At 38.4% G+C, this 144,179-nt stretch overlaps 4 protein-coding genes and 4 long non-coding RNA genes across 12 annotated transcripts; 3 read left to right on the forward strand and 5 right to left on the reverse strand.

Annotated features, from left to right (window-relative positions):
• The first annotated feature begins 24,112 nt into the window (after positions 1–24,112).
• Positions 24,113–24,400, forward strand: LOC139188334 (uncharacterized). The gene is made up of 2 exons (XR_011571703.1): positions 24,113–24,247; positions 24,320–24,400. It is a non-coding gene; the product is annotated as an uncharacterized lncRNA (long non-coding RNA).
• Positions 24,401–31,100: 6,700 nt separating this feature from the next.
• LOC139188551 (uncharacterized) lies at positions 31,101–35,406 on the forward strand. Its single transcript, XM_070806154.1, has 9 exons — positions 31,101–31,366; positions 31,883–32,105; positions 32,241–32,440; positions 32,544–33,035; positions 33,281–33,347; positions 33,433–33,484; positions 34,093–34,103; positions 34,282–35,139; positions 35,221–35,406. Exons 1-9 carry the CDS (start codon positions 31,101–31,103, stop codon positions 35,404–35,406), a joined length of 2,355 nt encoding a protein of 784 aa, XP_070662255.1.
• A 3,091-nt stretch (positions 35,407–38,497) lies between these two features.
• Positions 38,498–41,251, reverse strand: LOC103449827 (putative polyol transporter 1). 2 transcript variants are annotated; one of them, XR_011571704.1, is made up of 4 exons: positions 40,871–41,251; positions 40,265–40,611; positions 38,755–39,931; positions 38,498–38,701 (listed from the first exon to the last, which is right to left on the reverse strand). XR_011571704.1 is itself a non-coding variant. In XM_008389151.4 (3 exons), the coding sequence occupies exons 1-3, from the start codon at positions 41,148–41,150 to the stop codon at positions 38,852–38,854; spliced, it is 1,707 nt and encodes a 568-aa protein (XP_008387373.2). In that variant the 5' UTR covers positions 41,151–41,251; the 3' UTR covers positions 38,498–38,851. The 2 variants fall into 2 exon arrangements, 1 of the variants encoding a protein (XP_008387373.2); XM_008389151.4 differs by having other exon boundaries at positions 38,498–39,931.
• Positions 41,252–55,177: 13,926 nt separating this feature from the next.
• On the reverse strand, positions 55,178–56,126 carry LOC139189077 (uncharacterized). The gene is made up of 3 exons (XR_011572580.1): positions 55,934–56,126; positions 55,614–55,678; positions 55,178–55,504 (listed from the first exon to the last, which is right to left on the reverse strand). It is a non-coding gene; the product is annotated as an uncharacterized lncRNA (long non-coding RNA).
• A 13,361-nt stretch (positions 56,127–69,487) lies between these two features.
• On the reverse strand, positions 69,488–73,920 carry LOC103449826 (polyol transporter 5-like). Its single transcript, NM_001294107.1, is given in 3 exon segments — positions 69,488–71,031; positions 73,203–73,549; positions 73,662–73,920. Coding segments are annotated over 3 exon segments (1,476 nt in total). The 5' UTR covers positions 73,687–73,920; the 3' UTR covers positions 69,488–69,927.
• Positions 73,921–125,529: 51,609 nt separating this feature from the next.
• LOC114827555 (uncharacterized) lies at positions 125,530–129,113 on the forward strand. 4 transcript variants are annotated; one of them, XR_011571706.1, is made up of 5 exons: positions 125,547–125,778; positions 125,863–125,982; positions 126,717–126,777; positions 127,619–127,689; positions 128,968–129,113. It is a non-coding gene; the product is annotated as an uncharacterized lncRNA (long non-coding RNA). The 4 variants fall into 4 exon arrangements; XR_011571705.1 differs by lacking the exon at positions 128,968–129,113 and adding an exon at positions 128,055–128,248; XR_003776652.2 differs by lacking the exon at positions 128,968–129,113 and having other exon boundaries at positions 125,530–125,778; positions 126,491–126,777; positions 127,619–127,970.
• Positions 129,114–132,034: 2,921 nt separating this feature from the next.
• On the reverse strand, positions 132,035–135,398 carry LOC103449825 (putative polyol transporter 1). Its single transcript, XM_008389148.4, has 3 exons — positions 134,985–135,398; positions 134,415–134,761; positions 132,035–133,456 (listed from the first exon to the last, which is right to left on the reverse strand). The coding sequence occupies exons 1-3, from the start codon at positions 135,139–135,141 to the stop codon at positions 132,344–132,346; spliced, it is 1,617 nt and encodes a 538-aa protein (XP_008387370.1). The 5' UTR covers positions 135,142–135,398; the 3' UTR covers positions 132,035–132,343.
• A 2,056-nt stretch (positions 135,399–137,454) lies between these two features.
• On the reverse strand, positions 137,455–138,834 carry LOC139188335 (uncharacterized). Its single transcript, XR_011571707.1, has 2 exons — positions 138,665–138,834; positions 137,455–137,920 (listed from the first exon to the last, which is right to left on the reverse strand). It is a non-coding gene; the product is annotated as an uncharacterized lncRNA (long non-coding RNA).
• Between the last annotated feature and the right edge of the window lie 5,345 nt (positions 138,835–144,179).

A 144,179-nucleotide genomic window follows, 5' to 3' on the forward strand; every position in this document is an offset into this window, starting at 1 on the left:
TTATGAATATTGGTTTTTAGATGTGTGTGAGCACATATCAATAGACTTTTGTTTATTTTCATTTTACCCTTATCCAATACAGAATTTTTGTTTGGCATGAAATTTCATTTCCTTTTTGTTTTGATCCCTTAAAAATGAAGCAGTTGTGGTATTAACTTTTTTACTAAGGATAATTTTGGGTTATTAAAATATTTAACAGTGAAGCCTTATCAGACATGCGTTATTTTAGTGATGTTTAGTGGAATATTGGCATTGTCAAAGGAAGAAATGAGTACAAAGATACTTTAGCTGAAATTAAAGAAGAAGAATAGAAAGTTAAAAACAGTAGAGTCGTGCGTATAATTTAAAGGAAATCATCATTAATCGCACCACGCGAAACCCCCACTTCTCCACTTAGTCCCCACGAATTTGAACTCCAACTCTTGATGAACACGACCAAATCAAAAGTAGCTCAATGCCGGCAAAATTTTCTTCTTAAGTGAGGGTTGCAATCATTTTCATGAGGGTGGTATGTCTTAACCTCGAATGCCACTTTTGCTACAGTGATTTAGCGCAGAGTATTGTTGGTCCTACAAATTACACAATTTATGTGGCACACAGACCGAACAACTAAGAAGTTAATTAAGTTTTTTTTATGATTAATTGTTGATGCGGGTTTGCCAATTTTCTACCGAGTTCGGTTGGACGAATATTTCTAAATGTGGTGAATGTGGTGGATCGTGCACCGACTCCTGAATCAAGTGACTTTGGGTGAGGAAGGAACACCCTCATTTTTTAGCACCATGAAGTTTTGGATCTTGTGCACCGGGTTCAACAGCCTTGACTATATTGGTGAGAATATAGGTCCGCTGAATCGGTATCAAATTTTAGGGACAAAGACGCTCAAAGGAAATGAGTGTTTTATTATAAAAGGGGTTGGACAATCTAAATGTCAAATGCTGAACGTGACCTCTTTCCGCGAAGGCTAATAAAGTGACCTCTTTCAGTGAAAGAATCAAAGACACTTCGCTGAATATTCACTTGAGCTTGAGAATCTCGTCGTCTAACCAGGCAATCAAGACTGTTAATCCAAACTAATTCTACAACTCCGGTGTCGTCTAACCAGGTTGTTGTCTTTCCTGGTTGCCTATGGAAAACCTCATCTAACCCGGCAATGGTTGTCTGTTGGCTGCAAACCCAAATCTATGTAACTAGACCGTATTCATGCTGACAGTTAGTAAAACAGTTAGTGTTTTTCTCAAAATGGATTAGAGGGTTTGCTAGAGCATTGACTTGTGTGTTGAGTTCCACCGAAAATGCCATATTTTATAGGCAATTATCTGGTGTTTGTCAAGACTTATCCTAAAATTCAACGGCAATGCATGTTAGCCATGTATTCAGTCAAAACCACGTGAAACCAACATCCTCTTAACGGTACGGCTCTTTAGAACAGTTGCATGCATCAGCCAATTAGAAAGTTTATGCTTTGATGCACCACTGATTCCATATTAACACCACAATTATAAACCGCTTCCAAACAATCCCATCCAACTCAATTTGAGTTATACCAATATGTTTAAATCAAATGTGATTGTATTCAAATATCCTGTCCAAGTAACTGTTAATAAAATATCAAAGATAATTTCAATTATTCGGAAGCTAAATTTATGGTTATCAAAATTATTATAATAAAAAATAATTGAAAATCACCTTAATCTTTCATTCATCTAACAACTTAAAGTATATGGTCCGAGCGTGTGTAAAACTGGGCACCAATCAGTACATACATTTGTGAAAGATGGCAAACTAACCTAACTTCGCCCACTACCAATTGGTGAAAAGCATGATTCCACTAAATCACAACTTTGGTAGGTGTCAAATTCCTGGACACAGTGCATGCTTCTTAGGGCAAAGAACATGTGCTTGCATGCTTTGCTTGCTGTCTAATCAGATGCCCATGATGTTCTTGGGAAAATGTGACTTGATTTATATTCTAGCAGCACCGAATTATTATATCACCATGTGTACAACAATATGTGAATCTATATGGACATAAATGATTTTTCTACATTATCATTCTTTCTGCACATTTAAAAAAAAAAATAAAAACAAAAATATCTAGAAAAACAGAAAAAGAAAAATAGTGTGTGAAAATTATTTTAACAAGTCGTGTAAATTTATTACTAAAGTCTGGGTGGGAAACTTTAGCTTGACATCAAACATAAGTGGTGGTTCTCGCATGAAGCACTTCAAGTGCTTTTATAACTTAAAATCATTTTCTTTAAACGCATTTTCATTCATTTTAAAAGCACTTTCAAACAAGTTATACATAACTTTTTACTAGCACTGTCAGATCCATTAAGGGGCAAGGGGGGTCAGCTGACCCCCCGAACTTCGATGAACGTCCATAGATACCTTAGATGCTGACCCTCCGAACTTCGGTGAATGTCCATGGATACCTTGAGTGTTGCCCTTTAGAAGATTAGAGTTGGCTTCATACTTGCCCTCCAACTGACTTCAGGCCTACCAAAACCTGATGAATGTCCATGAATACCTTGGGTGCTACCACTTGCATACATTAACATGTCTGTAGTATGCATTTTCAGATAACTTTAGGCCTACCAAAACTCGATGAAATGGCAATATACATGCTATTTCTGGTATAAAAAACCATTTCGCGTTGCGCACGCTATTCTTACTGACCCCTCTAATATTATTTCCTAGATTCGCCACTATTTACTAGTAACTGTTGAGGGAGAGAGGAGTGCGGCAAGCAAGAGAGAGAGAGAGAGAGAGAGAGAGAGAAAAAGAGAGTTTGGTGTAATTTTAAGGTGTATATTACCTCACCTCATTGTGCCTCAATTTATCATAGTAGGGAAGGTAAGTTCCTTACCTAATAGGTATTACAACTTAAACATGATACTATGTAAAAAATATAGTAGAATCCCGTAATGATTTCCTAAGATTTACGCAATCACATTCCTAACCTAATTAAGACAACAACAATTCCTTCATTTTTTTTATTTTTTAGTTTTAATTTTCTGTTACATGAGATAAATTATGGTGGGAGAGATGATCTAGATGAGTAAATATATATGGAATGATACACAAATAAAACATCACATAAGTTTAGCTTATGAGGTCGTTGGAACAACAGACGAATGCGAATCTTGTGGGACCATGATTTTCCAAGACTGGAATAAGGCAGACCGGAATACAAGTACCTCAAAAGTTCGATCATGGACTCAACATCTTCGAGCGTAGTTGGATTAACAGAGTAGTGGTGCCACCATCATCCTATTATGGAGCAGTGGGTGAAATCAAAACGCCTTCATCGAGATTGACCATGCTTGTTCTGCAAGATACGAAAACCCGATCCAACACAAAATAAGCCAAATTTTCTATATTGTTTGAGTTCCTATAATCTAGGAATTGGCATGCGCCACAAGTAATCACACTCCCAAGGAAATGCAATATCACTCCTAAATGTCCTCTGGGATTCTCCCGGTTTAATACAAGATTCTATCATAAAAAGGTCTCTCTCTCGACTAGTATAATTACACCATTCTAGGGTTCATCTCTAATAACGCAATTATCGCACTCTAACTCTTTTACCCACTACTTAAGTCTTAATATTGCTTACTAACTTGACCGTCGGAGAGCCTTTGACTGGCACACACACCCATCCTCCAATCTTTGGCTTGCTCATGGTTGTTTTCTCTGTTAATGCACAAAATCAGTGAGGACTTTGGTACAACAGAAATTGTTAAGTTTGTGACCTTCGCTAGATTTCTCCGGTCACTAGTATGGATAAGTATGTAAATGGATAGAGACAGGGAACCAAACACAAGATGTACGTGGTTCACCCAGATTGGCTACATCCACGGAGTAGAGGAATTCTCATTAATTGTGAAAGGTTTACACAAGTACATAAGTTCAAGCTCTCCTTTTGTGAGTACTAGTGAATGATTTAGTACAAATGACATTAGGAAATATTGTGAGAGAATGATCTCTCTTTATAGAAGAGTTTCTAGTTTCTTTCTGACATTAACACGTGTCGTGTTGTGATTGGCTTATGATGTTGACACATGTCGCGCTATGATTGGCTTCTAATGTCGACACATGTCGCGCTGTGATTAGCCTCCTGGTTGGAGGGAAATTCTTCTGGGTCCTTAACGATATAAAGTTGACCGGTGCTCAGTAGTTCCGGGATTGGTCAAGTATGGTACAAACAGTGCTCCCCTAAGTTCCCAAGTGAGGGAAGCTCCTCGGTTGGGGACTTGCCAGATCCAAGCCATTGAGTAATCACGAAACTTCTAAGTACCGAAGTGTGGTATCATTTTCACTTGCCTTATCTACCTCATATGTAGATGTGGCATCTTCTCTGGAAGTACTTTTCCTCCATCCAGGGATGGTATCTTTAACCGATGAAAATGCACAAGGTAATGTATCAATTTCACTTGAAGATTACTTATAGTTTCGGGCTTGGTCAAGTGCGATACAAACCCTATAGTAAGAGTCCCCCAAGTCGCCGAGCTAGGAGATTTGCCGAAGGAGGTAACAGACAAGGTAAGCAATCAGACTTCCAAGCAAGCAACCTGGATCGGAGGTTCAACTTCGGCTTCCAGTTGATTGTTCTCCTTCTCCTTGTGTCGTAAACAGCAACCAGGATAAGGAGAAGCAAATGGAGAAGAGATGATATGAGATATTTTTCCTTTTGAAGTTGTAACTTTCCACAGGCTTATTCTTGAACTGGGCTGGAGGGTTTTCTGGTTTCCTCCAGAGTATAAGGCCGACTCAAGAATTTGAGGGTGAAAACAAGTCCATCAAATCTAGAGTACGTTCGACCTTAATGATATGGGATAGTTTTGCTGTCGACAAAGTAGTGGGTGTGGTATGGCGAGGCTTTGCTTTTTGGAGATGGTGTCAGCGAAAGGTTGTTGAAGCTTCTTGAGTTCTTCGGATAGGGCAGCAATGCTGGGTTTCGATTTGATTTAGACTCCTCTATCTGGGTTATGTGGTTCTGCAGGAAGGGCATCATGCTATAGTGATCTATTTCAGCTCATCATTGATCCTTCTGCTTCAATTTCTTACAGCATTTGTCCCCGATGCAGGAGTGGAATGCAACCTTTGCATTTAATGGTCCTTCAGAGCACTACTTCTCAGCGACTCATCCATGCGTGGCAACTTCAGTGTAAAGCGTCAATATCGTATCAACTATTCTAAGGTATTTACCGAAGGACTTCGTGACCTTGACAACAGTTGAGGATGAGTACTCGAGAGCAATGTTAGGCAAACAACCATGCAAAGATTCCTGGCAATCAGTTCCAGATCAGAAGTTTGATTTCAGGTTCCGACTGATTGCTTTTTTTCTCCTTGTCCTGCAGGTAAGAGCAAGAGCAAAGGAAAAGGCATGGAAAAAGCATGATATGGGATACTCTTGCTTTTAACCCTGATGATATGAGATACTCTTGCTCTGGTGTGGCTGGTTTGCATAGGTATTATTGAAAGAGGAAGAAAGTTAAGTATTTTGAGAGGCTTCGTTGGGAGTGTCCTCTCAAATATAAGGAAGGGTTGAGCATTTTTACAGGTCTCCCTGTCTGTGGAGAATGGAGGTTGACATGTATAGGAGTCTCCCTAACAACAAATAGTAATGCTATTCCTTTACCCTTCTTGGTCATAGCAATGTTGTGGGAGCTGCAAGCTTCACATGTTTTAACTTTGTCAGAGCACTTTGAAAAAGTGGTCTGTGGTATCTGGAAAGTTGATGTTGCGTGTGAAGATTGCAGACAAGCTTTATCCAAGGAAATCTGGCTCTCAAAGTTCCGAGAACGGTGCCTTGATGCGAAAATTAACTTAACACACAAATTAAACCCTCTTGTTGTCAAATTGTAGTATAAATGCAAGTAGAGATCGTTCTAAATCGGGGATTAGGAGTGCTTGCTAAAACATCTAAACTGACTTAAAAACATATAAACAAAGTTAAAAACACAAAACTAGACTCAAAGAACTTAAAACAAACTCAAAGGACTCAAAACAAGCTAAAAACGCTCAAATCTGCCTAAAAACACAAATTGGGTAGATTTGGACTCTAACACACTTTTGGGACACTTAAAAACACAAATCAAAACAGATTTTGACTAATAAAACACTTTAAAGTAAAAGGGGGTTTTGGTTTTGACGAATTTGAAAACAAAACAAGTAAATTAAAGAACTAATGAAATCTGCACGAATTTGAGTAAATTGAATGAATGGAAGGCTAGCTAGGAGGTTCTTCTCCACACATGACATACTTGCACATAAACCAATTTTCAGTTCTTCTTTCGATGAATCATGAAACTCAACGCCCCAGGTTAATTAAGTCTGCTTAAATTAACCTTCAAGTTCTCCTTAAGTTATTGAATTGGATGGGAAAGTGCATACAACAATTCAAGCATTCTTCAAAAGTTCTTTACGTGAATAGCACAATAAAGATACAATCAAAGATCATTAAGCATTATGAAAACTATAAGTATTGACGAGGCACTCGTTACTATGATGAGCATGAAACTCCTGCCAAGAATTTATTTAACACGATCGTTTATAAGGGACCTCCACTACTTGTGAATATAAGTTTGTAACTATTAGGTGAAACTCCCTTATACTCTAGCATCATATTCATGCATGCAAACTACATGCATGCAAACTAAGTGTGCACTCTTAATAAACATACACGAATAAGTTATCAATCAAACAGTTAAACAAATTGAATTCACAACTGAAGGTAATCAAATCATATTGCAAGCATGAACATGGTTTCGAATTCCCCCCTAGCTAAGGGGGGTTTAGTTCCTCATACTCATAAAGCAAAGATAAACAAATTTAGACATTGAAAACAAAAGAATGAAAACACCTAAAAATGCTCCAACAATCAAACTTGAATGGCAAGCAGGTCCAAGGGTCCTCCTACTTCTCTTTGTTGTGGCACAAGGTGTGGTTTGATGGATGAGTGGTAAATTATGGTGGTGGATGGATATAGGTGAGTTATGGTGAATGGTGGATGGGTGGATTGTGTTCTCCCTTGTTATGGTGAAGGGTGGATGTATTTATAGGCTAGGGAGAGGACCACCATCTAATTAAGGTGGTAGTGATGAGTGTTGTGGTAATGAGTGGATGTAATGGGTGTGGTGGATGAATGTTTGGTGATGAGTGGATGTAATGGGTGTGGTGGATGAATGTTTGGTAATGAGTGGATGTAATGGTTGTAGTGGGTAGATGTTTGGTAATGAGTGGATGTAATGGGTGTAGTGGATGACTGTTTGGAGTTGTAGGTCAACACACTTGCACACACACATGCTGATTTCTAGCCTTCAAATCTTCAAAAACGTCCATCCTCATGTCTCCATGCTTGCACTATCCAATCTTGGCGCAAAAATGCTCCAAAATGCTCCAAATAGCACTTTGTTGCTAACTTTGTTATTTGAACCTACAAACACACGAAAATAGCTTAAAGTACTAAAATAACTGGAATTAAACTAAGTAAATGCCAAGAAACAAGCTAACTAAGTTTCATAAATATGCTCCTATCATGCCTCTTCGGTTTTCGAACAAGCAATCCTATCAGGGATCTGGCTCTCGAGATTCGGAGAACGGTGCCTCATCGATTTTTGAGAAAGCAATCATGTTGGGAGTCTGGCTCTTAAGATTCGGAGAACGGTGTCTCTTCAATTTTTGAGAAAGTAATCTTGTTGGGAGTCTGGCTTTCGAGATTCGGATGGCGGTGCCTCTTCGATTTTTAAGCAAGTAATCCTGTTGGGAGTATGGCTCTCGAGAATCGGAGAGCGGTGCCTATTTGATTTTTTAGCAAGCAATCTTGTTGGGAGTGTTTTCTCAAATGTGAGTAAAGGTTGGGCATTTTTACCAGTCTACCTTGCCACGGAGCACGGAGGTTGACACACATAGGGACTTTCCAGTTATCAAGCAGTGGTGTTGTTCCTTTACCCTTGTGGGTAATAATAGGGTAGCTGGACCTTCAAAATTTATGTGTCTAAATTTTGTAAGAAATCTTTGGCAAAGTTATATGTGGTACCCGAGAAGCTGATGTTGCGTGTGGAAAGTGGTGCCTCTTCGAAATCCGAATAGTGGTGTTGTTCCTTTACCCTTGTGGGTAATAATAGGGTAGTTGGACCTTCAAAATTTATGTGTCTGAACTTTGTCAGAGATCTTTGGCAAAGTTATATGTGGTACCTGAGGAGCTGATGTTGCGTGTGGAAAGTGGTGCCTCTTCGAAATCCGGAGAGTGGTGCCTTTTCGATTTTTGAACCAACGGCCATGTTGCCCTTTCATTTATAAGGGCACCAATTGTGTGCAAGAAGTACATTCAGATAGTTATTGCTTGTAGGAATTTTCCCCTTATTTTTGTACTTCAGAGATTTATTGGACCTCATTTCTCCTTCATCATTTCTGAAAATGTCTGGCCCATGCAATCGTCATTTTGACTTAAACTTTGGCGAAGAGGCAGCTATGTCTCCTCAAGACAACATATGGCGCCCATCCTTCTTATCCCCTACTAGTCCTCTTACCGTTGGAGACTCTGTGATGAAGAATGATATGATCGATGCGATGGTGGCCAGGAACCTTCTCATTCCCAAAGATAACAGACTACTTTCCAAAAGGTCTGATGAGTTAGTTGTTAAGGATTCCCTGGCTTTTAGTGTTTAGTGTGCAGATTACGTGTCTAATATGGCCCAACGCCTATTTGCTCGAACCCGCCAAGTTGAATCATTGGCGGCTAAAGTGATAAGTCTCAAACAGGAGATTAAAGGGCTCAAGCATGAGAATAAACAGTTGCACAGGCTCGCACATGACTATGCTACAAACATGAAGAGGAAGCTTGACCAGATGCAGAAATCTGATGGTCAGATTTTACTTGATCGTCAGAGGTTTGTGGGTTTGTTTTAAAGGAAATTATTGCCTTCGTCTTCTGAGGCTGTACCGCGTAATGAAGCTCCAAATGATCAACCTCCAATGCCTCCTCCTTCTGGGGTTCTGTCCAGTATTGAGGCTCTGAATGATCACCCTCCAGTGCCTTCCCTTTCTGGGGCTCTACCAACTGCTGATACTTCTCCTAAGCAACCTTTGTGAGGGCTCCCTCTTGTTTGTTTATTTTGACTTATGTATATGTACATATTTGTAACTTATCGGAGATATCAATAAATAAGCTTTGCTTCATTTCAACGTATTGTGTTAAATACACCAAAGCCTTATTCACTAAGTTCTTTGAATTTTTTTCTTTTGTTGAAGCTTGTATGTTGAAGCTTTATGAGTAAACCATGTCGGTTGAGGTAGTGTTCCCTTAATTTCACTAGTGAGGAAAACTTCTCGGTTTGAGACTTGAAAAATCCAAGTCACTGAGTGGTCGTGAGACTTCCGAGTATCAAGGTGCAGTAGCATATGGTAGGAGTCCCCCAACTTTCCGATCGAGGGAGTTGACGAAAGAGGTGTCTTGCTAGTAGCCAGGCTTCTAAAGTAACAAAACTTCACCATTTTCCTTTCTAAGTGGTAGCCCAAAACTCATCCTTCACATATATTTGTTATGAAAGTTGTTAGGCCCAAAGAAGAGGAGGCCTAGGCAATTTTTTTTTTTTTCGATTTGTTGAATTTCTGAATTTTCGAATTTTCGAATTTTATATATATTAAGCTTTGTAGGTGAAGCTTTGGTGTTGAAGCTTTGTTGGGTACTATGAATTGATTTTGCTTCACACTATCTTGATCAAGAGTGTGTGAAGCTTTTGTAGGTGAAGCTTTTGTGTTGAAGCTTTGTAGGTGAAGCTTTTGTGGGTCAAGCTTTTGTGGGTCAAGCTTTTGTGCGTCAAGCTTTGGTGTTGAAGCTTTTGTAGGTGAAGCTTTGGAGTTGAAGCTTTGTAGGTGAAGCTTTGGAGTTGTAGCTTTTGTTGGGTACCATGAATTGATTTTGCTTCACACTATCTTGATCAAGATAGTGTGAAGCTTTTGAGAATTTGTAGTAGTCCTCCATTGATGAAGCTTTGTTGAATTTCCCAATTTCCTTTTTTTATTGTTTTTTTTTTTTTTGGGAAAATTAGCAATTTGAAAATGTGGGAGAGACAACATATACAAATTTTGCTTCCACACTATTAAGTAAGAGATTGTGATGCAAGCCACACCTTGTAGTAGTCGAAGGTTTAGATGAACCATATAAATTGAAGTTGCTTTGAGCAACCTTGATCAAAAGTGTGTGAAGCTTTCTACGAGTTGTAGTTGCCCTTCATTGATGAAGCTTTTGTTGGCACCATAAAGTGTTATTGCTTCACACTGTCTTGATCAAGAGTGTGTGAAGCTTTTAAGAATTGTGGTTGAACTCCTTTGATGAAGCTCTTGTTAGCACCATAAATTGGTTTTGCTTCACACTGTCTTGATCAAGAGTGTGTGAAGCTTTTGAGAATTGTGGTTGAACTCCTTTGATCAAGCTCTTGTTTGCACCATAAATTTGTTTTGCTTCACACTGTCTTGATCAAGAGTGTGTGAAGCTTTTGAGAATTGTGGTTGTCCTCCATTAATGAAGCTCTTGTTGGCACCATAAATTGGTTTTGCTTCACACTGTCTTGATCAAGAGTGTGTGAAGCTTTCTACAAGTTGTAGTGTTTGCATTGTTACAAAAGAGAAATGTCTGAAGCAAATGCAAGAGGGCTGAATAGCTTGATCTTCGTATGCCATGCACTGAAGTTGTTGTTGGCTTGCAATAATACTTTATTGGTGACTATAACTCTTGTTGGGCATAAGTGATCCCCTAGTTGAGTTGTAAAACTTGAAGGTTTTTTATTATTTGTGAATGCTAGGAGTTCACATGTACAAGTTGTACCACTCGTTTTCTGGTTGGTGGAATGAATGGTGAGTTGCTTTCATCACTTGGTTTGTGGTACGAAGGTGAGTTCCTTCATCACCTTTCATCATATTTCATCACCTGGTTGGTGGCACAAAGATGAGTTCCTTCTTCACCTGGTTGGTGGCATGAGTGGCAAGTTGCCAAATGATATTAGAGTACGGGTTGTACATTTCATCACCTGGTTGGTGGCATGAAGGAGAGTACGGGTTGTACATTTCATCACCTAGTTGGTGAGAATAAAGGCAAGGTGTCGAGGCACATTGTAACAAGTGTCGAAGACACAAAGTATGTTAAACCCTTTCGAATCACAATTGGCTTATGTATGGATGTGTTGGAATGTATGATGTTTATGTATGAATGTGTTGGAATGTATGATGCTTATGTATGAATGTGTTGGAATGTATGATGTTTATGTATGAATATGTTGGAATGTATGATGTTTATGTTGATTGATATAAGTGATACTTATGAATGTTTTGCTATGCATGAAGGGATCCATGCTTGTGATATGTGAACCATGTTGGTTGTAACACTTAGTATCACATACTTTGTGTCAAAGTCCGCATGTTGAAGCTCTGAGTTGGAGTATAAGGGCAGGTCAGCGTAGACCAAGTGTTCCAGTGCTAGGAACGCAAAAGACTCAGAAGAAGTTGTCTAAATTCTCTCTTCTTTAAATATTTGCCGAATGGCTTGTGTGACAAAATATCTCAAGCGGTTGAGAGTCAAAACATTGTAATGTGTATGCCTTCTTATAATAGCATTTCCTTCAGTACCTAGTCCTCCACTTTGAAAGAGTAAGGCTTGACCCCATAGTCATAATAGTCGACAGTACGTTCACCTCTGGTTGTCTTGATACGAACTTTTATCCCTCTTGTTGTAATGGGCTTGCTGAGAGTAAAAATCCTTATAAGAGACAGATACGTTTGGTGACCTAGCGAGTAACTAAATGAGGCAAAAGATGATGCAATGGGTGTCTGAATGGCCAATATCTCCTCACTTGGTAGAACTTGACTTCCACTTCCCACTTGTTGATAGGGGTTAACCATATGGGGGTTCCCTTGGTATGTCCTTGCTTCGGCGGAGGCGTGGTTGTAAGCTTATGCCATCACTTTAAAGTAAGTCTTCCAAGTGTTGGCATTGATCATATACTTAAAGAAACAATCATGTAGGCCTGCCGTGAAGGCCTTGAGGGCGGTCTTGTCATCAGCCTCAGCGCAGCAAGAATACTCATGGCTGAAGCGACTGACATACTCTCGTAGTGACTTGTCCAGCTTCTGGTGAATAGTGTACAAGTTATCTGCAGAATGCAAGCGATTGATCTGGAAGATGTGTTGAGAGACAAAAAGTTTCCTCAATTCCTCAAATGAGTCTACTGTTTCAGGTGGAAAACGGTAATACCAGTTTAAAGCTCCGCCATAGAAGGTAGAGGGGAAGAAAAGACATCAGTTTTTGTCGGTGTGCATCCGATATGCCATGGTGGACTCAAAGAGGTTAAGGTGTTCAATTGGGTCCTCCCTTCCAGTATAGAGTTGTAAACCAAGCTTTTGTTTTGTCTTCGCTTGAAGGGGGTGTCGAGGATCCTTCTTGTGAAAGGGCCAGGCATGGGTTGGTTCCAGTCAGGTATCTCGGCCTGACGTTCGGCCTTCAACTTGTTTACTTCCTCAAGGAGCTGTAGGACAAAGGGGTCCTGAGTAGAGTCATATACCACTGGAATTTTCTTTCGTAAGTCTCCATCGCCTCTTGGAAGTAGGAAAGTTTGAGCAAGGGCATGTGGTTTTTTCTTGGACTCGTCGTACTGACTTCTAGGGCGAGTCTGTCGGAATACCTCAGAGTCCCATGTGCCTTCATGTTCCTCTGGGACTTGTTGTTCCTTCCCTAGATTGGCAGCTGGCCTGGGTCGTGGGAGGGGACCGAGTCTTTCAGAAACCCTTGGGTCATTGATCTTCTAGCATATGTGGAGAGGATTCTCTCGACGTTACTTTAGGAAGTCTCGACAATCACGATAAATGGCTTTCGATCCTTCCAACCCTTCTACAATGAGGTGTCTTCCTCCACTTCCTCTGCTTTGGGTCGAAGCATCTAGGTTGAGAGAAGTTTCATGTTGATCAATGTTTTGATGATTAGCTCACTCCTCATCAGGGATACCCATGTCGAAGGGAGGTGACCCTCCGTGTTGGGTGGGCACCTAGATGATGGTTGATGTCCACAGGGACAACGAGCTCGCATGTTTGAGTATGCCTAGTTTCATGGAGCGTCTCAAAGAGCTTCTCATACTGCTCCTAGAGGACCTCATTCTTCATTGCTATCTTGTTGTTATGGGCTTCTAGTTCATTGACTTTAGCTTGAAGAACAACCCTCTTTCCTTCCTTTTTTTCGTTGCTTCGCATTAGGTGCAAGAGGGGTGTCATTCTGTGTGCTATGACTTCCTTCACTCCCCATGTTAGAGAGGGATGCCTGGTTAAAAGAGAGTGTAGGAATGGTGGAAACCAGTTTAACAAAACTGAAGAAAGTGGGAATAAGTGTCGTTCCCACAGACGGCGCCAAATGTTGATGCACAAAATCAGTGAAGACTTTAGTACAACAAAAATTGCTAAGTTTGTGACCTTCGCTAGATTGCTCTGGTCACTAGTGTGGATAAGTATGTAAATGGATAGAGACAGGGAAGCAAACACAAGATGTACGTGGTTCACCCAGATTGGCTACGTCCACGGAGTAGAGAAGTTCTCATTAATTGTGAAAGGTTTACACAAGTACATAGGTTCTAGCTCTCCTTTTGTAAGTACTAGTGAATGATTTAGTACAAATGACATTAGGAAATATTGTGAGAAAATGATCTCTATTTATAAAAGAGAGTTTCTAGTTTCATTCTAACATTGACACGTATCGTGTTGTGATTGGCTTCTAATGTTGACATGTGTCGCGCTATGATTGGCTTCTGATGTCGACACGTGTCGCGCTGTGATTGGAGGGAAATTCTTCTGGGTCCTTGACGGTATAACGTTAACCGGTGCTCAATAGTTTCGAGATTGGTCAAATATGGTACAAACATACTCTTTTATAGGTTACTCGGATTTTTGCATCTCCACCCCTTGTGACGGTGAGCAAATTTGGTTCCAACAAGTCTCAAATTAACGGAATTATGCATTGGTAGTAAAACTCACACAACCTCGCTATGGTAAAACCCAATATGGGAGAAAAACTCATAGACTAAGGAGAAACATGAGAAGTATGTATAATGTCAAAACTAAATGTCTACAGGATGAAAATAGTAAAATCTAACTGGGGTATGACCAACCTTGGATGGGTGTCTCGTTAAAGCCTAGTAAGGTGGCAAAAACCCAGTGGAAAAATGCTCCTAATTGTACAGAAAAAAAGTACACTAAGATCAAGTGAGTATACTTCTGAATACTCCTCCTGAGTTTGACAAAACTTCGAAAAATGAGAAATACAGGAAATTTAGATTCGATAATTTATGCATATTGATTCCTTGGACAATCTTCTGAAAGGTAGACTTTGTCAATGACTTCGTGAAGAGATCAGCCAGGTTATCCTGGGAATATATTTGCTTGATTTTAATTTTCTAATACTTTTGTTGTTAATGTGAAAAGAAGAATTTTCGGCGCAATGTGCCCGGTGTTGTCTCTTTTGATATATCTCCTCTTAACTTGGTCAATACATATTGTGTTGTCTTCATAAAATGTTGCAGAGGCGTTAACGACGAAAGAAATACCTTAGGTGCTTCGAATATGTGTCATTACTACTCTCAGCCAGAAACATTTTTGAGTAGCTTCATGCAGGGAAGTCAACATGGTTCAAAACAGTCGCAACTAGGTCTGTTTGGTGGACCTTCAAGATATTGTGATGTCTTCAACGGTCAAGATGTGACCCTTTGAGAACATTTGCTGTACAAATCAGATAAGTAACCAGCATTAGTGTAACCAGCAAGGCGAGAATCAGCCTGAGGTCTAAAAGGGTAGTGGATCCTTTAGAGGATTTATATAGGTAGAACAACCCCAAATCTAGCGTACCCTTCAAATAAAGGGAAATATCTTTAACATCACTTCAATGTTTGCATATAGGCCCATTGTTGTATCTTGCCAAAAGATTCATACCGAAAGAGATTTCCAATTTAGTGCACTGAGCTAAGTACAATACAGCACCAATTGCACTTTAGTATGGAACTTCGGGCTCCAAAACCTTTTCCTCGTCCTTTGTTGGACGGAAATGATCTCGTTTAGCATATAGCGTCCGAACGACCATAGGGGTACTCCAAGGCTTCGTTCTATCCTTATTAAAATGACTCAACACCTTTTGGGTGTAGTTTAAATTATACACTAGGATTTCATCTGAATAATGCTTGATCTTCAAGTTGAGACAGTATCGAGTTTTCCCAAGGTATTTTATCTCAAATTCAGACTTCAAGTGCACGGTAATTTTCTCAAGCTATTTGGGAGTCTCAATGAGATTCATGTCATCAACATAAATTACAACGACCGCAAATATGGAATATGACTTCTTAAATGTGACTTCTTCATAAACACGAATAGGCATAGTTCATTGTTCACATATCCTTACTGATCAAATACTCACTCGAACAATTATACCACATCCATCCGGATTGTTTCAATCCATATAGTGATCTACTTAATTGAATTAAGATGGATTCCATGGTCTATAACTATTTGGTCCAATCAATGTAACTTCTTCTAGAACTTTCATATAGAATTCCGTATCAAGAACCTTATATAGATACGTGGTTACCACATTCATAAGATACATATTCATTTTTTTCGAAAAATCTCAAACTGATATGGTAGTGGAATGTTATGACACCAATTACGGAGGAATATATCTCATAATCAATCTAGGGCATGAGAGAAGGCTTGCTCTACAAGGCGTGCCTTATATCGCACTATCTTATTCTTCTCATTACACTTCCTGAAGAAAACTGACTTGTAGCTAATATGCTTCACATGTGCAGGGGTAGGAGTAACGGGCCCAAACATCTTGAATTTCACAAGTTAATCAAGTTCGACCTAGATTGTTTGTTTCCAATTTGACCAATTTGTTACATCGAAACTCACCAACGGAAGGTGGTTTATTGTCATTTCTTAGCATGATATTAGTACCTATTGTGTATGCAAAAGCATCATCAATTATCATCATAATCGAATCCTAAATCTCATATAAATTTGCATAATGGACCAAAATCTCACGATTATCAAGAGGCGGATACGTCTCATAAATGGCGCTTACGTAATCTAGAATAACCTCATGTATTGGAACGGTTGTGTAGGCGATTGTCGAATTCACACTAGGTTGACTAGTTTGTGCCGTCGTCCTCTTTCAAGGTTGTCAAGCCTTTGAACCAACTAATATGCCAGGCTTCAGGGTAGGAGCAGATGATTGGCTAGTTGTCAATGTACCAGTTTGCGCACTACGTGCAACCGACCCTTATTCGGGGACTTTTGGTACATCGATCCTTATAGTCGTGTTTGCATCAGGTATATGTGATCTCGTCACCTTTGCTAGATCGGTAAAAGAATCTAACATGCTTTGAGTAATGCTTTGTTAATCTAGAATACGGCACATTTAGTTTTAGACTGGGCAGTGTGGGGATCTAAATGAGATATAGTAGAGGTAATCCAAGAAAATTCACGGCTTTCTTCATGAACGTTTGCATTCTTATCTTCCCCTATCGATGGGAAGACTATCTCATTGATGTGATAGTCCACCAAATGTGAGGAAAAAGGATCACCTGTCAAGGGCTCTAAGTAGTGAATAATGAATGATGATTCATAACCAACATAGATTCACATTCTTCTCTGATGACCCAATTTGGTACGTAATGGCGCCGCTATTAGCACATAGACTACGCACCCAGACACGCGTAAGTGTGAGAAGTCAGGCTCATACATAGTAACCAACTGTAATGATGATAAGATTGGGTAGCAGTGCACCTCTAGCTGACAAACATGGTTACATTTAATATTGCATAACCCCAGGCAGATACCGGGATCTTGGTTCGCATAGTTAAGGTCCGAGCAATCACTTGAAGGTTTTATGAAAGCTTTTGCCAGGCCGTATTGGTTGTAAACATGGGGTTCTGAATGTTCAACTTCAATCCCAATAAACATGTGATAATCATAAAAAATATTGCAATGTATACTCTCCAACATTATCCAATCGAATCAAATTAATCAGATAATCATAGGTTAAGCCTTAAGCTTAATTATTTGAGCTAGAAGTTTCGTAAAGGCATCATTGCTTGCCGACAAAAAGCTGATATCTGACCAATGTGCTAATACATCAATCAACACCATAAAGTAACTGAATGGCCCGCATGTTGGTTGGATAAGTCCAAAAATATCCCCTTGAATCCTCTGAAGAAACTTAAGGGATCGTGAATAATCTTTGTAATTAAGGGTAGTATTCAACTTCCTAAAATAGCATGCTTGGCATGACAGACATCAAGGATAAATTCTCAAATAGCTGGTTCAAAGATGCTCAAGTGATACTTTGAGTATACAACGCATCATGTCTCATCTTGGATGTCTTCAAACGATCATTCTAAAGCAGCAAAACACTTCGAAACCCGAGCACATAACTAGCTACATAGTGGGCCTCAATGCCTCGAATGGTCATGATGTACAACCCTTTCAGGAGGCATTCATCTTTTCATGAATATGCTTCTAGCCATATTCGTAAGAAGTTATGCAAAGGTATTCTGAACCGTTCTCTTCACTGGTTTCAATGTGATAGTTATTCTCTTGAATATCTCTAATACTCAACAACGTACTTCCTGGATGGGAAGAATATAGGGCCTCTTTAGTAGTTAAATTATGTACCATTAGACAACATTATACGGGCCTTTCCATATCCTTCAATCCAGTTGGATAAGCCTCCTTAGACATGTGCCCCTTTGTAGGATCATCCTTGTGCTTGTGTCCATACTGATAAATTAATGAATGATGAAGTGAGAGATTTGATTGAGCTTGAAATGACTTTCTCTTGGAATAATTTTGTGCAACACATTAGGGTATTTTTTTTACCAGGATTTTTCTCTCTTTTCTCTGAGGGAAAAAACTAATCGTTGAAACGTATAAGAGAATACATGAATATTTATAATACCTACATGTGCCCTTTGGTAGCCTTGACGGGATGGAGTCCAACACCTTGCGCCAAATCCACCACTTAAGCTCACTTGGGCTTATGACTTGGACCTCTTTTAATTAAATAAAGCTCAAAAGCTTATTTTAATTAAAAACATGTCCAATAGGCCCACATAATTAATGCAATAAATTAACAATTAATTATAACCATTATCCACATAACGTTGTTGGTACTATCATATGTGTGTGACCTCTTAGGTTCTACTAAAGCCGGTAGTGAAATTAATTAGTAAATTAATTTAGGGCAAAAGACTGTTTACTACCCTCATGTTTCGTGGTTTTCAACATTTAGTACATCAAGTTTTTTTCGTCTTAGAGTCGTACCTAAAGTGTAAATTTTGGGACAGTCTCATACATCCGTTAGTCAAACTCTTAAGTCTCCCGTTAACTGTGACGTGGCGCCCATGTAGACAATAATTGGGCGCCACATGTCATCCACGTGGAAATTAAAAAAAATAAAAAAAAATATATATATATATATATATTTTTAAAAAAATAAAAATAAAAACCTTCACCTTCCCCAAATCCCACATGTGCCCACCCTCCCATCACCCACCTCTTCGTCTTCAACAAATCCCACCCTCCCATCACCATCTTCGACTCCACACTCAGGAAGAACAAAAAAAAACAAAAAGAAAACCCAGAAGAAGAAGAAGAAGAAGAAGAAGAAGGAAAAAATAAACCAAAAAAAAAAAAAACCGGAAGAAGTAGAAGAAGAAGGAGGAGGAAGAAGCAAAAAAGGAACCTAGTTCGTCCCCCTGAGGAAGAAGAAGAAGAAGAAGAAGAAGGAAAAGGAAAAAATAAAATAAAAAAGGGAACCAAGTTCGTTGCCCCGAGGAAGAAGAAGAAGAAGAAGAAGAAGGAAAAGGAATGAAAAAAAACAAAAAATAAAAAACAAAAAAAAACAAAAAAAAAAAAAAAAAAAACCAACCCAGTTCGTCCACCCCCCCCCCCCCCCAAAAAAACTCAACCCCCTGCAACCTAGAAGAAGAAGAAGGATGAGGAAGAAGAAAAAAAAAAGAAAACCGAACCCAGTTCGTCCACCCCCAAAACCCAATCCCCTGCAACCCAGAAGAACAAGAACAAGAAGAACAAGAAGAAGGAGGAGGAAGAAGAAAAAAAAAAAAAAAAAAAAAAAACCAAACCCAGTTCGTCCACCCCCCCTCCCCAAAACCCACCCCCTGCAACTCAGAAGAAGAAGAAGGAGGAGGAGGAAGAACAAAACAAAAAACAAAAAAAACAAAAAAAAGGGAATCCAGTTCGTCACCCCAAGAAGAAGGAAAAAAAATTTCAAAAAATTTTGGCGGGAAAAAAACGTTTGGGCAGGAAAATTTTTTTTTGAAATATTTTTTTTTTCACTGAAATCCCTTCTCTAAAAAAAATCCACGTGGCACCCAGTCATTGTCCACATGGGCACCATGACACAGTTAACAGGAGACTTAACAGTTTGACTAAGAGATGTATGAGACTGTCCCAAAATTTACGTTTTAGGTATGACTCTGGGACGAAAAAAAATTGATGTACTAAATGTTGAAAACCACAAAACTTCAGGGTAGTAAACAGAGTTTAACCCATTAATTTAATTCCATAAGCCATGAGTGATACCTAGTAACATGTTATGGCTATCTAGATTAGAAGTATATGTGGTATAATCATGATACTCAATCGAAACCTTGATTGTAGTTATAAGCAATTCAGCTCTTCTATCATCTATATCACGACCAAGATTTATGTGATACGGATTTATGTCAAATCACATATAGATATCTATGATCACCATGATGCATCTCATGTTGAAGTAGTTCTTACAAACATAGCTTGATCAACAAGCAACTCGACCAAAATTTTTGAAATGAATCTTTAAGTGGCTTTAAGGGATATCTCCTTCTATTGAATAAGTATCAAAAGGTGATAGAGTGCACATTCATATAACTCCATACTCATACACATGAACCAAATCAACACACTGTATGGCCCTACAAGGTACTGAAGAATCTAAGGCGAAGTCAAAGTTCATATCTACACAAGATATATGATGCTGCCTCAAGTCTAGGAACTATTCTCATACTACAACCTGAAACTTTGCAACGTTTGACATATGCTAAGCACTTTACATTTGAGTTTATTAGGCAGTCATTGTTCAAAGAACTTGTGCAACTGACAAGCACTTGCATATGCATGTGTCCAACATGCATATGCACCTGAAACTCACCTACAAAATATTGATATCCTGAACTAATTATTGGGATCAACTGATCAAGACAAAAAAAAGCACATGGAAAAATATTGAGTTATAGGGGTAAATGTAACCAATGTAGCTCTGCTACGGCCAACATAGGTAGCAACCCATTTTAGTACGAATTTAAACCACATTATTGTGATCCCATTGTGTGGCTAAATTTATTCCCCTCCCTCTTAGTGTAGAAAATATCGTTTGTTCAAAAAATAAAAAATGTTGTTTAGTAAAGAGTGAAAATAAGATTTGAGGTCAACAATATCAGATAAAGTTAAATTATTACAATTTGAAGTACAAGATAAAATTTGAAGAGTAGATTGGAGTGAAAATTTTAAAGTAGCATAAAAGTGTTAAATGGATGAGCAAAGTGTTATGTCCTATTTTGCTTAAGGGAGATAGAGAGGTTGTGGCATAGTTTAGGTATGAAATTAGTCTAGTGTGCATAGTACCACATTCATCTAGACAACTAACTTCCCCACATTTATACCTAATCACGTGTTTACTTGAACTCAGTCACATGTATGCAAGAAACATGATTCAAATAACTCACATTTGAGGACAATATCCAAAATGTTATCCAAACTAAAACAAACACCAAACCTGAATCTGAGAACATAGGAAATTGTTCACAAAGTAAACTAAAATTAACTAGGGGGTTTGACCAACATTACTTTGTACGAGGGACAAAGTGTTATAAAGTGTGAGAAACTTTTTTTCTGATTAAGTCTTCAAATTTGATGTAGATGTTTGATTGTTGATCTAATAAGGGTTGTGATGACTTGATCTCGGACGAATGGTTGAACTATTGCTTCAAGTTTTGAGCTTGAAAACAATACGTGGATGATCTTCACCTCAAAAGGCGCCGCAAAGGTAGTGTTTGATGCGGGATTTCGTTGCTTCAAGGGTCTTGGCGACTTGACCTTGAAATGAACGTTGCTACAAGTTTATAAGCTTGCAACAAAGTCTTGAAGGAATCGGCAAGAGCGCTTGTTGATTCTTCAAAGAAGTGCTTCGGCTTCAGTTAAGAGAAAGATTCAGCTTTGGTTGAATGTTCTTCGAAGAGAGCTTTGGCAGCGTATTATTCTTCAAAAGTTTTGCAGAGGTTCTTTTGTGTAGAGATTTTTTTTTTACCCTTCTACTTGTAGGATGACCTTGTATTTATAGGCTTCTCAAGGCTTGTCTTTGGCATTATTTTAGGCATGTTTTATGTCTTAATTTCAGCCACTTTACTCCCTTGGCCGAATTTAAGGATCTTGTTGCCTATTTTGTGAGCAATCTTCAATTCTTACTTGTTTTATGATGATTCTTTAGCTTTCTTTCCAATTTTAGGATCAATTTGGATTCCTTAGCCGAATTTAAGGGGGATGCTCCCTTATTGCCAAATTTTGGGGAAGTTTTATACTTCCTTTGCTTGATTTGTGCCACATGTCATTGATGACTTTTCCATCTGTGATGAGTCATATGCCACGTGGAGCTTTGTGATGCATCATTTGTATGCAACGAAATTTACATGTCTACAGCCACATCATTAATCATTTCAACGTCATCTTCCTTAATAGGATCATCTGCCTGTATTTCTACCTATGTTTCAAGCAATGCATCATCGTCATCATAGGTCTACATCACCACCAAAACCCCCACCACACAACATCAATAAATAAATAAACAAACAAAAATATCAGTTCTAAATATTTTCACAATGTACCATTAAAAGTTTTTAGATCAATGTTTCACTCAACTAATAAAAGGTTTTTTTTCTTTTCTTCTTGACAAATAAAAGTTGTTGGTCCATTTGGTATTCAGCGTTTCGATCATTTTGTAAAAGTAATCTCGGTAAATTTTTTATAAAGATCTACTTCAAATAGAAAGAATTTCAAAAGCAATCGTAAAAAGAATGAAAGCACTCAACGAAAACATATGATTGTCTATTAGTTTCAATGTAATAGGCATGAAATAAAGAAAGTTAATCAAAAAAGCATAATATCATTTTCAAAATATATAAACCTAGTGCCACCAAGTTTTCAAGTCTATGTTGATCAATGTTTTGTGTAGTTGGACTAACTCCACCTTACAAAGTTAAGGTAGTTTGTTCTCTCCACCAATGATGGGGTAAATAGTAGTCTGTTCTTCCACCAAACCAAAACTATAAACATAAATAATATTATAATGCATCAAAATTAGCAACTAAAAAATTTTAAACATAGGAAAAAAAAGACATTATGAAAAACTTACCAACATAGCCGGAACACAACATGTTACCAAATGCGGCTTACTGGCACGTACTAGCGATTTTTTCAAACACACAGCAACCGTCATTGCCCAATTATATGTTTAAATTTGATCCAATTTCTCTAAATTTGAGTAGAACTATTGCACTACAAGAGTGTGTTACAGAAATAAAGGCACATTAAATATGCAAAGTCTACATGCTCTTCATTTGATCTTCATGCAACCACATTTCTTATGAATGCCTCAATTCTAGTCTTTGTAACACAGTTGACCACATCTAAGAAATATTCAGCTATGAATGTTGTTTTATTCGTTTCTCCCCTAGGATACTTGTGTATTCCAAATATTTTCTCTCGTTGGGAATGCCAAATATATCAGCAATGTCATTAGCAGTCACCGCCCCTTTTGATGTCACCAAATACAAATCACCCTTGGTCTTTGTCATATTGTTCAATTATCGTCATGATATCATTGTCCAAAGTACTAAAAAAGTGCTCGGTTGTCACAAGCTTATCTCTATATGTTTGGTATAGTCTCCAAAACGATGTTGCCTTCATCTTAATATGATTTCGGCCTTAACATCAATTGTACCATAAAAAGGGGCAAAGTGTAAAGGATTTGATCGTAGTTCATGCTCTCATTCTTAACCGTTGATAACGTCATCATGTACCTAAAACATTTTTAATCGGTAATCAACATCTAGTATTTATGTTGATATGCTACAATAGAATAAAAATAAGGATACAAACTAAATGATTGGATCATCTGGTCACAACGGTAATCACAACTCAACATTTTTTTTTTTTTACATAAAGAAGAAATCTTACTCTGTAGAGAAAAATGTTTCTATTTCATTGTTTTCTTACTACTGCTAACGCATAAAATTATTACAAAGAGGAAAGTGCTTCATCTAGATTAATCAACAATTCTCAAAACGTATCAACACTTACCAAATGAAATACTAACAAAGAGATAAGTCCTTCATTTTCGTCAACCAAAACGTATCGACCCTTCCTATGCAACTGTAATTTAATCATTTAATTGAAAACAGAGGAAGTTTAAACCAACTACTGAACAATAACAAATGTACCAATCAAAATCAATGCGAAAAAAAAAAAACAAAAAAAAAAAAACTTCCAACTTCAAAAGACTATTAAAGCCAACCAACTGATAATTTGAATAAAAAAAAAGGGTAAATATCAGTTACTACCATCAAGTTTCGTGGCTTTTAACATTTAGTACATGAAATTTTTTTCATCCTAGAATCATACCTAAAGTGTTAATTTTAGGACAGTCTCATACATCCGTTAGTCTGGCGGTTAAGTCTATCGTTAAATGATGAAGTGGTACTCATGTGGACAAGAATTAGGCACCACATGTCATTAAAAATATTAAAATAATTAATTAAATAAAAATACTATAAATAAATAACAAGAAAAAAACTTAGAACCCCCTTCGTCTTCCCCCACCCTCCACCCCTCACCCACCGACACCCTTCCTCTTTCCTGATACCCACCCCTACCACCTAGCCTTTTCTCGTCTCCCAGAAACCCAGCCCCTTCCCTTCCCCCAAAATTCCCTCCCTCCCTTCTCTTCTCTAGAAATCAAGACTATTGATTATTTTTGTTTGTTGGTTTGTAATCAATTTATTAATTAAAAAAAATCATCAGAAATCAAGGGAAGAATCAAATCAGAGGGCTAGAAATTCGGGGAAAGGTTACGAGGATGATGGCGGCATCTTCGAAGATGGTGGTGCGAATTTGGATCTTCTGCAGAGAGACGACGGAGATCAGGTGCGGGCAAGTGGCGGCGTCTTCGAAGATGGTGTTTTCAACCACGAATTTGGATCGGCTGCGGAGAGACGGCGGGGATCAGGTGCGGGGAAGTGAAGGAGAGGAAAAATGATATATGTCTCCTAATTTAATTGTTGAGACAAATAGTACAAACAAATTCAGACCTATGCACTCCAGCTCCGTAAGCGGTCAAGAACTCGTGGCTATGAGACTGTTGCGTGTTCAAGCACACTTTCTGGACAAACTTGTTTTGTTGTTTTGATTTGCAGAGAAGAGAAGGAAGGGAGGGAATTTTGGGGGAAGGGAAGGGGCTGGGTTTTTGGGGAAGGGGGAAAAGCTTGGTGGTAGGGGTGGGTATCAAGGAAGAGGAAGGGTGTCAGTGGGTGAAGGGTGGAGGGGATGGAGGGTGGGGAAGATGAAAGGGTTATAGGTTTTTTTCTTGGTGTTTTTTTTTAATACTTGTATTTAATTAATTATTTTAATATTTTAATAACACGTAATCTTCAGTCATTGTTCACATGAGTGTCACGTCATGAGTTAATAGGAGATTTAACAATTAGATTAACAGATGTATGAGATTGTCTTAAAATTAACAATTTAGGTATAACTCTGGGATAAAAAAAGTTTCATGTACTAAATGTTAAAAACCACGAAACTTGGAGGTAGTAAACTGATATTTACCCAAAAAAATAATAAATGGAACCTCAATAACAACATCGACCTGGTACAGAAAGAGGGCCTTTAAAACTTACGATGAGTTCATCAATGGAAAAAATGTGTCACTGGAGAATAAACTTTACGAAAGGAAATTAACATGATTAGTATCCTGAAATTGAAATTCTTCTTACCTTGAGCCATCAGAATTCTTCGTGGATTAAAACTCTGAGAAAATGGACACCAAAATCTGCTTTGTTAAACGCTATGAACACCAAAAATCTAGGAACCAAAATCTAGGAACCCTCCTTTGTTTTGGCGTGAAGAAAATGGACACCAAAATCTACTTTGTTAAATGCTATGGTAGGTCCGGTAGTTTAGGTACATTAAAATGGGTTAATTAACGTACACATGGAAGCAAAATTGTAGGAGAATTTCTAATCAAATTGTTAAAACAAACAAAATATTTAGTCTAAGAAGCTTAAAAACAGATGTTTACGGTGTATGTAATTTGATTTTCTTTTTCTTTTTTCAGGTACATTGCTTTATTTTTAATGTAATTAACTAAAGGGCAAATTTGTTTACAATAGATCATGTTGTTGGGTTAACATAGACAAAGGGGGTTATTAAAATCTAAAAGGGTGTGAGTGTAATGTTTAAAATGCAAAGGAATTTTATGAAAACAACATAAACTTGAGAGGGTATTAATGTGATTATGCCTTCTATACTTTGCTACTAATCGAGAAACAACTTTAATAGCCAAGTTCAAAAATCGGAGAAATTTTTAGTTGTGACGGGAACACAAGTGCTACACCACGTGTTTTAATAGGAGTGGTGAGAAATTTTATTTTTTAAGTTATTAACATTTTAACACACACATATCCCACCATTTGTATAGTGACACATGGTGTACCACCCTGTGTACCAGTCATACTGAAAAATCTCTCAAAAAATTGTTCACAATTGTCAATGGCAATATCATTCATAAATATTCATATGCATTATCATTATTCTTGGGCAAATCCTATTATAGGTCGTCTCATCTGTGACCTAGTGCCATTCCATTTCAGAAAGAAAGAAAGAAAAAAAAAGGGGGGTAAATTACATAAAACTACCTTAACTATTGGGTCATTAACAGTTTCATACATCATATTTAAAAAGTTTCAATGTCATTACTTATCTTCGAATTTGTTACAATGTCATACCTCCCATCAATTATCTGTTAATTCATCTGTTAAATGCTGACGTGGCTTGAGATGGGGGTGATTTTTTATTAAAAAAATTATTAAAATAATAAATTACCCTTAAAATTAAAAAAAATAAAAAAAATAAAAAAATAAAAAGAAAACCCACACCCATCTTCCCCGACCCCTTCCCCTTCCCTGCAACCCCATTTCCCCATCACCACCTCCTCCGCCCCCAACCCTTTCCCCACCCACGCCAACAGCTCCAACCTTCCCCACATCCTCTTTTCTTCCTCCCTCCAACAGCTCCAACCCCTCATTCATTTCCCATCTTCCCCGTCGCTCCCCCCCCCGCCCCCTAATACTTTCCTTCCAAGCCCAATACCCCTCCCCCACCCCCCCCCCCCCCACCCCTCTTCTCCCTCCCGAGCCTCCTAACCACCTCCCTCTCCTCCACTATCTTCACCTCCCCTCCCATTCAAAAATTTATTATAATAATAATATTTGAACCCAAATTGTCCAGATCGTCGCACCCCACCCCTTCCCGTCGAAGTTGGACCACCTCAACTGGTTGTTTTTTTTTAAGTTTTGAATGGGAGGGGAGGTGAAGAGAGTGGAGGAAAGGAAGGTGGTTAGGAGGCTCGGGAGGGAGAAGCACTACTACAAAAGGGGATATTACTGGCGGTGTAAAAACCGACAAAAAACCCCAATTACTATTGGATTTTTGGTAAAAATCCGACATTAAATCGTGCAACGTCAGATAGAGGAACCGACACCAATGCTACCATCATAAAAAGGGTATTGACATCACTTAGCCCCCCTTAATCCGCCACCAAGAAGCAAAGTAATATAAAATAAAAAAGGAAAATAGCGTCACTTAAAAGTGACATCGAAGATTGCGTCGGATACAACCGACATTAAGTACTGACAATGACTATGAAATGGAATAGACTGATGTTGGTCCTAACCGACACCACTTGATATTGGGATAAATAAAATAACCATTATAATGTTGCCCATAAGCAACACCACCTAATAATTGGTTTTTTTTTTCTCTCTTTCGAGAGCTCTTTCTTTTTCATCGTCTTCTTCACCCTCTCTCAATCCTCACCTTCTTCTCTTCATCGTTTCTAGTAAATCGACATTGCTTGCGTCCTATTTTGCTTCTCTATGTCACCTTCCTCTCACCTCCTACATCTTAGATTTCAAAACAAGTATATTTGTTGGTCTCGTTCCTTCTCATTGCCAAGCGTGGTTGTGTTCCTCAATGAATTGCCAATCAACATCTCTTCCATGAACTGCATTGGCGCCTTCATAAATAATTATCAAAATTTGAAGAATTTGTACACAAAAATTGCATGAGGGAAAAGCAAAACGACTCACAATTTGGATCTTCGACCATGAGCCGCTTCTAATCCAATGCCTCGACGGTCTGCAATTGGGATCGTGTTCCCATTGGGCTCGCTCCTTTGCTTACTCGCCAAACTGCCCTCTGCCACATTTTCCTCCTTGGCCTCGCCTTCAATATGAGACGATGTCGTTTCCATCTCTTCCACGACTCCCCCGACGCTCCCAATGGCAGTCCTCTACCTCAACTGGACGGCCCCGCTCAAATTCTTAAAGTCGGGATCTACGACCTTCGTCCTAACGAGCAGGAGCACAGTCTAGGCTTTGTTGAATTTGAAACGGCGATTACTGCTACTACAGTTGTGGTTGAGAAGAAGGATCAAAGAAAGAGCTGCTTTGTCGAAGGGGTTGTTTTCTCTTCCTTTATATTTACAATTTTGTGCGGGAGTCTACTGGACTGGTGTGAAAATTTCAAATTTCAAAATGTTTGAAATTTTTAAAAAGTTTAGTGACCTGCCTTTTTAAATTTTTTTAATTTAAATATGAATTTGGTAGATAACAAAACGACATCGGGTTTTAAAATATATAAAAATAGTATTAGTGTCGGCTACAACCGACACTAGGTTTCAAAATATTTTAAAAAAACTAAAATTTATGTCACTAAGAACCGACGCAGGCTTTCAAATATTTAAAAACAATAATTAGTGTTGCCTAGAAGCGACACCCATACATTATGTCGCTTAAAAGCGACATTGTTTTTGTCATAGCCCGTCCCGAATTACTATTATCGATGATGTAAAATGACGATTTTATCCTTGGACGTTGAAATTGTAGAGTGTGTGTGGCATACCTTGAGACTTAGATGTTATTTTTCTTTGAGTGGTTGGTGACCATGTGGAACACATACACACGCACAAAACTCCTTCTCTCACTTCTCTCCCGTACTCTCTCACCCTCGGATTCACTCTCTCTCCTTCCCTCACGTAAGGACAATCAACAAAACTCACACTCACGCACGGATCGACGTTCTAAAGGTAATATTCTTGTTCCTTGCAAGCTCTTGAGTATATCTATACTATTTTTAGAACGTGAAACCTTGAAAAACCCCGAGAACCATAACCTCTGATTTGAGGTACTATTTATGCAAACTTAAAATCTTATATTTTTTTTTATTTCAAGCTTATAGGTAGCTTAAGGAGGTCCTCACGAGTCTATGAGTGGTTTGTTGGATGATTTTGGACGTCAGAATAGCGAGAACGACGCATTTTAAGTTTGGACGGATTATCGAGGCTTTTTCGGCGGTTTCAGGGCTCGACTCAGGTATGGTTCGATTCGTCTTGGTGAGATCTTTAAAATGGTTCAAATTTCATTAAGTTTGGTGTTGAAATAAGGGAGAAATAAGGAATTGAAATTTTTCCAGAAACCGACGAACAATCGCCGGCGGCCGGTGGCTCGTCAGGGAAGAAAGGGTATATTTCGTCAGTTTTGACGGAATATGTTAACGGCCTAAGGTGACGCCGTTAGTTTTTAGATGAAATATTCCAGAATTTAACAGAATATTCCCTAACGGCGTTACTGACCCCGTCAGTGTGCCAGGCACGTGCCCGCGCGTCGGCGGCACGCCTGGCCGTGCCTTGGTTGGCGCGTGGGTGGTCGGGAAATTATTCTAAAAATATGGGGATGTTCGTGGATTTGTGTAGATCATGTTGGTATATTCAAACACCCCATTTGAGCATTGTATGAGAAGTTATTAGCTAGTTTTGTCTATGTTCTTTAAATAACGTTTTTATAGTTAATTCGCATATAGGTGACACTTATCTCGAGGACGAGCGCATTCAAGGGCAACTCGGGGGCTATGACCGTTCAACATACCAGTTAGTGGCCTTTTGGTTTTCAATATATATTTATATACTTGATATTTTCCCAGAAAAATATGTTTGAATGAGATTATGCCTTGAATGCCACACATATAAGTTTATAATTCGTATATGAATTGGTATATGATGCATTATATATAATTGTGGTGCTATGGATGCATTATATATAATTGTGGTGCTATGGATGCATTATATATAATTGTGGTGCTATGGACGCTCAGGTAAGCTCAGGTGAGTTATGTTTGGTCATGTGAATTATCAATGATGTGATATATGATTGAATAACGTTGAGCTCATAAAACTGCACCTAGGGTGATTGTGATTTAGCCAGAGATATGGCACAGGCCTGTTTATAATGTCACCTCCCGCACCATATGCTCATATTGGATCCAATTTAGGTGCACAGTCTTGTCGTACAAGCCTTTATTATGGTTCCAACTCGTAGGTGACTAGCGATTTATCGCCCAGCTATTATATGAAAGTAATATTGAGCATAATTATATTACAACCAGTATTGTAGTTTAGACCTTTTCATTTGGTTCCGACTCTTGTAAATTATAGTGTCGTATAGGAAATTGTAGTGACTCTAGCTAGATTGACTATTGAGCTATGAATTCAGCCGTACAGACTTATGCAAGAGTTCTGGCTAATATGTTATATTTCCATTAATTTATTCTCACCTGAATTGCTTACTCTGTTATATCTTTGCATGGCATACATATGAATATGATTATGTGAAGCATGAACTGAGTTGATATATTTCATATATATTTATGTATATGCTTATATTCTAATTCTGGGAAAAATTATACATGTTTTACAGCGAGGGGTTAGAAATGTTGATAAATGAAATGGTTTTGTAAAACATTTGTTTTACCCACTCACGTTTTCTGTTTTGCGCCCCTCCAGGTTTTAGGTAAGTTTGCAGTTGCTAGGTGCGAGGACTTCGGCGGTTCTGACCTATCAAAATAATTTTAAGACATCTTATGGTACTGTATAATTAGTACTTGTCCTACTGGACTGCACCTAGACTTTCTATGCTCTGATTAGGAGTATTTACTTTTGTATCTTACTCCTAACACTTCCTGGTTAGTAGTCCACTCTAATAGTTTTGGTTTTTAATTATTCGTATATTTCTTATCTTCATCGCTTCCGCACTGTGCATATGGCTACGTCACCCTCACGTGACGGCCAACATGCCTTCATCTCGGTTGGGGTGTGTCAGTTTGGTATCAGGGCCTAGGTTTAGCAGTCCTGTATAGTTCATGAATATTCTAATCCTTGTGATGTCTTATGTCAGAACTATGCCACCTCGTAAAGAGCCCCGTCACTCAATTGAGCCTAGTTTCCCTGATATTGCTCAATTAGGGGAAGCTATAGTTACTGCCATTCAGTCTACATTTTGTCCTTCTCAAATGATACCTCTTGAGACTGTGTATAATCTGAAATTGAATCACTTCATAGAAAATGAAGGGCATGAAGGGGCAGAAAAATGGCTTAATCATATCGAGAAGACCTTCTTGTGATGCAGAGTCAGGGGAATCTTCCTCCTGATGGGTGGGTCGAGACGACTACCTGGTTTTTCGGAGAGCAGCCTACATCCTGGTGGAGACAAGAGTCTTACCAGTTGACCCCAGCGGAGATTGCGGACTGGGGAGTATTTAAAGAATTGTTTCGGAAAAGGTTCATTCCTCCTAAGTATATTGATAGTAAGAAACAAGAGTTTACCCATTTGAAGTAAGGAAAAATGTCAGCGAATGAATATTACAGGAGGTTCACTGATTTGTCGCGATATGATCCGGAGGTTACTGCTAATCCGGTTAAGATGCTCCTCCGTTTCAGATTTGGTACTAAGAAGAAATGGCGTTCTATAGCGACATCGACTCCCTGTGTCACTTACCAAGAGTTTTATGAGGTTTTACTGTGGATAGAGGACTCAGAGAACATGCCCAGTGAAAGTGAGGATGAGGAAGAAAAGAATGGGAACCAGAGGCGAGATGATAAAGGAAAACGGTAAGCATCTCAAGGACCTCGTAATACCCAGAATTTTAAGAGAAGCGATGGCAGTTCCAGCTCTTCTAGCGGAGGATTGAGTTCTAATAGGAAGATGAGAGGTGGTAGATTTACTAGAGGCCCTAAATTTCAGAGACAGAGAGACTTTGGTGGTTCATGTGGTTCAGGTGCTCATTTATGCCGCAGGTGTAATATTAGGCATTTTGGGGAGTGTAGGAGAGGCAGTGGCGAATGCTACACTTGTGGACAGATGGATCATAGGGCTGCTCAATGACCTCAGAATCAACAGAGACCCCAGCAACCTTCATTCCCACCACCTGTGCCGACCCAGCAAGCTCCAAGATCTAGTGGTTATGCCAGACTGGACAAGGGGGTGCCTATCATTATCAAGGCGACACCGCTCCTTATATTTCAAGACAGCATCAATACTCTTCGGATCCTTAGTATCAGAGTAGGTACCCTCAGTATCAGGGAGGTTCTATGTCATATTAGCCCCATTCAGCTGGTGGATCTCAGTGGTACCAAGGGGGACAGTCTCAGCAAGTCGAGATTGCTGCTAGCAGTGCAGGATCTTCAAGGCAGTCTATTAGCCAAGACAGGATGTGGTGTTCATGCTAACAGAGGTCGCAGTGAACGACAACAGAATCATAGGCGTATCCATAACATGTCACTACAAGATGCTCAGAACAATCCTGATTTGATCATGGGTACATTAAATATTCTTGGTCATTTTGCTAGAGTATTGATTGATTGTGGTGCTATGTATTCTGTTATTTCTCATACATTTGCTCAAGTAACGCAACCTCATCCTACACCTCTAGGATATGATTTAGAGTTTTCTATGCCTAGAGGGAATAGATGTTTTGTGGATCAGGTAAATCCAGGATGTCCAGTGATGGTAGAGGATATTGCTATGCCACCTAATCTTATGTCGTTGGATATTATGGATTTTGATGTAATTCTGGGCACTGATTGGTTGCACTATAATCGTGCCAAGATATATTGTTATGGAAAGACAGTCACATTTCATTATCCTGGATTACCTGAAGTTACATTTGTAGGAGAGCCTAATGGGTAAGGCATGGTATTATTTCTGCCATGAAAGCCAAAAGATGTTGTCGAAAGGTTGTCAGGGATATTTGGCTCATGTGATGTTGAATGATAATGCTCTTAGTAGTGTGGAGGATGTGCATGTGGTCATATATTTTTCGGATGTATTCCCGGAGGATTTGCCTAGATTACCACCAGATAAAGATGTGGAGTTTGTTATTGATTTGCTTCCAGGTACGAATCCTATCTCTTTGACTCCTTATAGAATGGCTCCTGCTGAATTAAGGGAATTGAAAGTTCAATTGCAAGAATTAGTGGATAAAGGTTTTATTCAGCCTAATACTTCACCTTGGGAAGCTCCAGTCTTATTTGTGAGGAAGAAAGACGGAACTTCAAGGCTGTGCATTGATTACAGGCAATTAAATAGGGTAACAATTAAGAATTGTTATCTGTTACCTCGTATAGATGATTTATTTGATCATCTCCGAGGTGCCTATGTATTTTCTAAGATTGACTTGAGGTCAGGTTACTACCAGTTGAAGATTAAAAATGAAGATGTCCTTAAGACCGCATTCGGGACTCGATATGGTCATTATGAGTTTCTTGTGATGCCATTCGGGTTAACTAATGCACTAGCAACTTTTATGGATTTGATGAATCGAGTATTCCAGCCATATTTGGACAGGTTTGTTATTGTCTTCATTGACGATATTCTGGTATACTCTAAGTCTAAGGTTGAGCATGCTAGACATCTTAAATTGGTGTTGAACAGTTTGAGGGAACACCAGTTATATGCTAAGTTTAGCAAATGTGAATTTTGGTTGAATCAAGTGGCATTTTTGGGACATGTTATTTCTACTCAAGGCATTCAAGTGGATTCTCAGAAATTGGCAGCTGTAGAGAATTAGAGCAACCTCGAACCGTCATCGAGGTACGGAGTTTTCTTGGCCTAGCAGGCTATTATAGATGGTTCGTTAAGGATTTTTCATAATAATTGTGAGTAAAGTTTTCAGCAGTTGAAGTATTATCTCACTCATGCACCTGTTCTAGCACTTCCAGATGATAGCGGTAATTTTGAGGTTTATAGTGATGCTTCTTTGAATGGTTTGCGTTGTGTATTGATGCAACATGGTAGAGTAATTGCTTATGCTTCGAGACAGTTGAAACCTCATGATAAGAATTACCCTACTCATGATTTGGAGTTAGCAGCTATCATCTTTGCTTTGAAGATTTGGAGACATTATCTTTATGGTGAGAAATGTAAGATCTTCATAGATCATAAGAGTCTTCAATACCTGTTTACTCAGAAAGATCTAAATCTTCGACAGCAGAGGTGGATTGAGATACTTAGTGATTATGATTGCACGATTGAGTATCATCATGGCCGTGCAAATGCAGTGCCAGATGCACTTAGTAGGAAGACTCCAACTAGACTTAATGCCATTTATGATTGTCATGTTCCTCTTCTTGTGGATTTAAGGTCCACTAGAGTGGAGTTAGGAGTGGAAGATCGAGAGGAAGCCTTACTTGCTAATTTTCAAGTTATGCCAATTTTAATTGATCGTGTGCTCGAGGCCCAGATGAATGATCAAGAGACCTAGGAAATAATTCAAGCAAGGAATCAAGGCAAAAAGAAAGATTTCGGGATTCGAGAAACTTATGGTATGCTTATGCAGGAAAACAGAATGTATGTGCCAAATAATGCAGAGTTAAAGAAAGAAATTTTGGATGAAGCACATATTTCAGCATATGCGATGCATCCATGAGGCACTAAGATGTATCATACCATTAGACCATTTTATTATTGGCCAGGTATGAAAAGAGAAATTGCTCAATATGTGAGTAGATGTGCCATTTGCCAACAGGTTAAAGCTAAAAGGAAGAAGTCGTTTGGGTTGATGCAGCCACTTCCCATTCCACAATGGAAATGGGAAAATATTACTATGGATTTTGTGTACAAGCTTCCTCGTACACAGAATGGATTTGACGGCATTTGGGTAGTAGTTGATCAGCTTACTAAGTCAGCACATTTTATTCCAGTGAGGGAAAAATATTCGTTAAGCCGATTAGCTAAGTTATTTATGTCGAAGATTGTGAAGTACCATGGTGTTCCAGTTAATATTATCTCAGATCGAGATCCTAGATTTACTTCTAAGTTCTGGGTAGCATTTCAAGAAGCTCTTGGTATGAAATTACTTTATAGTACGGCATATCATCCTCAGACATATGGACAATTTGAGAGGACTATTCAGACACTAGAAGATATGTTGAGATCTTCAGTGCTTAAGTTTGGCGATGGTTGGCATGATTGTTTGGATTTGATGGAGTTCGCCTATAACAACAATTATCATTCAAGTATTGGTATGGCACCATTTGAGGCACTTTACGGGAAATCTTGCCGTACACCTCTATGTTGGTCAGAGGTTGGCGAAAGAGTTTTAGTGGGCCCTAAGATTGTGGAGGAGACTACTCAAAATGTTCAGATAATTAAGTCTAACCTGAAAGCGGCCCAGGATCAACAAAAGAGCTTAGCAAACAAGCATGCCATTGATCGGAAGTATAATGTAGGTGATTGGGTATTTCTGAAGCTATCACCTTGGAAATGTGTTGTACAATTTGGAAAGAACGGCAAGTTGAGTCCCAGGTACATTAGACCATATATGATCACTGAGCGAGTCGGTAAGGTTGCTTACAGGCTTGAGTTGCCTCTAGAGTTGTCCAAGGTACACGATGTGTTTCATGTTTCGATGCTTCGACATTATGTTTCAGATCCTTCACATGTGATTCCTCCTCAACCTTTGGAGATTAATGCAGATTTGACATATGATGAGGAACCAGTGACTCTTTTGGATTGGAAGGATAAGGAACTAAGGAATAAGACTATGCGTTTGGTGAAAGTGTCATGGAGAAATCATTCAGTGAAAGAAGCTACTTGGGAGACAGAGGATCGGATAAGAGAGATGTATCCACACTTGTTTTATGATTATTAATGGATGTATTTGTTGTGTATAATTTCGAGGACGAACTTTTATAAGGTGGGTAGATTGTCACAGCCTATCTCGAATTACTATTATCGATGATGTAAAATGACGATTTTATCTTTGGACATTGAAATTGTAGAGTGTGTATGGCATACTTTGAGACTTAGATGTTATTTTTCTTTGGGTGGTTGGTGACCACGTGGAACATATACACACACACAAAATTCCTTCTCTTTCTTCTCTCCCGTACTCTCTCACCCTCAGATTCACTCTCTCTCATTCCCTCACGTAAGGACGATCAACAAAACTCACACTCACGTATGGATCGACGTTCTAAAGGTAATATTCTTGTTCCTTGCAAGCTCTTGAGTACATATATACTATTTTTAGAACGTGAGACCTTGAAAAACCCCGAGAACCATAACCTCTGATTTGAGGTACTATTCATGAAAACATAAAATCTTATGTTTTTGGGGATTTCAAGCTTATAGGTAGCTTAAGGAGGTCCTCACGAGTCTAGGAGTGGTTCGTTGGATGATTTTGGACGTCGGAATAGCGAGAACGACACGTTTTAAGTTTGGCCGAATTATTGAGGCTTTTTTCCGCGGTTTCAGGGCTCGACTCAGGTATGGTTCGATTCTTCTTGATGAGATCTTTAAAATGGTTCAAATTTCATTAAGTTTGGTGTTGAAATGAAGGAAAGGAATTGAAATTTTTTCAGAAACCGATGAACAATCGTCGACGTCCGGTGGCTCGTCAGGGAAGAAAGGGTATATTTCGTCAATTTTGATGGAATATGCTAACGGCCTAAGGTGACACCGTTAGTTTTTAGACAGAATATTCCATAATTTAACAGAATATTCCCTAACGCCGTTACTGCCACCGTCAGTGTGCCAGGCACGTGCCCGCGCATGGGCGATGCATCTGGCCGTGCCTTAGCCGGCGCGTGGGTGGTCGGAAAATTATTCTAAAAATATGGGGATGTTCGTGGAGTTGTGTAGATCACGTTGGTATATTCAAACACCCCATTTGAGCATTGTATGAGAAGTTATTAGCTAGTTTTGTCTATGTGCTTTAAATAACATTTTTATAGTTAATTCGCATATAGATGAGACTTATCCCGAGGACGAGCGCCTTCAAGGGTGACTCGGGGGCTACGACCCTTCGACAAACCAGTGAGTGGGCTTTTGGTTTTCAATATATATTTATATACTTGATATTTTCCCAAAAAAATATGTTTAAATGAGATTATGCCTTGAATGCCACACATATAAGTTTATAATTCGTATATGAATTGGTATATGATGCATTATATATAATTGTGGTGATGTGGATGCTCAGGTAAGCTCAGGTGAGTTATGTTTGGTTATGTGAATTATCAATGATGTGATATGTGATTGAATAACGTTGAGCTCATAAAACTGCACCTAGGGTGATTGTGATTTAGCTAGAGATAGGGCACGGGCCTGTTTATAATGTCACCTCCCGCACCATATGCTCATATTGGATCCAATTTAGGTGTACAGTCTTGTCGTACAGACCTTTATTATGGTTCTGACTCGTAGGTGACTAGCGATTTATCGCCCAACTATTATATGAGAGTAGTATTGAGCATAATTATATTACAACCAGTATTGTCGTACAAACCTTTCATTTTGCTCCAACTCTTGTGCAGTATAGTGCCGTATAAGTCATTGTCGTGACTCTGGCTAGATTGACTATTGAGCTATAAATTCAGCCGTACAGACTTATGCAGGAGTTCTGGCTAATATGTTATATTTCCATGAATTTATTCTCACTTGAATTGCTTACTCTGTTATATCTTGGCATTGCATACATATAAATATGATTATGTGAAGCATGAATTGAGTTGATATATTTCATATATATTTATGTATATGCTTATATTCTAACTCTGGGAAAAATTATACATGTTTTACAACGAGGGGTTAGAAATGTTGATAAATGAAATGGTTTTGTAAAACATTTGTTTTGCCCACTCACATTTTCTGTTTTGCGCCCCTCCAGGTTTTAGGTAAGTTTGCAGTTGCTGGGTGCGAGGACTTCGGTGGTTCTGACCTATCAAAATAATTGTAGGACAGCTTATGGTACTATATAATTAGTACTTGTCCTATTGGACTGCACCTAGACTTTCTATGCTCTGATTAGGAGTATTTACTTTTGTATCTTACTCCTAACACTTCATGTTTAGTAGTGCACTCTAGTAGTTTGGGTTTTTAATTATTCGTATATTTCTTATCTTCATCGCTTCCGCACTGTGCACATGGCTATGTCACCCTCACGTGACGGCCAGCATGCCTTGATCTCGGTCAGGGTATGTCAGTTTTATTTAAAGGGACACCAGTATTTAAAAATTATTATAATGTATGTCAATTATAAGCAATAGTAAATGTTTACGTTGGTTAAAAGTGACATAGACAATTTATGATGTTTATGAGCGACAGTAAATCCGACGTCATGTTCAGTTGGTGTCGCAAATGTCTTGTCCGCCACTATATTATATTAAACCAACATCACCCATTGACACTATAAGGCCCTTTTGTAGTAGTGAAAAGGGGTGGGGGTTGCGGGGGAGGTGGGGGAGGGGTTCTGGGCTTGGAAGGAAGGTTTTTAGGGGGAGGACCGACGAGGAAGATGGGAAGGGAATGGAGGGATGGGGGGAAGGGGATCTGGGTTTGGGACTTTTGGGTTTTTTTAAAAAAAAATAATTAATTGATTTTTAATTAAGTTTTTAATAGAAAATGGGTCCCACCTCAAGCCACGTCAACATTTTAACGGAGGAATTGATAGGCAATTGACGGAAGGTATGAAATTGTAACAAATTCGTAGATGAGGTATGACATTGAAACTTTTTAAAGACGAGGTATGAAATTGTTAATGACCCAATAGTTGAGGTAGTTTTGTGTAATTTACCCAAAAAAAAAAAACTACAAACTTCTTTCAGAAGAAAAAAGAAACTTATCTAATCCCATCTTAAATTCATTTCTGTTGTGGTCTATTTTATCTGATAAGGTTAAAGAGGGTCGACGGCAAGGAGAAGAGAGAGAGTGATGTGTTTGTAGAATTAAAGAGGAACATGTGTTGTTATTCATTGTGCCTTTATTTATAATAGTAAAAAGAGAGAAGATATTCCTTCATTCCCAAGGAATACAAGATACAATAGGAAATAATAATTACAATCAAATCTAATCTAGGATTTACACAATCACACTTAAACTGTAAATGTTAACAACAATTTCCTTCATTGTATAGAATAAAAAAAAATAAGAAGAGACACACACAACTGAGCATCCGATAAGATCATTCGAAAAAAAAAAAGAAAAAAGAGACACACACAACTGAGCATCCGATAAGATCATTCGAAAATAAAAAATAAAAAAAAAACCCCAATTACTTCTACTAAACCCTAATAAATCTTTTCCAGTTATTATTCCTAGCAAACTTGGGCATTGTCGTTGTCATCACCATCAACTTGCTTTCTCTCCTTGAGCATTGCATCGGCTTTTCTCCACCTGTGGTATTTACCAAACAGGACCTCCATATCTTCTAGGGGTCTGCCCTGTGTTTCCGGCAGCATCGTATAAAAGAACATCCAAGCAGCAGCAGAAATTCCAGCATAAAGAAAGAAGGCCCCGCCAATCGTGATGGCCTTGTACAGTGAAATAAATGTCATAGAGACGATCCCACTCGTAACCCTATTACAAGCCACACCGATACTGACTCCTTGAGCGCGTAGCTTCAAGGGGAAGATCTCGGAGCTATATACCCACGTGATGGGCCCTAGCCCGATTGAGAAAAATGCCACATTGAAATATATCATGGCCATGCACAATCCGACGGCCCAGGGGACTGAACCTTTGTGATGGTCGACGATTGTAAGGCCAACTCCGAGAAACATGAGGGAAAATACCATTCCGCCCACGCTGGTCAGTAGCAACGGACGCCGTCCGAACTTGTCCAGGAAAAATGTGGCGACCAAGATGAAAACTGTCTTGGTGAATCCAACGGCAACGGTGGCGAGTAGCTTATGATTGGAGGAGGTGATACCTGCCTTCTCAAAGATCCTTGGGCTGTACAGAACGACAGTGTCTATACCAGACGCTTGTTCGAAGATGTGGATACCGACGGCTGCGATTAAAATATGGCGAACGGCTGGGGTAGGATGGAGGATCAGTTCTTTCCATACGCCTTCACCGTGGCTGCGTTTTGTGACCTGAACAATGTCGTCGTTTAAGTGGGGTGGGATTCCTGCGGCTTCTTTGATATCGTCTAGTCTGAGCTGGCACTCCTCCTTGGACTCTGAAGTTCTTTGGAGGACTTTCTTAGCGTCGCCGAGTCGCCCCTGCATAACGAGCCACCGAGGAGACTCGGGCATGAATAGGACGCCGACTGTGAGAAAAATAGCTGGAACTCCGCCAACTCCGAGCATGAACCGCCAGCCCAAATGAAGCGGGAGCTTGGAGAAGGCATAATTGGCTATGTACCCCAGTAATATGCCAACATTGACAAACACCTACACATGTACATTCAAGCCAATCAACATAAATTCTACTATCCAAAACAAATTATAAAGTTCATCACAACATTTTTGGTTTTTAAATTAAACTGCAGCAAACAAATACAATGCAATTTTATTTCAAAAAACCAATAAAAGAATATATTTTCCTTTTGGTGTGAGATCAAAATTTGTCAAAAAAGTTCACGTGCAAAGTTACAAATTCAATTCAAATGAACGCTATAAATTTGACATCATATACATCTAAAGTAAGTTGTTTCACATGATGATCATGCATTGTATAAATTGATGATATATGCAAGTAAGCAAAAAACAAAAATCGAAACAAACCTCTGGGAAAGATGTGAGGAAGCCACGGAACGATGCCGGAGAGATCTCGGCAGTGTAGACAGGAGCAATCATCATACCATAGCCAACACCGACTCCGGCAACAAACCGGCCAACCATGAGGAAGGCATAGTTGGTGGCAAATCCCATGAGGAGAGCTCCGACCAAGAAGATGACTCCCGCTAGAACAATGGTGTACTTGCGGCCGATCCAGTCGGAGGTTCTGCCGGCAAAGGCGGAGCCGAGGAGGGAGTAGATGTTTAGAGTACCAGCAAGTACTTCGACTTGAACGTCACTGATTTTAAGATTTTCTTTGATAAAGAGTGACGCTCCACTCATTACACCAATATCTGTAAATAAAATCAATAAGTAATATAAAATTATGAGATTTGAATCAATATAAATTTAAAAATATAACGAGACGAGTATATATGACACTTATTTTGGAGGAGTAACAACAATTTTTTTAAACAAATTAATTTTCTAATATTTTTCATGTTTCTGGTATGAATACGTTACGATCTCCAAACATTGATCACTTATCACTTTAACAAATTTAGGAAACTCGTGAACTGTAAGGAGAATTCCAATAAAAAAATGGAGAATTACCATAACCCAGTAAGACTGAAGTTGTGCAAGCCAAAAGAGCACAGGCAATAGCGAACTTGCTAGTTTTTGGCTTCTTTGGAGGATCAATATCTTCAATGCTTGTATTCTGCGGTCCGCTGGTGACGGCATTCTCGTTCGCCCTCTGGTCAGCCATCAAGCTAGAGAAAGAGAGAGAGAGAGATAGAGAGAAAAATAGGTAGAAATGTGTATTGGAGTTTGGAACTATGGCTGTATGTAGAAAACAAGATAGATAATTTGATGGAGAGAAGAAATAGAGCATAGAAATTAGTGTTAATTGCCACTTATATTTATAATGGATGGATTTTATCCATTGGGTCGCGGTAGGTAATGGATTAGGATTTGGATTTATCCAAAGACCCTTATCCAAATTAATTCAGATTTGGTTTTCGACTTAGAAGTGGGATTAGCCAATTAGTTGATGAGTCTCTAAACATCATGGCAAGAAGAATTAAATTTTTCAACTAACTCGACACGTGTTTACTGCCATTAATTACGCTGATTATTGTCAAATATGAATAAATTCATCAACCGTCCATTTTGGGGACATCCAATGAACTCCATTCTAAATTAATTCTTCTTGTTGACCATTTATCTCTGTCAAACCTCTGTTCAAACACTATTTTATTTTATCTTGAATTTTGTATTATCTTGAATACTTTTTTTCTTCCACTCACTATAGAAAGTGTTACGAATTACGTAACACGCACCATACCCTACAGTTTGAATTTTGCTCTACATAATTTATGTCGTATTAGAATACCGCTCCAATAAGACCCTCCCCCTCTTTTTGTTACCATCATATGTGAAATCTAAATTTTCTTGTTAACTGATATTCCATTTACATGCACTATAATGACATCTCATGAGGCGCTTCTAAGATTGAAGAAATTTCTAGCTTCCCAAGTGCTTTAGGGTATATCAATGTTTGCTGGGTCTGCATTTTGGCATTTCATGAAAATTCACCTCCTGATTTTACATGCATTCCCTTTATTCTTTCAGACTCCAGGTACCATTTCAATCTAATGAATTTAGTCTTATTCGTCTTTCTTTTTTTTATGTTTTTCATGGTCTTATTCTTTTTGTTGGGGGTTGTTATTATTTGTGTTTTTGTTTGTGTTTGTATTTGAGATGTATTAATTGCAGTATTACCTAATTACATATTTGTAAACATGTCGTTAGAATGATTAGCTTGATGTTTAGGATTTGATTGCTACATTTTGTTGGGACCTTTTACCTTTAAAATTTCGCCCATTCCCCCGACAATTCCTAACTTCGCCAATATTGCTACATTTTGATAATAATTAGTCATATTGTGCTCTTAGTTGTTTCATGCTAAAATGATTCAAACTTTTCAAAGCAATTAAGATATTGAAAGAAAACAAACAAAGATATTAGAAACCCTCGCTTTTTGTGTTTGTGGGAAAAAATCATGGTAGTAGCAGCAATAAATCCATTGAAAAAACATTCTTCGTGTGAGTCACCAGAATTGGTGGTTGTTACGAACCTCAAGATATTTTCTCTCTGGATCATCAATCAAAGTTTTGTTTTCAAGATCTTATGGTTTTCATCATTGTTCATGGCAACGGTTGCTGCCCGGAGGAATATAAGTTGACTCTCAATGAAAGCATCAATTGTTAGAACTAAATTTACGCACATCCATAGACTGAGGCCAAATTCATCGGAATTGCACATAATCTCCAGCGAGGAGAGAATGCGATTGATTGGGGGTGTGGTCGAATCCAAATTGAATTTCCTACACATCTCAGGGTAAGGAGAATCAAACCACTAATATAGCTAAGAAAGAATGTTGTCATGTGCAGTTTCCGCTGGTACTTAGCACAAGGGTTCAGGTCAGCAGTTTTCGCTAGAATCTAAACGGGTGTTGCCTCAATCAATGACTCCTCAAAACTGAAGAAGACGCCTTCAAGGGCTTTTACACATTTTTCGAGGTCAATAAGCTTTGACTGTACCTTCATTTGAGAAGCTTTTCGAACTTTAACGAAGGCGTTAATTTTCATCAGGGTTTCCCATATTCGTTCCATGGCTAGAACGTCTTTAGCACTAGAAGTGTAGCTGTGTTCTAGGGCGACAGAAGTATTGGGACGTTTTGAAATAGTCATTGTTGTAGTAGAGTAATTTAGTCAGGGAAGTATAAATTTACTCTCAATGAAAACACCAATTTTTTGAACCAAATTCGCGCACCACTGTGAACAGTGAAGATGTAGAAACTTGTTACCTTTAAAAAAAATTGTAAGAAACCTAAGGACCGGTAAGGTGCTAACCAAAGGCTCTCCGAAGGTCAAATAGTAAGCAAACATATAAGACTCAAGCAGTAGGCAAGAGAATAAATGTATGATAGTTATGTTACCAAAGATGAACCCTATAAGGGTATGTTACACTATCGAGATAGAGTTATTTTACGACATAGACTCCGTATTAAACCGTGAGAATCCCAGAGGATGTCTAGAAGTAGATTTTGCATCCTCTTACGAATGTGATTACTTGCAGTGTACGTCAAGCCTTAGAATATAGAAAACTTCGTTGATTCCATACCATATCAAGTTCTCGTATCTTGTGGAACAAGCGTGGTCAATCTCAGCGAACTCGTTGAACTTCGCCCACTACTCTATAACAGGATGATGGTGACATCGTTGATTTGTCTATGTAGCTCAATGGTGGAAGTTGTTGAGTCCATGGCCGTACTTTTGAGGCAATCGTACTTCGATCCGCCTTACTCCGTCCCTGGAAAATCATGGTCCCACAAGAGGGATCGAAAGAAGTGGAGAGAGAGAGAAAGGAAAGAGAAAGAGAGAGGAACACATAGAGAGGAGGGAGAAAGAGACTGTGAACACGGAAAATTCCTGAAACGAAAGAGACAAGAACAACGTGCACAAACAAATATTTGTATTTGATGATTTTGGGTTACAATCTCTCTCTATTTTGATCCTCTGATTCGATCTCCGTAAGGTTTTGATTTATGGATATTTGGTTGATCCAAGGGCCGTGGAGGCTTGATTTTGGATGAACTGTTGAAAGTTTCTTCAAGGGGTCGTGGGCTTGATCTTTGAAGGTGGATTTGAGCGGATCTTCAAGGAGACGTTGGGGGCTTGATCTTGAGGAGGAGTGTTTCTTCAAGGGCCGTTGAGGCTTGATCTTGAATAACGGTGATGAGCGGATCTTCAAGGGCTTTTGGGCTTGATCTTAAAGAACAGTGATGAACAGATCTTCAAGGGCTTTTGGGTTTGATCTTGAAGAACGATGGCTATGTGGATTCGTTGATGTTGTTGATCCAAAGGGCCGTTGGGGCTTGATCTTGGATGAACGATGGTGCTTTCTTCAAGGGTCGTTGGGGCTTGATCTTGAATTGGTGGAAGTTCTTCAAGGGCCTTTAGGGCTTGATCTTGAATTGGTGGATGGTTGATCCAAGGGCCGTCGGGGCTTGATCTTGGAAGAACGATGAACGAAGAACGAAGAACGAAGAACACTTTCTTCAAGGGCGTCGGGGCTTGATCTTGAATTGGTGGATGATTGTTGATCCAAAGGGCCGTTGAGGCTTGATCTTAGGATGAACGATGAGCGAAGAACGAAGAACGAAAAGAGCTTTCTTGATTCTTCGGGAACCTGGATGCTTGAGAGCTTCGGAGTTTCAGAGTTTCAGAGCTTCAAGAATTTTGCCTAATGATTTTGGTTCTCCAAAATGAATGAAATTGGCTTCTATTTATAGAATTTTCCAAGGCCTAATTTTGAATATAATATTCCAGATGAAATAAGTCGTTTCTGCCAGATGTTGACATGTGTCCTGTTTGATGACTTTTCCAACTTATTTCGATTTTTTGTTTAGACATACGCTACGTGTAAAATTTATGTAATACATGAGCGTTGAAACTTTGATTTATCGGTCAATATTTATTTACCGAAATTTCAATGTCTACAGAGACATTAATGAAAATGAGTGGGTAAATGTAGAGAGAGGATGTGGAGCCAAAAATATTCACTAGGCGACACGTGGACTTTTGGACAAAAGAGGACAAAAATACCCTCGAGGCATACCGGGATTCCTACGCACAAGCAGTAGGAAATTATCTTTCAACCAAGTTAAAAGTGCTCAAAATAGGTAACGATTTAAAGCCTATTTCATCAAATCCTTTCTATAAGGTAATTCCCAAAACCTAATTTATTTTATATGTTTTATATTCCATTATTTAGCTAATCAATTAGCTAAATAATATAATCCTTTCATGTTTCCTAAAAAATTGATTAATTAAGGGATTAATTACCCAATCAATCCCTTAATTATCAATTTGAAACATCCACTCAAACCTAAAAAATACTATAGGGCCGGCTATCCCATTCAAAACCTAGTCCATTACCTTTTTTCTACTTTTTCCCATCATTTCTTCCCTTTTATTAGCCAATCAATATCATAAATACTAAAATATTTCCTTTCATATTTAATTAGCCAATTAATTGGCTAATTAAACCTAAAATTCCCACCTAGTAGCCGGCCACATTTACTCCCTTTTGTTCCTTACCTTTTTGACTTTCTCCATCTTATTACCCAAATAAAGCTAATCATTCAATTTGATAACCCCCATTTATTTCTATCATATTTTATTAGCCAATAAAGTGGCTAATTAAACCACAAATTCACCAAAAACATGGACAAAGTGGCCGGCCATTTCTTTGGAAAAATGGACCAACTTAGTCCTATAAATATTCACCCATTTCTACCAAACACTAATTTCCAAATCTCTTGCAAAAATTCCAAAACACTCTAAACACTATTTCTCTCTAAAATTCTAACTTTGGCATCGGAGGTTCTTCGGCCAAAGCCCCCCCCCCCATTCATCGTGGGCGCGTGAGGCTTTTGGCCTTAACCTAAGGTGCTAGTTGTTTTGTAGTTGCAAAATCGTCCAAGATCGAAGAGGTGAAAATTTGCATCCACAAATTGGTGTTTTCATTGAGAGTTGAAATCCATACTCGTAGAAGACTCTCGCACAAAAAGGTTTTTTCTTTATTTTCTAGTCCATTTGAATATTTTTCATACATTCTTATTATTAGAATTTTTTACTTGCAAAGGTTCTTTGATAAAACGTATAAGCAAAATATAATGGCTAGAAATTTAGAAAATTCCACAAGTGAAAATTCTAATGTTCAAGAAATGGGATTGCGGAGATCCGTGAGGCTAAATGCAACAATAAGGGGAGCGGCATCATCATCACGAGCTTCCACCATGGGAACCACCGTGGTGGCTACCTCGATAGCCACCCACGGCGAGGTCCATGGTGCCTTCACCACGGCCACCATGGGAACCACCGCGGTGGCTACTTCGGTAGCCACTCGTGGCGAGGTCCATGGAGCCTTCACCACGGCCCGGAGATCCGTGAGGCAAAATGCGACAATAAGGGGAGCGGCATCACCACCACGAGTTTCCACCATGGGAACCACCGCGGTGGCTACCTCGGTAGCCACGCACGGCGAGGTCCATGGTGCCTTCACTACGGCCACCATGGGAACCACCGCGGTGGCTACTTCGGTAGCCACTCGTGGCGAGGTCCATGGAGCCTTCATCACGGCCCGAGCCGTGCCATCCAAGGCTCACGGTACCAAGATCACGATCCAAGCCGTGCCATCCAAGTTTACGTGGACCCAAGCCCAAGCCTCGCATTCACATGCACCGCGCATTGAGCAGCCTGCTTCCGTGATCCAGCCTGCTCCCGTCAAGCAACCCACTCTCACGGCCCAACCTGCTCCTGCCGAGCAGCCTGCTCTTGTGACCCAGCCTGCTCCCGACGAGCAGCCCACTCCCGTGGCCCAGCCTGCTTTCGTCGAGCAGCCCACTCCGGTGGCCCAGCTTGCTCCCGACGAGCAGCCCACTCCCGTGGCCCAGCCTGCTTTCGTCGAGCAGCCCACTCCGGTGGCCCAGCCTGCTCCTGCCAAGCAGCCCACTCCCGTGGCCCAGCCTGCTCCTGCCAAGCAGCCTGCTCTCGTGACCCAGCCTGCTCCCGACGAGCAACCCACTTTCGTGGTCCAGCCTGCTCCCGTGGCTTTCCAAGCAGCCCAAGTCTGCCCAAGACTATCTCAACCATCCGGACCTACCATCGAGCCGGGGGCATTCTCACCACATTTTTTCGCGGATTTGACATTTCCCAACTCAAATCTCGCGCCCGGAGTCTACCACATTTCCACTGCCCAAGGAGGCGCATTCCTTCCAAGCTCTTCCAGTCCAAATGGCGAACAACACTTGTCTCGACAAATCATAGAGTTGATGAGCGCCCTTGCACAACAGACAACCTTGGTGAATCAACTTTTGCAACACATTGGGATCCAACGTGCCCCGGACGAGGTATCCCGAAGTAGGACAAGGGCAGACGGACATTTCCAGCAGCGTCCCGGCAAGCAGCCACGAGCCAAAAGTTTGGGCAGTGTACATTCCCGTCTTAGAGCGCGAAGGAGCATGCACTCTCGACTAGGCCCACGGAGGAGCATACATTCACGGTTGGGGTTATACTCCAATAGTCAACATGAACAACCTTCTGGGCAAAGTGTCTATTCGCAGCTAAGCCCACAAGGAGCGTCCTCCACCTCACATCAGAGTAGGCAGCACGACGGACGGAGAGAAGCAGTCACTCAATCTAGCTCAAGTTCAACCAGCAGCATGCGAAGAACTCGCTCGCCTACTAGGAACGCATCACATGCACTGCATCCGCGGCATAGACGAGCCAAACACATGGAAGAGCAGCCTAGACCAGCAAGTCATGACTGGGGGCAGCCAAGAGCTCCGCTACCCCAACAAAGGCAAATTCAGGAAGAAGTAGAGAGACTCTTAACCAAGCGATTGCATGATTTCCAACGCAACGAGGTCACCGACGAGGCACTACGACGGAACATAACCAACATAAGCAGGTCACCCTTCACGGAGGAGATTGAGCAGGCAGAGCCTCCACGAGAGTTCAGCATGCCACATTTCACATCTTTCAAAGGGGATGAAGACCCGGAGAGACACTTAAAGCGCTACCGAAGTGCAATGATCCTTTATCGAAACAACGATGAGCTTATGTGCAAGATATTCGCCACCACTCTACAAGGCGAGGCGCAAGATTGGTTCTACACCCTGCCGCCACAATCCATCCGGAATTTCTACGAACTTTCTTTGGTTTTCACCAAAGAATATTCATCCTATTGCTCGATTAAAAAGAAATCTGATCATTTGTTCAACGTCAAGAAGAACCCAAATGAGTCACTTCGCGACTATGTGAGGAGGTTCAAAGTAGAGAATGCAAAAATAGTCGGATGCAACGACTCGATAGCTAGAGTAGCCTTCCAAAAAGGACTTCCAGCAGACCACCCGCTATTCGAAAAATTGATCATGAAAGAAGATCTAACTCTGGCAGACTCTTTTGCTTTGGCAGAGAAGTATGCACTTTGGGATGAGGCTCGCCAATGCACATTCAAGGACTTGAAGAAGTACCTGACATCACCTCCCTAGAAGCAGCGGAGGACTTATTCACATGTTTTACGGTATCTAAAGTAGCAATAAGCTCTACCATCATGCGAAAAGAGATGGGGGCCCGACTACCTGTATTCTACAGTTCAAAAGCTCTCCTCGATGTTATTAAAAATTCAAAAGCTAACTTTGGCGATAGTTGTTGCAACCCAGAAGCACAAGTTTTACTTTCAAACGCATGCAATCATCCTAATGACGTACTATTCTGCCCAATCCAGACGCGCGACGATAAAGGCGTAGACCCTGGCGGATGTAAAGTTTTCTGACGAACGCAACACTGGAAGGACACACTCGAAAGCAAGTTTTGTCCTCGTCACCCTAAAAGATTCTACATAGGAGCAACATGTACCGGCAGTTGAGTACCATTTCTTGATGCGCATCACACGGCCCTAGCCGACCCTTGCTCAATGATTCAACTCTAGAGTGGCCCAATACCGGCAGTTGAGCATCTCCTGATGCGTATGACATGGCCCCATCTCCACAGCTCCCTACTGCGTCTTCACGCCGAGCCTAGGTGACGCAACAGAGCGACCCAACGATGCCTCAGAAGTAGCCGAGCACACTCTAGCTGCGCCTACTCCACCCGATGGAGACTTCTGGCATTTGCATGTCGACGACGCAGAAAAGCCTTCATCACTGCCGGCAGAGAAGGCTCCAAAAAGATGGATCCCATCTGGGAAGGTCCGTACAAGATCAGCAGAGTAGGGGGTAAGAGTAATTACACCCTCACCACCATGAAGCGGCAAAAAGATTGAAAAGAAATGGATGGCCTACAATCTGAAGAAGTACCATGTGTGACCTCCCGCTACATCAAAACCCGAAGACTCAATAAGCTCGACGGGCACCACCTCACAAGCTGAGGACTATCCAGTTGTTATGCAGTTCCTACCTTACAGCTAAAGTTCTCGTTCGTTTCACTCGTTTTTCAATGAGGAATTTAGAAGTAATCACAACTTGGCTTGGCTGCATGCTTACAACAACTAATCACTCATGCACTTCAAAAGAAGACTGCGCCATTCTTAGGGACTCATCGCAGGAATTGCGCCCCCCGAGGGACCAACCATGCTCTCCAGTGCGAGAGGGTAAACCAATTCTCCGACACCCATATGGGTCAGCTCTTCAAGACGGGAGGATAAACTTTACACTCCGAATATCCAGACGTGGATGAGCCTGGCTGCCCTAGTATAACTAGATGCACGATGGCTTGCGCCGGGATTCCTAGAAGTAGCCGCAATGGTCTTTTTCAAGGCTTAGCTAACTGAAGGATTTTGGGTCTCTTGGCCTAATCCGTGGGGAACCGGGCCCTAGAGACGGAGAGGGCACATTACGCAGTACATCCGATGGATGGCTGCCCTGGAATCTTAAAGCTGCTACCGAGTGCACTAAGGTAGCCTACGGATTCCGGAAGACTGCCTACGGCTTGCCCTTCGAGCAGTGAAGCCGCACTAGACTTATACAACCGCACATTCTTGTGAAAGGTTAAACAAGCTAGCGCGCATATACGAAGTTTTATCCACTGCCGACATGCTACGTAGTGGATAAGCTTCACCTCTGCCAAGCGCAGAACAACCTACACCAAGTCCTAAAGTGTTGTGATACTTGCTACGCAACCTACGGAATTGAAGAAAGTCAAGGTTAACAGCCTAGTGGTTACGCGGACTTGTCTGCTTCTGTAAGTAAGGCATCCGGCTGCCAACCCTATGGCTAACAACTTTGCAAAGTTCTACACCAACACCTACGGCTGCATAGGCTACGCGAGTTTGTCTGCTTATAAAAAAGTAGCATGCCTGCCACTGGTCTATCAAGTCTAAAGGTTAAGGCATGAACAAAAGAAGTGAAGATGAAGAAAAACGAAGGAAAAAATGTTTATAAACAACTATCAAAGGCCGAATGAGTTCAAGCAAAACAAGAGCTACAAGGAAAAACAAAGAAAATCCTAAAGGCTACCTAAAATACTACACTACAGCAGCTTGGACATCCCACGACTACTCGGTCGCCACACCTTCAACAGCCGTAACGCTCTTAGCAGCGGCATCATCCGGCGCTTCACCCCCGGCTGCCCTAGTCTGAGCACTAACTTCTCCAACTACTTCACCAATGGAAGCCTTAAAAGTAAAAGCAAACAAGTCTTCCGGAGAAATAGAGAAGGTCTTAAAACCTCAAGCCCATCCTTCTCACCCTTCAGCTGCTTATTCTTCTTAAGCAGACTAACACGGACGCGCTACAGCTCATCCACTATCTTCTTAGCATAAGTAGCGAAACGAAGCTCAGAAATTGCAAGCTTAAGATCTTGAATCTGAGGTGAATCAATCTCAGCAGCAAAGGGAGCAGGCTTTGGCGCCACTTTAGCAGCAGAGTCCACCTTACCACTCTTCATAATAGCAAGTCTCTACAAAGGTGAACCGGACTTGGCTCTCAAAGAACGTCCTGGTACAGACTTCGGCACTGGGGGCATGATAAAACCTTTACGCTGAGTAATCTTATCCACAATTGTACTAGCCATTCTCAACATGGAAGACGCCACATGCTCAGATCTAGCAGCCTTACATTTCTTCCCATTGGAAGAAGTCATGTCAATCACATACCTCTCGGTAGCAAGCGGACCCTCATGAGCAGCAGAAGAAGTCTTCAGTTTTTTCTTAACTGGCATCTCATGAGCAGGCGGGGAAGATCTCTTCTTTCCATCTTCATTCATAGTAAGCTCCACGACAGCGATCAGACGAGCCAATGCATCCGCCTTGATCATCTTTACCTCCTCTTTCCGGAGCAGCCCACATTTCTTTCAGCAAAGAGGACTAAGCAGCCAACGACATTCATGGTACTTAGCAGGGGAGCTCAACCCAGTATTCCAGCAGGCAGGAGGCCTGCATGCCCAACATTCCAGCAGCCCGTGAGACCCGCAATCTCCTTATTTCTCTCAATCGCCAGCCTGGCCCGAGTCAGGTCCAAGAGCCCAAAGGACATGAGCCATGCGGCTCGCCTAGCACTGCGCCCCAGCGCCACAATCCGCGACCCTAGTTGCACAAGCTGCCTTTTGGCTCAAGCCAAGCCAAGCTGCCCAAGCAGTAGTCCCTGCCACGACATCTCCTCGGCCCATGCAGAGCCAACTCCTGGCCCTTGCCAGCCGATGTGCCGCACCACCCCGACGGCTGCCCCACAATAGCACTATCCAAGAATAAGGCAAGAAAAATTAAATTTTTCTTACATCGGTGCAGCACGAAGAAGACGAAGAAAGCAACGAAAGACGGTCATTTGCACGGGCAAGATGTAGAAGATTGCTAGAGGAGGGGGAACAAATATCCTCTAAGCTATCTCTCTCTTGTAGGGTAGAATAAATCACTCTCCAAAGTTGATTTAATAACCCACTTAAGGTGGACTTAAATAGGCTTTGAGAGAAATTTATTTCCCTTTCCTAGAAGGATCTAATTTCCTATTAAAGAGAGAATCAACATCAAAATAGGAAGCAGTCTTAAGTTTCCTAAAGCAAGAAGATCTCTACACCTGCTGCCCTTTTCTGCGAGCAGCCCAACAGGTGTGGGGGCATTTGTGGAGCCAAAAATATTCACTAGGCGACACGTGGACTTTTGGACAAAAGAGGACAAAAATACCCTCGAGGCATACCGAGATTCCTAAGCGCAAGCAGTAGGAAATTATCTTTCAACCAAGTTAAAAGTGCTCAAAATAGGTAACGATTTAAAGCCTATTTCATCAAATCCTTTTTATAAGGTAATTCCCAAAACCTAATTTATTTTATATGTTTTATATTCCATTATTTAGCTAATCAATTAGCTAAATAATATAATCCTTTCATGTTTCCTAAAAAATTGATTAATTAAGGGATTAATTACCCAATCAATCCCTTAATTATCAATTTGAAACATCCACTCAAACCTAAAAAATACTATAGGGCCGGCTATCCCATTCAAAACCTAGTCCATTACCTTTTTTCTACTTTTTCCCATCATTTCTTCCCTTTTATTAGCCAATCAATATCATAAATACTAAAATATTTCCTTTCATATTTAATTAGCCAATTAATTGGCTAATTAAACCTAAAATTCCCACCTAGTAGCCGGCCACATTTCCTCCCTTTTGTTCCTTACCTTTTTGACTTTCTCCATCTTATTACCCAAATAAAGCTAATCATTCAATTTGATAACCCCCATTTATTTCTATCATATTTTATTAGCCAATAAAGTGGCTAATTAAACCACAAATTCACCAAAAACATGGACAAAGTGGCCGGCCATTTCTTTGGAAAAATGGACCAACTTAGTCCTATAAATATTCACCCATTTCTACCAAACACTAATTTCCAAATCTCTTGCAAAAATTCCAAAACACTCTAAACACTATTTCTCTCTAAAATTCTAACTTTGGCATCGGAGGTTCTTTGGCCAAAGCCCCCCCCATTCATCGTGGGCGCGTGAGGCTTTTGGCCTTAACCTAAGGTGCTAGTTGTTTTGTAGGTGCAAAATCGTCCAAGATCGAAGAGGTGAAAATTTGCATCCACAGAGGAGAGACCCGATTTCACCCTAAGCTCGTTTTGGCTAATTTATTTTCAGCCGTTCAAATGAAATCCAACGGTTTACATTGCTCCTCATATATGGTCCGCAAGCAGCGATCCGCCTAAGAGAAGTTGGGAATCCCTCTTACTTTCGGAGCACATCATGGTTTTGGTAGTGAATTAAACCAAAACATGTATTGTGGCCCTAAGGGTAGTTTTTTAAATAAACCAAGTGAAGCTGAATATTAAAATAAGCAAGTTCAAAACCATAATTAGTAAATTCGTGTACAATATATCTACAAGTATTTCTTTAAAATACTTCGTTTAATTTAACATGTCTATTCGTTCAATTACACTTTTTAAAAACTCCAGTGTATGGTACACATATTATAGACATTCATACATATTAATCACTTTTAAAACACGTTATTTTCACACATTTTTTCAATAATACATGTAAAAATCACACTATTCTACCTATGTTTTTAGCATATTATTAAAGAAATAAAAACACATTATTTTTTTAATAAATTAAATTAAATTTTATAAAGATGACTGAATTTTTCAATATATTATTTTAGCAAAATTATCAGAAAATACGATCACGTATTCTTCATGTATTATACTAGTTTCGTATTACGTAACAAGTGAAATAACCGAAAGAATAGTTCAAAATTGTTTGTTTGGTCTTTGAAATGTGGATGTTATCTGACTTACATTACGAAGAAAGAGAGAAATAAATGATGGTTGATCAGAGTCCAATTGCATCCAAATCATATTCTTAGTGGTTGAACTTGGTATGGTGTAGAGATTAGGTTGACTTCTATGCCGTTTGGAACTCAGTCGAACTTCTCCATTGTTTTTCGTCTCTAGCAGGCGTTCGAAACTCAGTCGACTTTCAACCGCGCATTCGAAACTCAGGCGAACTTTGTTCGAAATTGGTTCTAAATTTGTCATGTTGGTTCAATAGAAAGGACGTCGTACTTGCTTCTTCCAAGTCGAGATCGAAAGTCCTTGCTTCCACAAATAAACTGTGTCATACGTCCCCTAAAATCACGTTGAAATTTGATGAGTTTTAAAATTTGGAACCCCAGAAGTCAAGTTTGTTATTTGTGTTAAATTTGTTAAATGAATTCAGTATTCATGGTTAATTATGTATGGTCATTGATAAAATTGGTGGAAATTTGTGGAATTGTGGGGAAATGTTGGTTCGATGTAGGCTTATGAATTCTTGCTAAGAGGTTGTGTAGAGGGTTTATATTGTTGAATTTGATTATGTTGAAGTTATATTGTTGACTTGTGTTGATGAAAGCTTATTTAATTTTATGGATTAACTTAAGTTTCCTAAATTTAATATGCATCGTTCACAGTTAATGTATTATTATGAAAACTGATTGACAGGTTGTGTCCGTAGAGGGAAGAGGATTATCTCCCTTCCTAATCTTTCTTCCCTTCTTCCTTTTTCTTTCCTCCTATTTGAACAATTACGGTTTAGCTACGTCAACATCTTATATTGATTATTTTATAAAGACAATAAGATAAAAAATAATATGTGAAAAGAGAGGAGAAAAGAAAAAAGGATAAGAATAGAAGGAGATGGAATCATATTCTCCCTCACACAAGAATGGGACATTTTCAGACCTAACTTCACCGCCTCCAACCATTGACAATATCAATCGTTACATTGGCTCCCCGCGTTAAAAGCGTGATCACGAAAAGCGTGTTGCACCGAAAAGAACACTTGGAGACGTGTCAGATTTGTCGGCCACAAAACCTTTGTCCTACCTAGAAAGACAGAGAAAATGTGATCTGCCCATGCTTTTCTTGGGGAAAATATGACTGGATTTTATTATATTTCCACCAACCCCACTATGATATCATCATACAATAAGGTACGTGTGGAACTGGAACAAAGAAAAAAAAAAGCGTTAATTTTAATTTACTATCTTAAAAAAATTTTATTTTCAATAAATGACACATGAAGTTTTTTTCATTTCAGAATGATACATAAAATTATCATTTTGGAATACTTTCATACATCTGCTAAGGTTGTTAAATTTGCCATTAACTAATAACGTGATATCCACGTGAACAAAGACTAGACGTCGTAGGGATATTAAAAAAAAAAAAAAAAACTAAATTAATAAAATAATAAAAACTAAAAAATTTAAAATAAAAAAAAATATTTGGGCGTCTTTCTCCACACCCCTTCCGACCCCTCCCTTCTCTCCTTTGCACCCATCCTTCCCCCTCCCTCTTCGACTCCACCCACTCCATTTCTCTCTCTCCCCCTCCCAGCGCACTGCTCCGTCCTAATTCAAATTGCAAACCCTAATCTCCCCAATTCCCCTCTCCGATTCATCCATTTCCAATGGCCTCCGATGGCCCCGACGAGCCCTGCAACTCCGAGACCGAACCGGAATTCCATTTTGGGTAAATTCGACGGCCAAAGAAGAACCACTTTTCTTCTTTCGTAATTGTTCTATCAAGCATGTCTCAACTAAAGGTATGCCAATGCTTCCTTGGTAGGCTTTGGATCTTCCTCGTCCTCTTCATACTCTTCGCCATCCTCATATTCGTCGCCCTACTGACCATAATCCTATCCCAAAAAGTTGTCAAACTAATTTTCTCCAAAAAATAATAGATTTCAATATCGAAAATTTACATCCAATAAAAAACAGATAGATGAAGACTGAAAATTTGCTTACATCTCTATCATATCGCCGCATTTCCCTCTCGAACTGAACGCAAAGTACCTGAAAAATCACAACAACTAAAAGAAAAACCCTAATTTTTATTATGTTGAACTGAAACAACTATTCAAAATCTGCAATTTTCATCAAATCAAACAATTACAACCAAAACCCATATAGGCTCTGTTCGATTCCATGGATTTAGCATTGCATTTGTGCCCTAATTTTGAAATTGGCCATTCCAATGCCAAATCCACACTCCGGATGCATAAATTTTATTCCCAATTATGAAATTCCAATCCCAAATCTCCTTAAACTAGAACGAAACTACTCACCTGAAATTCCTTTCAAGCCCTAGGTATCGAAAACCAAGTCTGATTGAAGACAAATGGATACGATGCGATCAGAATTCTCGAAGAGAGAATCTGCAAGCCCTAATTTGTACGGCTTTGGATTCGACCGGTTACTATGAAACGGAGAGTCTAATTTTTTTTTTTTTTTTTTTTAATATCCACGGACGTTTAGTCATTGTTCACGTGAATGTCACGTCATCAGTTAACGGTAAACTTAACAGCAATTTTAATGGATGTATGAAAGTGTTCCAAAATTATAATTTTATGTACCAGTCTGGAATAAAAAAAAAATTTCATTACCAAATGTTGAAAAACAAGAAACTTTAGGATAATAAACTGAGATTAACCAAAAAAAAAAGATACGTGTAGAAGTAGTCCACCAAGATCCTCTTCGAATTTCTTTGATGGGGATTTTTAGAATTCGTGAATCGTGTTCGTTCATCGTACATTGTGCGATCAGTTTTTGTTAGGCATTGTTTGTGTTTAATTTTAAATAAAAATAGTTAAAATGATTTCTGACCATAAAACATAAGATGAATTGACATGATTCACGGATCTCTGATATCCTCACACAAAGGATCTGGATTCGGAAGTAGTGATTTATATCTTGGGTGTAGCGTGAATTTCTCTGAAGTGTACAGATATCGAAGATTTTTAATTGACACGATTATTAACCGCTGACGAATAACTTTTGAATGAGTAATCAGATGAAATATGGGTAAACATGACATCATAGGAAATTCATAATCTATACATTGTAATAGTTCGATGGAAGTTGGCTCAATAAAAATTTAAGAGAATCAACAGTGGAGTACAAATTTAGAAAAAAATCGACAATATATTGTTTTGCTTATGGTGCTCTCTTCAGTTAAGAATATAGTGATATTGAATAATATTTATCATTAAGAAGAGTAATGCTAAAAACACCCCACAAATGTTTTTCAATCCTATCAAATGTGTAAATGTAATGTTTTGTGTCAAAATCTTTCATATATTACTTGAAACTAGTTTGGGACTGCTTAAAAATTTTTTATAAACGAGGGTGGAAGAGAAATTAGGCTATAATTTTGTGTTTGTTAACTATTGATGCATAAAATCAAGTTGACTTTGGAACAAAATAAAATGTCAAGGTGGGACCTCCGCAAGGTCGCTACACCAAGTGTAGGTAATATGTAAAGAGATAGAGAAAGGAAATCAAACACAAGATACACGTAGTTCATCCTAAGTTGGGTTACATCCACGAGAGTAAAGGAGTCCTCATTAATAATATAGAGTCTACGTAATACAAAAGTCCAAACATAATCGTCACTAGTAAGTTCTAATAATGGGTTAAGTGGAATAATGTCATTACGAGTTAATCATAGGAGAACTTTTATAGTTGAGGAGAGTTGCACGCTTTTGTCCGCCGTCGATACGGAACTTCAAGAGTTTTATTCTGATGTTGACACGTATCACGTTGTGATTGACCTTTCTGGTTGGAGAGAAACTCTTGAGCTTCAACAGGGGTGCCTCAACACCTTCATAAGACCTCCGAAATTATAATGTTGACTAGGCCTGGCAAACTGGTCCTGCTTGTCGTGTTCTTGTCGTTTTCATGTAACACCCGTTATTTTAACGGGTCATGTCGTGTCACACTCGTTATCTTAACGAGTCCTTAACAGGTTGGGTCATTTTATCTAGTATTGTAAATATTTTAAATTGAAGATCAAATTCATTCATTATATTCATATAGGGTCAAGGAGTGTAGCTGTAAAAAAATCATCAAAATCGGAGTTAAAATAACTGTTAAATTGTGATTTTTCATTGATAACCGTCGAAAATTTTTGTCCCATTACTTGATCTCTAAATGTTTGTTTTTTGCAATTTATGGCGTATGCGATCTCGAAGTATATACAAACATGTTTGACGGTTGGATTGTTGAAACTAGTTTTGTAGAATGCGTATCCTATCAAAACAATAGATTCGCTAACACTTAAGAGTTTATTCATACTTTCATTAAGTATAACATAAGATTTTGTGGTATCTACTAGTGTAAATATTTTAAATTGAAGATCGAGTTCATTCATTGTATTCATATAGGGTCAAGGAGTGTAGTTGAAAAAATCATCAAAATCAGTGTTAAAATAATCATTAAATCCTGATTTTTCGTTGATAATAATTGAAAAGTTTTGTTCATTACTTGATCTATAAATATTTGTTTTTTTACGATTTTTTGCTGATGCGATCTTGAAGCATATACAAACAAGTATGACGGTTTAATCGTTGAAATTAGTTTCGTAGAATTCGTATCCCATCAAGTTCAATGATATATATATTTATTAAGTATATTTAAATTTATTTATTTTGTACGTATAATACTTAATAAATTGAATGGTATCTATATATATAAAGTGAGCATCCCAGTTTGGTGAAGCATTCCAAAATACCAAAAAGATCCCTATGTTTCCTTCACAATCAAAATCCAAAAAATCCAAAAAAGGAGGACAAATTGGTAAAAAAAAAGAAAAAACTGAATAAAAAAATTGTATTAGAAAACAAAATAAATAACTAAATAAAGAAAAAAGAAAACAGAATTTTAAACCAATACACGAAGAAGGCACATGGGGAATAGATTGGAAACTGCTATGCGTCTTAACCAGGAACCGTTTTGCGGAATGAGAGATAAACGTGAACGTGCAGAGTGGGGTTGAGGAGGAAAAGAAACACCTAACCATACAAAAAGAAGCAGTTTTGCTGGATGAGAGATGTATAGAAGGACACAAAGTAAGAACCTAAAAAGAAAAAACTGAAACAGTTTTGCTAGGAAGAGAAGATGATACAAAAGCCATTGCTTGCTCATAAATTTGAAGAGAATTACAGGTTTGCTCTTCTTTAATTCCATGCAGTTGTTGGATCACCACACTCTTTTCATTCTTTCTGTTTTTTTTTTTTCAATGGATCACACAATTGGGTTCTAAGATTAGCATACAGTTATGTTTTCTTATCTTGCAAATTTATGAACAAGGATTGGGTATTTCTCTCTGGTGATTCTGTGGGTGAAGCCAGTTTCCTTTCTCCACTTTTTACTGATTTATCATCTATGCCATATAATTGTTTGGGAGTTTATTGGAATTTAATTCAATTCCTCTGTGTTTCATTTTTCTTTACCACACTACCCACTTTCGATTGAAATCAAATTCGTATGGTTAGATTTTTCGGGGATAACCTTTTCTCTTCGTTCCCTGCTCTATATTTTGTTTTAATTGTCTCCTTTCTTTCTTTCTCTTTTTATGTTTCAGATAGTAACTATGGGTCCTCTATACAGAATGAAAGTTATCCAGATAAACATGGAGAAGGGAAGTGACTACTTGATTTACATGGCAACTGGAAGCGGCAAGTCCAATATTTGGTTTGTTTGACATTTTATATTTTGTCCTTGGAGACTTGGTGCAAGGAATTGCTCAGACGGAGAAGTTATTTATAGGAGGAGATTTAAATGGACACGTGGGCAGGGAGACAGGCAACTATGGAGGTTTTCATGGTGGCCATGGTTTTGGGGAGAGAAACGAGGATGGGGAAGCTATCTTGGATTTTGCAATGGCATATGATCTCTTCTTAGCCAACACCTTCTTTAAGAAGAGAGAAGAACATGTGATCACCTACAAGAGTGGGTCGTCAAAAACACAAATAGATTTTCTTCTAATGAGGAAAGGGGATCATATAACTTGTAAGGATTGCAAAGTTATACCAGGAGAGAGCGTGACTAATCAACATCGCTTGTTGGTGATGGATGTACATATCAAAAGAGTGAGAAAAAAGAACAAGACTTGGAAGTGCCCAAGGATTAGATGGTGGAATCTATTTTCAAAGAGAAAGTAATCACCCAGTGTGTGTGGGATAGAGAGGGGGAAGCTAACCAAATGTGGGATTCCATGGCTAGTTGTATCCGAAAAGTAGCAAAAGAGGTATTAGGAGAGTCCAAGGGCTTTGCCCCACACCAAAAGGAATCTTGGTGGTGGAATGAGGAGGTACAAGCAAAGGTGAAGGCTAAGAAGGAATGTTGTAAAGCCTTATACAAGGATAGGACCGATGAAAATGGTGAAAGGTATAGAAAAGCGAAGCAAGAGGCGAAGAAAGCTGTGAGAGAAGCTAAGTTAGCGGCTTATGACGATATGTATAAGCGACTAGATACCAAAGAAGGAGAGTTGGATATCTATAAACTAGCTAGAGCAAGGGAAAAGAAGACAAAGGACCTAAACCAAGTGAGGTGCATCAAGGATGAGGATGGAAAGGTTCTTGCTACAGAGAACGAGGTTAAAGACAGATGGAAAGGTTATTTTCATAATCTTTTCAATGAAGGACATGAAAGGAATGCTTCTTTAGGGGAGTTGAGTAACTCAGAAGAGTGTAGAAACTACTCTTTTTATCGTAGAATCCGGAAGGAAGAAGTGGGTGTAGCTTTGAAGAAGATGAAGCATAGAAAAGCAGTAGACCCAGACGATATACCAATCGAAGTGTGGAAAGTTTTGGGAGAGACAGGTATAACATGGCTCACTGACCTTTTCAATAGGATTTTGAAAACGAAGAAGATGCCGAATGAGTGGCGAATGAGCACTTTGGTGCCTATCTACAAGAATAAGGGCGATGTACAAAATTGCATGAACTATAGGGGAATTAAGCTAATGAGTCATACAATGAAGCTCTGGGAGAGAGTCATTGAGCATAGATTGAGGCAAGAGACATGGGTTTCGGACAACCAATTCGGGTTCATGCCAGGGCGCTCAACCATGGAGGCAATCTATCTCTTACGAAGATTGATGGAAAGATATAGAGATGGGAAAAAGGATTTACACATGGTCTTTATAGATTTGGAAAAAGCGTATGATAGGGTCCCAAGAGACATTCTTTGGAGGATTTTAGAGAAGAAAGGAGTACGAGTAGCATATATCCAAGCTATACAGGATATGTATGAAGGAGCAAAGACTGCCGTAAGAACTCATGAAGGACAAACCGAAAGCTTTCCCATAACTGTAGGATTACATCAAGGCTCATCCTTAAGTCCTTACCTTTTTGCGTTGGTAATGGATGAGTTAACAGGACATATTCAAGGTGATATTCCTTGGTGTATGCTTTTCGCAGACGATATAGTGTTGATAGATGAAACTCAGGAAGGGGTAAATGCAAAGCTTAACCTTTGGAGAGAAGTGTTGGAATCTAAAGGTCTTCGCCTATGCCGATCAAAGACAGAATATATGGAGTGCAAGTTCAGTGCAAATGGAGGCCAAAACGAGTTAGGGGTGAGGATCGGAGATCAAGAAATACCAAAGAGCGACCGTTTTCGTTACCTAGGATCTATCTTGCAAAAGAACGGAGAATTAGATGGAGATCTCAACCATAGAATACAAGCTGGATGGATGAAGTGGAAGAGTGCATCCGGCGTGTTGTGTGACCGCCTTATGCCACTGAAGCTCAAGGGAAAATTTTATAGGACGGCAATAAGGCCGGCGATGCTGTATGGCACAGAATGTTGGGCGGTGAAGCATCAACACGTACACAAAATGGGTGTAGCGGAGATGAGGATGCTTCGTTGGATGTGTGGGCACACGAGAAAGGATAAGATTAGGAATGAGGATATCCGGGGTAAAGTAGGAGTAGCCGAAATTGAAGGAAAGATGAGAGAAAATCGGTTACGGTGGTTTGGACATGTGCAAAGAAGGCCTACTGACGCTCCGATTAGAAGATGCGACTATGGGACAGAGGTTCAGGGCCGAAGGGGCAGAGGAAGACCTAGGAAAACTTTGGAAGAGACCCTAAGAAAAGACTTAGAGTACTTGGATCTAACGGAGGACATGACACAGGACAGAACACAATGGCGTTCTAAGATTCATATAGCCGATCCCACTCAGTGACTTGGATTTTCCAAGTCTCCAACCGAGAAGTTTTCCTCACTCGGGAAATTAAGGGAACACTACCTCAACCTATATGCTCCACTCACAAAGCTTCAACATACAAGCTTCAACAAAAGAAAATTCAAAGAACTTAGCGAAGAAGGCTTGGTGTATTTAACACAATACGTTGAAATGAAGGAAAGCTTATTTATTGATATCCCTGATAAGTTACAAATATGTACATATACTTGAGTCAAAATAAACAAACAAGAGGGAGCCTTCACAAAGGTTGCTTAGGAGAAGTCTCAGCAGTCGGTAGAGCCCCAGAAAGAGAAGGCACCGGAGGGGGATCATTCGGAGCCTCAGTACTGGACAAAACCCTAGAAGGAGGAGGCATCAGAGATTGATCATTTGGAGCTTCATTACGCGGTACAGCCCCAGAAGACGAAGGCAATAAATGCCTTTGGAACAAACCCACAAATCTCTGATGATCAAGTAAAACCTGACCATCAGATTCCTTTATCTGGTCAAGCTTCCTCTTCATGTTTGTAGCATAGTCATGTGCGAGCCGGTGCAACTGTTTATTCTCATGCTTGAGCCCTCTAATCTCCTGTTTGAGACTCATCACTTCAGCCGCCAATGATTCAACTTGGCGGGTTCGAGCAAATAGGCGTTGGGCCATATTAGACACAGAACCTGCACACTGAACACTAAGAGCCAGAGAATCCTTAACAGACAACTCATCAGACCGTTTGGAAAGTAGTCTGTTATCTTTGGGAGTGAGAAGGTTCCTGGCCACTACCGCAGCGGTCATATCATTCTTCATCACGGAATCCCCAACGGTAAGAGGACCAGTAGGGGAGACGAAGGATGGGCGCCATATGTTGTCTGGAGAAGGCGGGGCTGCCTCTTCAACAAGGTTCAAGTCAAAACGACGGTCGGAGGGGCCAGACATTTTCAAAGGTGTTGAAGAGAGAAGAGGTCGGACAAATCAAGATCTTAGAAGTGCAAGAATGGAGCTTCTACTGGTGGATATTCAAGTGTGCTTTGGAACTTAATGTCAGCCCCTATAAAAATCTGCACTCGACGAAGCTTCAGAAATCGAAGAGGCGCCTGCTCAGAAATCGAAGAGGCGTTTGCTTTCTCAAAAGCTGGGCTGCTCAGAGACCACGAGGGTCGATCTCAGAAATCGAAGAGGTGTTTGCTTTCTCAAAAGCTGGGCTGCTCAAAGACCACAAAGGCCGATCTCAGAAATCGAAGAGGCTTGCTTTCTCAAAAGCTGGGCTGATCAGAGACCACGAGGGCCGATTTCAGAAATCGAAGAGGCACCTACTTTTTCAGCCTTGTCAGCACCTGTCACACGCACACTCAGCTTTGCGGAAATTATGGGCATTCTGTCGAAGATTTCTGGCGAAGTAGAAAGCACATGAATCGTACTGTTCAATCACCCACTTCCCACACGCAACAGTAGCTCATGGGTACCACAGATAACTTTGCCAAAGTTATCTGACAAAGTTGAGACACGTGAAGCTTGCAGCTCCCACTACATCGCTCTGACCAAGAAGGGTAAAAGAATTGCAAAGAAACAACACTAACAAAGTTTAGACACATAAATTTTGAAGGTCTAGCTACCATATTATTACCCACAAGGGTAAAGGAACAGTACCACTGCTGGATAATTGGAAAGTCCCGGTGTGTCAACCTCTGTGCTTCGTGGCAAGGTAGACTAGCAAACATGCCCAACCTTTACTCACATTCGAGAAAACACTCCTAACAAGATTGCTTGCTCCAAAATCGAAGAGGCACCGCCCTCCGAATCTCGAGAGCCAGACTCCCAACATGATTACTTTCTCAAAAATCGAATAGAGGGTAAAGGAACAGTACCACTGCTGGATAATTGGAAAGTCCCGGTGTGTCAACCTTTGTGCTTCGTGGCAAGGTAGACTAGCAAACATGCCCAACCTTTACTCACATTCGAGAAAACACTCCCAACAAGATTGCTTGCTCCAAAATCGAAGAGGCACCGCCCTCCGAATCTCGAGAGCCAGACTCCCAACATGATTACTTTCTCAAAATCGAAGAGAGGGTAAAGGAACAGTACCACTGCTGGATAATTGGAAAGTCCCTGTGTGTCAACCTCTGTGCTTCGTGGCAAGGTAGACTAGCAAACATGCCCAACCTTTACTCACATTCGAGAAAACACTCCCAACAAGATTGCTTGCTCCAAAATCGAAGAGGCACGGCCCTCCGAATCTCGAGAGCCAGACTCCCAACATGATTACTTTCTCAAAAATCGAAGAGACACCGCTCTCCGAATCTCGAGAGCCAGACCCCCAGCAGGATTGCTTTCTCAAAATCGAAGAGGCATCGTTCTCCGAATCTCGAGAGCCAGACCCCCGACAGGTCTGTAATCTTCACACGCAACAGCAGCTTTCCAGATACCACAAACCACTTTTTCAAAGTGCTCTGACAGAGTTAAAACATGTGAAGCTGGAAGCTCCCACTACCGTGCTATAACCAAGCAAGGTAAAGGAATAGCATTATTACTTGATGTTAGGGAGACTCCTATATATGTCGACTTCCATCCCTAACAGACAGGCAGACCTGCAAAAATGCTCAACCCTTTCTCTTATCTGAGAGGGCACTCCCAACAAAGCCTTTCGAAATATTCAGCTTTCTTTCCCCCCGATAATACCTCTGTAAACAAGCTATACTAGAGCAAGAATATCTCATATCATCAGGGTTAAAAGCAAGAGTATCCCATATCATGCTTTTTCCCTGTCTTTTCCTTTGGCCTTGTTCATACCTGCAAGACAAGGAGAAAGAGAGCAATCAGTCAGCACTTGGAATCAAGCTTCCAGCCAGGAACTGACTGCCTGGAACCCCTTACCTGATTACTTACCTGGCATTGCTCTTGAGTACTCATCTTCAACATCTTATGCTTCCAGGGAAGATACCGCATCTGCCTGAGGAACAGATAGGGCAAGTGAGAAGGATACAAGGAAGCATGTGGAGACAAGCGTAACAGCACACGTGCCGATACATCCACTACTCTATCAAAAGCAAAAGTATCCCATATCAGCAGGGTCGAACGTACTCTAGATTTGATGGACTTGTTTTGACCCTCAAATTCTTCAGTCGGCCTTATACTCTGGAGGAAACCAGAAAACCCTCCAGCCCAGTTCAAGAATAAGCCTGTGGAAAGTTACTTCTTCAAAAGCAAAAGTATCCCATATCATCTCTCCTCATTTTTCTTCTCTTTATCCTTCATGCTGCCTGCAAGATAGGGATAATGTGAACAATCAGCCGGAGCTCTGATTGCTTACCTTGTCTGTCACCTCTTTCAGCAGATCCCCCAGCTCGGCGACTTGGGGGACTCCTACTACATGGTTTGTATCTCGCTTGACCAAGCATGAAACTACAAGTAAGCTTCAAATGAAATTGATACATTACCTTGTGCATCTCCACCAGTTACAGATACCACCCCTGGATGGAGGAAGAGTACTTCCAGAGAAGATGTCACATCTACCTATGAGACAGATAAAGGCAAGTTAAGACGATACCACACTCCGGTACTTAGAAGTTTCGTGGCTACGAGATCATTCTCCCACAATATTTCCTAATGTCATTTGTACTAAATCATTCACTTGTACTCACTAAAGGAGAGCTTGAATCTATGTACTTGTGTAAACCCTTCACAATTAATGAGAACTCCTCTATTCCGTGGACGTAGCCAATCTGGGTGAACCACGTATATCTTGTGTTTGCTTTCCTATCTATATCCATTTATATACTTATCCACACTAATGACCGGAGCAATCTAGCAAAGATCACAAAAAGTGACCGTTTTCGCTACCTAGGATCTATCTTGCAAGAGAACGGAGAATTAGATGGAGATCTCAACCATAGAATACAAGCTGGATGGATGAAGTGTAAGAGTGCATCCGGCGTGTTGTGTGACCGTCGTAGGCTACTAAAGCTCAAGGGAAAATTTTATAGGACGGCAATAAGGCCAGCGATGTTGTATGGCACAGAATGTTGGGCGGTGAAGCATCAACGTACACAAAATGGGTGTAGCGGAGATGAGGATGCTTCGTGGGATGTATGGGCACACGAGAAAGGATAAGATTGGGAATTAGGTTATCCGAGGTAAAGTAGGAGTAGCCAAAATTGAAGGAAATATGAGAGAAAATCGGTTCCGGTGGTTTGGACATGTGCAAAGAAGGCCTACTGACGCTCCGGTTCGAAAATGTGACTACGGGACAGAGGTTCGGGGCCGAAGGAGTAGAGGAAGACCTAGGAAAACTTTGGAAGAGACCCTAAGAAAAGACTTGAGTACTTGGATCTAACGGAGGACATGACACAAATGAGCGCAATGGCGTTCTAGGATTCATATAGCCGACCCCACTTAATGGGAAAAGGCTTTGTTGTTGTTGTTGTTGTTGTTGTTGTGTATAGTTTAATGAAATGCCTGAGAAAAACCATCATGATCATGATGCTTGGTAAACAATTTGTACTACAAAAAATTTTGACAAACGAAATCCTGCTCTTTGCATTCCTTTTTTTATAGAGAACTTCTTTGCATGGTTGGCTGCTTTTTCTAACTCTTTTGGTTAGATGAGTTGTACTCGCTTTACTCTTTGTAGATATAACATGAAATTAGACATACGCTTTATGCATGTATAAGTAAAAACTTAAAAATTATCGTTTTTATAGCTTAATGTGGTTGTTCCTACTTTTTTAGGTTCCTTTGTGGTTCCGATGAATTAAAGTTTTAGAACAAACACCAGCTAAAATTTATTACATAGCTTTTTGCCTTTTAACTGGTGCTTCGGTTGAACCTGATGCAGGATTTCTTGCACTCTGTCATGATCAGAACCTCACCTTCAATTGAGTATGCCTACATGCCATTTGACAACACTCCAGTTGTTATTGAACCATTTAATATGAGCATATTATGCAGCTGTAGGACAAGTTGCTTCTAATAGAGAAGGTTTTAACGGCTAATGGAGATACCGAGAAGATGTGATTGAACAAAGATAAAGTGCCCAACAATATTGTTGTCTTGCCTATTGTTTTGAAGAGAGCACAAGAGTGTCTTTCAAATATTGACAAATTAGACTCTCAAAACAGAATCATATGTTAGGACATGCTAATACATGTTTTTTAATCTATCAAGATAAAGAGTAATATTTTTTTTAGTTTTATTCTTGGCGTGTGTTAAATATGACAAATGTGTAATACGCCCGTTGTGCGCATGTTTAATAAAGCCTCTCACACGCAGTATATAGCCAATTAAAAGAGAACTGAATGTATTTATAAATCAAATAAAATAGAAATGGAGAAAAAAGAATACAACAAATGGAGGACATGTAGAACACAAAAAAACCTATATTAAATAAGGCAACATAAATAGTTCATTGCCCTACAAGTCATAGTTTGGCTAATAAAATTAAGAACAACGTCTGATTTAGTTTTTTTTTTTTGGTCGAAATGTCCGAATTGGTTTAACACGTCTCATTTTGATAATTCATGTGCCCTTGGTTTGATAGCATTTGGATTTAAGCGTTGATAGAAAGTATCTCATTCCAGTCATCAAGTCATCTTTTAACTTTGATTTTGTTAATTTTTGTCTATAGGTACACAAAAATATGCAGATTTTGCTTTCAAATTTGAATTTGCTACAAATTGAGAGGCTTAAGGACAATCTATGTTCAAAGAAAAATAAGTTGGACAAAGAGAGGACATGGATATGGAATATGATTGGTTGCTATATTACTTTGGGACGAGTTTTGATATTTTTTAGAGATTGATTGTTTAGTTTGTTCTCTAACACTATTATTTGGTTCTAACTGTATTTCTTCCTTTATTTATTACTAATTTCCAAGAAAGTGCTTTTGTGAGTGTAAGGAGACTTTCTTTTATTCCGCATTTTGCTCGCGACTTAATTTGTTTTTCTTTTCTTTTATTTGTAACCGTATGTTGCATTTTATTTTTATTTTGTTTACCCTTGACAAATGATCAAAACAAATATTTTCATACAAACATATCTCCCGAGACGGATTTTGAGGAGTGTTTTTCATTACGAATCTGAGTGTTGAGACCTAAAAATGTCACATGCAAATGCCTCATGCCAAGCCCAAGTACATGCAAAAGTGCAGAATCGAGAAAAGAATACATTCACAATTATACCACACTACGGTAATTAAGCCGGATATTTATAAAGAAACACTTAAGAATTAAGGAAATAAATAAAGCAACACATTTCGAGGGGCGCGTCCTGTGATAAAAAAAATAGGAACTTTAACGAAAAGCACCTGATACTGTTCACTTTAACGAAAAACCACATTTTTACACTAAAAAGTCAATCATGGTACTATTCACTTTACCCTTTATTTTGTCCTTATCATTAAAACTCAAAGTTTTCAAGCCATTTTCATTAGTTTTCCTTAAAAAAAATGCCTCTCGCATGCGTGTGAGCACATGCAGAGAGGCTAGTGTATATTTAAGAGGATCCAATGGTCACCAATTTTTAATATTTAATTTAATATATATATAATTATTATAGATTTTAGGGATATAAAATTGTTAAATTAATATATATAATTATTATAGTATTTTTTTAGGATTATAAAATTATTAAATTAATATTTTACTTATCGTATATCGTGTTACTCACGTATATACATGAAACAATCCGTTATCTTAACATGTGCCTATCGTATTGTGTTATCAGGTTGTGTCAATAATTACCAGGCCTAATGGGTACCGGTGCTTGGTACTTTTGGATTGGTGATTTATGGTATAAACAGTAACTACAGAAAAACGTGCTTTTTTTGGGTCAAAATCACGTATCATCAAAACAAAAAAAGAGGAAGCAGCTCAAAGCTGCTCTGAAAAACCAGCTTTTTCACAAAATGCAGGTGAACGGTATCTTTAATGAAATTTTTTGTGGCAATCTTATTCACCCTCTCCATCATCCCTTTCTGTGCATTAAACATGAGAACATAGAGATTAGAGAGATGAATCTATAGAGGGAAAGAATATTTACCGAATTCATTGCCCCCTTAATTTGCGATTTGGGTGCCGATGTTTGTGTCCTGGGTTGGAGGATTGAACGAATCAGATGAGCAGACGAGAAGCAATAGGTTGGAGCACAGATCTTGTTGTGTTCCCTTTGTTCATGGTGGCGGCGAGGAGGGTGGAGGAAAGGAAGGGTGGGCTGGGCTGTTTGGTTTGGCGGCTGTGTTTTTAGTGATCATGGTTTGCTGGTAGAGAAGCCGCGGCGAGCATTTTAAGTTCTTTTGGAATTCAAAAAAAGTTTCACTAAAATACTTTCAAACAGTTTAAAAAACAAGTTTAGGTGACTTTAGTACCAAGAGCATCTCTTACATACTTCAACTTCAAACTCTAAAATTTGAATAAGTGACAGACCCTGATAATATTTATACTATCAAAAGTTTTCTACTCAACCAGTTTCTATATGTAAAACTTTAAAACTTTATTTTGTGCGATTTTGTAATGGAACTTGATTCATTAGGCCATTCAAAAGAAACTGAATACAACATAAGAAATTGGCCATTTTCAAATTCAATATATGTCCAAATGATCACAATCACTATTTAGGGTCAGCACCATGATCCCTTTTGCAGAGAATTACGAGAAGTGATTTTCTAATACGAAATGTTTTATTACACTCAACACCAAAACAATATCTCCGGTAGTTGGGTGCCAATGTGTCCACAAACAAATAAAAGCTGCTGCAAATATTAGAAAAACAAATTCCGACCAACAAACTTTTGCAATACATACCTAACTTCCATCTTAACTTGGTGTTCTTCATTGGATAGAAATCCTCCTTCCTCTCTTCTCAGCTCGAAAATCATCCATCCTTGGTAACCAAATTAAGATGACCAATTTTCCTACCACCATCATCGGATTCGCCATTTCTAAGATAGTAACCTGTTCCGCTGTCTGCCATACCAATGAATCTCCAAAATTACGATCCAATGGGCGGAATCACCCTCATATATAACCGGTGCGTACAATAAATATTTTTATAATTCAAGAGATTGTTCTGCAGTTCTACTAGTTGTTTATATTCGCTCACTAAGCCAAGAGGTTCACCCTGTTGTCCGGATCACTGGTGCCACCATCACCACGAGCAACTTGCCTTTCCTTTTCGAGCAGTTTATTGGCTTTTCTCCACTTGTGGAATTTACCAAACAAGACCTCCATGTCTTCAAGGGTTCTGCCTTGTGTTTCCGGGAGCATTGTGAAAAAGAAGATCCAACCAACAGCGCCAATTGCCGCATAAAGGAAGAAGGCACCACCCATTGTGATGGCCTTATACAACGAAATGAAGGTCATTGAGAGGACGCCACTCATCACCCTATTCACGGCCACTCCCATACCACACCCTTGAGCCCGCAGCCTCAATGGGAAGATCTCAGAGCTGTAGACCCAGGCAATGGGCCCAATCCCAGTCGAGAAGAACCCGACAAAGGCTAATACACAGCACAAGCACAAAACAACTGCCCATGTCATTCTAGCCCCTTCGTGTTGATCAACGATGGTAAGGCTTGTACCAAGACACACCAGGGAGGCTACCATACCAGCCATACTCGTCAACACTAGTGGACGCCGTCCAACCCGATCAAGGAAAAAGGTAGCGACGAAGGTGAATACGGTTTTGGAAAGTCCAACTCCCACAGTGCAGAGTAGCAATTGGTTTGAGTTGGTGATCCCAGCCTTCTCAAAGACCCTTGGACTGTACAAAACCAGGGCGTCTATACCAGAGGCTTGCTGAAAGAAGTGGAAACCAAGGGCTGCAATTACAATATGAAGAACTGTTGGTGTCGGATGAACAAACAATTCCTTCCAAACACCTTCACCGTGGCTGTGACCAGTGACCTGGACGATATCATCATTGCAATCCTCGGGAATTCCAGCAGCTTCTTTGATGTCGGCTAGTCTGAGCATGGACTCTTCTTTGGAGTCTGAGGTTTTGTCAAGGACTTGCCTGGCGTCACCAAGTCGACCCTGCATAACGAGCCACCGAGGCGACTCAGGCATTGCTAAGACACCGATGGCAAGAATAACTGAGGGAATTGCGCCGACGCCGAGCATGAGCCGCCACCCCACGTCAAGAGCGCAAAAGGAGAAGGCATAGTTGGATATATACCCCAATAATATGCCAACATTGACAAACACCTATTAAAATTCAAACAAATAAAATTAATTCATATACACTTTTCACAACTTCTGTCTTAAATGAATGATTAATCTGAAGCATCAAACAAATGTTTTAGTTTTGCTATAGAAATCCTCATCTTGAATTTTGAACGACCCTAAAAATTGTGTGTGTTAAGATAATGTGAAGTGTATTAAAAATGTGGTGCAGTCAACAAAATGTGGGTGTTAACAGAACAACCCTAAAAATTATCTCCTAAATTTTGAATTTTGAACATATGTTTTGGCTTGTTAGGGTTTAACCCTTTTGTTGGTTCGTTCCAATAATAAACTTACATTGAAACATAAAAGTTGTTGGCAAAGCAATGAGTTTGGACTGAGATTAGTGCTCTTTGACATGAGATATATGAATGTAAAATTTAAATTGAAACCAAATTTAAATATACCGATGTTAACTTGAAATGTACCCATGCAAATTTGAAACGCACCAATATCAACTTGACACGTACAGTGCTTGATGCTGAGATAAATGTACCCATTCCAACTTGAAATGTCTCAACATAACGACTTGAAACGTACCAGTGTTAAATTGAAACATACCCAATACAAACTATCATCTAAAAGAAAATGTACCACTAAATTCAATTTTACAAATGCACCATGGTACATGAACGATGCAAAAGTGTGCTGAAACAAAAAGCTTACCCTTTGGTACGGATACGCAGATCAAGAGGCATGCATAAAACGAAATATGAAGCAAATGAATATGACCGGCAAAGGAGAACGGAAGAGGGTCGACTGACTGATCAGCTAAAATTGTTAATGGTTGCAGAAGAAGCATATATCACATTAGTCACTTGTATGGTGTGAGGTTGGTAAGAAAATGTACGTTCGAGCACAACTAGATCAGGTTTGATGTGTTTTAAGATTTTTAAAACTTATCTCCTACATTTTAGGAGATTTGAGATTTTAATATAGTAATTACTAATTAATCAAGGGAATTGTTATTGGCACTCCAAAAATCTCATTCTACACTCCAAACTTGTAAATTTGAAAAGAAAAATACACTTAGGAGTATAGAATGTGATTTTTGAAATGCCAATAACACTTCCCTTAATTAATTAGTACATATAATGGCAAATCGTGTAATATTGCATAAAAATGGTACTTATAATACATGTGGCACCTGCATAAAAAGGTAATGTTGTACTGACTATCTATCAAAGAGATAAGACCCGCATGCGTGCCCATCTATTAGAGAGAGCTCGCCAATGCATGCGGTCCCAACCATATTAAAAAGGAAAACTAATGAAAAGAGTTTGAAAACTTTGAGTTTTAATGATAAGGACAAAATAAAGGGTAAAGTGAATAGTACCAGGATTGACTTTTTAGTGTAAAAATGTGGTTTTTCGTTAAAGTGAACAGTACCGGGTGCTTTTCGTTAAAGTTCCCATATTAAAAAGATCGTATAACTATATAGTAAGAACAACATTTTTGTTAATAAAATATTTAATCAGTATACATGTTTAGGGTAATAGGAGAACATGACACTTAAACCAGGGCCGGCGCTGAGAGGGTCAAGTGGTTCTACCGCATTGTACTCCCAAATCGGAAGAGCCCCCAATTTTTCAATTTTGCATGCATTTACTTATATCTAGTAGTATGTGTAAAATATTACAAACTTGAGTCTCGGTACAAGTGGAATTATTGCTTCTTTACATCGACTTAAGGAATGGCTTCGAAACTCATCTCCATCATTTTTTCAGTTTATATTTTTATTAAATGCATAATCTTTTACAAAATAATATAAAAATTTCACACAATAACATAAAAATTCGAACCCTGATCCTTTAAAGAGTTAAGGAAAAACAATACGTCATCTTTTCCATTTGTTAATTTGTTAAATTTGTTTGTGCTATTAGAATTTAAGAAGCTCAATTGAAAATTAAAATTATTATTTTAAACAAAAAAAATTAAAAAATTAAATTCTTAGTCCTTTTTGGACCTCCAATTCATTTTTGCACGTGCCCCTCAAATCTCAGGGCCGGCTCTGACTTAAACACAGCTTTTACGTTACTTCAAACCACTCAAAAGGGCATAGTTGGAAAGTTAAATCAAACATTCTAGATTATAATTTAATTGAAATTATTATCCATATTAATTAATTTCTAAATGGGGACAGACAAGCTAACCTCTGGGAAAGACGTGAGAAAGCCGCGCGACGACGCCGGAGAGACCTCGGCAGCGTAGACGGGAGCAATTGTGAGGGCGTAGCCGACGCCGAGGCCGGCGACGAAGCGGCCGCACATGAGGAAGGTGTAGTTGGTGGATAATCCCATGAGAATCGCTCCGGTGAAGAAAATCGCTCCGGAGATGACTATGGTGTAGCGGCGGCCGACCCAGTCGGAAGTTCTTCCTGCCATGGCGGAGCCGATGAGGGAGTAGAGGTTCAGAATACCCAACAGGATCTCGATTTGCGTGTCCGTGACCTTGAGGTCCTTTTCGATGTAGATTGCAGCTCCACTCATCACTCCAATATCTGATCAATAATTAATCAAATTTATCAGAACTAATCAAGTTTAACAAATAAAAAAACAGAATTTTTAAAGTTAATTAAGCCGATCGAAGCTCGATTAAGCAGAATTAGTTACCATAACCCAGCAGGATTGAAGTCATGGAAGCCAGAATAGCACAAGCGAAAGCGTACTTGTTTCTCTTGGGCTTCTTCGACGGATCAACTTTGATCCGATTGCCGGAGACGTCATTGTTTTCGGCCCTCCGATCTCCGACCGGAGGATTGGCTAGCAAAGGCTCTCTAATCTTGGCGGATTGGGGGTAACACAATTCCTAGAGAGAGAAAGCGAGGATAGGACGGAGAGATAGAGAGAGAAGGGGGAGATAAGTTAGTGGATTTGCAGCGTTTGGTTATGGGATTAGGGGCGAACGGGATTAAATAGGGAAGAGGATCCTCTCCTGAGCTAAGGATGAGGATCCTCCTCATCAATGATTGTCGACCGTCGGATGAAAATTCAACGGTTACAAACAGGGAGTTCTTTTAAAGTTATAATAATTGTAACCGTTGGATTTTCATTTAACGGTCCACATCACTTGATGAGTAGGATCTTCATCCTTAACTCAGGAGAGGATCCTGATCCATTAAATAAAAAGAAAACTAATGAAAAGGGTTTGAAAACTTTGAGTTTTAATGATAAGGATAAAATAAAGAATAAAGTGAATAGTAACAGGATTGACTTTTTAATATGAAAATGTGATTTTTCGTTAAAATGAACAGTATCGGGTGCTTTTCGTTAAAGTTCTTTAAATAAACCGAACAAAAGCAAACATCGCCATCTTTAATTAAAAAAGGGTGGGACCATTCATTCTGCTTGTGATGGGTGAGTCCCATTTGGTATTTGAGAAACGTGGGCCAATGGGAACGCGGCAAGTTGGGGTTGGCGGTAGAGATTTTTATTTTTGAAAAAAGATTCTCGTCGGGTTCTTTTTCTTAAAATTCTAAAAATCTCGTCATCATAATTCTTTATTGTATACTGTACGATAAAAAATTATTTTAAATTTTAAATTAAATATAAATAGTACGTTACGAAAATCGATCTTACAATATATGATTAATAATCACGATGATCCTAAAAAAAAATCCGACTATGATCCTTTTCCTTTATTTTCGTCGGGGCGCACATACAATGCAGCGGGCACATGAGGTGGAACCGGGAGCAGGGCGGTGGTGGGATCAAACTCCGGGAGCCGGGTGTTTGTTATGTGTGCGCCTTGGACTTCCACGTCGACGTTATCTGGAACGTTGCCGTAAGAAAAAGAAACTTTTGATGGATTTTTCTTTATATTTTTGTCGGGGCGCACATATAATGCAGTAGGCACACGAGGTGGAACCGGGAAGGGTGGGGTGGGGTAGGGTGGTGGGATCAAATTCCGGAAGGCGGATGCGCGCCGTGGACTGCCACTTGACGTCATCTGGAAGGTTGCTGTAAGAAAAAGCAACTCATTTAAAGGCAATTTTTATGGATTTATTTTTGGATTTAGAGGAGTTGAGTGTTTTAGTAAAATTAGTGTTTGATTTTTTGGTTTTTGGGTCAAGTAGTAAAAACCGAGCAATTTTCTTCCATCGGAAAAGAAAATACAAGTAATTTGTTTATTCTGAAATTTGTGGGTCACTCGTCACCGGCAATTATGCTATTATGCTGCAAATTGTTTTTATTTATTATAATAAACTTTTAGGATATCCGTCCATATTACAAAATGACTTCATATAGCCTCCACCTTTAACAATTTTGAGCTTCTTTTTCATAGAAAATTAGTTTGAAATGTGTAGCATCATTTCAGTTCTTCACACGAATTCCGCGTGAATTTTATAAGTACATTACACGCAAAACAAACGTGAGCTTCATTAAGGAGTAGATAAAGGAAACTTTACATATTTCCCTTTTTAGTTTTAGTAGCGGGATTCATCATTTACATCAAGGTTCGAATCTGTTCTTAGTAATTTTTTTGAAAGTAACTTTTTTTTTAGTTGAAATCTCCAGCAAAGTTTTATCGAGGCCCATCATGTATGCTATCCTCAGTTTGTTTGTATTCTCATTTGCTTAATGAATACTGTACCTTTCAAAAAAAAAAAGGAAAGTAATTTTTTAAGAAAAACTAATAAAAATGGCTTCAAAACTTTGAATTTTAACCAAAAGTCATCTAATAACTTTATTTAATGATAAGGACAAGAGAAAAAAGAAAAAAAAAAAGCTTATCAAACGTGCGTGCAGTCTCCTTTGCCGTGTATCTTCCGGCTGCTTCTTTTTCAATACCCATCAACTGGGGTCCAAAAATTGCCTTGCTTGAAGCAACTCCAATCATGGCTGCTGTAATATATATTTTACAGCACACACCTCTATATATTTGTACTATATATATACATACACACCGTATGACATATTATATATTATGGATATATGAAGCACCTTGTGCAACTTTAATTACCAAGCCACTACCTTTTATGTCTACAATTTTGATTTACATGATGCACCATTGAGACGAATGCGGTATTCCCAGCAATTTCCATCCATGAAACCGCTGGCACTGTGAGATGCTTCGAAAATGTTATGGTAACCAAAATTCAGAGTTTTTAAGTCCTCATAGATATTGAAATGATTGAAGACTTGAGATGCTTATGAAATTGAAGGACATGAAGTGGGGTACGATCTGGGCTAATATTCGTGGGTGTTTTCGATTTTATTGATTTTATTTGCGTTATTTTTTTTATTTTGCAAAGGGAGAATGTGAGATTGTAGGTGGAGGAGAAGATGAAGCCGTAGATGGGCAGACAATAAAAGAAAAGTAAGTAATTGGTGTAGAAAGATAAGAAATTGAAGAGATACATAGAAATTTTGATGAGTATCGAAGAAAATTAGAAGAATAAAATGTGTTTGGAAGGTGAGAATGTGACAAGAAAATTCAAGAACAAAGAATAATGTGGTATCGTTAAGTTTCATAAACAGTGTAGTACCATTAAGTTTCATAAACAGTGTAGCACCGTTAAGTTTCATAAACATTGCAATAAGTTCATAAACAGTGTACTATCGTTAAATTTCAAAAACAATGTACAAAGTTTCATAAATAGTTTGTGTGAGGACTAGCGCATCTGACACACCCCGACCCGGAATGTCCATTAAGACTCCGAATCGAGTTGTGCTGGCCGACATCTGGAAAGTGACGAAGCCATAAAATATAGTGATGTGGAAAATGTGAATAATTTTAAACCTAAAAATACCTAAATACCAGAGTGTGCTGTGAACGGGAATGAGGACATTTCACATGCGACGTTAGAGCATAAGTAAAGTACAGTAGTGTGGGTAAGGATCATACCCTCAGAGGTAGCCACCTATACTGAGATTTGCCAAGAATCATTATCGATACGAACTTTCAACAACTAAAACCTGGAGGGACGCAAAACAAGGATGAGTGGGCCTGAAAATAAAGTTTTTAATAAAAACCTTTTTAAAATGTTATAACCCCTCGCCGTAAAACCCGTATAATTTCCTAGAAAATAATAATACATAAATATATAGAAATCATGCTCGAGAGTAGTGAAAACCAAGTATATGCCATGTCAAGTATCTCAGCAATGAAATAAGTAAGTCAGGTGAAATAAATCAATGTAAAATGATATACCAGCCGGAGTCACCTAACATGTCCTGTACGGTTGAACCTATAGCTTATTAACCAATTCCTGCACACGAGTTGGAACCACTTATTGTGGTATGTACAACAAGTTGTGTGTAAATAAGTACGCTCAAGTGCTATGATTACATGAAGGTTGTGCGAAATATCGCAAGTCACCTACGAGTTGGAACCCCCTAATGTTGTCTGTATGACAGGCTAGCACCTGCCTTGGATCCAAGCTGAGCGTGCAGTGCAGGAGGTGAATGATCACGTGAAGGCTGGCCCTGGTCTCGGGCGGAGCACTAACACCGGGGTGCAGGATAATGAGCACTAAATGCATTTAAACATAACCATACACTATGTAATCACTATCATCAATATGTACCCACCTGAAGCTTACCTGGGCGTCGGCAACGTCATGCAATAATATGCATATCTATACTAATGCAGATACTAAAATGTAATGTCGTTGACATGGCATTTAAAAATGTAAATCCATTTAAAACAATTTCTGGAAAAATGTAAAACATATATATGTATGTGTGTGTGTGTGTGTGTGTGTGTGTGTGTGTAACCAAAAGCTTACTCACCTAGAATCCGCGCTACAACTCCCTAACACAAACATCAAGGTGTCACGAACAATCAACGCTTGCGACCAAGGCCAATTTGGCAGGGAAAAGCCCCAATTTCATGAAAACTCGTCAGCACCCTAGAAATGGGTGGTTCTTTATTCAACTCCAAACAAGCTCTGACGCCTCCAAGGTTGATTGGGCTTTGTTTCTGGGTTTAATGAGAGTCTAATGGTGGTAGAGATCGAAGCACTTTGCTTAAAAAATTGGCGAATTGCCACCAAGAACACCACGGTGCCGCCAGTGCCATTCCCACGAAACCAAGACCAAATCTTGTCTAATTTGTGTGGAAAATCGAAGAGGGCAGGCTGGTGAGAAGTTCCCAGGTGATAACTTGGTGTAAATCGTCGGAAATTGGCCAAAAAAACCATCACACCCATCGGGTTTCACAGTTTCCGCGAGTCGAGTCATAGAGAACCGGTAAGGGATCCATGATCTCGTGCTTCTCACCCCTCTCATTTCCCCTTCTTTCTCCTTCTTTCCTCTTTTTCCATTGGTTCTCCTCCTTTTCTCCCATTCCTCATTGGTCCGTTCCTCCCTCCTTTCTCTCCTTTATACTCCATCTCTACCGACCATCTCTCTTTTCTTTTAAATCTAGGCCACACACGTGGCTCCACCAAATTTTGCTCCAAAAATCTAGAGCATTCTAGAAATAAATAAATTTACAATTTTGCCCTCGACTTCATTCGTTAATATCTCCTTCATTATAACTCCAAATCACGATCTGTTTGCGCCCATGCGTTCGGAGCGATGAGTATTACGAGGATACGCCAAGAAAATGAATCTTACATAACTCGACAAGGCAGTCAACAAAAGTCAATGCATTCACCTCGAAGGGCATTTTTGAAAATTCACTTTTTAAAATTATAAAAATCATAATAATTGGGGACGGGTCGTTACAGCATCCGCGCGTCAGTTTGTTTTTTTTTTAATTTTTAATATTAAAATTATGTCATTTTCATTAAAATTTAAGTTCCTTTGTCCTTTTTATTAAAAATTAAGAGTTTGCCATTAAAATTTAAGTTTTTTTATTAAACAAAGTTATAGAATGGTTTTTTTATTAAAATATACTTAGCACAAGCTATTTTCATGAAAGTTGCTATTTTTTTATTGTTTCTTTTTAACAAACGATATTATTTACATTAATTAATATCTCCTTCATTATAACTCCAAATCACGATCTGTTTGCGCCCATGCGTTCGGAGCGATGAGTATTACGAGGATACGCCAAGAAAATGAATCTTACATAACTCGACAAGGCAGTCAACAAAAGTCAATGCATTCACCTCGAAGGGCATTTTTGAAAATTCACTTTTTAAAATTATAAAAATCATAATAATTGGGGACGGGTCGTTACAGCATCCGCGCGTCAGTTTGTTTTTTTTTTAATTTTTAATATTAAAATTATGTCATTTTCATTAAAATTTAAGTTCCTTTGTCCTTTTTATTAAAAATTAAGAGTTTGCCATTAAAATTTAAGTTTTTTTATTAAACAAAGTTATAGAATGGTTTTTTTATTAAAATATACTTAGCACAAGCTATTTTCATGAAAGTTGCTATTTTTTTATTGTTTCTTTTTAACAAACGATATTATTTACATTAATGAAGTGGAGGAGTTGTCTAAGGCTTATAATAAGCTAGCAATAACACATACATAGCATGTGTTTAATTTTGTTAGAAATTGTCAATGATTAGTGCCACACATTTTTTCAAATTCAGATACTATCTTTAATCAATTTAATTAAGAAACCAAAACTACAGTTTAATCATAACAATTCAAGAATCGATACTCCAATTTTTTTCTTTTTTTGCCTGTTTTCTTTTCAACGTTCAAAGATGGTGAAAATGTCCATCTCATATAATTTTCTTAATTTATCATTTTAAGGCCTTTGTGCTCTCAATTTCGTCTTAGATGATTTTAAATATAAAAAGGAAATCGTAATGATTGGTTGATAGCCGGTGGGTACTAGATTATCTTAGTTAATATTATTCGGTTCGAGTTAAAATGTTGTTTTCTCATTAAACGCCCAGGATCATGGCCCTCGCGGGGTTTGATCTTTGATTAGAAAACTCCAATATCTTATTAAACATGATCCACATGTGGAAGTTTCTTTTCTTTTTTCTTCTTCTATTGCGTGGTAAAACACCAATTAAAACGTATATGAAGATGATTAGGCACGTTTCGCCTGGTATTTACCATATATATATGTTCGTCCATGTTATCGTTGTAGAAAATATATATCGAGTACTTAGAAGAACGGGAAATTTGCGCAAGTGTGGTATGAATCTATTTGCATTTGTGAAATAACCACCTGAATTTTAAATATTGTCAAATGTAGCATTGTGCCACTTACTTGAGGTTCTTTAAACTTTTCCTTTAGAACTCCCTCAACTTAAACTCTTGTTATACTTTCAATACCATTTCCAACTCTTTGTTAGCTAGCAAACATTACGCAAAAGTGGACTTGTCAATTTACAAGTTGTAGTCGAAACTTGAAAGGTACTTGGCAATTGCTCTGTGATTGTCCACAATTCACGCACTTTTGGAGTTTGTTTGGGACAAGAGGTGGAAGATTATAACAGGTGAATGGTTTCCTAATTATTATTTTATCTAGTTTGACAAAAAAAAAAAAAAAAAAATTGGTTTGATGAAGGGATTGAATTCTCAACTCATTTTATTTTCTTGGGTAGTCGTTTTAGTAGGGTTGTTCTAATCTATTCTAAATTATTTGAATAAGATTGTAACTTGTAAGTAAGCTGGGTTTACGCATCATGGTATTAAGGTCGGCTTGACTTATTTACTATCATATATGGAGAGGGAGTTCGAGCTCACATTCGTAGCAGGGACTAATTGTCTTAGCCAAGTTGGTACATCCCGCACTGCATTTTTCAATATCTAGTTTAAGTCCTAATTCATTTTCTAACCTTACATTACATCTTGCCGTAATACTAAATATTTCACATAAGACTTTTACATAAGGGCTTGTGACACAACTGGCTCACTCTTAACAATGCCTTTATTGTTTAAACTTAATCATCTATTGCTAGATATTTGGTTTTATAAAATAGTTTTGTGATATTGTGAGTAGAACCATACATATATATCTTGTATTTAATTTTCTTAATCTCTCGACGTGAGACATATATTCAACAGCTAGTAGCTCACTTTGGTTAGCATTTCCTTTTGCATTAGGAGTCTTGAATTTGAATCGTTCCTCTTCCAATATCGATTATACAAAAGCACTGCCCCCTCCCCTCCCAAGACAAGAAAAACTTCTCCAAACTACATGGAAGTATCGAACGTTGTACGTCTTTTTACTCTCTTTCGGAGTTCAAATTGGCTTCTTCATCTTTCCCTTCGCTCCAAAACTAGTTAGGTCCTCAATCTCCATCAAGTGTATTAAATCAAATCCCCCATCAATTGTTTATTCTCGAAATTTGGAGTTTCATGTCTGTTGTGTAATATAATTGGATAAGCCCTAAACTTTTCATTAGAAATTTAAAATGCCAAATATGTCTATCTGTTATATGATGTTACCATCGCTCAATGAATCCTCAACCGTCTAGATGGCATGCCTACCACTCTAAATATTGTTTAAACAACAACAACAACAAAAACAAAAACAAAAATATTTAAGAAATCCACCTGTTTTTTGGGAGCCAGCACCTCTAATATTGTTTTTGTTTTTGGTCGGAAACACGTCAAACATTGTTTTAGATCGACAATTGCAGCACTTTCCACTTTTTTGCTATGGACAATATGACAATTTATTTAGAATTCGTCATTGAAAATTACGCCCTTTAAGAGCATCTACAAGAGAAATGTTAAATTCAAAATATCAAACTTAAATTTAATAGCCTATGTAACAATTTGATATTTTAATTTATTTTAGTTTCCAACCGATATGTTTCTTTATTATTATTATTTTAGTCTTGATATACTACAAATTGGGTCAACAGAAGATAAAAAGGAAAATTAATGAAAATAACTTGAAAGCTTTGAGTTTTAACGATAAGGACAAAATAAAGGATAAAATGAATAGTAACATGTTTGACTTTTTAATGTAAAAATATGATTTTTCGTTAAAACGATCAATATCGTAAATTTTTCATTAAAACTCTCAAGATAAAATTCACTCTCATAATATAAATGTTATGTGGGCCCTAGCATAAAATCAAGGAAATTGAGAAATTGACGCCTTCTCTCCTCGCCGCCAATTTTGACAGCATGCATTAAGGAGTCAATTCACATAGGATTAAATAGCTTCAGTTGGAGTCTTTCATGGCTTTTTTTTTTTAGAATTGTTATTGGCACTTTAAAATTTTTATTTTACATTTTAAATTTTCTATATTTAAAAAAAAATACACTTGTGAGGAGTGTAGAATGAGATTTTTGGAATGCCAATAATATTTTTTTTTTTCTGATGTGGTACTGGAATTAGACGTCTCTTTTAGAGATGTTTCTAAGTGATATTTTTATATTATATATAGAAAAAGAAAAAGGGTTAGTTAAGATAACACCTCTCTAGGTTTATCGAATTTTTACAAAACTTCCTCTTATTTAAAACATTACACTAACAACTCTTTAGGTTTTTATTTACTTTCACATAATCCCTTCGGTACAAGTCTGCCTATAAATTGACAAACTTGCCCTCATAAGTAATTAAAGTTAAAGAAAACAAATATTGAAATTCAAAACGTAAGCAGGAGAGACCATCGCCAAGCTCGTTATTTGGTTTCACCACCGCTTTCATGTCCAACCAAATATGGATTTGGTGTCTGTTTCAAATTCGGGATTTAACTTTGATTCAATTTCCATAGACAACGATGATGAGGAAGACAATTTTACGATTACAGCGTTTCAGAAGAAGATATTTGTTCGTGGCTAGAATTTCCGTCGGGGATGTCTCCTAACCGACGAGCACACAGCTCCCTGAGAGGTTGGCGCCGGTTGATACTTTCTATCGGGCTTCTGCTTCACTGGCGGGCTTGTCGGGCAAAGCTTATCAGGCAAGGCTGAAAGAGAAGGACAAAGTTAACTTTGAAAGGTGCTCTTGTGGGGCCTTAGGGGTAGGCCTTGAGGCTCACAATCAAGATTAACTTTTAAGTGCTCAGGCGTGCCACTGTCATCTCTAGCATGGCAAATGTAGAATGGATGTTGAGGTTTAGTTGCACATAAACTCGAGAGGCCGTGTTAGTTATGACAGGTGCCTTTGTGGGGCCTTAGGTATAGGCCTTGAGGCTTCCGATCAAGAACTAACCCAGTACTCGAATATATGATGTCTGTTTTATTGTTTGCAGAAGTGTTATAACCATTATACTTCTGATTATTCAAGCCCGCAGAGCAGAATGAACCCAAATAGATGCCTTTATAGGGCCTTAGATATAGGCCTTGAGGCTTCCCATCAGAATCCCTTCTATACTCAAACGTTCTACTATAATCATAATATAATGGAAATAAAACTAAGAAATAGATCGATTACTTGCGCCCCAAGTAACTTCAAACTTCTTGTTATCAAAGCTTGTCGTGGATGAGTTAAGTCCACATAAGGTTCTTTTTTATGCCTTGAGGCCAAGGACTTTTAAATGATTAATCTTACATGCCCGATAGCTTAGAACTTAGATCTGGTTTGAACTATGAAGACATATTCAAATCGGATTCAAGAGCTGAGAGAGTCTTTTAATAGTCATCTTACTAGAAATAACTTGAATACAACTTGAAGTATACAACATATTGTTGGGCTAATGAATGAAAAGACAAAAACAAAGAGGGTCGGGCAAGGCTGATCGTCTTGCAACTTCCTATCTTTGTGGTTTATCAAGGGGTTTGAGAGCTTTTAGAAAAGGGGATAAGGAGATGAGTTTACAGAAAGAAATCGATACTACAGCAAGCTTAGGACAAGGTAGCAGAGCTATTACAAAGGCTTTTGGTGAGGGTTTATCTCGAAAGGGATGAAGGCTTGGGCTGACTACAGCTTCGTTTGAAGGTAAATCTGGCTTTGAGCAGAGTTTGTGCTTGTATTTGTTTGTTTGATTGAGTGTCCTTAACTCTGATTTCTCTTTCTTCTTTTATAGACACTTTGGCTTGGCCTCCTGTAGCACGAATCTTGCCCGAATGCAGTTTGAAGAATAGTGACTCATCAGCTATTTACTTGTATTGCCACTGTAAAGTACTTTTGGGCTGATTAGCTGGTTGGTCTATACCACTTGGCCCGTAGGCAGGTGAGCAAGTGGTGCAAATGATCTGCACCTAGTCGGGAAAAGCTTTTTCTGCCTTCTAGGCTTCGGCTGGGCTTCGGGTTTCTCTCATCTTTTTGGGCCACCTCCCTTTTGAGCCCAAAGTTTAAGTTTTAATCCAAACAGTGCCCCCTTCAATTGATATTCAGACTGGAATTCCAGGCGCCAATATTGATTGAATAGCTCCCCATTAATACCCACGTCTTTCTCTCTCGGGATTTGCATATTTTTCAAAGGTAATCATCACTTTCCTATGGTCATTCCACTCACTCACGAACCCTCTGCATTCTTAGCACAAAATTCTTTTCTAAATCTTTTAAACTTTCCGCTGCTCCCTTGCCCGACATCTTCTACCCTTGACGTCTTCCTTGTCGTTCATCTTCTAAACTTCATCAAATAGTTTCAGGATCCAGCCAAATCCAACTATCCTATGAATCTGGCGAAGGCATCGCCACTCTGCGTCGTTTACTCAACGGACTGCATCGTCCTCGGGCAGGTTTGTATTATGAGCTTTTCTTTGAAGTGCATGGGGTACAATCGTTGGGTCCCACATGGATTTCTCGGGTCCCTGCAATGATAGAGGACAATATGCCCACGGATATTGGTTTTCCCCAAATCCCTTTTTGGCTAAGTCGGGCATTTCTTCATCCAAGTGGTCATCATATCGTCGAGGCTTTCCTTTGATGAACGATCCGGCTTGGGCTCAGTGGATCGATGAACTAGAGCCAACTTTTAAGAAGAAATGGATGAATAATGGTATTTATGAATTGATAATGCTCTAAAAAACTACCATCATTCCCAAGCCTGAACTGCTTGCTTCTTCTCTTCGTTTCTGGAATTCGGGCACAAACACTTTTGACTTCCGTATGGGTCCCATGTCTCCAACTATTCTTGATATGGCCCAGGTCTTCGGGCTAAGGCCATCGGGCAGGATAGTAGATGTTACTCAAGACTGGGCTCTCCCCTCAATTGCTTAAAGCTCAGGGTCATCTGCCTCTTTCCTTTCCTTGGAATATAATCCTGCAACCTTTAAGAGTTACGGGCCCTCCTTCAAGGGCTTCATTCCTTTTGTAAAGGAAAATTTTAGAGCAGGGTATTCTCATGTTGATAAAGATCAAGAGCACATGTATTTCCTCCTATACTGGCTCAACAAACATGTCTTCCCCAATAAGTCTAAAAGAGTGAAGGTTGAATGGATCCCTTTGGTGGAAGCTCTTCATAACTTTGATGACGTAGCAATAGGTCCATTCCTTCTTTCTCATCTTTACCATCTTCTTTTCGAAATGACTCAAGGCGAGCCATTTAAGACTAACCTGAATGGACCCATATGGATGATACAAACATGGCTTCAATGGTACTTTCCAGAGTTTCGGGCTGCTAACTTAAAGTTCCCAGAAGGTGTGGCCCCTGCCCTAATCCTAGCTGAAGCTGTTCCTACCGATCACTCAACCTTCTCCTGTTTTTACTTCTTCAAGGTTTGTAGGACTCGATCAGACCTGGAATGGGGTGCGTTAGTCTTGAGGAGATTTCCTTGGTTTTCTGACCAAGCCTTTCAAGATGCTCCTGGGGAAGATGCCACCTCATTTTGCAGGGAAAAATTTATTAGTTGCATTCAACCAAGAGACATGGCCTGGGAAGTTCGGGGCAATTGATATGATCGAGGGTTGGAGGTGTATCACCCTAACTTTTGCAGCAGGCAGTTAGGTTTTAGGCAAGCCATTCCCATCCCGTTCTTCGACTCTGTCCATTGTGGCACTTCCTTTCGATTGCCATCTCCTTCCAAGGTGACCTTTCAAGCTGCCCGACGTAGTCTTGAAGTCATGAGTCAGGCTGCCCAAAAGTCCATCATCCTTAATTTTGAATGCACTTCACTCTTCTCTTCTTGGTAGGAAGACAAATGGACCAAGAAATATGGAGGAGACTTGAGGGAGACTCATGATCGCCTTTTCAGTCAACTTTCTCTCAAATCATACCCCAGTTCGGGCGAACTTGAAAATTGGAAGGAGATGATCCAGGAGAAGAATCGGTTACTTCTGATAAGTATGTCTTCTTCTTATCTTGATTTTGTATCCCTTCTTCTGATGCTCTTTAACTTTTACCTTGCTTCATTGTGCAGCCCAAGTGGATGTTGAATCGGTACCTATGGAATTCGAGGATGACTCAGCTGACGCAGCAGTTCTTTATTGAGCTGCGGCAGAGGCTGAAAGACAGAAGCTGGGGAAGGTGGGGATGTTTCAGAAGATTCAGGGGTTGAAGAAGAAGCGCCTAAAGTCATCACCCAAGTGTCTAAGCGAAGGAAAGCGGTTGTGATTGAGACCTCAGATTCTGATCCTACATCTCCAACCAAGACTAAACAACCAATTCCTACTAGAAAAAGTAAAAGAATAAGAACCGTCCAAACTCTCAAATCTTTAGCCTCATCTATTCCAGTTTCTGAGGCAGGCAGAAAGAAGCAAAAATCTTCAAGTGAGTTTTGTTCTTTTCTATCAGATTGCCACCCTTCTTCTTTATCTAATTGCCTTTGTTTTCCTTGAAAACAGGACCTCAAGCATCTAAGAAACCAACCATTGTTTCTAAGGAGGAACCATTAGGAGCTGAAATGCACAAAAAGGCTGAAGAATTGCGAAATATCACCCTCAAAGAACTTGAGGTATAGTTTATGTTTATGTCTGCATAGTTTTTCCTACTTTCACAAAACCCTGAGCATGATTACTTGAGTCAGGCTGTAAGAGAGGAAAAGCTCCGTCCGCCTAAGGTCTCTTCACCACTTGCCCGAGAAACAAGCCTCTCCCCTCCCTGAGTTAATCCTTCAGAGGTACATTCCCTTCCTTTTTGAACCTTGGGTAACTTTATAATCTCCGGGGCTAATGCCTGAACCTTTCTCTTCTTCTGACTTCATCCAGATCGGGGTATCTGCCCCTTTGCCTAATCAAGGTTCTCATTTGATTTCTCCTTCTGTCTGGAGGCAACTCCATCTTCTCAATTTGATCCATCCACAGGAGTCATGTTGCATTTTGTGGATGAGGACAGTAATTTGGTGAGTAACTATTCTTACATTGATTTCATGTGCATTGTTTCGATATCAACTTCTGTTTACCTCTTTTTCAGCCTTCTTCACCACATAAAATACAACATCCGTCAGCGGCAACATGTGACGAACCCATGGTCCCTGAGATTCTTGTAACTTCAGAGACAACTACTTTGCAGGTGTTTGCTTGCCCGATAGTTACCCTCGATGATCTTCCTTCATCTCCTCAGGATCGAACTCAGGTATGAAGGTATTTTCTTCCTGTTTTCCTCTTACCATTTGTTTACTAACAATTGTTGCTATCCCTGGACACTTCTAGGGCATTGGCGAAGGTTCAAGCGCAGCTTTTTCTTCCCCTATCAGTGGTAGAAGGTCTTCTCCTCAACCAAGAATTGGTACTCTTCCTTGTGAAGCCTCAGGGTTTAGTCAGGTATATTTCTTCTTCCCAAAACTTCCCTTTGCTTCAAACTGTATTTTTGTCTTAATATGGCCTTCTTTGGTCTTTGCAGCAAGTTCTGGAAGAAGCTTCTCCTCCTCGCTTGGTTCGTAAGTCAAAGCTTCCCTGACCTCATTTAACTATTAGAAGTGCCGGGATTTCCCATCCTGGAATTGAGAAGGTCAGGGGGACATAAACTACCCCATCAGTAGGTACTACTTTATTAGAGGAAACTAGAGTGCAAAATCCTCCTCCTGCTTCTCCATTTTCAAAAACTGCTAAGTTGCCCGAACTTTTTGAAGAATTCGGGCAGCTTGAGACAAGGCTGAAATCTTCAAAGCATTCTTCACCTTCCGGCTTTCCAGAGCAGCAACGAGTTTTCCAAGAATGGGCAAGGAAGGACTTCTCAGCTTCATTTAGCCTTAAGGCTTTTTGTGACCTGGAAAAAGTTACGAGTGAGTTTTTCAAAGCCGGTCAACTGTCAAAAACCCAGCATGATTCCTTTCTTTCTTTCTTTGAGAATTTGAGGGCTCTTCGGGATCAACATAAGTGAGCTGAAAGACAAGCCAATCGTGTAAGATTTTCCAGGAGAAGGAATCACGTACTTCTGCTCAGGTAGAAAGGTTGATGAATGACGGTTCATTGACAAAAGCAAGGATCGGAGTGGTGACTTCTGAAATCTAGAAGCTAGAGGAACAACTGGTTGTTCTCAAAGCTGAGCAAGCAACACTTCTTGACACCCTCGAAAATCAAATCGAAGAAGTGAAGAAGTTAAACTCGGATTTAGAGCATTCTAGGTCTCAACTTGCAAATAGTCGTACTGTTTTGGCCGAACCTAGTAGGATTTTCGCAATCATGCAGACATATCATTCTCGAATAATCACCCTGAGTGAAGATGTAAAATTATTAGACTAGGATTACTTGTAACCCCTCTTTTAGCAGAATGAACATGTTTTTTGTCTTTTGCTTGCTTTGCTTCTGGCTCTTGTTTGAGCTTATTTCGGGCAACTCTTTGCCCCCTTGTTTATTTTCTTCTTTCTTCTGCTTCCCTCACCAATACCAATTTTGGGATGTGATCATGATTCATTGGTCCCCCTTATGGCATTTTTACTTGAGCGAGGGTGTTGTGACAACCTGGGATCCATCTTTTTCTTCTGTCGTAACAACTGATGACACTGGCTTCCCCATCCAAATTAGATTAATCGCGTTGATAGGGGCTTCCGGGAAAGGATTGGTATCAACCATCATACTAGTTTGGGGCTTGTCAAGTAACAGTTTTCCCTTCACTATAAGGTCTTATACCCAGTCTCTGAATTGGACACAATTGGTTATAGAATGGTTGAAGGTATAATGTAACTTACAATACTTCTTTCCCCTCAGCTCTTCTGGCTTGGGCATCTTTTTAGTATTGTTGGGCACAATTACTCTTGCACGCACCAGCTCTTCATAAATCTCAGATGTTTTAGCCAGATCGAATGAATAACTCTGGTACTTGAGAGGTTTCATAGGGACGAAGCCTCCATCGTTCATCACAATTTTCTGATCTTTGATGGGTTGAACTAATCCTTTCACCATCAATGGTTTGAAAGGCATGGTCATCTCAGCAGCACACACCTCAACTTCCTCTCGGTCATGGCCATCCTCCTGCTCTGGCCCGATTTCTCCTACCTTCACATGATGAATCGCAGCTTTGTTTTTGTAGAAGGGAGGAGTTTTGGAAGTATGCTTCACTTGCTGTTCTTCTAGCAATAACCTTTCATATTTTATGGCAGCAATTACCAATTCCTGTAGCTCGTTAAATTGTGTATCATAAAATCTTTTCCTCAAAGGTAATCTCAGAGCCCTTTGAGCAATTGATATGAGCTGAGCTTGGTTAACAGGGAATTGGCATCTCATCCTTGTCTTCCTAAACCTCATCATGAAGCCCTCTGTGGACTCATGTTCGTATTGTTTGACTTCAACCAGATCATTAATAGTCATTTCTGGTTCTACTCTGTAAAATTGTTCATGGAAGGCCATCTCCATTTGCCCCCAGTTGGCAATAGAGTTAAGGGGTAATAGAGAATACCACTGAGATGCTAGTCCTGCCAATGAATTCCCAAACAACCTTAACTTGTAGTTTGGGTTGTCTTCATATGCCATACAAAGATTGGAGAATTTGAAAATGTGATCTCTGGAGGACACACTGCTATCTTCTCCTGTGAACTTTGGGAATGCGGGCATCTTGAAGTTAAGAGGAAATGGATTTTGCTAATCAATGTACTCAGGATAAGGCTTTTGATAAGTAACCCTGAACACTGAGCGAGCCCGTGGTTGAGCATTTTGAACCACTGCCCTCCTTAATTCAACCAACTCATCCCTTAGTTGTTGAGTAACTGTATTATTATTCTGGAAGAGAAAAGCAGACTCGTTCTTTGGGCTTCGATCATTGCCTATGAATGCTTCTTTCTTTGATTCAGGCTTTGTCCAGTTGACTCATCCTCCCTTATGAGCCAATGGGGGTGGCCTATAAGGAAGAGGTTTATCCGAAGCTGCGGAACTTTCTTTTTGGCTGGACTCTTCTGTTGTTATGGGCATCTCATACTTCATCCTTTCTTGCTCACTTTGCTTCCTATTATTAAATGATAATAATGGGAAGCTAGGAAATTCCTTCTCCAGAACTGGTTCTATCACGGGTTGACTTCCTTCAAGAACTACTTTCTTCTTTCCCCTATCTTTTTCTTCTTCTAACAATGGAAATAGGGGAATAACTGGTTCGCTTCTGATGGTAACCTGGCCCATCCCACTTCCCTGAGCGCCTTTTGGAGTGGAAAACTCCAGATCTAGCCTTCTCTGTAAATTCCCTGTTAAGGTACACAGTCTACTGACTTCCCCATTGGTTTCCAAAGAGATTTTTTCCATACTTCTTAATACTTGTATCATAGTAGCCTGTAATTCCTCATTAGTTCCTCTCCCTTCCAACTTTCCGGATAAAGATGGGCTTTCCAGGACCACCTGTCCTGATAGGGAATGAGGATTTCCTAGTTGATTTGCCATTTGTAGCAAAGGTTGAGAATAACCATCATTTGTATTTTGTTTCTGCATATTTTATGGCTTTTCTTCTTGGACATGCAAGATCAACATAAATGAGATCCCACCGGGCGTGCCAAAACTATGTTCGTGGCTAGAATTTCCGTCGGGGATGTCTCCTAGCCGACCAGCACACAGCTCCCCGAGAGGTTGGCGCCGGTTGATGCTTTCTGTCAGGTTTCTGCTTCACTGGCGGGCTTGTCGGGCAAAGCTTGTCGGGCAAGGCTGAAAGAGAAGGACATAGTTAACTTTGAAAGGTGCCTTTGTGGGGCCTTAGGGGTAGGCCTTGAGGCTCACAATCAAGTTTAACTTTTAAGTGCTCAGGCGTGCCACTGCCATCTCTAGCATGGCAGATGTAGAATGGATGTTGAGGTTTAGTTGCACATATACTCGAGAGGCCGTGTTAGTTATGACATGTGCCTTTGTGGGGCCTTAGGTGTAGGCCTTGAGACTTCCGATCAAGAACTAACCCAGTACTCGAATATATGATGTCTGTTTTATTGTTTGTAGAAGTGTTATAACCATTATACTTCTGATTATCCGAGCCCGCAGAGCAGAATGAACCCAAATAGATGCCTTTGTAGGGCCTTAGATATAGGCCTTGAGGCTTCCCATCAGAATCCTTTCTATACTCAAACGTTCTACTATAATCATAATATAATGGAAATAAAACTAAGAAATAGATCGATTACTTGCGCCCCAAGTAACTTCAAACTTCTTGTTATCAAAGCTTGTCGTGGATGGGTTAAGTCCACATAAGGTTCTTTTTTATGCCTTGAGGCCAAGGACTTTTAAATGATCAATCTTACATGCCCGAGAGCTTAGAACTTAGATCTGGTTTGAACTATGAAAACATATTCAAATCGGATTCAAGAGCTGAGAGAGTCTTTTAATAGTCATCTTACTAGAAATAACTTGAATACAACTTGAAGTATACAACATATTGCTGGGCTAATGAATGAAAAGACAAAAACAAAGAGGGTCGGGCAAGACTGATCGTCTTGCAACTTCCTATCTTTGTGGTTTATCAAGGGGTTTGAGAGCTTTTAGAAAAAGGGATAAGGAGATGAGTTTACAGAAAGAAATCGATACTACAGCAAGCTTAGGACAAGGTAGCAGAGCTATTACAAACGCTTTTGGTGATGGTTTATCCCGAAAGGGATGAAGGCTTGGGCTGACTACAGCTTCGTTTGAAGGCAAATCTGGCTTTGAGCAGAATTTGTGCTTGAATTTGTTTGTTTGATTGAGTGTCCTTAACTCTGATTTCTCTTTCTTCTTTTATAGACACTCTGGCTTGGCCTCCTGTAGCAGGAATCTTGCCCGAATGCAGTTTGAAGGATAGTGACTCATCAGCTATTTACTTGTACTGCCACTGTAAAGTACTTTTGGGCTGATTAGCTAGCTGGTCTATACCACTTGGCCCCTAGGTAGGTGAGCAAGTGGTGCAAATGATTTGCACCTAGTCAGGAAAAGCTTTTTCTGCATTTTGGGCTGCGGCTGGGCTTCGGGTTTCTCTCATCTTTTTGGGCCACCTCCCTTTTGAGCCCAAAGTTTAAGTTTTAATCCAAACAATATTTTTTCAATATTCTCTTTTTCTATATAATTATAAAGACTTTATTTATTGTTTAAGTAATCTTACTATTATTAAGATAATCCTGCTTGTCAACTTTTTTCTTTTTTTTTTCTGTATTGCTCTTACTTTTGATACACAATATTGACAAAAAGAAGGGCAAAATAGTAATTTTGTATATTTTGACAAAATGACAATCATATAACTATTTTTCCTATTTTACCCTCTCTTTTTTTTTTTTTTTTAGAAAATGACAATCATATACTTATTTTTCTAATTTTACTCTCACTTTTGATACACAATATTTACATAAGGAGGACAAAATAGGAAAAAAAAGGAAAAAAAAGTTGACAATGAGGCTTCTCTCAATAATACTTATGATACACTATTTACATAAAGAGGACAAAATAGGCAAAAAAAGAGGGAAAAAGTTGACAAGAAGGGTTCTCTTAATAATGGTATAGAAAAAAATATGCACTTATTAAGAGAAATTGTTCATACACACAAAGTGTGTGCTCTCTGTTAGTTAATTATTAGAGAAAAGCTGTCATGTCCAACCAAAAGATGGAATTGGTGTCTCTTTTGAATCGGGGATTTAATTTCCATAGGCAATGATGATGAAGAAAACAATTTTATGCTTACAGCGTTTCAGAAGAAGATATTTTGTTAATATTATCTTCTTCTATATAATTATAAAGACTATTAGTTATTAGGGTAAAGCTATCAATGTATCAACAAAATTTTGATAAGGGTTATGTGCAAGTAAATGGTCTCAAAAATCGTTTCCAAACTAAGGGTTATGACCACAGTATAAAATATTGATATTATCGGCGATATTTCGCCAATAATATCGTTTTTGTGAGATGACGATATTTTTACACTTATCCAATTAACTATCGTTAATATATCGCGATATTATCGATAATATCGCGATATTGAGTATGCATTCAACGATGAGAGTCGAGAAGACAAAGTCGAGCTCGTTGAGGCCGAAATTGGGGCGGGAAACCATGTCACTGAGGACGCAGGAGCTGACCCCGACCACCTCCTCCATCAGAACCTTGAAGGGGAACTGCAGATCGGTGGCGATTCGGGATCTCCACCCATTGAGAAACATACCCAGAACTCCGAATCCCGAAACCGACGACGACGACGACGACGAAGACGAGTCGTCGGAGTTCCCATCTCCGCCCCGGCTCCATCCCCCGCTATTTCCTCCTGCTCCTGCACAACCACCGCCATTTCCACCGGAAAACGAAAGCTCTAGCTTTTGGACCCAGATGGGAAATGAGAGAGAGAGAGAGAGAGAGAGAGAGAAAGAGAGAGAGAGAGAGAGAGACTTATGGGATACGAAAAAGAAGAAAATAAAGTAGAGGAAGAAGAAGTGAGAGAGGAGGAACATGATATGAAAAAGAAAATGTCAAATATAGGATTGGGAGTCTCAATTTGGGACCTTGGGTTATGTGAGGGAGGTGAGGTGGAGGGGTCACATGTGGTTTAAAGAAAATGTTAAACATTAATTTCATTCAAAATATCTTATATTTATTATTTTAGTTTTTTTTATATTAAATTGTTTTATTTGAGGAATCCATCTTTGAGATCTTGAAAGTCTCTTTGAAGAACAGATCATGCTATATACTTGAAACTCTAACGTCACGTATACTATTTTTTTGTAAAAAAAATAACATATTTTTCATGTCTTTCTTATATTGTACTAATTCATTATATATAAATGATTATGGTTTTTTTAAATTTCTTTCATTAATTACTACATATTTTATACACTCACAATGTTTGTCAGCTCGCTATATAATCAACTTAAATCAGTTAAATCCATCATGCAATGCATTTCCTTCCAATTTTTTGTGACAAACTAATAGATAATTGACTAAATAAACATCCTGCAAAGTTTCAATAAAAATTTCCAAGTTTTTTTTACAATTTTCGTGGTTTTTATTCAATTTTTATCGATATCGATAATATCCCAATATTTCCATCGATATTTCTGTGTTTTTGGACTACCGATATTTCCGATATCATCGATATTTTATACCTTGCTTATGACTGAATGATTGTGGAGAGATACAATTTGAGCAGTGTTCAGCTAAGTCCCATATAGACTAAAACTATTAAGGATTAGCACTTGATTCTAATAAGTTTGGGGGTGCTTAAAAGATCAAAATTCTTTTTATTTTTTTTTATTTTTAACAAACGATATAATCTACACTAAGGGAGTGGGGGAGTTAGTTAAGCCTCACAATGGGCTAGCAATAATGTGGTTCAAATTCGTTTTTGGCGAAAATCAAACATAAAACCTCTCACTTACAGGTGAAGAGGAATACCACTAGACTGTAGTACTAAGTGACATATCAAAATTCATTCTTAATCATATAAGAAGGAATTAAGTTCAGAAATGGACTAGGTTCAGAGTCCTGATTCGAATGGAGAAGCCGAGACTGGATCATGGTTAAGTAAGGACAGATATGTTGGAATATTCTGGGAAATGCCATGTAGGCTCAGTACTAACAGGACACTGGTAAACCTTCTTATCCTTAAAGCCTTGCCTATAAATATACCTTACTTCATGAAAATATGAAAAATCTGATTTAAAATTTTTTAAAACTGAAACCAGCCTCTTATCCCCTTTCTCCAAATCCACTCTTCTTCACTATGTCTCTCCTTTGTCTTATCTCTTTCTCTCTCTCTCCTCCTCCTCTCTCTTCCAATCTCTTCTCTCTCTTTCTCTCCCCATTATCTCTTCCGATCTCGATCTCCCTCCCTCCTTTGGCTCCAACAGAGAGTTGTTAGCAAACAACTTCGTTATTCTTTAAATTGTTAAGGCGTAAAAACAATTTTGTGTCATACCAAACAAGTTTTTTTTGTTTTATAAAAAAATTATTCTTAAGAGATAGTGTTAAGATGTTTTTTTAATGATGAAAATAGGATATTAAACAGGTCCTAAGTTTCTTTTTGACTTTCTTCTTGATATTAAAGTCAAGTTGACTTACGTTTAAAAGTATCACGGCCACTCCAAAAATCATTGGGGCAATTATTTAACTTGCAACACATGTGATTAATACAGTCATTGTAAAATACACTTCAAATATGGATAAATCGATGATGTGTTTGTTTAATTAAATTTTGTTGGGATCAAAATTTTTATTTGGAGAAAATTTTTAGATGACATGTTTTGTTGAAAATTAATTGAAGCATATTTTCTCACCATATCGTTGGATAAACCTTTTGATATTTAAGATTAGCCTGGCTTGTACATCTTACTAAATTTAATGAATGTTGAATATTTTTTTTTTAAATACGAATTTAAATGTTTACATCAGAAGCTAGAGAATTAAACAACCACTTTGGTTCAAAGCAATCCCACATATGATAACCCCCCACACGCATGACATAAGATGCCACCTGATGCGCTGCCCTAGTACAGGCACGAGGAGTAAAAAGAAACTCAACAGAACTCGATTGTTGTTTAATATGGTGAATGACCCAAATAATACCTTCCATGACAGCATCTGGTTGCCATACATCATTGAGCATGTCCACTAATACCTTCGAATCTGTTTCCAATTGAACGACCCTAAAGCCTTTTTCCACACAAGCTAACAAAGTCACCCTCATCGCTTCTGCCTCCGCCATCAAACTAGATTCACACAAAATCTTTCCCAGTCTTCCAGTTCCTTTAAAAATCCCAACAAAATCTCTAGCAACGCACCCAAAACCACCCATTCCAGTTTGCTTACACCAAGCCCCATCGCAGTTCACTTAATTGTTTGAAATAGGGGCTTTGTCCACCCTCCCTGGATCTCCCCCCTTCTTGAGTCTGTCGGCATGGCTGTTGCAGTTTCTCCCCTCCACAATCCTCAAGCTCGCACCATTGTTGTTGCAATAGCTCCAATGGAACTCGAGGTTCCACAACAGTCTTTTCAAAAACCACACTATTCCGACACTTCCATATCCACCACAGACCACATACAATCCAACGCATTAGTTCTTCAGCCTCCCCCACCTCACTATATTTACTACATAGCCGCTTCCAACACTCCAAAAAATCACCACCCACCACCATTGCAGCATCCAATTGGAGCGGAGAACCAAACCAAAAAACATGGGAAACAGATAATGAAATAATAAGTGTATCAACATCTCTATATCTTCTTCACAATACGAACAGCTGGTCTCCAAGCAAACACCCCGGCGTTTCAAATTAATATGCACAACAAGGATGTTTTTGCACCCCTTCTAGATAAAATGGCGAAGCTTGGGAGGAACCTTCAAATTCCATAATGCCAACCATATCAGATCCTTGTTATGTTCCCCACTTGATTGTCCCACACCTTTTTGCCCAGTTCCATATTTCGATTCATCTCTTGAGCAACCATATACCCATATTTAATCGCATACAACATATTCCGTGTATAATGCCAAATCATTCGATCAGAACACCTAAATTGGCTAAGCGGCATACATAAAATAATACGGGCTTCCTCATTATTAAAACACCGTTCAATAGTATCCTTCTTCCATTTACCTCCAGGGGCCATGATATAGGTAACCTTTCCTGGCATTTCCGCATGCATTGAAAGAGGACGAAAAGTACGTTGAGTTGGCAACCAAGGGTCCTTCACAATCTAAATACTCATATCGTCCCCAACCCTCAATCGTGTTCCGGCTTTCAAAATTTTCCTCCCATGCAAAATCCCTTTCCATCCCCAAGAAGTACCTCTTCCCACAAGTGCATCCAGAAAAGACGATGAGGGATAATATTTAGCTTGAAGCACTTTAGTTACGAGAGAGTCCGGATTACAAATAATGCGCCACCCAACCTTTGCACACATAGCTATGTTAAAGGAAATGATTTCCTTAAAACCAAGCCCTCTGATTGATTTCCCTTTCACAACTTTACTCCAAGCCACCCAAAGAACACCCTTCTTTGTTTTTTGGTCCCTCCACCAAAATCGTGCAATCACTTGTTCAATTTCCTTTGCCAATTGGATTGGTAGCTGGAAACACGACATTGTATAATTAGGTAAAGCAGCAACCACACTTTTAATTAGTACCTCATTCAAAGCAACCGACAGAAACTGTTCCGCCCATCCATTAATTCTCTCATCCAATCTATTCCGTACATCTTCGAACATTTTCCTTTTTGAATCCCCAAAATCCGTTTGAATACCCAAGTATTTCCCAAAACCCTCTTGGTGTTTGATCCGCAAAACCTCTGATAACCAAACTTTCAAAACCTGAGGACATCTAGAGCTAAAATGAACCGAACTCTTCTCTAGATTAATAAAATTCCTAGACCCCTCAGCATATTGTTGAAGTCAACAATTAACATGTAAGGCCTCTGTCTTCATAGCCTAACAAAAGACAACTGAGTCATCCGTAAAGAAAACATGACAGAGGGGCTCGGCAAAATGGTTCACTGTGATCCCCCGAATGTGTCCAACTCTCTCCTCATTATGAAGTAGGGATGAAAAACCCTTAGCACAAACTAAGAACAAGAAAGGCAATAAAGGGTCCCCTTGCAGAAGTCCCCTACATGGTGTGATGTATCTTGTGGCCTCACCATTAACTACCACATTGTAGGACACTGTTTGCACACACTCCATCACCTATTGGCAAAATATATCGTCAAATCCCAATTTGTGAAACATAGCATTAAAAAAAGACCATTCAACTTGGTCATAGGCTTTAGCTATATCCAATTTTAGCGCCATAAAATTAATACCTTCATCATTTCCTTGTTTCATAAAATGCAGTAGTTCATGAACCACCAAAATATTATCAGAAATTTGCCGTCCCGCAACCAACGCCAATTGATTATGACTGAGCACTTTAAGGAGAACTCTCTTTAACCAATTCGTTAGTACCTTTGAAATAACCTTATACACCAAATTACATAACGATATTGACCGAAATTGGGACATTTTCGTTGGGTTATCCACTTTAGGAATGAGCACAATATTGATATGATTTAACTCTTTTAGCATCCGCCTAGATTGAAAGAAGGATTTAACCATACCCATCACCACACCTCCCACCGTTTCCCAGTGATGATGAAAGAACCCCGCATTAAACCCATTCGAACCCGGTGATTTCGTTGGGTGCATTTGATAGATAGCATTCTCAATCTCCACATTAGTCACCGATGCAATCAACAAATTGTTATCCATCCTTCCTACCTTGCTCGATACACATGGCATAATCTCTGTAAAGCTAGTAGGCCGATCTGTGGAGAACAAAGATTGAAAATACTGAACTGCAATGCCATGCATACGTTGCCTATCAGTACACCAGGTCACATCTTCCTCTTCCAACCCACGAATAGCATTTCTCTGTCTCCATTTCTTAGTTTGAGCATGGAAAAACCTTGTATTTTTGTCACCTTCTTGTAACCACTACACTTTAGACTTTGTACGGCAATAAACTTTTTCCTTCTTGATTGCCCTTGTGAGCTCCGCTTCCATTTCTCGAATCATTTGGCCATTAAAAACCGGCTGCTGATACGCATTTCATAACTCTTCATTCAACCGGCAAATTTCCTTTTATTCATTATGCCTCGCTTTTTTTTTGCCACATCACTAAGCCATGTTTAACACTTTTTAATTTAGACACCAGATTATAGGCAGGAGTACCACCGTGAGCACTACCCTAACAAGCACGCACCACCTTATCACACTGTTCCTTCTGGTTCCACCATGAGTCATACATAAACCGTTTCTCTCGCTGAGGTTGGTCCACCTCCGTCAAAAGCACTAACATTACATGGTCTGACTTTTCAAGCACCACATGCTTGACTACAACTTATTGATAACATTACACCCATTCATTTGTAGCAAGTGCTCGATCAATCTTCTCCTGGATAAAACATTCCTCACGTCTATTCCTCCATGTATAAGGGTAAACTTCGAAACCCAAATCCAACAATAGTGTTTGTCAAAAATTCCTAAAGGACCTCATACTTGCACCTGTTCTTATATTGCGCCCTTCCTTATCAGAATCTGATAATAAATCATTAAAATCGCATATCAAAAGACATGGTTATTGATAGCTAGATATACAGTTCGTTAATGCACCCAATTGTTGTGCCTTTTTATGATCATCAGTGCTTGCATAAACAACCACTAGTCGCCACTTACAATGATGGACCGCATCTTCAATCAACACCTCAATGAAGAAATCACCATATTTTACCCAAACAACATCCTTTGCGTCTCTAAAAAACAAACACATACCACCTGCAATTCCCCTAGGCTTGATAGCATGTATACATGACCTTCTGAGCCTTCGTTTCAAGTAATAGTACCTTCTACTATGATTCTTGGTTTCCAATAAAGCCACTACCTAGGGGAGTGGAGCCGATTCTACTTCAAAAGATTGTTAACTGTTAGGTTCCCCCCGATACCCTGACAATTCCAACATATGATTTTCATTACGATCGTTGAGACCCCTCATAGATGGCCTCCGCTTTGTCAATTCCAGACCTTGGGATCTTACACACACAAGTCAAACTTCCGTCAAACACTTTCAACTCTACATTATCATCCTCACATCTCATTTTCACTTCCCTTCTATTAACAACCTTAATTATAGGGAAAAGGTTAAAAGGATCAGAATCCTGGGACAACAACAACATATCCCCTTATACCTCCACCTATCACGCTCTCTCAGGAAGTCTATCATGGATCCCATCTTGCTCAACCACAAGAGGAATGTTTAAATCAATGTCATGGCTAGGTTGCAAGACTTCAGTACTATCCCCAATAGCCCCCACCTCTTCCGGATGGTTCTCTAGCATTATCATCCCTACTTCAGGTGCAATCGAACCTCCTGGACTAATAAAGCCTGCATCAAAAGCTCTTTTCTGTTCCAACCTTTGGCGTTCCTTCTCCTTAGCCTCCCTGACGCGACGTCCCTGCTGGTTACCCTTTCCAGAATTATCTTGTCGCCTCCAGTTAGAGGATGAAGCCGAACCATTCTGTGTCCTAGGTCCCCTCTGCACTTCACTAGACCATGGCCCTGTCTGTTTACCTCTCAACGCGAGTCAATTTCCTCTCAAATCATACTCTGCATCGAGCCTTTTAAACGCATACAGAGCCTCCGTGTCCACCTCCGAAGCCTCATCACCAAGTATGTCAGCCTTGCACCACCGAGTGACATGCCGCACCTTGCCACAAATGAGATAATAGTTAGGCAGCTCTTCGTAATGGAAATCAATCTAAATCTCCCCATCATTTGGAAATTCCACGTTTGCTCCCTGCATAAGTGGCTCTTGGACATCAAGGGGGTGTTTGTTACACCTCCTTAGGAGAGACTGGCTTGGACTAGCTTAAATAAGACTATAATCCTATGTTTGGTAAGGCTCTGGACTAGAATAAGTGGGACTCGCCTCGACTACGAGGCACTCCGCTCTTCACTAAACCTCATTAGCTAGTCCCCTGCTTTCGCTTGGTATTAAGCAGGACTACGAAAACGAGGCGAACATCCAGTTCCAGTTCACGGGCTTCGCTTCTTTTTCTGCATCGTTGTCATCATGGCCAGGCCGTCGGTGGTGCTTGGAATCGGGAAGTTGGCTTTTTGAAAATTGGAGGAGTTTTCGGGAGGGTTGGGTCTTTGGAATTGAGAGGGCTGAGATTTTTTTTATATGATTTGGGGATTTTGAAAATCGAAGGGCAAGACCTCCAAACCACAAACTCACCCCATCTTCCAGATATGCTCACGAATTTCAAGTGCAAAGGAGAGGGATGGAAGATTTGGATGTTGATTGTGAAAAGCTTCTAGTATGCAAACCAGATCTTGATTGTATAAAGGCTCTGCATTTTGACAGCGAGGTAATTTGGATTCCAATACCCCAATACAAATTCTCTTAATCGATGAAGAAAATTAAGAGATTGATGTAGGATTTAACAGAGAAAATGATGGGGAAGAGATAAACGATGAAGGATATAGGAAGGAAGGGAAAGAAAATGTTCTTGGTTCCGTTCATCTCCAGACTTCACCCCTTTTATTATTAATTTTTGTTTAATTTTTAAGTGAATTAAAAATGGCCAAAAACTTAGTCCAGCTTAGTCCGATACGGCACCAAACGTCTTACTAAGTTAGTCCAGCTTAGTCTAGTCTAAGCCAGTCCAGCTTAGTTCCTGAAGCTAGTCCAGTCCGAGATAGTCCGATGCAACAAACGCACCCCAAAGGAAACCTTCACACACAAGAATCTACCAATGCAATCTCGACCATCATCTTTATCCACCTTGATCACTTTGCCAATCAAACCCCTTATTGCCGAAGCAATAGCCTCCGTCATATTGAGTAGGGGAACATTGTGCAATTGCACCCACATTCTAGCCAAATGAATGGGCTCAACCCAACTGCCATGCCAAGCGCCATCAACAACCAGTACCAAATCATCACAAAACAGCCACGGTTTCTCCGCCTCTAACACTCTACTCATATCCCGACGGCCCACAAAACGAGCCATAAAGCGAGCCCCACCCAACGCCCTAATTGACACTCCCTCCTTTCCTCTCCATAAACTAGTAAATTGATTGATAAACCCATTCTCAATGACAGCTTTGGTCGAAAAAACCTCTGCCACAAAACTGTAATGGAAGCCCAGCAAAGCACCCTCGACAGCCTTCTTTTCAATTTTGATCCCACCCTTCTCCTTCTCTGACAATGATAAACTAGTCCGAAACTTTTTTGCCAAAAACTCCATATTTTGCTTGCCTACCCTCTCCATTGCAAACCCTAGGATGCAACTAGGTTTAGTTGTGCACCATTAGAAATGTTCCATAGACCACTAGTAATCAGGACTAAACAAGAACGTCGATCCCAAGCCATGTCTTTGATCTGGAAAGCAGCCCTGTCAAATTGGTGGAACCTTAACCCTAGAGCCTTGCCGTACACGTAAAACCCTTCTTACGAGGACTCTCTGAATGTTGAATAACTTTAACGAGCTCCTAATGTTGTTGTTGTTTTTTTTTTTTTTTAACAAACGATATTTTTTTTATACTAAAGGTATGAGGATGAGCTTAGCTTCACAATAGGCTAGCAATAACGGGGTTCAAATTCGCCTTTAGCGAGAATCGAACCTAAGACCTCTAACTTACAAATGAAGAAAAATATCACTAAACCATAGTACTAAATGGCAACCCCTAATATTGTTTGATTAAATAAAAACAAATAAAAATATGAAGCATATTTGCTTAGCATACTCTCACAAGATTTTCATACCGAAGTGATTTCTTATTGCAGCGCTGCCATTGAGAGGGAGAGCCATAATACATATAATTAATAGCAGAAATGATATTTACTTTGCTTTTCATATCAGAAATGATATATTTGCTTTGTCATATCAGAAATGATATATTTGCTTTTCATAGCAGAAATGATATTTGCTTTGCTTTAGTAATAATTAATACACATTTTAGTTAAAATAGTCTTTAACATTGACATAACTTCTTAATTTGATTTTTTACAATAGAAATCAATAAAAGCAGTCTCTGAATTTGTCTATCGTAAATCATTTTGGTAATTCCTTAAAAAATCTATCAATATCCTAGTTAAATTGTCTTATGAACGATTACGTAACAACCTTTATAAATTATTTTTGTCAAACCAACCCCTTCACTTAACGAGGTTAGTGAAAGATTTTGACGGAAGTACTAAAATGATTTATGATATACCAAATCAATCACTAATCCTGACAATTTTTAATTAAAAAATTAAAATAAAGAGTTATGCTAATTTATTTTTGTTAAAAACCATAATTTTAATACGATCACGTGAAACATATTTTTGGGATCACAATTCAAGCTGCTTGTAGGACAAATAATTATGAAATTTACTCGTCTTGAGTACGCAAGAGCGGAGCCAACTAAGGTAGGGTCGGCCGACCGACCGACCTCTCCTTCCATCACTTTCGGAAAGATAATTCTGAAAAAGACATGGACATGGAGAATCCCAAATAGTAAAATAACATGATTTGAAATAATATGATTTCAATTCATTCTAATTGTTATTTTTCGGAAGACGGTTGATGTTATTTTGAACGAGGCACAGAGACTCCCAAGAAAGTGACAAAACTAGGTACGGATGGACACTTGGAAACTAAAGCAACGGACCATTTAAGTATTAGAATGCATTACAAATCTTCATTTTTTTTACTATATTGTAGATTTCCCATCTTGACCTGTACTCTCTGATGGATCAGGATCTTTTTCTTCAATTTACTATTTCCTTGAGATCAAAATTTTCTCTGTTTTTCTATCTAGTTTTAATTATGCACAGATGTATGGGACTTTACTTCCGCTGACTTGAAGCACTTGAAGGAGCTGAACCTCAAGGTTCCAGAGCCCGAGACGGATTCACCTTGATAGGGCGGGACTACTACGATTATTGAGACGAGGTGACGACGAGTGTGCCCTGTTTTTGCTGTGCAATTGAGCTACCAGTAGTTTCTTTCTCGGCTTAGTTGTGTTTTGTGTATGTTCGTGTCCATAATCGTTTGTGTGACCTCTTTTCTTATTGATGATTTTGTCTGTTCCTAGGTCTTGATTAGTCACCAATGACCTATTGTGGCAAATCTATCCCGATGGTTTTTGTGTGTTTCGTTGTTCAGTGTGGTTGCCATATAGGGAATTAAATAAGTTTGCTTGTTGTGCACTTATTCTCCAGATCAAGAATTCAATCACTGAAAAATATGTCTTAGATGGCACCATTGTAATTTTGTAATCGTATTTTTTAGTATCAATAAAATATCGCTATTGCTTCTCTGTTAAAAAAGTTGTGGAAAGCATCTCCTCTTATCATGTAGTTCACACTGGGCGGATTGGAAAGGAATTTGGGAACGGAAAGATATCCTCCATTCTATAGTTGAAGTATAAAATTACAAATGGCTGTGCATATACATTTTATTTTCATTTTTTTTTTTAGTGTGAAACCAAATGAGCACGTAGAGGATAATTTTTTCCACTTGCACCTTGTCATTTTCTTTTTGTTCCTCACCTAGTCAGTTTCGATTCGTCTCTAAGGGAGAGTGTGGCACGTGTAAGAAACCCTAATGAAAGTTGTTTAGACTCAAAATGAACATTGGACTTGCTTCGCGGCCCAAACCCGCGTGAAACCTCAACAAACTTATTGGGTCTTTCATTTTAAGAGATGTGGACAGCAGCTCGCCCCAAGAATTAAATATTAGGATAATTGCAGAAAATTATCTCACTTATGAGTCGCATTATAATCTCATACCTCATATTTTAAATATTACAATGTCATACTTTAATTTATGAATTTGTTGCAATGTAATACCTCAATTAATTAATCTGTCAAATTGACCGTTAAGTGATGACGTGGCAATGCAAAGCCATATTTTGCTGACGTGCCAGTCAACTTGTGTCAATGGTCAAACAACTTATAGAAATATTTAACTATTAAAATTATTTCAATTCATTTATATATTATTTAAAAAAAATTAAAAAAAAAAAGACCAGCACAACACTCACCCCACCTATCTCATTCCTTCCCCAGAACCCAGAACCCAGAACCACCATCCCACCCCTTTCTTTCTCACCATGCCTGAACCCAGAACCACCATCACACCTCTCTCTCCCCTTCCCTCCCGTACTCTCTCTTCCTTTCTCCCTTTCACGCTGCAACAACGGCTTTGTTGGCTTCGCCATCGTCCGCAGGCTCCAAGCTTTAGGCTTCATGAACCTTGTCTTCCACACCCACACTGAGCTCGATCTCACCCGCCAAGCTGACATTGATTCCTTCTTAGCCGCCGAGAAATCCTAATTCGTGATCCATGCCAACGTCATTCACGCCAATAACACGGATGCGGCGGATTTCATCATTGTCAATCTCTAGATCCAAACCAACGTCATTGATGGCACCTACCAATTCAGAGTCAAGAAGCTCTTGTTCCTTGACCCCTCTTGCATTTACCCCAGGTTCGCTCCTCAGCCCATTCTTGCTTGTTTGCTTAATTTAGTTTGATTTTCTTCCTCTAACGTAAATTACATGGCTTTCTTTGATTTTCTTGGCTGGGCCTTTATGATTTAGAAATTGGGGTTTGATTGCTTTGCAGAAATGGTGGTTATGGGTTGATGTGTGGCGAGAGAGAGAAGTGAGGGGAAGGATGGGATGGGTTGGGTGGAATTTTTTTTATTTTTTTTAAATAATATTTAAAATGAATTAAACTAATTTGAACAATTACATATTTTTATTAGTTGGCACAAGTTGGCTGCCATGTCAGCAAAATATGAGCCATGCATTTGTCATGTCATCACTTAACGGTCAATTTAACATATTAATTAACGAATGTATGACTTTGAAACAAATTCAAAAATTAAGGTATGCCATTGCAATGTTTAAAACATGAGGTATGAGAATCTGGTGCGAGAAATAGTTGAGATAATTTTGTATAATTTACCCTAAATATTAATATGGCGTGGGAGCTACTATGGTGGCAGACCTACGATAATAATCGGACTAGGGGTGTTATAGAGAAGATGTTTTAGAAGAGAAAGCACTTTTCAAGGGCAAAAACTTGTTATTTCGAGAGGATGAAGTGTGAATTCACCCTCTGCTAGCAGTCACATCAACCACTTAGCAAGAGAAGGGATGCATCAAGGAATTACAAGCTTAATTCACTGAGAAGTAAACTCTGTAAAAGCGACGGTAAAACGGGACGAAAATGACACTCAAATCAACTCTCAGAAAAGGCTCATACAAGCTCTGCCATTTGCTTTAAATCTCTTTTGTAGACCAGTCATCTTCCTTTTTTAGTTTTAGCTCCACTGCATTCCTTTTGTAGCATTGATTTCATTTGTTGTTGTTTTGAAGCTTTTACCTTGTGAACTGGAGAAGGTGTGCCAGAGAGGCATAGTGCCGAAAGAGGTTGAAACATGCTCGCACCTTTCATATTTACGCTTTGTTATATTAATTTTTGCCTTCAAATAACTTGCACTTTCATTACAAGTTATTTCCAGCATTTACTTACCAATATTTCAGTTTCCAAGTTATTATTTAACATCCTTTCCATTTGCTTTACTTTACTTCTGCTTAATAACTTCAACAAATCAAACTTTTCCTTTGTTCTTAATTCATGTTAAAATGGCATATAACACTAACCAAAAGTCCTTGATCCAAGGCAAAGAAAAAGAACTTTTTATAGACTTAATCCTTCCATAAACAATCCCTTAATAAAGAAGTATGGGTAACTTGGGGCCAAGTGACCAATTGATTCATGCACGAATGACTTTAGATATGCTGGTCTCATTAGCAGTGGCACGCTCAACATTTTTCTTAGCTTGGTATTGTAAACACGGAAATTCCTGCGATGAATGAGACAAGAAACACGTGTACAAAATAATATTTGTATTGATGATTTAGGGGTTAAAATCTCTTCTACAAATTTAGTCTCAGATTCTATCTTTGTAACGGGTGAATTTGATGTTGTTGATCCAAAGGGCCGTCGGGGCTTGATCTAGGGATGAACGAATGATGAATGATGAACACTTTCTTCAAGGGCCGTGGGGGCTTGCTTTTGAATGAGGATTTGATGAAGAACGAAGAGAGTTTTCTTGATTCTTCGGGATTTGCTTGGGAGCTTTGGAGTTTCAAAGCTTCAAGGTTGTGGTGTGAGGTGAATTGGTTATGAATTGGTGTCCAAAAATGAATGCCTTGGCCTCCTATTTATAGAATTCCAAAACTTGATTTTTTTGGATTTAAATAATCATATGAAATAAATCATTCCTGCCAGGTGTTGACACGTGTCCCGTTTGATGACTTTTCCAATTTATTTTGATTTTTCGTTTAGTCACATGCTATGTGTAAAATTTATGTGACACATAAACATTGAAAATTTAATTATTGATCAACATTTATTTTACCGAAATTTCGATGTCTACAGGTATATAGCTTGATAGCTTGACAAAGGCTCCAAGGCATCTATTAAACTAATATTGGAATTTACCATGCTCACAGGGGGAGTTGTGTGAGGTGCATTCCAGGCCGAACATAAGTGTGTTTCATCAGTCATATATATGGTACAATAGTCATGGACAAAGTGGTTGTGTTTCATGTAGACTTAATTATAGAATGCGACTTAGAGCATCTCCAGTGTGAGTCCCTATTCCAGGGACTCCTACCACCACGTTTAAGAACTCATTTATGGACTTAAAGGGAATCATTGTGTCCTTAACAAAATATTGTCTCCGAAAGAAGAGTCCTTATAGTAGAATCTCTAAATTTAAGGCTTTTAAGATTTTATGTGATAATTTGATTAGGTGCAAAATTTTCTTTTGCATTAACTTTTTTTAATTAATTTAACATTACCTTGTAATAAAATATTTTTATGAACATTTTGACAAAAAGTAATTTAAATTATGACACCAAAAAATACATCGCTACATAGTTAAAAGAAATACACTAATTCATTATCTAAAAGAAATACAGCATACCTACTCTTAGTTTAAAGGGTAAATTACATTTTACCCCCTCAGGTTTGAGGTCGATTGCAACATCATATAACATCTTTAAAACATTTCAATTTCATACGTTTACTTATTATTTTATTTTAATTTCATACATATGTTAGAAAATCTGTTAAGTGATGACATGGCAAATATGAGATCCACATTTGTGCTGACGTGGCTGTCAAATTTGTGCCATGTGGCAATTTATTTTTTTCTATACATTAAAAAATAATAATTTACCCTAAAATAATTAATTAAAGAAAAGTTTTTTTTTTTTTTAAAAGAAAAAAAAAAAACCCTAAAACCCATGTTTTCCCCGACCCACCTTCTCCCTCTCCTCCACTCTCTTCACCTCCCTTCCCTTCTCCCTCCTCATATCAACCATTTCAGTTTCTCGTCATTGTCGCGCTCGAATCGCCGTTTCAACTTGGCCAAGATTGCCGATTCTAGCTCGTTGAACGACTTGGCCCATGGAAACTTTGCCGAGGTTCGGACCCTAACCATATCCGAAGATTTGTGGATTGCCAACACTGTGACTCTGGCGATGAACACAGTCACTAGTCCCACCGCGCGCACTATTCGACGCACAAGCTTTGCCATGCTCGAGATCTTGCCATGTGGTGTGTTGCTGAGACGAGTGAGGCCCAGGGCCAGATCTCTGACCAAGACCTCGACATTACTCCGCTTTTTGGAGTCAGATGAAGCACAGAGCTCAAAATTGGAGAGGTTCTCCTACGATGGAAGTTCTTCATCCTTCCCGTCGCCGAGAAGATGAAGAACGAAGGTGAGAAGGGAGAGATTGCTGCAGGCCATGGTGACTCGCTCCACATGAAAACCGTCGAGTTCAAGCAAGAATCGAAAAACTCGAGGAGAAATCGGACCTCGCAGTGGTGGATGTGGTTCGGCGGAACCAGCTGGACTGCGGTGGCGGGCTTGGGTTGGGCCTTCAAGGCTCGGGAGTGGTGGTGGGAGGTTAGGTAGAGGATGATTGACGGCGCAAGAGGGTGATTGCCCAAATCCCCTTTTCAATTTTTTTTTTTTTTGTTTTTAATTATAATATAAATTTATTTTTTATTAAATAATCTTTTTTTATTATTTTTTTATTCACATGGTGCAAAATTAACAACCATGTCAGCACAAATGTGGATCCTACATTTACCACATCATCACTTAACGATTAACTTAACAGATTTTTTAACAGATTTTTTAACAGATACGTGAAACTGAAAAAAAAAATATAACTAAATGTATGAAATTGAAATATTTTAAAGATATAGTATAATGTTGTAATTGACCTATACTTGAGGAAGTAAAATATAATTTTCCCTAGTTTAAAAGAAATTAGTAAAAACCAAAAAAAAAAATGATTTGGGATGAAGAGGAATGATGCAATCAGCCGCAGGGGTAACAAAAGAAAACAAATCACCACCCTTGATGCAAGTAGCAACAATGACGCAAGAAGCAACTGTCGGCGACTCCACTTCCACCCGGCGCGTCATCAGCATTTGGGAGTCGAGCTGCACAGCAGCACCAGTTTGGTGGACCATCTTTTCCATTTAAATTGTATAACCGGTCCACCATTTCAGATCTTATGTGTGAGTGCATATACTAATTATCCGGTGAGTCCTATATTTTAGAGATTCACTTTTCGATTCATTGGAGATTCATTTTATACTCATTTTATGTGATGATTGTCTATATTTTGGGAGTCCATTAAAGATACTCTTAGCACTACGGTGTAGTGGTATTCCTCTTCACTTGTATAAGAGGTTTTAGGTTCGATTCTCGCTAAAAAAAAATTTGAACCACATTATTGCTAACCCATTGTGAAGCTTAACCACTCCCTCACCCTCTTAATATAGCAAATATCGTTTGTTAAAAAAAATTACAAAATATATGTACCGGATCAAAGCTATATTTGAGGGAAAACTAATGATTTAATTATATTTTCCCAAAAAAAAAAAAACTAATGATTTAATTATTTGAATAAGTAGCAGTTAAATCAACTTAAACTGATTGGAACTGCATCCTTAATGGGAGGATGAGTTGCAACTAACATGTAATACTTTGGTCTCTCTTCTCGGGTCTCTGTGATCTTCTTTACGAAAGGAAATTGCCCCATTGAAAGTTCTGGGATCCAACTTGTAACCGAGCGAAGAGAAGACAAGCACAAACATGGCATCAATGTCTTCTACAACAAGTAAGAAGTCTTAACTGAGAATTGTAACCTTAATGTGTTAATACTTTAATAAATGCAGTACAACTCTATGTATACAGCAAAACTGTCTGTAAAGGTTTGTTTGTTTCGATCCTTATTATAGACAACATGTTGTATCAGAGCCACACAAATTAGACCCCATAATGGACAGATATAGATTCATGATTCTGCTGTGCAGAATATGATGAACTTGTTTAAATGTTGATGCATTTTCTCCTTCTGTGATGAATTGTATGCCATGGTTGTTCTTAGATATATTGATTCTTTCTTGGATCAATCTGTTAATCCGTGTTTTCTCTATTAAAACTTGAACTATAATTCATCAAAAATTCTTCCAATATGTTGCTGTTAGTCTGATTTGTTTGTAAGTACAATAATGAAGCATTATCAAATAAAAAAAATTATGCAGCAATGACATATTTAGAGATTTTTGAGACAAATTTTGCATGACACCAAAGTGTAGGACACAAATTGATTCCTCAGAATCTTGTAATGTTGTGATTTACAAGTATAAGTTTACTAGGTTCATTTGTATGATCAGTGTATGAGTGATGGAATTCATGCGATTTGCGTACTTTTAACTTACTCAAAGATACTGTTGTACATATAATCCTGATATATTATGACTTGGCTATGCTAGATTTGGAACTCATAGTTATGATGGACAGTTTCTTGCCCAAAGGTGTAACTGAAACCATAATTCAAGTATGATAAGAAGTTTTGTATCACTTCTTGATCATGTACTTATGTAGTGTTCCAAATCACTTTGAGTTAACTAGTTTCAATAGTTTCAATAAGCTGAGTTTAGTAAATTTTGAGAAGTTGAATGGCAACAAATTTAAAGCATGAAAGCAACAAATTGAAATGAACTTTGAAATGTTGGAATTTAATATTGCATTCAAGGCTCCTCAGTATTCAACGTTAGTGTTTTAAAAAACTAGCCTCGGGGAGTGCCTAGGCACCGGGCTGCTAGGTTTTCGCCTCTGTTTTGTGGGAGTAGGCGTAATGCGGCGTTGGAGCGCACCCGAGCGTTCAGTTAGGCATTTTTTCTTTCTAAATCTAGGTCTATTTCTGTCGTTCCTCTGTTTCTACCATTCCTCTATGTGCCGTTCTAGTTTCAGGGAAGAAGAAAGAGAGAAAGTTTATCTCTCCAAATCCTAGTGGCAAAGTCTAACTCGAACTCTAACTCTTTTTATTTATTATTTTGTTTTTTTAATTATTATTGCCCATTCATATTCTGCCACCTAGCATTTTGATTAGCTAAGATTTATTTCTCTTGAAATTTCCTATAACGACTCCACTCAGCCATTATTTCCTTTAAATTCTCTATAATAATTGCTCCACTTAATCTTTATTTCATTTTAAATTCCCTGTAATAGCTCCACTTAGCCCTTATTTCCTTTTGAATTGCCTATAATTGTGACATTCTGCCTTTATTTCCTTTCAAACTCCCTATAATTGTGGCCACTCAACCTTATTTTTCTTGAAGTTCATTATAAATTGCTTACAATAAAATAAATAATTAAACATTTTAAGACTATTTGACATAATTTACAAGTACAACTACACTTAGTAATGAAGAAGATATTATCTTTGGCTAAGTTATAATTATATTTGTTTTACAAAGTATTATACTATATATATATATATATATATAATTATATATGCAATATATATTAAGTTATTTAGGTCTAGTGAGGCTTTGCCTCACTTCTAGGCGGGGCTATCCATGGAATGCCTAACATATGGCTCCGCCTTTTAATACATTGCTCAATGTTGACTAATGAAAGTACTACACAAGAAAGAGAGTATTTTGCAAAGTAGGATAAGGCAAATCAAATGTAACTACTCATCATGCAAACTGCAATGGAGGTGCACATCAGAGGAGGCATTCTAGCTTTTATAATGCTACTCTAGACGCATCCCTTTGATCTAGCTAAAGTGGTGAGATCATGTACTAGTTGCAAACATCATTGCAAAGATAGACGTACCAAACAAATGTCGAGTTAACATCACCAAAGGGTGTGCCATCTCTAAAGGACGATTAACCGCCCCTGTTGGACAACCCGATACATCAGTAGATAGCCAATCAATCTGTCATTGACCTAAAGTATGACATATCACTTGGTTCATAGGATTTACTTCCTTAAAAGAGGAAGGATAAGGCACAAAATGAATCCATATTCGTCTACGTGATTATTTGATCAGTCATGGATATGTAAATGCCCTTGTGTCTTCAACTGAGAAGTCATATTTTGTATTGCTAGAGTTGCAATTTATGTCTAAGACATGAATCTTACTAAGACCCTGAAAAAGCTTGAGAAAACTGCCTTGCACCTAAAGACAATATTTGAGATGAAGGATCTTGGGAAACCTTGTATATGCATTGTTCTAATAGTATTTTGGTCCACTAGTCGAACTACATCCCGAAGATGTTACCTTTCGAGTAAATATGATCATCCATACGCTATATGCAAATGAGACCCATGAAGAGTTTGTGGAACCCGAATTTCCATATCTAAGGTTCAACGTTGGGTTTTGTTGTACTTAGCTCATTGCATTGATAGGACATTTCCCTAGTTTTTCATCTATTGGTAAAGATGCAGTAATATGCCTACACAAAGCCACATTTTTTTGCTACCTTGAAGGTACTACGAATTTGAGCTTATCCCTACTTATCTCGAGCGGATCCAACCCCCTAATCCCCGATACATGAAGACTAGGGCACATATATCAACCAGACTACGACATGATACATCAATAAAGCTAACACTAAGCATATTGCATCTATATCATATTAGCAGAACATCAGGAGATTGAAATCATACAATCTGATCTGAGACAACCTTGCCGACCTTCTTCAAGAAGTCACTGCCGAAGTCAACCTTCCAGAAGCTTATTCGAGGAATTGGTATGTGTAACTATTTATTTGCAGAACTTGTAGTTCTCATTTGGAAGTTATGTCAAATTTAGTCAAATTTAGGGGGAGTATCTAGAAGTATACTCATGTGATCTTAATGTACTCCTTTTCCCTACAATTAGAAGCATATTTTCCACTGAGTTTTTGCTACATGTCTAGGTTTTAACGAGATACCCATCATGGGCTAGTTATACCCTTGTGAAAGTTTTACTTGCGTCATAAAGACGTATAGTTTTAACTTTATGCAATTTTTCACTTTTTTCCTTAGTCTATGGGTTTTTGTCTCATATTGGGTTGTACCATAGCGAGGTTTTGTGAGTTTTACTACCAATACATTCTTTTGTCGATTCGAGACTTGCATTCGCTACTTGTGCCGACTAGACGAGATGACTTCATTAACTACTTCTACATTTTTCACGAAGATCTGGTGCGCCATTTATTTGAGTATTTACACACTCAAGGAGAGTGTTGTAGTCCTAATTTTGTTAAAAATGTGGTTGTATAAATCCTAGTAAATCCTTATTGGATTTTGTAGCATCTTTCAAATAATTTCCTAATTATATTATAATGCTTAGAGGGTAAGGAGTTTACATTCCCAACTATTATAAATAAAGGCACAATGGGGGTGAGAAATCACACCTCAAAATGCATCCAATTCTCTCTACTCGTCACTGCACATTTCTCTCTCCCTTTCTTTCCCTCTATAATTCTCTAGTAAAGTAGGCATATTATATTAAATAATGTAATATCTAATTTTCAAAAATTCCCCACATGAGTGAAAAATTAAGAGCGGACCAGAGATGCATTGGGAGATGTGTCTTTTGGACTTAAACATTTCTTAGCGAATACGTATCGAATTTACTGGTGCACAATGTGTCTAAGAGAAATTGAACCGTGTATAGTAAATCAAAACAATAAACAACACACATCTATTATCATAATATATTATAGTTCATATTGTTGTGTTCATTTTGGTTATGAACAAATCCCGGATTCATGAGAGCTTTAAAGAATTCAACCATCTCATTCTCATAGAAGCGACCCCACTTCTACTCTCACATAGGTGACTACTGATTAAGAATAGTCCGCTCTATTACCCTTATTTATAAGATATCAGTGTCATTAAGCATAAATATACACCCTATCACTTCTGTAGACAACACACTTCTTCTTCCATAAGAATGAGGTATATAATGTGTTAACTTCTTTAAATCATTGCCCTACTAGTTTTCTTATTGAACTTAGACAATGGGATCTCCAAAAAAAAAAAAAACACTAGTTAGGTTTATGCCGGGCTGATTTATTGGTTATGTTGGCTTTGGCCTTATTCCCTTCGTTAATCAACTTAATCTCTATTCAAATCTTTAATTATTGGATCCATTAGATTGATTATTTCTTATGGTGTGCACAGTCCATCTTATGAAATTGTATTTCATACAAGAGTATTAATTCCTCAAAACATATAGAGATTTACTATGTAAATTGCCAACGCTCTTGAAAAGATTATCAGAGAGACGGGTCATACGGCCCACTTCCAACAACACCAATATTGTCCCCAACTTGGTAATTACCACCTACACAATCCGTCAAGTGTGGAGTTTTATCACAAAAGGCATCGGTATTAGTTGGAGTGATATTATGATATTTAAACTCTTCTTTTGTCATTGATACGATCTATGTAGGACATTTCAATACACCCGCTCATGTGGGACCCAATTAGTGGGTCACATTTGGGAGATTCACACATTGACAACCACGTAAAGCTAAGAGAACTTACCCTACACGCGGGGCCAAGAGGACCCACCCATCACTTGGTAATACGGTACGGGCCTGCTCCCTGTCTCTAATACCATGTAGAATTATCAAAGAGATGGGCTATACAGCCCACTTCCAACATCATCGATATTGTCCCAAACTTGGTAATTACCACATGCACAATCCATCAGGTGTGAGGTTTTATCATAAAAGGCCTCGGTATTAGTTGGAGTGGGATTATGGTATTTAAACTCTTCTTTTGTCATTGATACTGTCGATGTGGAACATTTCAATAGATTCTCCCACATTTAACGTGTCTGTAATAAAACCTCTAAAAGCTTTTCATACCTTAAAATAGCTCATTAGAAGAGATAACTATTATTTATTCTCTCTCTTTTAAGAATTAAGCAAATTACTCTGCAATTTAGACGTTATGTTTAGCCCTTACTTTACTAAACTATCACAAAGTACATAGGACTATCCTCTAAAAACTTTCAAGCCAATCTGCCTTGTCTAAGGCATATTCAACTCCATTGTGCAATACACTTCTTATTTTCAGGATTTCCTTATGTTAATGCAGACATATCCACCACTGTACTTTGACTTCATATTGTAAAAAATTTAAAGATAGTCATTTCTTTTTTTGTTTCCAGTTTTTTAGTGTTCACTCTGTTGAAAACTAAAAAGAAAACTAAAAACTGAAATCTAGTTTAGTAATTATTTTCAGCTTTCAGTTTTAAAAATAAAAAATAGAAAAATGAAACTCAATGACAAATTTTGAAAACTCTGTTGCAGTCCTATTAGATTAGGAATGTGATTGTATAAATCCTAGTATATCTTGGAATATCTCTTATATTCCTATTAGAAGTAGATTACTTATTAAATATTGTAATCCTAAAGGGAAAGGTTTTTACCTATCCTACTACTATAAATAAAGGCACAATGGGGTGATACAAATACACCTCACAATTACACATCTCTCTCTTCTTCTCTCTATGCCACACCTCTCTCTATATGGCATCCATATTTGTTTAGTAAATTATGCCTACAATACGTTATCAACACCCTCTTTACGTTGCGTTTTTCTATGTTGAACGTGATACAACATATTGGAGATGAAATTTCAGTTTTTCAAGAAGGATCTTCAACAAATTCAAAGGCTTTTATTGTTTTCTGCCAATCAGGTACTCTTAAAATAAAGTAAGTTATTTGAAACGATCTTGAAGCATGAAAACATTCCCCATGATGTATGAACCCCCCTATGTTTATATTTTCCTTCCGATATATATATTGTATATGTTTATATATTTGTCAATATATATATATATACACACACATTTCATGCGTTACACAATTTTTGCTATGTGAAATTTGTGAGTCAAAGAAACGAAATAAAATAGAAGCATAATTATTTTTGGGTTCCGAAAACCCTAATAATAAAATCTAAAAAAAAAAAAAAGAAAAGAAAATGAACTAGCTACAGCGATTTGACGCCACCGTGAGACAGTAGCACCTTTGCTGCTTGTGTGAACCAGGCCTTAGGCATTTGACCTGCTTGGGCCTACTACCCTTCCAAGCACACAGAGCCTGTACCTTTTTCGCTGGGCTTTCTCACGATCCAACTCGCTCCAGACCAAACCAGCCTGTGCTGGCCTTCTTTTGCGAACTCGGCCCAACCAATCCGGCTTGGGTTTCTTTTCTCCTCTGCTACTGGGTTGTTCCTCTTGGCCCGTGATTGCAGCAAGCCTGGATGCTTTTTTTTTTTTTTTAGATTGTTGGGCTGCCTGCAGCTGCCGTACATAAACCCAGCCCGCAGCCTAATGCTGCAGGGCCTTGCCTAAAGCAGCAGCCAGCAATTTCAATGCTGGGCTGCCTTTGTTTCTCGGCCCAAAGCCGTTTTTAGCTTGGTTTTTTTTAGCCTGCACCTATAAAAATAAAAATAAAAAAATATTTTTGTTGCCCAATTTCACAGACTTAACCAATTTTTTGGTTTTTTCTTTTGAATGGCCCGTATCCATCTAGCCCAAAATATGGCATGAAACTGTGTATTATTTTGCTTCCACGATCGACCTCGTTTGGTCTTAATCTATTGAATTAATTAAAAGTGACCTACAGTCCATTAATCTGATAATGAATCCAAAATTATTGATCTGAAGATCACTTTTGGACATTAACGATTCAAAATTTTATTTCTTTTCTTTGAACTGTTGACATACTTTCGTAGTAACGAAGCACTCACACTTAAGTTCCTGAAGCAACCCAAATCCACTACACTTAGTTGTATATTGCATTACACTTAGTTATATATTGCATTATGTATTCTTGCAGGAACCTCTCTTTTATGAAGTTGTTTGGACCCGAATTTACACCTTCGGCCCGTGCAATCGAGATCGTTGAGTAAGTATAGCTTCATACCGTCGGATGAGAAATAGAGGTAATTCATTTTGTTATTATTAAAGGATAATGTTATGATGTTTTATCATAATTATCTTTTAATAATAGTTTTTTATGAATGATGAGATATTTATTTCCAATTGGAAACATGTCAGCACAGTTCAAGTTGATATCCGGATGTGGGTGTGCGGCACAGTTCAAAATGGATTTTAAAATTTATTTAGTTGGGATCAGGATACATGATGATGGCCTTGGGTGATGGATAAGACAATGAGTCTAGGTAAGCTAGGCTATGATGATAAGAAGACTTTTATTTGGATAGGCTTTTATGGGGTTTGAAAAGTCACGAAGCTGGAGGATATGCTTTTGGCATTTCACACGGATCAATTTCACAGAGTCAGAGTTGCAGTCGGACTTTATACAGTTATTCAGCCATGTCAAGCAAGTACAAAATGCTATAAATACAAGATGCTCTGCGACAGAGAAGAGCCCGCCAATTCAACACACAACTGCCCTGCGCAAATTCTCTCAACAAATTTGAGATTTTTTCTTTTCTCTTTTCACCGACACACCTTCAGTTTGGATAAATAGCACTGTGAAGGCAACCGGTGATATCTTCATTGGCATAAACAGCATTGTCGCCGTAGAATCAGCCAATCTCGCAACATCTTTAGTTGTCATAAACAGCACTGCGTCAAGGGCAATTGGTTATCTATCCAAGTCTCGATCGAGAAGGATTTCTGAATCCTTATTGGTCTAGGTCATCTTATCAACCTTCTCAGCGAAGTGAGGTGTTACAGTTTACTAGGCTCAGCACATTACACAACGAGTTATTTTATGATTGGATAATCTCAAGTGGGATTTAGTGTTCGGCATTTTGACGGCCGAACCACGTTTACTGTTAAGACTTATATCCGTTTTGAGTATTTGTGCCCTTACACTTTGGTGTCGATTCGGCGTGAGTTTACTCTGACGAATACCATCACTGTGACCGAATCTGATGATGACGATTTGTGAACTTCGTAAGAATAGTAGCTTTGTCTTCAGGTTCAAGAACCCAAGAGCCCGAGACGTGTTCCTTCCTCAGTCGCAATAGCAAGACGAAGTCAGCCGCGCGCTCAACGCAACTTCAACATATTTTACTCATCGGCCGTTGAGTTGGCACACCCAACATTCAATCGAAGGACGTAGTTAGCTCATAGATTACTCGGCATGTGGGCCACGTAGGCTTGGTAGTTTTTAGGGTCAACAGAAGTAAACGTTCATAAACTAAATTGAACCTGTAGTTTCAAATTTAGTGCATTTGAAACCCGAAGTTTTCATAAAACAAATACACCCATGAAAACCCGACGTTCTTCATGAAAACCATGTCTTAGAACTCGAATGTTCTAACTTTGATACTTACAGATGATTCATTCCCATAGCACCAAGCACAATCTTGTTCCCTTCAATTCAATGGATTGTCGAACCGTCACAAGTTCGATTTTCCTGATTTGGACGTTTTCTCTAACAACAACTTCAGGTTTATCCAACCTGATTAAGAGCACTGGCATGCTCCTCGTTGTATGAATGGTATTGCATCACCATTTAAGGGACCTTAAATTTTCCCTGTCGTTGAGTTTTTAAGGATATTCGAGATGACAATGATCATAAATGAAACTTGTTTGTACCATACTTGACCAACCCCGAAACTACTAAGCACCGGTTAACATTATACCGCCAATGACCCATAAGAGTCTCCCTCCAACCAGGAGACCAATCACAACGCGACACATGTCAACATCAGAAGCCAATCATAACGTGACACGTGTCAATATCAGAGGCCAATCGCAACACGACACGTGTCAATGTCGGAATGAAACTAGAAACTCTCTTCTATAAATAGAGATCATTCTCTCACAATATTTCCTAATGTCATTTGTACTAAATCATTCACTAGTACTCACTAAAGGAAAGCTTGAACCTATGTACTTGTGTAAACCTTTCACAATTAATGAGAACTCCTCTACTCCGTGGACGTAGCCAATCTGGGTGAACCACGTACATCTTGTGTTTACTTCCCTATCCCTATCCATTTACATACTTATCCACACTAGTGACCGGAGCAATCTAGCGAAGGTCACAAACTTAACACTTTCAGTTATACCAAAGTCCCCACTGATTTTGTGCATTAACAAAACCACTAAAGAAAATAAAATGAAATATCTTTGCACCACCTCCAAAAATGAGCCTAAAGCTTTGATTTGGGGCCAATGAGTTGTCTCCCAACTGGGAATACACCACATGTGGCCGGCCTGGAATCTAGTGATTGAGTAGTTTACTTGCTCTGGCATGACCTTTTGGGACACTTAGGTCGAACAATGATGCTACAACGCATATCCTTACCCGAAGTAAGGATCTTGTGCCTACATGCACACTTTGCCAAGCCTGCTCATTTAGGAAATTGATTTTCTATATCATTTCTCGCAAAGATATGAAATCACCCTTTTTCACAGTGGATTTAAGGGAATATATGTGGACTAATCTGTGGGTGATGGGTTAGCTAGGAGGTTTTTCTCCACACATGTCACACTTGCATACAAAACAATTTCCAATTGCTTTTCAATAAATTATGAATCCTCAACGCCCCAGATTAACCGTGAATTGCACTAATTAACCCTCAGATTTTCCTAAAGTTATTGAATTGGATGATTACATACAACAACCCAAAACATTCCCCACAAGTTCTCTACATGAATTGCATAATAAAGATACAAGCAAGAATCATTAAGTTCTATGAAAATCATAAGCATTGACGAGGCACTTGTTACTATGAATTGCATGAAACTTATGCCAAGAATTTACTTAACACGATTGTGATTAGCAACCTTTACTACTCTTGAATATAAGTTCATAACGATTAGGTGAAAATCCCTTATATCCTTGCATCAGATTTATGCATGAAAATTAAGCGTGCACTCTCAACCAACACACACAAATTAGTTTTACTTCATATAGATAAGCAAATTGAATTCACAACTTATGAAACGCAATTGAAAGTAATCAAATTATATAGCAAGCATAAACATGGTTTTGAATCCCCCCTAGCCAAGGGGGGTTTAGTTCCTCATATGCACAAAGCAAAGATAAATAAATTTAGACATTGAAATCTAAAGAAAGAAAACACCTAGACGCGCCAACTTGGACAGCAGGTGCATCCATGAACTTCTCCTTCCTCCTTGCTGCGGCATAAAGCTTGGGGACATGTTTTGGGGTTATGAATGGTGTGGAATGGATGGGGGATAGTATGGTGGTGTTTAGGAGGATGGGTGGTGCGGCAAAGGGTGTTTAGGTTCAGGAATTATGGAGAATGGTGGTGGAAGGCTGCAGCAGAGAAGAGCTTATGTTTCTGGCATGGATGATGAATTATGAGGGATGGTAGTTCGGCCAAGGCATAAATAACAATATATATAGGCACATAAAACCCTAGGGAAATCAGATATGGACTTGTAAAATCCAAATCCACAAGGAAAAAGGCTTAAACAATTAGAATCCCCAAGGGAAAAGGCCAAAAGGTGTGGCAAGGATAGGGAAAGAAGGATAAGGCTTCTAGAAAGACTTGCAAGGCAAGGACAAAGGGTCTCCTTGCTGAAATTGGTGCGACACTTATAGGAAAATGTTCTAGAACCTTTCTTTGTGTCCAAAAATGCTTAGGAAACCTTCAATGTTGCTGAAACTTAATGCTATTTAGGTTTAGGAAAGATCAACCCAAAATAGGAAACTTTAGGCTTAACTTTCTTACTTCAAGTAGGAAACCTTGTTTGAGTAGGAATCCTCGTTCTTCTAGGAATCCATCTTTGACTAGGACTCCTCCGTTGATTAGGAATCCTTCTTCAATTAGGACTCCTTCGTTGATTAGGAATCCTTCTTCAATTAGGACTCCTTCGTTCTTGTCCATTCCTTTCGTTCCAAGCATGTGATATCCATTTCAAGCTCAATTTTGCTCCAAAAGGCTCCAAAATGCACCACTTTGCATACTTTGCCCTTAAAACCTGAAAACATATGAAAATAGCTTAAAAGACTACTTTAACTAAGAAAACACAACGTAAATGCACAAGAACAAGCTCACTAAGTCGCATAAATATGCTCCTATCACGATGATATTTTCACTTATATGGTAGCTATCGACATAAATGAAAAGTAATGATATCGAACCGTGTTCCGTTGATTAGTGACAATGTAGAACTGATTGGACAACTGAAATTACAATCCAGGTCAAATTCCTTACCAAAGTGTGTATTGGACCTGTCGTTCCTACGCTGCCTAACGTAACCCTATTATGTTACAAGTGGGAAAGGAAACGTTATGAGATGAATGAAATAATGCGATATGATGCACGCCTTACGACGTAAGGTTTCTCTCAAAATGTCCTGTGATTGATAGTAGAATTATGAAATGTGGTTAGTTTCTCCATGGGGATATAGATACAGAGATTGACATGTAAGTTCCCGAAGAATTTTATGGACTGGTTCAAATAATTCCAAAACCACGAAACACCCTCTTAACTCATTTTGAGGTGTTCACTTATGGATTGAAAAATCCGACGGATGTGATATACCCATCTACATGATTATTTGATCAATCAGGGATGATTTATGCCCTCGTGTGTGAAACTATGAAGTCTTATTCCAAATTGCTAGAGTTACAGTTTATGTCATTGACACGAATCTCACTAAAACTCTAGAAGAGCTTGAGAAAACTGCCTCGCACCTAAAGATGGAATTTGAGATAAAGGATCTTAGGAAAACTCGTTTATGCCTAGACTTGAAGTTGAAGCATTGTTCTTACGGTATTTTGGTCTACCAGTTGAACTACACCCCGAATGTGTTACCTTTGAGTATACCTATGATCATCCATATGTTATATGCAAATGAGATCCTTGAAGAGGTTATGGATCCGAAATTCCATGTCTAAGTTCAAGTTTGTGCTTTGTTGTACTTAGCTCATTGTATTTAGACATGACATCTCATTCGCTGTTGATCTTGGTAAAGATGCAGCATCACGCCTACACGCATCCACTGAATTGGTATTAAAGACGTACCCTGAAGGTATTAAGAGGGCAAATCCGAACGCATCTCGAGCATATCTAACCCCCTGATCATCGGAATGATACTTGCCTTTTTTGTTATGTTGACATTGGTTACTTATCAAACCTACACAAGGCAAAATCCCCAAATGGTTATGTTTTTACCGTTAGGGATATCGCAATATCTTGGAGGTTCACGATATGACCTTAGTTGTGAAATCTTTGAATCGTTCCAAGCCTCACCTCACTTCACTACGCCATAAGTGAGACATGGTTAGAAGTTCTTGTTGAGCATATTCGAAATACTTGCTGTGTTTTCATCCGTCGTTGAGTCCCAACCAAGCCATAAAGACTATGCCGCATGTATCCACCCGACCAAGCCATGATACATCAACAAAGTCAACACCAAGACATATTGCATCTACATCAGCAAAGCATTAGGAGATTGAAGTTATGCAAGCCGATCCCAAACAACCTTGCCGACCTCTACACAACGTCGCTACCAATGTCAACTTTCCATAAGCTTGTCCGAGGAATTGGTATGCCTAACTATCATATGCAATGCTTGTAGTTATCATTTGGAAGTTATGTCAAACTCAGGGGGAGTATCCATAAGTATACTCATTGATCTTAATATACTCTTTTTCCCTACGATTAAGAGCATTTTTCCCACTGGGTTTTTGCTACCAAACTAGGTTTTAACGAGGCACCCATCCTAAGTTGATCATACATTTGTGAGCTCTTCTACTTATGTCCAAAAGACGTGTAGTTTTGACTTAATGAAACTTCTCACTTTTCTCCTTAGACTATGGGTTTTTCTCCTACCTTAGGTTTTACCATAGTGAGGTTTTATGAGTTTTACTTTTTATGCATTCTTCTATTGATTTAAGACTCGCATTTGCTCATTGTGTCAATGACTTCATCAACTGTATTTACTTCATCGCTGAAGACCTGATGCGCCATTTACTTGAGTATTTACACACTCAAGGGGGAGTATTGCAATCCTATTAGATTAGGAATATGTTTGTGTAAATCCTAGTATATCTTGGAATATTTCTTATATTCCTATTAGAAGTAGATTACCTATTAAATGTTGTAATCCTAAAGGGAAAGATTTTTATCTATCCTACTACTATAAATAAAGGCACAATGGGGTGATAGCACAATGGGGTGATACAAACACACCCCACAATTACACATCTCTCTCCTCTTCTCCCTATGCCGCACCTCTTTCCATATAGCCTCCATAATTATTCAATAAATTATGCCTACAACAAACTCAAGACAGTAGTTTTTATTTTTTTTATTTTTTGAAAACTGAAAGTAATTACCAAACAAGATTTCAGTTTTCAATTTTCAGTTTCTAGAAAAGTGAAAACTGAAAACCAAATGGTTATCAAACGGCCCCTACATTATTGACTAGGTATTTTTTTAATTACAAACAATTTACTACTCTAAGCTAGACTAAAGAGATGAGAAATGTTTGACCTTGGAACACACTGGGTTGAAAAGAAATGTCTCATTCACTAGATCAATCCACCACTTATTTTTTAGGTATCTTAATATACAATATTATTGTACGGTGATAAAACAATAAACATGAAGTTCAAATTGTCTGTGCATTCTAAGGGGAAAGAATACTTATTCTTACAAGTTTACAAGAAACAGTACGATACTTGTTATACAAGAAAAGCAATTACGATAAAAGTAATGCTACATTTATCACCTATTTGTATCATCTCTCTAATAAAGATAGGGTCTACTAAAACATGATGATTCCATCTTTATTTGAAAGATAGTACAAATTATAGTACAAATTTGTGGCATTTTTGTTACGATAATGTTCTAAGATCATTTATAACACCACCCATAAAAAACTTGAGAAGAAAAAACACAAAGTAAAGCCCACACAGCCCATACGCTTGATGAGATGATTATTAGCACTTTCAATTTTTTACTTTCCTCACAAAACAATAAAAAAATGCGAACTGTCACGGGCCATAAAATCAAGTGTAAAATGGGTTTGATTGTATGTTTCTAAAGAGGAATTCTGAGAAGGAAAAAGAGACTCATTGGATCACCATACCAGTTTATGCTGCTTGGATCGATCTTTTCGCATATCTGAGAGTCCATAGCTGTTTTTGGATGTGAAACTTGGTTCGAGTGTGCTATTGGATTTCGGGTTGGTATTTTTGTGTTGCGATGGTGTTGTTAGATACACCATCTGGTTGTTGCTTATATGGATGGCGAGTCACTTTATATGGCACGGATACACCATCACTCTTATGTACCTGTGGTGTGACATTATTTGAGCTGCGGACTCTGCATGGTTTGAATGTTTCCTTCTTTCCGGGTTTAGGCCCGTGTACTCAGGGATTGGACCTCCCTCTTTAGCTTGGACTGTTTTCCCCCTTCTTTTGGGGCCTTTTATTTTAGGGTCCGGCTTTAATAATATGTAGACCTAGCATTCATGTCGTATTTTTCATTTTCGTGTCGTTTTCTTGACATACTCGATATCTTAACAGGTCGTGTCATGTAACATCCATTAAAGTATACAGGTAATATAACTTGATCTGAAATTGACTCGTTAATATTATCAGGTTATATGACCCGACTTATTACCAATTAAAGAAAATATATTTTAAATCAATAAATAATGAAACTGAAAAACATAATTTGACCCCAAAAAAATTGAAAACATAATACTAATTTTTGTATATGTATATCACATTGTCACATAAATATTACCTCAAAACATAAAAGCATCATTTGTCTTTTAAGTATTACATACCCCAAAATAAGAGTCTAATGAAAAAAATTTAGTACATTACTACAAAATATCAAATGTTCAAGGATATGCAAAATGAAAGGAGTTGCGTTTCAAGGTTGAGGAAACCTTGCACTTTTTTTACGATAAAACAGTTCAATTTTCATCATCACCAACAAAAATGATATTGGTTTATTTTGAACTCCCTTAAAAGTACTATTCATGAGGGTTTGTCTGTTTTTAAAAATTCAAATGACAATGTACCCATCCTCAAAGTATAGAGGATGCTATCACGAGCGTTTGCATTTTATTTTTTTTCATATTTTTCAAACTTGTAAATTAATTATTTTATTTTTTCAATGTGTTTGGTATTTTTAAATTAATTGATATTTTTATTTTTAATGTGTTTTATAATTTTTTAATCTTGCTCTTTATGATTTTATTAATTTTTAAATGAGTGAATTGACGAAAATGCCCTAAAGGCTAGATTGTTGACTTTCGTTGATCGCCTTTCGTGAGGCGTACGAGTTATTATTTTACCATACTCTCAAAGTCCTCAACGAGGCAAACGCGTAGGCGTAAGCAGAATTGAATTTGGAGCTACAATTAAGATTTTATGGAATTCGGAACGCAAGGGCAATCTTGGTAATTTTTCAAGTAGAGATATTTTTCACTTTTGACCAATCCTGTGCTGACACGTGGCAAGATGTCCCCATTTTTTTTGAAGGGTCCTTTCTTGTCCGGTGATCTCTCTCGCACTCTCTCTATTTTCTTCTTCTTTCACTGTCACTCACCTTTACTCCTTTTCCTCATTTTGCCGAGACACATACACACCTCTACACCTACAACCACAGCAAGGCAACACCCCCACCATCATCCCTTGTAATCCTTGTGAACCATTGGACCTAGAAATAGGAGAAAAGCACCTAGAAAACCACCTCCCCGCGCTGCACAGTACAAGCATTGTGCATCACTTTTCTCCGGTGAATTCTAGCCATTTCTGGCCAAGGTAAGCCTCAAAATTGGTCCCTATCATTGTAGATCATGTCTAAGCTCATGATTAGTAAGTTTTTGGGTGGTTTTGGTGGTGTAGGAGCTCGGAAAACACAAAGGAAGGTCATTATTCATTTTTAGAAATTTCGAATCCGTGGTCGTTTGGCCACATTCCAGCCATTTTTCCGACCAACTCTGATCTCCATTGGGCCTCCTAAGGGTATGAATCTCTTCTCTACATTTCTAACTTCTGGTTTTTGGATCATCAAGTTTGGTTAAGTATCGAACTAGAAATTAGCTATGAAATTTGGAAATTTTTTTTTCTAGATTTCTGGAAAATTTCGCCATGACCATCATGCCATTTTAGGCCGTTCCCCCGTCCAACTTCGGCCACTATTGGACCCTGAACTAGCATAAACTTTTTTTTTTCCATATTCTTAGCTTCTAGTGAGCTTTTGAATCATCGAATTTGGTTAAGTATCGAGTTAGATATTAACTTTGAAAGTTGGGATGAAATTTCCCAGATTTCTAGAAACTAGATCCTTGGTCATTTGGCCACTTTCAGGCCATTTTTCCAGCCAACACCAACCTTAACACGGCCCTAATTTGGTATGGTTTTGTTCCCTACATTTCTAAATTCAAAATGGCTTTTAAATCACTGATTTTGGTAGAGAATCGAGCTCGATAGGAGCTTTGGAAGTTGAACCAAAAACCTGCAAAATTTGCAGGAACTCATGAGGAATGCAAGTACGTGCATACTCGCAGGTGCGTGCAGCAGTGCGTGGAGGAGCCCGAGGTCCCTCCTTAGGTTTCTCAACATGGCGAACTCGAATCTGCCTTCTGTTTTCCAAAATTTGACCGTTTTAAAATAGTTTCTTTATTAGCTATACTTTGTATGAAAATGCGTTTATATGTTAATACGTTATGTATTTACATAAATGGCTTCGTTTCTAGATGAAACATATCACAAGGACTCTCGATGCTATGAGACGGGTTCGATTCGACGACATGAAGTGTGAGTGGGTCTTTTCTTTATTTATATATATTGGTTAGTTTCCATATATACAAGCATTAATAAATTATTTATGCGATTGCCATGATTAAATTATGTTTATAAGAAATACCTTATTGTTGGGAAATGATGAAATAATCCTACGGATGCACATGTAAGCTTACTATAGGAGATGCCTTGATTATGTTTCTGGTCATGAATAGTACAATGTTGATTAGAATTGTTGAATGGCTGTGGCATGATTGTATTTATGTAGTATGCTTATCATTATTGCACCCCGGTGTTAGTGCTGGCCTAGGGTCAGGGCCAGTCTTTCACGTGCATGTTCACATCTGCATCGCATGCTCGCCTTGGATCCAAGTAGGTGCCATTCATGTCGTACAGGTTGCAATAGGCAACTCCGACATCTTGTTGTACAGGTTGCAATAGGCAACTCCGACTCGTATGTGACTGCGAATATCGTCAATATTCATGTGATTGTGACACATGAGCGTATATTATGATTACACCCAGTCCTGTTGTATAAGTTGCATTAGGCAACTCCAACTTGTGTGCTAGCATAAAGTGATGAGCATCAGTACAGTCGTACAGGTTGCATTAGGCAACTCAAACCTATGTACTAGCATAGATCGATGAGCATCTGATTTTATTATGCTACTATTGAGAAATTGTGATTGGCATATTTCTAGATTTATTGTTGATTTACATTTGATTTCATACTTATACGTAGTATGATTTTCTGGAAACTGTACTTGTTTTACAGTTAGGGGTTACAATGTTTTCAGAAAGATTTTTATAAAACTTTATTTTCAGGCCCACTCACCCTTATTTTTTGCCCCTCCAGGTTTTAATAGCCGAGCTTTCGTATTGACGAAGATTCTTGGTAAATCTCAGTATACGTGGCTACCTATGATGGTATCATCTTTATCCTACCTTACTGTACTTTACTTATGCTCTGTCATCACGTGTGAAATGAGTTAATTCTCGCTCACATGCGACTCTTATTTTAGGCACTTTTAGGTTTAAATTTATTCACATTTTTCACATCACTACACTTTATGGCTTCGTCACCTTCCAGGTGTTGGCTAACACAGCTCGATTTGGAGTCCTAGTGGACATTTCGGGTCGGGGTGTGTCATACACTATGGCTATTGTAGTTTAAAAAATTAAAATCATCAAAATAACTTTTTACTTAATGTGTCGGAACAGATTATCCGCGTGTCATTCTCATATAAACCTGTTAAGGACCCATTATTAACGAGTTCTTATTGTGTGACTAGATAACGACCTGATTAGTTATCGTGTTGACCCGAAACCTGGCTGCACGATGTACAATGAACAAGCACGATTGATTGATCCTCCAGATCCCCACAAAGAGAATCCTTATCCCCTCAGGAGGGCCAAGAGTTTAAAACCAAGATTCAAAAAATCACAAAGTACCTCACCGCACCTACATTAGAATAACTAATTATTATCCAAACATTGAATTTGATTTGATTTTAGAAGAACGTTGGTGGTCAGGGATGGTTGGGGTAAAGAAAAGAAAAAAGAATGGAATGACCTTTTTACCTCTACTTGTGGATGAGATTTTGATAAAAATTTTCAATTTGTACTATGATTGATAACCAACTTCGCCACAGGGTTAAAATTAATAGTTTTCCACCACATGAGTCGATTTAAAAGTAGTATCTCACCACAGAGATCACGAAAAACATTTGGCCTAAAATTAATAATTTCAAACAAAAGAATGAAACTCCAAAATCTTGATGAATGTGACGAGGGAAAACTTAGTTACATTTTTGTGTACATAGAATACCACCACGTAGTTTGTTTATTTGTTAATATACCTCTAATAAGATATATCAACCATGTCATTTACATATATTATAACTTTATAAATATCAAATGGTAATATTACACGGCAGTGTTCCCGAAACAAACAAAATTTCTCTGAAACTAGCACCATGACCACCCAAATTTTAAATGCAGGATTGTAATCATTTTCTTAACGGCCTCAACCTAACTTCACCCTCGAGGCCAATAGAAGAAAAAAACAGAACTTCACTCTCAATGGCCTCAACCATTTGGCAATCCATCAGTAATTAACATTTTTTAATTCTGGTTTGGAATTATTGATTAATATTGGTCCCCAGAAGCGTGATCTCACTGGACCTCAACTTTGATTGATACCAGATCACTAGACACCGTTCGGTTATACAGAAAATCTTGTCCTATATTTTAGACAAAGATCATGTGACGCGTGGGGAGCTTGTGATCGCCAGAATTTGGAGGATTAACTTGTTAGATGATACTGTCATCTTATAGCTATCCTTATGAACCCAAGATGCAATACGCGTGGGGAACTTCACCCTCATTGATATCATTTAAGCATCAATTTGCTTCCCTATCTATCAATCTTTGATTGTACAAAGTTTGATTTGTGCTTAATCTTAATCTCACTTATTGCCACAGAATGCGATACATAAGCCACTTGTCACATTATCGATGATCAAAATTTGAGAAAGCCCAAGTGTTGCTAACTTTATTACTGTCATTCATTGGTTGCATACAGAAAAAGAAACTTGTCATTCATTGGCGCATGCGATCTGCATAAAATGTTTATTGTTAAACAAAATACATAATCATTGTTTATATCAAATCGAAAAGATAGCGTGTAGAAGCCATGATTAGATTCAAGAATTTAAATCAGTCCGCATAAAAATCCAACTAAAATACCAATTAGTTAATTTAGTTTAGGATAAATCAAAGAAATTGGATGATAAAAGAAATGTCAGGTCGATTCAGATAGGCAAGAAGCAACCAAATTCTATCAACCTCTGAACCCAGAAAGAAGAATGGATTATGGACCACGTATTTTATGAGGTAGAAATAAAATCCTTCTATTTTTTTTTTCAAATGCCCTCCCTACCCAATTATTGGAGTTTTGTCTGTTCAACAATATTGTTTTCGTATGTACCCAAAAATTAACTAATTTGTCATCGTTATATTCTTGTTTCTTTTTCGTTTCTAAATTTATTAAAAATACTATTCTTACTATAATTTTCATATTACATTTGTATCATATTTCTAATAGAGAATAAAGATAAGATCTACATGTGTTAGTGACCCTACCTCTATTAGAAAGATGATGCAAATATGATAAGTGTTACATTATTCTTTTTACTAGCTTAAAGTTGTTCAACTCTTTTGATTTATTAGTTATATTTACCTTTTCAACTATTGAATCATGAATATGTTACGTACATCCACTATGACCTTTGTTTTCGTCAAATCATACATAATCATATGCATATAACAAGTACAAAAGTATGAATGATAATTTTCAATAACAAATTTTATTTAGTCTCAATAAACATGTTATAGTTTTTCGTTGGGTCTCAATGCCACAACTCCAAATCAAAAATAAGTTAATACTAATTATAACGATTATTTATTCCGTTATTAAGAAACTTACACCTCAGTTGGTTAAGAATATTTTCTTTTTGCATAGTCTCGAGTTCAAATTCTCACCCTTCAATATCACTTATATAAAAATTAATAACCGTTGTTATGGGTTTGATTGGAAGAGCTTAACTTCTGGTATGACTTATGAGGCTAGGCTAGGGGACATATGGCCTCCCAAAATGTAACTAGCTAGGGACTAGAATCCAAAATTTGTTTATTTTATGCTTACTGTTTTATCAACTTACTTGGTGATGGTTATCCAAGACTTACGCAAAACCTATTTTAAAGAAGGGATAACTTGATATAGATCCAATTTTGTGAGTCATTAGTAGGATTAGTCCACTTCATTGAAATAGATCCAATAATTGAGATTCCACGTATGCTTATTTGTGATTTGTACCATATTTACCCCTTAGGCTTACAAATTGTAGTAAATTCACAAAAAATTCTTAATTATGGGATTATTTGTGGTTTAACTAATCCCTTAATTGTAGGATTAGTTATAGCCATATAATTACCTCAACCCCCAGTCCGTTTCATCCCTCCTTCTTTCCTTCTTCCACACAATTCCCTTCGTTAGATCATGGAATCAATCCTCTTCTTTTTTGTCTCGTCTTTTCATGGGTGATATTTTTGTGTTTTCCCTCCAAATTCGTTCCTTTAATGGAGGTATATTATATCATATTTATATTTCTATGTTCCGCCATGTAGGTTTCCAGAATTTTTCTTCCGATATAATGGGTAGTTTATTTTTGATTTGCAGGTAGATTATATATGCTTTGTAGGTATAAAGCATCTTTCTTCCTACACAATAGGTAGTTACTAAATTATATCGGTTTTGTTTTCTTCATAAATAGTAGGTACTTATTAGATAATATTTTAGTATGAGTGTTTAAATATTCAAAATTTAAAAACTGAATAAATGATAAAGAAATTTAAAGAAATTAAATATTTTTATCTGAAGGGGCAAAATTGATATCAAAATATGTAATTGGATAACTGGACTCAGTCCCAAAAACTACCTATGTTTTTGGACCTAGATCCAAAAGCCCCTTTAAAGAATTGAAACAAAACCTATTTTAAAGAATTGAACATTTATGTATGGCTTTTTAAGCTAAAATGGTCATTGAAATTTGTATAACTCTTCACTTTGGTCCACTGAGATTTGCAATCAATAAAAATGGCTATTGAGATTGTCCACCATCAATCATTTTGGTTATTGGGTGAAAAATTATGTTAAAAAGGATCAAAATTACAAAATTATCCTCAATTTAATAAACAATATGCCAAAATAATTTGATCAAAATTGAGGGTATTCTTATCATTTTATTCCTATTTTATGGAGATTTTTTTGCAGAATGATCAAAATGATTGATTGTAGACAAACTCAAGGACTAATTCTATCTATTTCAAATCTCAGTGACCAAAATAAGGAGTTATGTAAATCTCAAAGATTATTTTTAGCAAAAAAGCCTTTATGTATTGTTGCTATTTTTTGGAACTTTTTTTACAGAAAAATGGAAAAGATATGAATAAGTAGGAATTCTTGTAACATATACAAATACTACAGGTGTGGGAAGTTATGAGTAGGTACTTTTAGAGCGGTGAACAAAAAATGCAGGAGTCATTTGTTTTTTTTCTAGAAAAGAATTATTTTCATCATTTCGGCTAGATTTTTTGTTCATTTTGGCCTGCTCTCCTTCTTGCCTATGCTTAAAGACTTTTGGGTTAAGCTACAATCTCATTGCTTTTAAAAGATTAAGAAACAAAAAGAAGTTGGTGATGGAAATCAAACTTGAACTGAAAACTTGTTGTATACACGTTGAAGACAAACTCTTCTACATGCTCATGAAAACAAATTCGTACAATACACATCAAAAACACTCTTTTTCCCTTGCTAATGCATGGAAAACAAACTTGTACAATACATATTGAAAACAAACCCTTTTCTCCTCTGTCTCTGAGGTTTGAAACCCGTTTACATATATAGCCGATTAAGAGGAGGTACATTATATAACCGACGCCTACCCAAATTTTCGTCAAAGAACTAAATGCACTAACCATTATATCATCTACTTATCACACTAATCTAATTACCTATAATCTAATTACCTAGCCCTTTTGTACCTAATTCGACCGCACCAGTTCCATTGTTGCCATCGCCATGATTAACTTGGGTTTTCGTTTCGAGCATTGCATTCGCTTCTCTCCACTTGTGGAACTTACCAAACAAGATCTCCATATCTTCTAGGGTTCTACCTTGGGTCTCCGGGTACATCGTATAAAAGAACACCCATGCAACAGCAGCAATTCCCCCGTAAAGAAAGAAGGCCCCACCCATTGTGATGGCCTTATACAACGAAATAAACGTCATTGAGAGGACCCCACTCACCACCCTATTCATCGCCACTCCCATACTGCAGCCTTGGGCACGTAGCTTCAACGGAAAGATCTCAGAGCTATAAACCCAAGTGATGGGCCCCAATCCGATAGAGAAGAGCGCGGCGTACGCTATTACCATGGTCAAGCACAGTGCAGTAGTCCACGTCATCTTAGCCCCGTGGTGTTGATCAATGATTGTAAGGGCGACACCAAGAGATCCGAGGGAAAATACCATCCCGGCAACACTAGATAGAAGCAACGGACGCCGTCCGATCCGATCAAGCAAAAACGTGGCGACCAGGATGAAAACGGTCTTGGCTAATCCAACGGCTACAGTACAGAGTAGCTTGTGGTCGGAGTTGGTTATCCCAGCCTTCTCAAAGACTCTTGGGCTGTACAAAACGATGGCGTCGATGCCCGAGGCCTGCTGAAAGAAATGGATACCGACGGCGCAGATTAAAATGTGACGAACTGCTGGTGTTGGATGGAGGAGCAACTCTTTCCAGACGTCTTGGCCTTTGCTACGTTTGGGGACCTGAACGACGTCGTCGGTGCAGTGCTCGGGGATTCCAGCAGCTTCTTTGATGTCCGCTAATCGAAGCAGAGCCTCCTCCTTGGAGTCTGAGGTTTTGTTGAGAACACGTGTCGCGTCCCCGAGCCGTCCCTGCATGACGAGCCAGCGCGGCGACTCCGGCATGGCTAAGACGCCTACGGCCAAAAAAACGGAGGGGACTGCGCCGATGCCGAGCATGAGCCGCCACCCCAAGTTAGTTGGGAGCTTCGAGAACGCATAGTTGGACACGTAGCCCAACAGTATCCCTACATTGACAAAGACCTATTATGCATTCACACAAATCAAATTAGTGAAAACATAATCAATTCATAATAAAAACAAAATCAATTCATATCTGCATTCCACAATTTTTTTTCTTTAACTAATAAATCATTTCAAGCTTTTCAAAAGTGATTTTCGCATCATAATTCTTTTTTTTTCTAAAATATTTTATTCATCTAGCATGTAACTTTCTTTAAATTTATACAATTCATATGTCAAAAAAGAGTAGTGTTAGGTAGATTGAGTTTGTAGACTAAATTTGCAATTAAATAATGTGTCCGCAATAAGAAATAAACACGTTAACTAAATAATAATCTAATCATCAACTTACATATCATTTAGTTTACAAATTTAGTCATCTTAACTATTACCCCAAAAAATAATAAGAGTGCATGAGAGAAAAAATTACAAATAATTATTTACAAAATTTTGTTTCCCTAACATTACCCAAGAAAATGAGTGCATGAGAGAAAAAAACATTGCAAATAACGCGTTATCCAACATTATCCTTTTATAATTATTCAAATTTTATAGTAATAAACTGTTAATTTTGTTTTCATGTGGAGGGAAAATAAAAGAAATTCATGAAAAACCACATAAAAGAAAAACTCCTGACATATCGAAATTCTTATATTTGTATAATGTTTTTAAGAATAATGTTGCACATACCACCCATTCGTTTGTAGCACCTTTCTACTAGAGGTAGGGACCACAAACTCCTTTCTACTAGAGGTAGGGACCACAAACTCATGTGAGTGCCATTTCTTTTAGAAAAATAGTACAAATAAATGATAAGAATAACATTTTTGTTTCTTAAAAATATTGAAGGCATGCATGTGGTAGGTCTCACCAACATGCTGCCTGTGCTTTGGGTTGTGAACTTGTGATAAGCTCTAGTACTATGGCTGTTTCGCTTTATGGAAAATGATATAGCGGTTATGGATGCATATAAACCAACCTCTGGGAAAGATGTGAGGAACCCACGAGATGACGCCGGCGAGACCTCGGCGGTATAGACAGGAGCGATCATGAGGGCGTACCCGATGCCGATCCCAGCTACAAACCGGCCGACCATTAGAAAGGCATAGTTTGTGGAGAATCCCATAAGAAGAGCTCCTGCAAAGAAAATAGCCCCGGCAAGGACTATGGTGTATCGGCGACCAATCCAGTCGGATGTTCTTCCGGCAGCGGCGGAGCCGAAGAGGGAGTAGACGTTTATAATACCGAGTAGGATCTCAATTTCCACGTCGGAAATTTTGAGGTCCTTTTGTATGTAGATTGCAGCTCCACTCATCACACCAATGTCTATAGATATATAAAACCAACATCAACACATGCAAAAATATAACTTTTGGAATATTAATGACAACGAATTGCTTCAATAAATTAAGAATTTTTTCTCGCGACTCAATTTTTATATTTATCATGTATTTTTATCATTAAAGCAAAAGTGTATACGACTACTTTGGAGGGTTAATAATAATTAAAAACAATCTAAGGAAGCAAAATTTGAAGTACATATCCTTACCATAACCCAGCAAGATTGAAGTCATGGAAGCCAAAATGGCACAACCAAAGGCGTACTTATTTCTTTTGGGTTTCTTTGGGGGATCAAAGTCTGAGAGGCCTCTGCTCCCGGTTTGTTGGCTGAAGACGGCATTATCTTCAGCTCTCCGGCCGGCCATCTTCTCAGAGAAAAGAGATGTGGAGGGGAAAAATAGATCCTAATATTTGCAGAGATGTAATTTAGGGCGAGAGAGAGAGAGAGAGAGAGAGAGAGAGAGAGAGAGAGAGAGACTTAAGAGGATATCAGATGTTTTGAGAACTTGAGATGATGAGGGCTTAAATAGACGTTAAAAAAGCTAACATCACTTAATAGCATATAAATAGATACGTGAGTCACAACTCCTCTACTAGCCACTCTGCATCTCTCTCTCTCTCTTCCCACCAGTTCTTCCATCCCTCTAACATATTCGTCCAACCAAACGACAAAAAATTATAAATTAGTAACAGTGTTTCTCCCGTTTTCATTTTCTACGTGGGGCGATGACCAGCCGACTCTTTCTTTAAAGATAACGTACTCATTTTGGATAAGAGAATTTACATATTTTACCGCAGCCTCAATTTTGAAATATTTTTAAGGAAAAATTAAGTTTATATCCCTCATTTTGCTATTCTCTTGATTAAAACCTTATTCATTTTTAATTTTTTATCAAGGTTATTGGGTATTAATAACATCATTAATTATTTCAATAATAAAATAATTTTATTTCTAAATATATTCATTCGGTTAAAAATGTTACAATTAATATATTTATATTTATGGCTAAATTTTTTATCATATATTTTTATTTTTAGTTTGTACCTATTTTTAATTTGCAAACCTTTTTTAATTTGTACCAATTTTCTTTTCAGTTTTAATTTGTACACATATATTAATTTCTTTTTGTGCCCTTATTTTTTTAAAGTTTTATTTGTATTTGTGTCCATGGCTAAATTTTGTATCATATATTTATATTTTTAGTTTGTATCCACTTTTAATTTGCAACCTTTTTTTTTAATTTGTAATTTTTTTTTTAGTTTTAATTTGTACCCATGTATTAATTTCTTTTTGCGCCCATATTTTTTAAAATTTCATTTGTACTCACAAGTTTTTAATCTTTTATTTGTACCCTAATTTATTTATAATGTACCTATTCTTCTTTATTAATGTACCACTTTTTTATATGTGAAATGTACCAATTTTTTTTTGTAAAATGTACCAATTTTTTTAACTCATGGATACATTCTTTTGGCATTTATTATTTCTTATTGTTACATAGTTTTTATCCATTTATTCAATCAAAATGTTTGAATTTTTTTTATTATAGCCGTTTCTAATAGTATTATAATGAGGAATTTTAAATTTATAGGATTATAAATCTCATAAAATATCAAACAATTAATGTCAAAACTATAAAAATATTAATATTAATAGTACTATAATGAGGTGTACAAAGTTAAGGAACTTTAATCAAACTTTGAATACCATTAAGGTTTTAGTCAAAGAGTGTTAGGGACTAGGAATCACATCCAAAGTATCCCTATTTTTAATTATGTGAAAAAAGAAAAATAGGAAACTCATTCACTCATTCAAATCAATACAATGTCAAGCCTTTTAACTATTAAAGTGATTGGTGTATGAAAAATGAAGTGAGAGATTCACCATCATCATGCTGAGGTCAAACACTCCAAGCCTTCGGATTAGTAGAGCATATTCCACCTCTAATAGGTGTGTAGCAAATTATAAATTGTAGTTTCTCAAGTTTATTTAGTAAAAAAAAATGAATCGCTGTAATATAAGTTATGTACAACTCAAATATCGAATGAGTGCTAACAAAAAAAAAAATTCAGAGAGTAATTCTATTTACTCCTGCAACACAAACATATACTATTATTGATACAGTCGTTAAAATAGGTGAATTCCAACCAGTTCTCTTATAATTTGTCTTCTGAATTCGGACAACTGTAGAAACCAATGACATTCGAAAGCTTTTGTGGGTTACAATGAAATGTCAGACAAAAAGAATAATGTTTTCCCAGCTCCTCTTTGTTCCACAAACACATTGGTGACCTCATTCGTCTCAATCCCTCTCAATAGTCTCTAAAGGAGTTCCTAATACACCCACAAAACTCGCTCACTCTCACAATTTCTCTCTCACTCGGTATACCCCCAAGATAAATCTTAATCAATTAGTCACACTCAAAGGACGAAGGTAGCTAAAGGCCCACTAGGGTGGCTGCCCAAAAAATTTGATGCTTACATAAAGGGGTAGAACATATTATTCATGCTCATTCGAATGAATATAAAGTAAAAGACATATATAACTTGAATTTAATATATTTAAGTACTTTAATTGATTAGTTGAAATTTTTTAAATAATATGAATAATGATAAGCGATGTGAAAAAATGCCTACAAGTTGGCTTAATGAAATTTGAGAAGAAAAAAAAAAGGAATGAAATTATAGAAAATATTCTATTATCATAAATCTTCTCAAGTAGAGCTAGATGTTAAGGTCACCCCAGCTAAAAAAAGTTTCGAGCTCTTTCCCTATACTTACACTAGATAGTAAACACATTACAGAATAAGCAACCCCAAAACATGAAGAAATTGAACTGAAATGTTCTGAACTTATTATGAAGGTGGGATTACACTCTAAATTCAATTAGCAATGAAGTGAATAACCCAGTTCTTTGCAAGCTCTTATAAGGTATGGTAAGTTTCAAATTTGAGACATTTCGTCACATCTTCACAATTCATAATCAAATAGGACTGATCAAGTACTAGTGTGCTCATTTTCAGAGTGCGGGAACCAGTGAGCACCTTTTGGGTGATCGGTGACCCGAGAGAGAGAGAACCAATTTCGCCGGCTAGTTTTGAAGACTGATCCCCCAATGCCACCGATCGGTCGTCAGTTAATTTCTACACCAAGAGGAGAATAACTACAGTCATTGAAATAGTAAGGAAATTACTACAGGAAGATGGTGAAATAAAGAGTGATCCAATAAAAAACTTTCCGAAGCTTTCAACCCGCTTCAAAAAGAGGCGACACACTATAAAAGAAAACATGCTAGCTACTTTTAACAGCTAAATCGGACATTAAATCAGATAGTTTCTCAAACCAAATATACTCATGTTCCTGGACAGTACACAATTTGCTTCGCTGTGTTCATGGGAAAATTTGACTTGGAAAAGAGACGAGACGCCAGGAAATATCTTGAAACATTTATGATATTGCGCAACGTTAAAAACATCTTCCTCCTTCGATGAACAACTGCTAAAAAAAGGAAGCAGCTGTACTTTGAAACACATTTCTTGATGAGATTGAAGAGCCCCAGATGGCTAGTATACTATTTGAAATGTCATCATAAATATTCGGATTATCATTCACATATCAATTTATTTGAATGATGTTCAATGTATAATGGCATATATATGCCCGAGGAAGAGAAATTACGAATTCATTAAAATAAGTCATCGTTCCAAATAATAATCAATAAGTTAATAACTATACCAGCGCGAGTAAAAATATTAATACTTCAGCTGAACAGAAAAGGGAAACGAAAAGGGGGAGAAAACACTACACTGTACATATGTAAATAATTCATGAAAAAGGGTAGTACACAGATGGAAAGAAAAATACATGATAAATAACAACGCACTAACCTTCACCACTCTTCTCAGTCCCCACAAATTGGAACTCATCCAAATCTTGATCATGAACATGAGCATACCAAACTAACACATTGCCCACCCAAACCTTCTTCTTAAAAGGAGGGTTGCACTCATTTTCATGAGGGTGATATATCCCAACCTCTAATGCTATTCTCAAGGTGCAAAATGGCAAATCTAACCTAACTTCACACCACAACCATTGATAATTTAATAATCCCAAGCTTGATTTCACTGCATCACAAAATTCTTGTATACGACGATCTGTATGTGGCAACACATTCAAAGGGGAAGTTCGTATGGGACTTGCATGCAAGGTGCCTACCTTTACTGCGAGTAAGGCGCATAGTGTCGAAATTTCTCCACAACTTAAGTAGGTGCCAGAAGCTTCCTAGACACAGTTTACTTATGTGAAAAGCTTGTCCTACTTAACAAAACATGTGTTCGCTCACTTCCTATCTAAGCATCTACTATTTTACTAGGAATACTTTGAAATATTTCAATTTTGGACAAGGCCGGTCTTGAGATTTTTGAAGCTTGGGGCAACCTAAAAGTACTATTAAATTTATAAAAAATGGAAAATAAAAAAAAAACGCATAATGTTTTGAACCAGGGACCTCCATGTTAATTTAAACATCATGAACCACCACTTCCAGTTAAACTTCTTAATCACTTAGGCAAATTTTACATATTATACCCTTATAAAAGGAAATTTGTACAAATTAGAAAGTAAATAACACGAGATTTGAACACATGACCTCCTAATTAATTTTAAACAACATAAACCACTAGTTCTAGTTAAACTTCTTAGTTATTTAACCAAATTTTAAAAATTTATACTCTTATGAAATTATATATGTATATAACACCCGAAATTATTTAGCTGCCCCCGATTTTTTTGGACCCTTGGACGATCGCCCAGCCCACACTAGGCCTGGGCTGGCCCTAGTTTCGGATTTAATCAAGAATAATATTTTAGAATATTTCAGCTTGGAAGCAAATATTTCTATCTAAGTTGCACCCCTAACCTCCAAGAATTGATTTGAGAATCTTTATTTATTTATTTTTTCAATTTGCAATTCCACCTCAGTTTTAAATTGTTTGAACATTTCAAAGGCTTCAGACTTGCGTTTTATAAGATACCCAAATTCATGCTTTGACGTGTCGTTAGTAAACGTGATGAAGTAGCTATATAGCCATTTCTTGCAACAGTGTTCATGGGATTATTATGTACGCCACTATATATTAGCTCACAAATCTAACTAGCTTGTTGGTTAACTCCATCAAATGGAACTCGAGCCATTTTCCCATGAGACAAGGCTCACAAGCCGGCAATGATTTAGAAGATTTAAGATTGATTAATCTCTACAGTATCCAAGCCTTCTAAACGCTTCTCACCTAAACTCATATGCAAGAATTGCATGCATCTCTTTCCAATTCGTTTGCTCCCACTGATTTAATTGAAACTCGTATTGCAGTATATCCCTCCATCCAATTCAAGAATATAATAGTGCGCCGCTAGCACTACTACAAAAGAGGCTATTAGTGGCGGTGTAAAAACCGACTTTAAAACCCAATTATTGTCGGATTTTTGATAAAAATCCGACAGAAAGTCGTGCAATATCGGATAGGTGAAGCGACACCATTGCTACCGTCACCAAAAGGGTATTGTCGTCAGTTAGTCCCTTTAATCCGCCACCAATAAGCAAAGTAATATAAAATAAAAAAGAACAATAGCGTCGCTTAAAAGCGACATCCAACATTACGTCGGTTAGAAGCGATGTTAAGTTCTAACATGATGACGGTTCTAAGCGACGTCAAGCAACAATTAAAGAATTAAAATATCAAACCTTGTCGATCCTAACCGACATCAATAGTTAAAATAATAAATTAATCAAACCTACTGTCGGTTCGAACCAACATTACCTAACATGTCAATACATGAAATATTTCTTGTGCTGTCATCCATAAGCGACACAAAATATTTTAATAATAAAAATTAATTAATTAATTAATAAAAAAAATTATGTAAAAAAATTTCCCAACATATTTTAGGCCAAAGCAAACATTAATAAAAATTAATAACAATTATCTACCATAAAAAACATTTTATATCACACATAACATACAAAAACTCATCCACCATAACAAACTCGACTGGTTTATCATTGACTTATTCTACAATCTTCAAGTAAAAAAAAAAAATTTATACCCTTATTCCAGAATTGGCAACAAAACCAGCAGAAAATGGTAAGAAAAGAGAACAGAAGTCGCACGAATCGGAATAAAATGTTTGAGAACGTCGCACTCTCGCAGAGTATAATAATAATACAAGAAATGAATAAAAAATCAAATCATTTGTGGACCGTAGTGGAAGATGTTGGGATCTGGGAAAAGTGGAAGAGGGTTCCGAATCGGCCGAGGAAGCGGCAGACCATCGTGCTTATGAAGGCGCGAAGCTAGCTGAATCAAAGGAAGTCCAGGCCGAGTGATAAGAGAAGCACCCAGGGAGAAGTACATCGTCGGAGCTGAGGTGTTCAAGATCAGGATAGCAGAGCCTACTTTTCCAAAAACACTGTCACCGGCGTTGCTGTCACGCTTAAGCGGTACAAACTCTGTGACACTGATGGTAAATTATAGGTTGAGAAAGAGGTATCCAACTACTGTCAAATCCTTCCGTATGAGCACATCCTTCATTTGAAGGACGATGTACGCAAGAAAGACAGCTACGATGTTGTTTTCGAGTCGCATGACCCGGCAGCTGATCTGAGTTGCAAGATTTGACGCGGCGGCTTAAAGAGGGACACTGTGAGAGACTTCAGCTGGTAGATTCTACGAGGATTGGCTCACTGCCACCGGAACATGGAGCACAGGGGAAGAAAGGGACGCACGGGGAAGATGGAGCACGGATGAAATGGGGATGGAGAATGAGAAAGACATATATAAAGGCACGAATGAAATGGGGAAGAAGGGGTTTAAATATGGATACTGAATTGGCGTTGGTTAAAACCGACATTGACTTCATGACGTCGAAATAAAAGTCACTAGTGTCGAAATAAATTAAGCTTGGTGTCGATTAAAACTGACATCAAATTCTGATAGTCTTTACTGATATGCACGTCCAATTAAATGAAGCATGACAAACTTTATTGAAGTTCAGGCGACGTCGGTTTAGTGAAACTTGGTGTTTGTTATAACCGACACTAGATTCTGACACACTTTATTGAAATACACGTAGTGTCATTCAACGTCGGTTAAAAACGACAGCACATCTAACACACTGAGACTGATTGTCCCCTTCCCCAATGACTGATTGAATTTCTCTTCCCAAGTCACTTTACGTCGCTTTTAACTGACACCACTCAATTAAGAGATACAAGCGGAAAAATTCCCGCTAAGTATTTCAAATAATCCGACCAATGGCGTCGGATAAAAGCGACACAAAACTATTTTGAAAAAAAAATGTTTCACCCAAAGAAAAAAAATAAACCATCGCTTTTTTTTTTAATGTTATCTCATATAATATTTTAAGATTTTAATAAATAAAATATGTAATAAAAAAAATAATTTTATGATAAAATATCATCACATACGAATTGAAACATAGTCTAATTAATACATAAAATAATTAATTAGACTATTTGATATCATCACATACTTTTCGACGGTTATAAACAAAAAATCACGTTACTTGATCTATAATCTTCTTGGATAAAGCTGTCTGTAATCTTCACACGCAACATCAGCTTTCCACATACCACAGACCACTTTTTCAAAGTGCTCTGACAGGGTAAAGGAATAGCATTACTACTTGTTGTTAAGGAGACTCCTATATATGTCAACCTCCATCCCCAACGGACAGACAGACCTGCAAAAATGCTCAACCCTTCCTCATATATGAGAGGGCACTCTCAACGAAGCCTTTCGAAATATTCAGCTTTCTTTCCCCCCGATAATACCTCTGCAAACAAGTTATACTAGAGCAAGAATATCTCATATCATCAGGGTTAAAAGCAAGAGTATCCCATATCATGCTTTTTCCCTGTCTTTTCCTTTGGCCTTGTTCTTACCTGCAAGACAAGGAGAAAGAGAGCAATCAGTCAGCACTTGGAATCAAGCTTCCAGCCAGGAACTGACTGCCTGGAACTTACTTACCTGGCATTGCTCTCGAGTACTCATCTTCAACATCTTATGCTTCCAGGGAAGATACCGCATCTGCCTGAGGAACAGATAGGGCAAGTGAGAAGGATACAAGGAAGCATGTGGAGACAAGCGTAACAGCACACGTGCCGATACATCCATTACTCTGTCAAAGCAAAAGTATCCCATATCAGTAGGGTCGAACGTACTATAGATTTGATGGACTTGTTTTGACCCTCAAATTCTTCAGTCGGCCTTATACTCTGGAGGAAACCAGAAAACCCTCCAGCTCAGTTCAAGAATAAGCCTGTGGAAAGTTACTTCTTCAAAAGCAAAAGTATCCCATATCATCTCTTCTCATTTTTCTTCTCTTTATCCTTCATGCTGCCTGCAAGATAGGGAGAATGTGAACAATCAGCCGGAGCTCTGATTGCTTACCTTGTCTGTCACCTCTTTCAGCAAATCCCCTAGCTCGGCAACTTGAGGGACTCCTACTACATGGTTTGTATCGCGCTTGACCAAGCCTGAAACTACAAGTAAGCTTCAAGTGAAATTGATACATTACCTTGTGCATCTCCACCAGTTACAGATACCACCCCTGGATGGAGGAAGAGTACTTCCAGAGAAGATGCCACATCTACCTGTGAGACAGATAAGGCAAGTCAAGACGATACCACATTCCGATACTTAGAAGTTTCGTGATTACGAGATCATTCTCCCACAATATTTCCTAATGTCATTTGTACTAAATCATTCACCTGTACTCACTAAAGGAAAGCTTGAACCTATGTACTTGTGTAAACCCTTCACAATTAATGAGAACTCCTCTATTCCGTGGACGTAGCCAATCTGGGTGAACCACGTACATCTTGTGTTTGCTTTCCTATCTATATCCATTTATATACTTATCCACACTAATGATCGGAGCAATCTAGCGAAGATCACAAAAAGCGACCGTTTTCGCTACCTAGGATATATCGTGCAAGAGAACGGAGAATTAGAGAGATCTCAACCATAGAATAGAAGTTGGATAGATGAAGTGTAAGAGTGCATCCGGCGGGTTGTGTAACCGTCGTAGGCCACTGAAGCTCAAGGGAAAATTTTATAGGACGGCAATAAGGCCAGCGATGTTGTATGGCACAGAATGTTGGGCGGTGAAGCATCAACACGTACACAAAATGGGTGTGGCGGAGACGAGGATGCTTCGTGGGATGTGTGGGCACACAAGAAATGATAAGATTGGAAATGAGGATATTCGAGGTAAAGTAGGAGTGGCCGAAATTGAAGGAAAGATGAGAGAAAATCGGTTCCGGTGATTTGGACATGTGCAAAGAAGGCCTACTGACGCTCCGGTTCGAAGATGTGACTA

This window comes from Malus domestica, chromosome 10, assembly GCF_042453785.1.
Source record: "Malus domestica chromosome 10, GDT2T_hap1".
NCBI lineage: Eukaryota > Viridiplantae > Streptophyta > Magnoliopsida > Rosales > Rosaceae > Malus > Malus domestica.

What these genes read in the sequence shown, in the direction of transcription:
- LOC103449827 (XM_008389151.4), bottom strand. Translation starts at nt 41,150, where the DNA reads ATGCTCTATTTCTTCTCTCCATCAAATTATCTATCTTGTTTTCTACAT. An exon ending in TTCAGTCTTACTGGGTTATG is followed by an intron (nt 40,612 to 40,870) that starts GTAATTCTCCAT and finishes TTTTATTTACAG; the next exon opens with ATATTGGTGTAATGAGTGGA. An exon ending in TCCTCACATCTTTCCCAGAG is followed by an intron (nt 39,932 to 40,264) that starts GTTTGTTTCGAT and finishes GTACATGTGTAG; the next exon opens with GTGTTTGTCAATGTTGGCAT.
- LOC139188551 (XM_070806154.1), top strand. Translation starts at nt 31,101, where the DNA reads ATGTCAGCGAATGAATATTACAGGAGGTTCACTGATTTGTCGCGATAT. An exon ending in TTTGTAGGAGAGCCTAATGG is followed by an intron (nt 32,441 to 32,543) that starts GTAAGGCATGGT and finishes TGCTCTTAGTAG; the next exon opens with TGTGGAGGATGTGCATGTGG. An exon ending in TTTCTTGTGATGCCATTCGG is followed by an intron (nt 33,036 to 33,280) that starts GTTAACTAATGC and finishes TTTCTACTCAAG; the next exon opens with GCATTCAAGTGGATTCTCAG.
- LOC103449825 (XM_008389148.4), bottom strand. Translation starts at nt 135,141, where the DNA reads ATGGCCGGCCGGAGAGCTGAAGATAATGCCGTCTTCAGCCAACAAACC. An exon ending in TTCAATCTTGCTGGGTTATG is followed by an intron (nt 134,762 to 134,984) that starts GTAAGGATATGT and finishes ATATATCTATAG; the next exon opens with ACATTGGTGTGATGAGTGGA. An exon ending in TCCTCACATCTTTCCCAGAG is followed by an intron (nt 133,457 to 134,414) that starts GTTGGTTTATAT and finishes AATGCATAATAG; the next exon opens with GTCTTTGTCAATGTAGGGAT.